Here is a 144179-nt window from a genome sequence, read left to right on the forward strand (position 1 = left end):
TTCATTCTGATTGCACCAGGTTGCAGGGGAACCCCATCCAGTTATCTGCCAGAAGGTACGCATTGTAGAACATAGTGGGAACTGAGTGTTCACCTCTCCATCCATTTCACTTCCACCTTCCCTAATAGCAGCTTTCTCTGTTTCCCTTCTGTGAGTTCCCATACCCTTCAAAGGCACTGATCTGACACCTGTGAAACTGTTTTTACCCACAGGAGTGTTAGATTTGGGAGCAAAAAAGGCAAGCTTTCAAACATGGCCAGGAATCTTATGTCAGCTATAACCCAGAGGTAAAATAGCTAACAGAGCAGGGAAAGTTTATGTTAGAAATCCAGTTGGATCTCTCCAGAATCAATTCACTCCTGGCTCATTGCTAAGGCAGCTGGGCAAGCTGGGCTGGCCTCAGAGTTTGACCCTTTCTTCAACAGTTACACAGATATTTCTTGATTATAAATTTCACAGGATACAGCTTCCAAAGACATTTCTAAATCTATTCCTTTCATATTCACCACTCCCTATACAATTTAATTGTATATGGAAACTACTGTGAACAATTTGGTGTGAGTGAAGAGTAGCTGGTTTTCATTACCAACATGAGCCTGATAGATATTCCAATTAACCCCAGCACATGTGATCTGCGTAGGTCATAGTAATTATTGGTGGTCTTTTCCATTTACAAAAATAATATTTGCATTGGCACAACCATAATGCAATGGGTAGGATGTGTCATGAAATTCTCAGTAAAGCCAACTCAGCTTTCTCAAAACTGAGAAGGTGTTCTAGAGTTTGAAAAGAAAAATTACAATACAGATTTTTAATAAGCAGCTTTCTGGCTTTAAGTGAGAGGCATTACCCGACATGAGATTCACACATGCGCAAAATGCACTGAAACAACTTTTTGAGACTGTAAATTCAAGCAAGAGTCACCTATACTCAATGTTTTTCTGTATACTCATTAGAACATTGCTTCTAATTACAGAAGTGGATAATAAGCTTGTCTATGCTTGTCCAGTACACTAGAGGATGGTGTTCACTTAATGAGCATCCCACTGATAATTTGTTTTCTCCTCATTATTCAGTATCTGGGCCTCAGTTTCATGTACAGCACGCTGTTCAGCTGTTCATTTTCCCCATGGATTTTTCCACAGGCTTGGCACAGCATCTCAGTGATTCACAAACAGCCTCCTTTCATGTTGTGGGAACGTGGCTGTATTTTACAAAGAGTAAACTGAAATAGACATATCCATGGGGAAAGTACTCACTGATTTTGCAGCTCCTGTGGTTGAAGGGTAGCTGTGTAAATAACTTTTTAAAAAAATAAATCCCCTACGAACCAGTAGAAATCAAATGTCACTATTTGGTGGCAGCTGCTCTTTGGCACAGGGCACTGTGGAAGTAAATCATTAAGATGGGTTCAAAATATGACTAGAAAAAAAGAAAAATCCATTAAGGACCATTTGATACAAAGGTAAGTAGCTCAGAAAGCTGTTGAGGACTTGTTTTTGGAGACTGGCAAGATACCCAAAGAAAGTATTCCAACATGATATTCTTGTTCCTACACTCTTTCCATTAAGCCTGCTATTGGCCACTGTCACAGACAGGATGTGGGAGAGATAGATTATGTATTGGTCCTGATCTGGCACAGCCATTCCTAACTCTCCTCTTAAATATAACCTAGCATAACAGCAGTTATGCCAGAGTTTGGCATAAGACTCCATGTGGCTCCATAGAGCTATATCAATATGTGGGGGGATTTTAATATACCCAGGAGCAATATGTTTGGCAAGAGATAGGTAGTGTATTTTAAGTTGTCACTGGAAATTCAGAGACAGCCAAATATTCCTGCTTGTTAAGGTCTTGGCCTAAATGATGAAGGTGATTAACTGACTTTGACTTTCATAGTTGCTCAGTTTCCTCCATGGTGCTGCTGCTTTTGAAAATGCCAGCTTTTAGATTCCTCTATAATCCTATAAAATAACTTTCAACCACATAACAGGAAAATGAAAACTAAAAATGTATACACGATAATGTCAGCAACTCAGTGCTTCAAAGAAATTAAAGTGTATGGATGTGACCTTTGTAGATTCTCTTAGGCACGCTGTCCTTGTCTGAGATTTTTCCCATCACCATTGGCTAGTTTTCTTTTCATCTATGCACAGCAAAGACTTGACATCCAGCTATCAGCATGAATCATGCATGGAATGGAGAATCCATAGTCATGAACAGCCATGTGCATCTACAGGGATCTGCTGCCAATTTCTTAGAATTTCGTTGTGTTACCTTGTGTTTAGGGATGAATTATTTTGATGCGCTATCTCTTAACCCAATTTGACACAGACACATCTAGGAAAAGCATCTGTGTGTTTCTTCATTATATAACCTTAGAGACTCTGAAAAATAAGGACACTGGGCAAATCTCCCACAGATCTCTACTCTCTGAAGATTTATACATGTAGTACAATAAATATCTGACTTAAAGTGAGAGGACATTTTTTAATGACTCAGTGTTGTTTCTATCATTTCTGCAAAATATCACTATCAATATATCATGATGATGTGAGGATTTGCTGGCTTTGAAAAAGTTAGTCAGAAAAGGACTATGAGATACAGAGTTGGATTTTGCTTCTGACAAGTACCCTCTCAGAATAATACTCTCCTGAGAGTGAGAAGAAGACAGTAAGGAGACTTTAAGGACAGTGGGAAGTAAGGAAGGGTCCCACATCCTGGGTGAGAACTTGGATGTTATTGCTGCTTAATGGAGTAGCTCCATTTCTACTGTAGAAATCACTGAATAAGGATAGGAACAATGAGGGAAACAGACTGACAGCTTGCTTGGACAACCCCTAGTAAGTCCCACTTTCAAGTCACAAAGGAAAGAAATCTAGTGCAAGGGCCTGAACTCGGCAGTTCAAGGGGCTGGGAAGTGTTGTTTTCTTTCAACTTTTAAAAGACTCTGAAATGTTTCTGTTCCATTCTTCTGAATGGCAATGATTCAGAAACCACAGGAAATTCTGCGGTACAACAGAAAACTCTCCCATTGCACTGCCTTCTCTTTTGCCAGCTTTCCCATTCCCTCCCTATGAATGCAAACCCTTTCTTGTGCTGCTTTGCTTTAGGGACAAAGACTAAGCCCAGCACTGATATTTCTAGTCTAGAGATATCCTAAGATTCATTTGATTTGAGGTGAGGGGAATGGTAGCCCAAGTAAATAATAAATCTGTTTACTATCAGATAAGGCATTTTCCTAAAAGGAGGGATCTTCATATATGTGTCCAATCAGACTCAGGAAAGATTTAAACTTGACTCTGCTGTGGAGATAAATTCTCCAAACGAGGCATAAAGCCTGTGCACATACAGACCATGGCTTCATTTCAGGTGTCCTGCAGTCACACCATCTGCATTGGATCTCACCATGTTGAGCCTGAGCATGCAGGGTTTGAAAAGCAGTTGCTTCTGGGACAGGCAGTGTGAGATTAGTGTGTGCAGAGCTGCCATGAAGCTTAAGTCAGAGGAATACTAGCATATGTATATGGCTCAATTTTAGTGTCTGTGAAATCAAATCTTTGTTGATACTGGAGCATGGTGCTGTTCCCTTATGACTGGACAATCTCAGACAATCATTTAATTTTCTGTCCCCGTTAGAGACCAGAGTGGAGTGCTAAGATGGCTCTGCTTGTGAAACATATGTTCATCCTTCCTCAGTTTATCTTAATACTTCAGTACAGCCTGAATGTTATGATATTACTAAAAGATGACATTCATAAATTACAAAGACGCAAGCTGTGAGCGTAATTCCCCCACCCACTATACTCTCACATACATATTAGAGAACTTTCTCTGTGTTGGCACAATAATCTACTTTGCAAGTATCAGGAGCACAGCAGGCTTGTATAATTGAAGAGATAATGATGGTGGAATAGCCTCCTGCTGTAAAATATTGTAAATAAATTAAAATATTCATTCTGACTTTTTTAGTGACAGTACTTAATGCTAGTAAGTCTACAGTCTCATTAAAGTATCAGCATATAGAATCAAAAAGTAGTCTATGGTGACTTGTTTTACGAAATGACAATTTACTGAAAAGCTGAATTGCTGATAAAAAAATTCAAATTATTTATGTTGGTGATATCCTCATCTCCAATAAATTTCACTGGGAACAAAAAGAAAATATTCAGAATAAGATTTTGATACTGTAAAACTTAAATATGCATCTTTATTTTCATCCTTTATTATCAATACTGCTACTGAAATAAATAGCTGAAGCCAAGTGCAGGCAGAAGCCTTTACATGACCGAGAATAAGGTACAATTTACAGCGGCTAACACCATCAGTCTGACTGAAAGAGCAGATGTAATCTGATTTTATTAAGTTTGGCAAACTGCTTCTTTCATTTTTGGAAATTATTTTGACAATCTGACAATCTTCTCCTTATTTTCCAAATTATGTCAAACTCATGGAAATAAACGGTAATGCGGCTACTTTACGAAATTTCTGTCTTTCCAAAAGTCTCACATAATCTCATTTTTACAAAATGTTACATACAGCATTTCAAAAATAAATTGAGCTAGGTCTGCACTGTGGAGAGATAGATGTAAGCAACTGAGAAAGCTTGGTCTTGGTAATTATATAAAAACACATTTATTTTATTGTTCCCTATTTGTCCTTTTGCCATCTGCTTTCCCATCTATGTATTTGTCTGTCTTTGTCAAGCTGCCACAGACATCAGGCTTACAAGAAAAACACCACTTAATGATATACAAGCTTAAATTCAAAAGCTGATCTCTAGAGCTTTGTCCTTCTTCCTAGTATTGTAAGCCATCTGTGAAGAGGCTCTGGCTTACTGCAAAATAGATGCATGTACTGCAGCCAATGGAAAATAAGAACCCATTCATTATTTCTGAGTAAGCAATTGAGTGAGTGATTTTGGGCATGAAGAGGGTCTTTTTGTTCTGAAGAGAGGAAGACTAGATGCTGTGTACCTACAGGAAGGAAATGTTTACTTGTGTGTCTGTGGGTCTTTCTTGCCATTCTGCACCTGCTACAGTCACTGCCCTGCTGGGACAGTACTTAGATTACTATTTACAATTCCTAAAAATAAAAGCTAGGTCCTGAATCTGATCACTGCAAGGACCCTTCCCAAACCTTATCTTTTTTTGTGTGTGTTCAGGAGTGTATTTCCACAACATCATTTAGCATCACATAATCACAGAACGATTTAGATTTCAAAGGAGTTCTGGAGATAACATATTTGGGTGGAGATGCCACAGACCTGTCTTGGGAAGGAATATCAAAGCTGCTTTTTGGCCAGCCAACTGCAGTCCCATCTCCTTGATGTCAAGGGAAGTTTGAGTGACAGAGCTTGGAAACAGGGGCAAAGTGAAAAGCATGTCTCATTTCTTCCTGCACTGTGAACAGTATCACAGGAGAAGCTAATGAAAATGTTTCCTTCAGCAGGAGACCATAATGCCTTACTGTGGAAGTTGGAAAGATCATAGGAAGCAATATGATTTCTGTAGCACTGAGCTAGAAGGTCCTCATATCAACATAGGAGGGACTGACTTCCCAGAATCTACAGAATCAAATCCATTTGAAGAACCTGACACTTTTCAGCATGGATGTCTCCGGTACTGCTCAGATGTGTGAAAGTTAGCAGACCATCTCCCAGCAGAAGTATGCACATGCAACTGTGTCTTTGTGTACACGTTTATAATGCAGAACAGGTATAAGAGAACAATATCAAACAAAACAAGAACAACATAGGTTATTATTGAGACAATACTAGCAAGATAAACATATTAACTCCACACTTTGATGAAAAGAAAAATGGTCATCACTATCCAGAGGATTTCTAACCTGCTCTGATTAATGCCTAAGGCATACTTTCAATCTGCTTATATGTGCAATAAACAAATAAATAAATACTACTACCACAGAAGAGACAAAAGGCACAGATTAAATAACTTGTCCCACACCACACAGGACTGGAAAGGACAAAGAGCAGAACCAGTGCAAACCCACAATGCAGTGGCTTGGACCACTGCACCATCCTTTGTCCCAAAACTTTTTGCTTTCCTTTCATTAGATTTCCTCTTTTTGTGACTTGTTTTGTTCTTCAAGAGAAATGATTGCATATGCTAACAGAAAGGTCAACAGAATGCATATTTTTCTTATCTTTTTTTCTCATTGACTTTCTTTGATTTTCCTCCAGGAACAAAATTAAAAAAAAAAAAAACTAATAATCTTCTCTCATTTCTGCTTACAAATCCAGAGAAAATGAACTGAAACTGCAGTTTGTGACACACAGATTAATGCAGATTCTATTTCAATTTCTGTTTTCTAATCTCAAATCAATCTCTTTAAATCGTTTCTGAATTCCATGCCACTTGAATTACCAGTAGTAACCAATTAAGGAAAATTATGCAAAGTTTAAAGACAGATGCTGAATACTTCACAAAATTCATTTTCTTATAGAGCTGATACTGTCTGATCCATTAAGAATGTCAATGGAATATTAATATGCACAGGTTGCACTGAAAGAAATGCCTCCTATTTATTTCCATGGAAACTAGAACAGATACAAAGAGCACAATAACACTGTTTGATCAAGGAAATTTTCAGATACAAAACAGTGTTTTTCATCATAGTCACCATCATTAGCTATGCATTTTTGCCAGTGATGAACAAGAGCCTACATGCTGCATTCACTGTAGTAGAGGTAACCTAATGTTGTCACTGTTGAAACAAACTATCCACCACCTCACTGTGCTCGCACCCACTGTTTGGTCTCCATAAATGTTCAGCAAGCATCGAGGAATATCATTGGGTGCCACTTTTTTCCACACAGGAATTCAATGACACACTTTTGTTTCACACACACTTCAGATGCCATTGTATCACAGACTGCCCCTATGCTGCCATCTGTCACATGACAACAACATGCAATGGAAGTGAATGTTCAATCTCTACTGCTATATCAATCTCTACTGCTATACCACCATCTGCCTTGGATGTTCTAGGTCAAAATTATACAATAGGAGGCATTACTTTTGGAGCAGTCCTCAGAGTAGGTCACCTCTAAACCCCTAAAAAGTGAGAGAAAAGGGCAAATAAGTGGGCTATAGTATCAATTTGAGCTTTTTTCTCTAAGTCTTGAGTTCTTCTTGCTGACTAGAAGATCACAGTTGTTGACCTGTCATAATAATACCATCACCAGTTCAGAGTCAGCCCCTTTGCTCCCTAATAATGTGCATCCAGAGCAAAAACTATTCCCAATTTGGAAATACAGGTTTTCTCATTAGCATCAAAAGGAAATAGGAAGGGAAAATCAGCATCATCCCACTTCTGTTCTCAGGCTGTCTGCTGAATTGGAAGGGATAGCTTGTCTGTGCAGATCCAACAGCAATGCAGGGTATGGTTTGGGCAATAATTCACAAAGGTGTGTGTTTGAGTTGAGTGTTCTGAGCTCAGAGCTTGCTATTTTGGACACAGCAGCTTCACAGACAGCTGCATTCCTGGGTGGACAGTCAGCAGAGCCACTGTGCAAGGCACAGACACAGCAAGCAGCCATGGGCTCCTTGGGGACTGCATGGCAACCCATGCCAGCAGCATTTGTGAGAAAAGTGCAATCTTTTCATATTATTATGTATGACCTGGGAGTCAGAGACACAAAGTGATAGCTTTCAGTTAGCTGGGAAGTATTTGCCCTTTGACTAGGAGTACATCACATCCACAGAAGGAATTTACCCTTCGTTTGTTTGTGTCTGACCTCTGCCCATGATAGCAGTTGCAGGCAGCCCCTCCTCCAGGAGTAGAAAGCCATCTCAGTGCTGTAGTCTCCTTTCTGCATGAAGCTAATCTTTATGCACATAACCCCCAGAGTTTGAACATCTATCTATAGAATAATAAGCTCTCTAGCAACACAGGAAAGAGAAGTGAAGAACTAGTTCAAAGCCTGCTAAGCTAGAACAGGGAGACATAGTGTGGGAATTCCTTTGTTGCTACCTCTGGGTGAACAAAGTAAAATGTGGGTGCTGTAGTTCATCTGCATTAATTTCTCCAACTGGCATGTTCAAGTTTCATGTTGCTCATCAGAACATGATGCATGACTTTAGAGCTGCTCGAATTGCAAAGCTGATCTAGAAAAGTAAGATGGAAAAAAAGAGAAAGGTGGAGAAAAGACCTTCCAACATTTGGGGGAGAAAATGACTGACACAGATTCTGCTCTTCAACACCAAAAGACATCAGATTTGCTTTTAGTAAGAACTTTGCCCAGAAAGATATTTGAGGGGATTACAAGTGCTCACAGACCACTTGCTGAAATAATAAAGTGAGCATCACAGGAATTCTGATAAAGACTCATCTCTGGAAGAAAAAAAAATGTGGAACTGAAATTACAGTGACTTTGCTAAGGCAGCTCTTCACAGAGTGGTTGGGAGATGTCTCTCTGACGGCCAGAACATACTACATTTCTATGTGTGTGAGCTTCTTTCCTTCCCTGATTGCCTTCTTCCATGCAAAATGCAGTGTTTTAGCACATATTTAAATGTCTCTTGTCAATACATTTGTGTCAAACTTTCCAAACTTTGCTTCTTACATAGTAGAAAAAAAAAACCACCTTTTTTATACTTCAGTAGGATATGAAATCAATGTGCTAGAGTTTGTGTCGTTTTTTCCTTCTCTCACAAAGTAAAGCAAATACGTAAGGAAATAGTTGTCAACACAGTCTTCATTTCACTCTTCTTACTATAGGTCATTGCAAATGGGGATCTTGTAAATGATACCATTAGGAGACTTCTGTCAAGCAGAAACAGAAATGAGCCAAATTACATTTACCATATTAAAACATGTATGACTGGAATTGCATCATCTGGGAGCTTGAAAATATTTATACTACCTTGGATACAGTCACTTCCAGATTATTTTACCATACTGGTAGTCTTTATGAATGGGTCAACATTCCCCTTCCAAATCCCTCTATTTAACAGCGGGGAACAAATGCAGAAGGCTGGTGACTTGGAAGAAACAAACTCTATTTCCCATGGTCTAGAGAGTGTGATGGATTTCTTTTGCCAGAGAGAAAGGTATTTCCAACCAGTTACTGCCACTCATTTTAGGTATAAAGCAATACAGCTATACTGACTGCATTGGAACCCACCATACCATATCCCACAACACCATGTGTATTTAATGACAGCCATTGAGGAGGATCTCTTCATTAAATGGGCCCAATTCCAGTTTCATTATAATTCTACTTTCTATGAATTCTCTGTAACTAGAGAGGAGTAACAGAAAAAGTGGTAACAATGGAACTATCCTTGCACTTGAAAATGCATCTGCATTCCAAGGCATGACGTGATCCCTCTTAAAAAACTTTAGAAAATGTTTCAAAGGTCCTCATGTGGGGATAATTTGGTCCTTGAAAGAGCCTTTGTGCTTCCAGACATGGGAAGTTTCTTTCTTGTCCAAATTAAATCCACGCTATTTTTATGTGCTGACTTTTCCTCTTCTTCCTCTTTCTTCTTCCCTCCCCCCTTCCCTCCTCTCCCCCTCCCCCCCCCCCCCCCCCCATGGAGGAATTAATTCACAATACTGTTTTAAGGAAATGAACTCATTTGGGTGGAGGGCCGTGAAAGATATAATCCCAAATCTCCATGTTTCTGTTCATAGAGCCTACTGTGAAAGAAAAACGGCTGCCAAGCACTAAGCCTTTTAAAACTGCACTGTTATGTCTCTGGAGTGGCTTAGTGAGGGTGGAGAACAACAGTACACTGTGCTAAGTAAAGCCAGAGAGAAATAGTCTCTATCTGGTTTTCATTTGTTTGTTTGGTTTTCTTTTTTTTCTTTTTCTTTTTTACTAGAATCCCACGTATGCTGCAGCTTAGTTTTGCTCTGTCTGCCTTGACTGCCAAAAATCACATAGCTTTCAGTCTTCCTCTTTTATTTCAAGTTATATCTGTGACCTTTGAGACCTTTGCTTGGTTTTAGTGTTGAGAAATACTAATTGCATTCAAATTGTCAGTTACACTGAAAAGGTTGTTTTCCATCTACCCAAACAAATAATGCTATACCAGAAAAACAGCCCGACCTTGACAATGTTCCATCTGAGAAAGGAATCAGCCACAGTATCTGTGCTGTTTGCTTATAACCTCCTTACACACTTTTGAATTGTTTAGTGATATTATACACAAATAAATAGAGAGACACAGTGAAAAATACAAGAAAGCAACTTCTGACCCTTCTAACTTGTTTGGTACTGCAATCCAACAAATCACCTAAGAAAGTATCTCACAGAAATAGACTTAGCTGTAAAGAAGAACACTGGATGTTTCATAGCGTCACAACTTCAGATATTCCACTACAGCATATAGTGTCATTTACTACACTCCAAAAACTTAAGAGAAAGGCTTACTAAGGTGCTCCTTTCCTCCTAATCATCAACTGTTTCATTGGACTTCAGACTGCAATGATAAATATATATGTGCAGTTCCAGAGTTTCTGCTTCAGTTCTAAAGGTTTACTCCCTCTTTTGTGTTTTAAGTCTACATTATTTTTCTTCATTTATGAGCTTCCCTTTATATAAATATATGTAATTGCATATAAAAATATGTGGCCAATGCAGATGCAAAAAAAAAATAGATTAAGATTTTCTTCTTTCCACTGTAAGAGAAAAATCTTTTGGATCAAGTCCTGGTTCAAGTCAATAAAAAACTCCTATCACCTTCAGTGGTGTCAAGAATTCACCTTATCTACTTCTTCAGAAAAACTGTAAAATTATGGAAACAATTTGGCCAGCAGATTGCAATCTTGTTATATTTTGAAATGTTCTACTTACATGTTTTTAAGGCATGTGGGTAACTCCTAGTTACAGTAAGTCCGTTCAGTTATTTGTTTTGCATTTGATTTCATTTGTGTTTTCATAAGTCACACAAACTCAAAATATGAAAACATACAGCACAGCAAAATAGAGATAAGCAAGTTATCCTAGTAAGGAAACTGCTTAATCATAGTTTATGTTAACAAACTCCATTTAGAAGAGAGGGACCAGATAAGATGAAGGATACACAGCTCATGAAGTGAAGTTTCCTCCTTAGAGTATTCATTAAACCTGCACTAGCGCTGGTGCTTACTGATCTCTAAGCAAGCAATTCCAGGAAGTCAAACTAGCTGAAAACAATTTGTTTCGTAAGCTTCATTTTCAACTTCTTTAGTTCCCTGAACTGGCTCACCCAGGATGAGAAAAATGCCAGTCCTAACACATGAGAATAAATTAGAACAGAATAAATTGCAAGAAAGTTGAAAACAAGGCTTAAAGGCAGTTAGATAAAAGAGTGAGAACAGCACAATAAGTGCTTAAAGTGCTTAATCATTCTGACTAAATTCATATTTGATGACTGTGGTCAATGTTTCCTACTTTGCTTATCATATTGATGGTTTTAGATAGCACTTTTGGAGTAAAACAGCATGAAGGTGTCAATAGGCCTATGCAAATAAGTAGTAGAATTGTCCAAAAATTACTAACAAAAAGTCCTGGCAGAGCAATTCCCCCTTTTTTATAATCAATTCTTGCAAATTTTACTATCTCACAACATTCATAAATGAGGTATAGTTCTATATTTAAATCTTTAAGAGATTCTAATACAACCTATGGCAAGATTCTGTTTGGCTTTCATTATACCACTGTCTATTACTGACATCACCATTAAAACTCAGTTCTACATGCCAAATCTGTAATGAAACTTTTAACTGCCACTGGTCTGAGTTTGGTCACTTTTTTTTGCTGTTGGTTAGGGCAATATTGTCAGGTTCATGCAGCCACATCCAGGACAGCCTGTATTCACCATCAATCAGCAACAAGTGGTCAGAAGCAAGAAGTTCTGTAGCTGACCTTCCAGTGTTAACCCATAGTCCCCAAAACTGTGAAATCTAACCTAAAATAATCTAGCCTGCAAACATGGACTTAAAAATCCAATGTTAAAAAGTTGGACAACTCATACCAGATGGTGGCATTCCCAACATCCTGAGCTTAAAATCTAAAAATATTTAAAATTTCTGGTTTTGCTACAAAACAAGAAAAAAGAACTAAGGGAGCTCCTAGGCACAAAATAATATCCTTAGATCAAAACAGCCACATGTTGATAACTGTGGAGGTGAGTGGGAAGGTACTACTGGCGTAAGAGGAAGACGAAGAATCAGAAATTGCAGATTATCATGTATGATCAACAATGTTAAAACCATTTACTCTGAGAGAGAAGTAAATCTGGACTGTCCCAGAAACTTGGCAAATAAAACATTTTTAGACATCTTTACTTTATTCACAAGTGAAACTTGTACGCAGCCCAGCAAGTACTGAGGATTCAAATGAGGCCCACAGCAACTATTTTCTGCAAACTCAACCAAGAAGGGAAATATCTTCTGTATAATTTGATGGTCTGTATGAACAATTGAGCCTTTCATGCAAATCCAGTGTTCATCAGGGGTTGTTTCCAAAGACGTTGAGCGTGATGTTGGCTGCTATGTGCACATTAAGCGCAGTCACTGCAACAGCCATGGATTCTCCCAGCATGATAATAAAATGTAAGAGCCCAGTGTTTCATTTGATTCAAGCATTCTGCCAAATGTAAGGTCTAGAGCTAGGGAGTGATGTGAAAGACAATCATTAATAGCAATATTAATTCACCTCTACCTGTGATAATCAACTAAGGAACAATAACAATAGAAAATAAGAGGTTAAAGACAGCTTGTGTAGCTATGAGTAAAACATATCTGGGAAGTAAAGTAAACCTCCTGACAGCAAGCAGTAATTCTTGTAGTAGTAGTTTATGGAAATTAGTGATAGTCAGTAGAGAAAGTGGTTGGTTTTCTTGGAAACCACAATGGGAATGGTGTCAAAGTTTTAGTGGGTTTAATGTTGTCTCAGTACCAGGAATTTTGAAAGCATACAATTTATTTTTTATTTTTTTTTTTTTCCCATTAGATTAGTGGTAAGCAAAAAAATACATAAAGTGCTTTTTTTCCTGTGGCTTTGGCAGGAGTTAGCAGAATGATGCTAGCTTTGTAAGCCTCATTTAGACTTCTTCATAATGAGGGTAATGAGCGATGCTATGGAGACGTGGTATATGTGCTGGAAGGGTACAGCAGACACTGAGTCAGAAGGACTTGCATGCATTCACTGGCAGTGCTTTTAAAATAAATATAGATCCTGAAAAGTCTGAGTATCCCTCACCATGTAGAATTTAATGCCTGGTGTGGTGACTGTTTTGACATTTTCCTGCCTCTGTGTGGATCAGTCGGCTGGTCCTGACTGCACAGATGCTGCACACAATAGCTTGCTTGGCTTGCTCCCTTCACACAGCACTGAAGAAGGAAATCTGGGAACTGAGTGGAGTGCTGCAGCTGGAGCCCACATGGCTTCCATCCACACTGATTATAGATCATAACACTGTTATCACAACAGACCAGGTAGCCTGCAGTTACAGACCCACAGGACTGACCAATTATTAGGGTTGTTAATTGCTTTCAACTCAGAAACCAATCTTGGTACATCCACCAAGTAGGAAGAGTAGTTTCTCAAAAAGATACTCTCAGCTTACCAAAAAAAATAATAATCTGGGTTTATCGCAAAGTTTAGAAAAATCAAAAGAAATATCCCCAAAGACATCTGAACAGTCCACTCATCCTCCAAATGTCAGATATCTAACAGTGAGATCTTCTCAGGATGTCTTAACTTCAAACTATGAATTGAGTAGTCTTTATTCAGTATAGTTTGTGCCTTTAGCAACATGCAGCAGATCAGTTAAATGCTCCCCACGTCTTGTTTGTGATCATCCCATTTAAGTTAATGCCTTTCTATTAGAACAGGCCACCACAGTAAACTTCTGATTATTCTTAAAGGCAGAAGACTTTTCATGTTTGAGATGAAGTCTGCTTAAGATACCAAAGAAGAAACAGCTGCCTCTGGTCCTTACAGGGCATGTGTACCTAAGGGCAGTTGCCTCAAAGCACTGAACTCTTTAAGGTTTTACACAATGCCTGTCCACACGCTTGCAGACATTCAGATCTCTGATAGCTTAATAATAGTGGATAAAGCCACATGGATTCTCTCACAGCTATGAAAGCAAACGTCTAAAATGGAAGGGACTGACTTAATCTGTAGCTGTCTGACTGCATCGCCAACAGCCTGGCAATTAGGGAGCTACCAGGATTCATTTGTACGTGTGGAGAAGCAACTAAATCAGCCAATTTTCAACTTGCATGCACACTGCTCTGTCTGTTGGCTCCACCATGGCTGGCTGCTGTCGTAGCAAAACACTTTGTGCCAGCTCAAAGATGCTGCTGTCTCCCAAACTCTTGTTCACTATGCTTTACCTAAAAACACACCACCATTCATGTGCATCACACACTAGGGGATGTCACTGCATGAAGAATATGTCCTGCACATTTGTGATGAAACTTTCCAGGGTGCAGGGATTCTCTCAAAGCAGCTGACATCACAAAGCTGCTGTTCTTCTTCCTCCATTCTGGACAGATGAGGATAGCACTTACACAATTCATTAGCCATCAAGACATACTTATGGAGCAGGTTAACAACTGAGATTTTGTAGCTGTTGCTGTCAGCAGTTTCCGGCAATGGGACAGGGGCCAGCTGCTCAGCCAGCCCTTTTGCTAGCAGACAGGCTGGGTTAGCTGGTATTGTGCCTGATATCAAAGGGAATTGCTTTGTTTTTGTACTGAATCTACTGGTTGTCCAGGGTGAAAATAGCAAAAACTTAAATAAATGAAAGAAGAAAAATTCTTTCTTAACCATGTTAACTCTGACTTTCAAACACATTTGTTGACAAGACAGGCTAAGGAAACCATGCAAAATAGTGTGAGCAATACATTTTTTTCCACCTCCTAACAGGTCCATTTCATGCAAATACTTTCAGTTTATTATGCAAATTGAAACTTTTTTTATTAAAGTGGAATCATCAATGTAGGTAAGTCCATTTGTAGTCAAGGACAAATGGGAAGTAAAATAAACACCAGAATTTAAAAAAAAAAAAAATCTCATTAACTGTGGTAGTTCACTGGCTTTATCATTTAGAGAGCTTCTGTCATTCTCATGCCTCTGATTAAGATCTTTTGGAAAATCCCAGAGAGCTCCAGCTGTCCATCATAATCGATGAGCTCAGCTAATTGCCTCATACCAGAGCCAGTGCCCTTCGTCAAATTGTCAAGACTTCATGAGCATTCATTTAATGCCTGTAGACTTGACATTACCAAATTAAGCAGTCAGGAATGCAGGTGGCACAGTGCAATAAATGTTTTCTCCTCTGCCTTGCTTACTGGGACATTCAGAAGAAAACACTTCAGCATCCAAACCATATAAGTTGAAAGAGCATGCTCACAACTCCCTCCTTGTAAACAAATGCAGAAGAGGTAGTATGGAAACAAAGGATTTGAAAAATTCCCCATCAGATCATACAGCAGTAGATATAGTAGAAAAATCTGGACATTTATATATGTTCTTAATCTGCCTTGCTGAAGTGTTCATGTTACAGGGCAATATCACAGAATCACAGGATCACCAAGGTTGGAAAAGACCTTCAAGACCATCCAGTCCAACCATCGCCTGTTACCAGTAGTTCTCACTAAACCATGCCCCTCAAAACAAAATCCAAATGTTCCTTGAACAACTTCAGGGGCGGTGACTCCACCTCCTCTCTGGGCAGCCCATTCCAGTGCCTGATCATTCTTTCAGAAAAGTAGAATTCCCTAACATCCAGCCTAAATTTCCCTCCTTCTAGTTCTATCATTAGTTACACAAGAGAAGAGGCTGACCTCCAGCTCACTACAACCTCCCTTCAGGTTGTTATAGAGAGCAATAAGGTCTCCACTGAGCCTCCTCTTCTCCAGACTGAACAATCCCAGAAATATTTCACTGTCCCATAACAGTACAGAAGGTTTTGAATGCATTTTAGGTTTGTTATGCAAGCCAACTAAGACTATTTTCAAGCTCTCCTGGCACAGAGCAATTTTAAAACCTGTGAAATGCTTAAAAAGGGAATGACTGAACAGACAGAGCTGGCGGGTGTTGGGATGCTTGCCCATGAGACAAGCAGGGTTGGAAAACATCACTCTCACAAGTGCAAAATGTTATCTGCTACATCCAGCACATGTCTGGGTATATTCAGAGCTCAGTAGAGGCTCCAAAACCCACTCAACATGCAGGGAAACAGCTGCACCAAGTTGTTTGCTGCCTTGTCTGGACTGCTAGTGTTTTCAGGATTAGTTCATCTAGTTGTATCAGACTCCATTTTTGCTATTAGCTGTAGGTGGCATGCACCCTTCTGACCTCCAGCACCCTTCTGACCTCCCTTTTGGAGGGAGCAGGATAAACTTGAAGAGGTCCAAGACAATATTGCTCCTATGCTGATAGCACAGAACCCAGCAGAAGCATTTTAACTGTGGAAGCTGGAACACCTATTTCTGTGCGCCATTATATCCAAGGCTATGTTGAGCATTTTTGGATTTGAGACGATTGTTTGTCAGTTTTATGAGATTCAGGTTTTGGATTGTTATTTTTTCCATTTTTTTCCCCACCCCCATCCTACTTTTGGCAGGCAATTTTATGGGCACTTCTAGAGGGTATATAGAGTTCAATGTGGATTTTTATGCAACTCATTTCTTTAGCCAATGTTCCATTACCATGATGAAACAACTACTAATGAGGAAGGGTGGAGAAATTTCCCTAGAGAGAGAATAGAGAATTAAAATAAATAAATAAATAAATGGAAGTATGTAGCTTGACTAAGACAAACAAGCTGGGAGAGGAAGGGAAATATCTGAAGACTCCAGGCAGAGAGGAAAATGGTTACTGTGGTTCAAAGCATAACGGGATGGGAAGTATTAAGGGAAATGTTGCACTGTGTAAGAACACAATAATTAAATATGCCACTTTATCAGGCTGTGAGTACAAAAAACAGGTCAAGGATGACTGATTACAAATAAAAAGATTTTTGCTTTAATCTTCTTTGTTTTTTTTAGAGTAAACTCTTCCTGACTGAACTCAAAAGAACAGTCAGCCCTTTGCACTCTATGTCTGTGAAGGACACAAATAAAAGTCAGGGAGAGGATTAGATGAAGAGTGTAACTTCATGAAGGAATTGTAGCTTTCAGACCTCTCCTGTAGAGAGATTTCCAGAGGCAGTAAATACAACTGAAATCATGAAGAGTAGGAAATTTAAGAAATATCTTCTTAGAGATTTGGAGAAGATTGGCAAGGACAACAACAAAAAGAAGGAAAATGTAAGGAAATTTATTGTTGGGATAGGCCTCCACTTAGTCTGAAAATGAATGCACTTAGTTGAAAATGATTTATCTTTCACAATGCAATCTTTTTCAGAAATAAATTGAGTATACAATTAAGAGCAGGAAAAAATCCATCATCTGCAGCCCAGACTACAAATAGGGTCAACATAGGTGCTGATTATGATTAATCTGTCCTGTGGGTCTGACTTTGAAGTCTATTCCTATTGATTTCAAAAGAAGTCATAGTAATACTTGATGACCTTTAAGGTTTTTTCCAACCTGAGTGATTCTATGATTCTATGATTCTAAGTTGTTGACACTATTTAGTTTCAAGTTTCTTTGTATAACACATTGCTGTTATCAAACAGGAGATACTAATTTGTTAACCCCAGTTAACAGATACTTGCTGCGCAATAAAGACATATCTTTCTATATAACTGCATCCATTGATATTAGACATCCTCATCTATGAACAAAATAATTCTGTCCTACTATACTTATTGTATTCACTCCAGAATCAGGTGTGATGGTGCTTTCTTTTCTTATACAGCTTTCTACAATGGGATTTGGACTTACAGCTTATAACGCAGTTATTTGCACAAATATGTTGTCCCAGAAGGAGACAGAATTTTAGGATCTACAGGGAATGAAATAGATGCTGCCATTAACGTTCCTATAGCATCTCTATAGCTCAGCAGGCCATCTGGTAAAAAGTTGATATAGCTGAATTACAAGAGTTCAGATATGGCTGGCAAAAATGACCAGGTATTCTGAAAAACTCAAATATTAAGACAATGTGGAAATATTATTACTGGCTACCACCAGAAGAGGATAATGGATTGGGAAATTCACCATCTGAATCTGACTGACTTTAGCAACCAGAATAGGTTGGATTTTTCAAGTATCCAGTACTACACGATACCACGATTCATTTCAAGTCTTGCAAAGTCCATATAGTTCCCCAGTAAAGTGCTTTCAGCAAGACAGATAGACAGCTGTTTCCCATCTAGTTGCACTCTAGAGATGGAAACCTCAAGAAATCTTTCTCAGTAAACAAGTTTGCCTTTAGTACTGTAGTAGTAAAGAATTAGAGCATTTTCACCAGACTTGCAAGACTTTGGCATGCTTAACTGAATTTGAAAATTTTTACAGAGGGGAAAAAATAAGCAATAATAATGTATCAAGGCAGAAGGGAAACGAAAATAGTTGAAAGTAGTTTGGAATCAGCCATATCCTAGGCTTGCTACCCTAGGAGTAGCTAGAGTTTTTGGCTTGAAAGTATTGTCACGTGGGAAATTTTAATAAATAATTTTAATAAATAATAATGCCCTTAACCAGGACAGCCAAGAAGAACATGCTTGTGCACCCTTGCACTAGATCTAGAACTTGAAGCCTTTAAAGGTACTCTCCCCTTGGACTCTACAGCATAAATTCTATCTTCTACATGAAAACTTTGACTTTTCCTAATGTGACGTAACCCAAAACACATGAAATAACAACAGTGTGTTTTATTTACATAACTGATATTTTTTTTGCATATCTATGGCACAAACTATGGATGACAAGTCATTCCTATTTGCCCCTCAGCCAACACAGGTCCCTAATATAGACTGCAGAATGCTTTTTCATTTGATGATACATGGATAAACTGCCAATGTCTTCTAACCTTTACAGAAGTACTCAAAACTGTTTCCAAAATGTTTTACACTACTAACACCAGCCATTTGTCAACATTTCTATTGGACCACCATGCAAAATCAAATGTTTAACTGGTAACATTTGCACTGGAGCTTGACTGACTGCAGATCTCCTACTGGGGCCTGATAAGCCACCAGTGGCCCACACACAACAGCTTGGTATTAGTTAATTTAGAATATGTTATTTCTAATAAGTCTTCCACTGGATACTTCATTTCTGTCACATTAATCTTAGCATCTTCACACTTGGAATCAAAACCAAATGTTAAGTTGGGGGAAGTGGTCGAAGGAACAGAAGATGATACTGTGAAAGCAGAAGGATAAACTGCAGTTTCCATACCCTGCCATATTGAACAATTCCTCTTCCAAATCTGAGATTGCTCATGCAGCATGCCCACATCATCTCTGCCAAGTATAAAGATATGGGAAGTCCATCATAGCAGAAATTTACATTCAAAAGCCTGTGTTTTCATAAATATCCTATGCACAGAATTGTAGGGGTTGGAAGGGACCTCCAGAGATCATCGAGACCAACCCCCCTGCCAAAGCAGGTTCCCTACAGCAGGTCACACAGGTAGGCATCCAGGCAGGTCTTGAACATCTCCAGAGAAGGAGACTCCACGACCTCCCTGGGCAGCCTGTTCCAGTGCTCCGTCACCTCACTGTAAAGAAGTTCTTGCGCACATTTGTGCGGAACTTCCTATGCTGCAGCTTATGTCCGTTTCCCCTTGTCCTGTCTCCACATACCACTGAGAAGAGACTGGCCTCACCACTACGGCTCCCACACCTCAGATATTTATAAACCTGGATCAGGTCCCCTCTCAGTCATCTTTTCTCAAGGCTAAATAGACCCAGTTCACTTAGCCTTTCTTCATAGGAGAAATGCTCCAGGCCCTTCACCATCTTTGTGGCCCTCCGCTGGACTCTTTCCAAGAGGTCCCTGTCACCATTTATGTTTTTCTTTATTTCTGCAAAAATTGTCCTTTTCTGAAAAGGAATATGATATTTTTAAAGATTTAAAAGTAAATGCAGGAAACAACTTTTGTATGCAAATGTTGCTTATACATGATCTGAACCGGATATTCTAATGATGCAAAGTATAGAAATATTCAGTGATTTTAGTGTATATGTTTTCTGCTCAGAAAAATTGGTTATAGTTCTTCCCGTATGGGACTAATATGTGCTTGAGAGATTAAGATCTTGTGAGCAGTGATGAACTGTGTAGTCTTTGGTTCCTAGTATTTCAAAAGAATAAATCATTAATTTTTAATAATTCTATTATCTTTAATTATCTGTATTTCCTTCCCTATATGGTTTTATCACATGAAATTTTCCAGATTTTGAATGCCCAGGGCCAGTCTGAGATTTTTTTTAAATGATCTAATTTTCTAAAAATATTAACCAGACACCTCCCTCCTTTTAAGATTTTGAATTTGAGAGCAATTAAAATGTTATTTCTCTCCATTAAAGTGTTGTGAATTTGTTTACAAGGGATATGAATATCTTTATTCTGATTTTACATAAAAATGATGTTATGGGTAACAATGCCATTTTCACATAATCTTTTTTTCACTAACCCTGCCTGGAACACTTGCAGTCTGCTCTTCCCTGAGGGTGTGCACACCCCATTGTGAATCACCAAAGCCACTGTTCTTCAGATTCACTCTACATGTAGCACCAAGTGTGCCCTCCAGTCTGCATTACCAACCACTTCCCCAGCAATGCCCTCTATCAAGCATCCCTTCCATTTCATTTCTCCAAATGTATCTTTTCACACTTTTCTCATGCACTCCATTTTTAGCATCTTCTTATCTTTCCTTTAGCCTTCATGGCTTCTTCAGTATCTCCTGCCCCAGCAGCACTGCCTTTTCTTTAAAGTGTTTGAGCAAAAGAACCATGATTTGGAACACTGTTTCTAGCCATTTCTGAGCCAAAACAGAGCAATTCATGGCTGCCTCCTGCACGGCCCCTGCTCCCAATTCCTGCCATTCATTCCCAATACAATAACTCAGTTTAGCCAAATTTTTTTGAAGATGTAAGCATTTAACTCTCCAAAGCTATTATGTGGCCTATATACACAACAGCAGGATCTCAGCCAAAACCAAGTGTGCATACATGCAATACTCAGTTTCCCTTAACTATCTCTGTAATAAAAAGACAATTTAAAAAATCAAGTTGTGAAAGTTGATAATTCAATTAATTTAAATTCCTCAAATACATTAATTTGTCAAAACCGAATCAGTCAACATTATGATTGTTACCTAAAATTGGTCTCTTACATAGTGATACTTCTTGTGACATATTCCCAGGCCTAAACTATACCAGTTTCACTTTAGACAGATGAAAAGATACAAAGCAACTCTACAGACCACTGTTCTAAAAGGAACACTTTCAAAGTCTTTTATTCTGAAAATATATTTACTGAAGTTAACCCAAAATGTTCTACTTACCAATTAAGCAAGTCTTCAAAACTGCAAAACTAGAAAGAATCTTTTTTCTCATTGTTGCAACACAAGCCAGAAAAAAATATATATATATATACATACGAGCAATTGTACAAATACAGTTCTACACGTTATTTTTTGTTCCACTAGCATAATAAGTCTTGTTCTCCAGAGCCAAAACTACAACAGCTAACAACTTCTTAGGAAAACTAAAGCGCATAGAGCTAGAAAAAGCCTCAAGAAAGCGGTTATCCATTCCTTCCTTTTTAACACTTTCATGTCAGACTTCTCCACTGATATCTTTCTCTCTTTGATGAATATTGAACCAAGGATCTCCTAAATCATTGACTCATAGAGTGGCTTAGATTGAAGGGGACCTTAAAGATAATCTAGTTCTAACCCCCTGCCATGGACAGAGTTGCCAAGCACCAGAGCAGGCTGCCCAGGATCCCACCCAACCTGGCCTTGAATTGAATGCCTCCATAGTGGCATCCACAATCTCTCTGGGCAACCTGATCACTCTAAATCAGCCTAACCACTCTAAATCATCTTCTCATACCTATTGTTTTCAAAATTACATCTCATTTTCTGCCTTTAGCTTTCAACTTTTGGCTCAATATTTCTCTGCTCAGATGTTGTCTCAGATTTTACTTCCCACATTTCTTCTTGAGCATCAGCTCCAGAAATTACTCCCAGATTGACCAAATCTTCTTTTATTCTCCATCTTTCTGATTCATGTCGTTTCTTTCCAGATAGCCTACATTCTTCAGTTTCTTTTTCTATTAGGCAAGGGAAATTTCCACCTAAGTACCTGAACTTGTTAAAGATCCGCTACCAAAAACACATAGATTTGACTTTCCAGTTCTCCTCATTTACAAGTTTATGAACATAAAGTAACTCTTCCCCAAGTTGTTATTCTTTATTTCTTTCTCAACAGTTCCTTCCAAATGGCTGGGAACAGATACAGAAGATTCTCTGCTAATTGGTTCCCCTCCAAAAAAAATAGAAAAAAAAGGTTAAAAAATTGTCGCGTACACGGTCTAGTAATTTGCTGCACAATTCAGTGGGTAGTTTTAAATCTCCAGTGTTGTCACACTAGTGGTTATTCTGTCACTTATTCTCAAGATGTTTTGTTCTCTCTTTTGCACCTTCTTTTTAACTGTTACCTTCCCACCTGAAACTTGCCCCTGTAGCAGGAGGTCTAATGGGAACTCTGTGGGGCCCTGGCCGGAAGTCTTCACCGTCTTTTGCTCTATAATCCTTCAGACCTGCTTCAGACCATTCCCAGGGCTGCCACTGGCAGAAAGAGCTGGAAAAGCCTTGATAGCCCCCAACAACATCTCACCATCGCACATCACACTTGTCACCATGTCAGGTCCCGTCCACAGAGAGGTCTGCATTGTGCTCAGGGTGGAATTACTTGCAACCACCTCGACCATGTTTTACTTCCTCCTGCACCCTTTGGACCTGATCCTCACAACCTTGGGTTGCATAGCTTTTTTCTCCTTGCCCACACCACTTCTGAAACACAGAGAGTTTATTGATGTGTAACTACTTCATAGTTCCTATATGAAACTTGTATATTTAAGGGCACAAATCTTAACCTATAGGTGTGTGAAATTCACAGATCACCAGAGGACTTTATTTTACTCTTAATTCTCTATTGAAAGCATCCTCAGTTCATAATTTCTTTAATCAGATTGGAAAGGAAAGAGGGTAGAGGGGAAAAAGTGGGAACACACTTTCAGAACAAAGTCCAAAAAGCCAATCTCTAGTGCAGTGGTGTCATAAAATCCTGAAAATAGAACAGCTAAAGGACAAGGTGCTGAACCCTTAGAAGGAGCAGTGCACTTTAGTATAATTACATCTTCACTTTGCCCCAAAACATAAGAAGGCTTCTGCTTTGTCTTTCTGTGATTGTAGACATAAAATTAGGTCATCTGTGGGCAATATATTAAGTTTGCTTTCATACACTGCAGGCCTTGTTAGCAGGGCTTCACAAAGCATCTCTTGAAAATGGAATACAAGATGCTCTTTGTAAATAAAAGTTCATGAGTCTGAGTGATGAAGTCATTTTCCAAAACTGCAGTGAACGATATTCTTTTTCACGAGCTGCTGAGAAGCCAAGAGGTGGGCTTGAGGAAAAGGGTTTGAATGAAGCATGTCAGAGTAACCACTTTGCCCTATTAGCCCATGGCACAGCCAGGCTGTCTCTCCTCCTCCCCCCATCCACAGACTCCCTTCCCCCCGACCAAGGAGAAGGGTTGTTGGGCAGCTTTTAATAAATTTAGCACTTTCCTGCTTTCCGTTGAATGAGATGATAAACAAAAACAAAAAAACAAACATAGTCACAAATGCCCCTGCTGTGCACAGAGGGGCTGAGGGTACCCAGACAGAGCCAGTGGGGGTGGTGGAGGGGGAAAGCTGACCTCACTTCTGAACAGCAAAGTTGGAGTGGGAGGGTCCGGACACGAAAGGTAAAAAGGGAACGATGTGAACATGTGAAGGAACCCAGAGCACCGCGCACAGCGTCAGTCTGCATCCTGACAGGGGGAGATAAGGTGGCTGGGGAGCCAGCGGTGCTTTCCTGGAACACAACCTCCGTTTGACACTCTCTGCTTAAGCACTGCCCATCTGTATGTTATTGAGCTGGAGCCTCTGGGGAAAAGAGGAGCCACAGGCACAGAGAGTGAACGAGAGAGGGAGGCAGCAAAAGTGCTTTTCTTCCCTTCTTTGCTTTTTTTTTTTTTTTTTTTTTTCACCCTTTTAAATAAGGATCTGGTTAGACTGCCTTGAAGTGCCACATCTGGAAACTGAACGCTGAAAGAAAGTTAAAATAACTGAGGCACCACTAAGCCAAGGGGGGCTGATTGCAGAAGAGGGTAAACAATTACTAAGACGCTAGAAGACCACTGCTGGATGTAAGGGGAGGAAATGGCTTTGATCTCCGCCTGGCCCCTGGTTTTTCCTATATTATTCTTTTCGAGATGCTTCTTCTCCAGCACAGCCTCGAGCTCAGGAAGCGTCTTTCTGTTTGACATTGAAGGTAGCTCAGCGGTCAGCACGCAAGAAGCTACTGTTATCAGAGGGCAGCAGCAGTCAGTAGCTACTGGAAGTTGGGTGCCCTTTGCCGAGGTACAGTAACTGCGTTCTCTCTCTGGTGTCTGCGCTTTTCTGCTTTCATCTGTCTGTGTCGAAGTTCCCATCTGGTTAACGTTAGCTTAATCATTCGATCCTTAAAGCCATGCCGGAGATTTTTGCAGGGGGTCTGAGACGCTGCATTTGGAGACTAGAGAGATACAGTTCAGAACTTCAGAATGCACGCGTGCCCTGCCTGCTGCGAGCAGGCAGCTGCTGTGCTTTGCAGTGAGACCAACCTAGCACGTCTCCAACTTTCCTGCCAACATAACTAAGCAGGCTTGTCCAAACAGAGCTGTTTTAGAAGGGTTAATTGTCACTACAGTTTTCTGCTTGCCTTATGCTTAAGATTTTAACTCATTTAAATTGACAAAGAGTTTCTCTCTTTTGGGGGCAAACACTGTGCGGTAGAAGTTTTTGCTTCTGTTTCTGAATGCCATCCACCTCCAAAAGTTCCTTTTGGTGATGAGAGCAAGGATAAAAAAATCAAACGCGTGCAGGAAACTGCCTGCAGAGAAAACACCTGCAGAGATTTTATGTCTTCCAAAAAATATGAGGTTGAGATTAGTGACAAATAAAATTAGAGAGATCTGAGAAGAATTTTGACTGTGGAAAATTTTCCAGCAGTCACTGTGTTTGTTAGAGGACAGGGTGATACTTATTCTAGCAGGGCTACATCTGGAATGAACTATAAAAAAACACAGCTTGGGAAAACAATAAATTACTACAGCATGCACAGAGAGAGGGAGACAGTAATGTCCTATACGTGGGAGATGCAAAGTAAAAGGCAAATTGAGTTACATAAGGTCATGGGAAGGGAAAGAGTTGTTCTAGCATGACATCCAAAAATGAGGTGTGATTAGCACAGCCAAGTCAGTATGACAATATCAAGATCTCAATCTCTTATATCACAAGGCTAATTCTACCCATCCACCCCCATACTCCAATTATTAGAGCTAATATCCATGGAAATTCATGTACGAGCTTTTCAGATGGTTGGGGTTAATGCTGGACTGAACAGAGCTCACCCCCCACACTGCTGTGGCTCCAAGCAGCAGTGCAGCCTCCCAAAATTCCTGCCTGCTTACCCTGTGAGGGACTTGCTGTGAAACATGACCCGTGTGAGAAAATTGGAGTCTAATCCCTGCTCTGCTTAGTGTAGGGGCTCTTAGGAGCCATTGGAGGTTTGGATGGGCTCCATACCATGGGATGTACATCTTTGCACTCTTGGCCTGGGATGTCCCTGGGAAGCCACATTGCCACCTGTTGTTTACAAAATGGAAAGTGAGTGAAATGTCAGATTTAGGAGTTGAATGGATTTTGTAGCAGGATTTCATAGGATAAAGGCTCCAAATCTCTCGTGGCCATTCTCAGTATGATTCTGTTGTACGGTTTTCCAAAAATTTGTGTTAACAGACTTTACAAAGGTGCTGTGGGATATACACTGGACTTTACAGAAGAATGACACTTTAGCCCTATTCATCCATCTCCATCATCTCTGAAGCTTCACCTAACAGACTCACTAACTGGTGTTTCTTCCAGCAGTTTATTTCAGTCACTACAATGGGAGCATTTACACACTGTTCAGATCCCATATTCCAAATGAATGCTGCTACCTGCAGTAATTATGCCAAGGCTCTTGACAGCAGGATGTTATCAGGAAGAAGCTCAGGCTCCTTTGCTACATGCAGATGTCCCCATAACTATGTTTCAGGGCCCACCTCCATGCCTACTTCCAGAGAGGCCCAGTAGGATGTTCTTTTGGGATAGAACTGATGGCTCTGTTGCAATGATTCACGAGCTGGTAATGCGGGCTTGGGAACTTACTCTAAGCCCAGAGATTGACCTGAGGACCAAAGAGTGACACCTGGTAGTGTCTCTTCCAGCCCTCAGATGGTTTCCTCTTCCCAAAATCCATCACCTCTCATTCAGCAACGAGAAGAGGGTCTATCCAAGCAGTTTTGAATCTGCCTTTTCCAAGCCTGAGTTCTTAGCCCACAGTTCACAGGGAACCACAGTATAAACTCCTTTACACAACACGGCTTGATTCAGCTCTCTCATCTAAATATTGACTCAGGCCCACAGCTCTCCTGAGCAGACAGAGGCTGTTAGTCACATTGAATAGTGCCAAGTTACACAAGGGGTTGGTTAGCGAGGCAGAGCTAAGGGAACCACAGGCTTTCTGTGCACAGACCTTCACGAGGTCTGTGGTGCCACTCAACCGCAAAGTCAAACAAGCTGCTCTGAAGGCAGAACACAGGGCAGATAGAAAGCATGGCATTTCAGTATGAAGAGAACATGATGGACAGTACTGGACCCACTCATCAGTGTGCACTTCCTAGTGTCTTCAGAAATCCAGGTCTATAACAGTGTTGGCTGGAACTTCTAATATGCAAGCAATGTGATGTTCTTAATTCCTGCTAGGAGCTAATATTATGAACTGACAGAAGAACAGGCAACCTTAGTTAATGTAAACAAGTATGTACATACTTCTTAGTTAATTCCTTAGTTAATGTAAACAAGCGCACATATTTCTTAGTTTTCCACTTCTCTTCCTTTCTCAAGTTTGGCAATGTTAGAGGCACTTGGAGAAGCAGTTTAAAAAATTCAAAATTAATGTTACAGTGGAGCTTTCCTGTACCTTGGATTTGAATGAAAGTTTCTTTATGTCAGAGAGAAGAGACTAACTATATTTTCCATACTAGGCTAACTTGCTGTACCCCATCACAACATGGATCATGCGTATGAGTTGAAACTCTAGCAATATCTAAATAGCTTAGTGCCCCGGTAATAAATGAATACATAACTGGGGTTCAGTACATATAACTTAGGCCTGTAACTTATGCCTAAACTTTTTTTAATTTGAATCAGGTATTGCATTCAAGTATAAGCCCAAGTTTCACAGATAGTAATGGAAGCACCAGGTTTTTAAATTCCCTAATTCCTACTGGTTTTCCCTCAAAGGAGGGAAAACTTCCCCTGCAAGGACTTACTACAGGATGGCTCCATTAATTAGCTAAAGATTAGAGAACATTTAGATATTTAAATTAACTGCATTCTGCCAAATGCAAGGTCATGTTATCTGCATAATGAGCACTGGTAGTGGCCATTGTGAAATAATATACCTAACTCTATGCCACTGTTTCAACAAGAATTCTTACAAATTGCTGAATATTATTCAGAAAGTATCATGAAAAGGATTAAATTGCTAGGAATTTGAAGGTAACTGAGAGATTCTATAATTCAACATACTTAGCTCAGGGGAATAATTGCATAAGGATATATACAAACAACAGTTTTTCCAATAAGAGCTTCACTGATCTAACACATGAAGGTGCAATCACATGCAACAAGTGGAAATTGAAAATAACCGTGTTCATACTAAAAGTTAGTTACAAATTTAAGTTTTAAAGGTAATTAAGCAAAGGAGAATGGACCCAGCTGCATTGGATTGCCTGTCAAGAGGCAGATCAGTATGAACAGCACTCTGTGAAGTACTCACCTCACTTATGCAATTTAAGATGTCTAATATCTGTTTCTTGTGATAGGAGCACAATAAGGCATGCAGGGGAGATGTTATGGTGCTGAAATCCTGAGGGAGCATGAGCCCAAAGCTTCAGATCCAGCTCATCACTGTAGCCCAACTGCAGCTGATTGCATTAAGTTAAAGATTGTTTTTTTTCCAAATGAGAATGAATCTAAATATTTTGCAAGGAAGGCTCATCAGAGATGACAGAATTTCAGACTGACAGCCTAACTGCAAATGAAAGCAAACAAGTGAATTGTAAACATTAAGAACCCTTGGCTTTGTGTTCAACCTGTTTGCTTAAAGAGGGCAGAAGGAAAAGGGAATAGTGAGACACAGAGACACAAATGAAAACTGGAGCTACCTTCTGAGAAAAGTTACATCCCACTGTCTAAAACATGCCTTTAAAGTAAGAGGTAGGTTGTACATCACCATTTGGATCTAAACCTGCTACTTGCAACATTTATATTTGCAAATTTCACTGACATGATGAATTTAATTGCATAAATACCAATTTTATTTCCCAGTAGGATCAAAGTTGCTTGTTACAAAGTTGCATGGAATAGTATAGATTCTCAGGCGAGAATAATCAGTGGGGCAAGACCTCAAATACTAGAGAACGTGGCAAAGGATTCCCTGTGATTTACATTGTGTAGTCACTCACTTTAATGCAAAATTAATCTAAGGTGATATCCAGATGAGATTCACTTCATTTTTATATACTACAGGAGGTTCCAGAAAATAACAAAGAAAGCCCAGTATAGGAGGGCTGTGGAGAAAGAACTAGTGAAAAAAAAAGGGAAGGCATTCTGTGGAGATATTTGCTAAGTGAGAAAAGATGAATTGAAACATCCTCTGTGGAAAGAATTGAAGCATATAGTGGGAAAGGAAGCAAATAGTTGAAGGAGAGGAAAAAAATAGAGCAAGAATGAGATAATCCAAAGCCTTAAGGGAAAATAATAATAATAATAATAATAATAAATCTAAAGTAGTGAGTAGAAGGCAGAGAGCCAATTCTCAGAGTGCAGGAAAGAATGATATTGATGGATAAATTAAAAACTGTTTCCGGCATCAGTGCTTTTGACACAGAGGAAGGCAAAATAAGACTAGTTCTTTAAAAGAAATTATTGCACTTGCCAAGGCAAAAATGAGATATTTTCTACAGAAGTCAGTAAGAGGCAGAAGTAAACTTTTGGAGCTTGCACAATAAAATGACGTATTTAACCATCATTTTTCCCACCTGACTTCTAGCAGCATCTGCTAATCTATGTTCTTAAAAACAAGCAACAATATCTGAGATGCTTTCTTTCTGGTTTTCTAAGGTAATAAGCAATAATGAGTGCAAGAATCATAGCAAGCTCACCTCTCTAGAATAGCTTACATTAAACATCTGAAATAGAATAAGCAAAAACCCTAGCCAGTTGTTAGCAAATACTCAAATTATCACCAAATTGCCCTCATCCCTTTCCCAAAAAGTGTTGAACCAGGAGGCCTTACAGACTGCTTAGGGAAAACACCAGGTGATCCTTACTTGTAGTATTATTTCTTCAAAACAAACTAGTTCTAAAAGAAATAGGCATAATCCTGATGTTTAAACCAAAAAAGGGCTTTAGCTTGACAGAAATCTTTATATTCTTTTAAGCTAATAGAAACTGTACCTATCATTGAGAAAGCAGACCTTTAAATAATATCATTTCAGACCCTTAGGGTTACATTAGGTTAACTCCCATAAAGGGCAATTTGGATTTATTATTTTTTTTTCAACAAGTTTATGTTCTGAGAAGCTTCTATTAGCAGGGAGGAAGTTTTACTGCAGATGTTTGTGATTCCAGCTGAAGTTTCTCATCAAAGCTTTAATGAAAATCAGCTGCTAGGAGCAGAGCCATCAGAACCCAAACCTTTTAAATTGTAGGAAGCTAAAGTGAATAGAACTGAAGGGCAAAGCAGATGGATAGTGTTCTCTATTTTGAGAAAGCGCACAAAGTACCCCCCAGAATAATGCTTTTTAAACTGTACTGCAGTGAATTCTCACAAAAGTTTGGGCCGATACCAGCAAGGTGCACCAAAGCTAATTCAGGATTGTGAAAACCAATAAAAGGCATTTCATGCCTGTTCTTATCAATGATATAGGAAGCAAGTTAAGAACTAAAATTCCAGGTTTTCCAGAGGCTATGAGAAGCAACAAAATAACTGAAAGAAAACATATCCTGATTTTTATCTGATAAGACATCTACAGTTTTAATTACAGCTCTTAGCATTCATGAGCCGTTCAAGAGATAGGTGTCGTTTCTGATTAAGATATAACCAGTCACTGATAATTTATAGTTTGCTTCTGGACTTCCGATATTAAGCTCTGACACAGGGAATCCAGGCAGAATGGGAAGAACTGGCATAAGTGCTAAATTGAATCACAATTTAATAAATAATGAATTAAAAAGAACCTACCCATATGAGCGACTTGCAATGACCTCAGGGGTTGGAAGTAGGTAATCTATAAGGTCAACCTAAGCCATTCTATAACTCTAAATACAGCCATTTTATCTAAATGAATGATAGTTAAATTCTGTCCTCCCAACAAAAATGAATAAAAAAGGATTTTTTCCACCTGTCACTGTTAGTGCCAGATGTAGGAAGATACATAGGGAACAAGTATCTAAACCAGATCATTTCTGGGCTGTTGTGTCCTGTTACCACCCAGTGATCCAGTTGCATCCTGTTGCTTTTGAATGAAAAGACTTTTCAATGGCAAGAGATAAGCAGATTTCATCTTTGTGCAGGTTTATGTTTTGTCTGTCTCTCTCCTACCAATGGGAGGGACTGTAGTAGGGCTCTACAACATTTGTAAGGCACCAGTTAATTAATTCTAAGTTAACTGAAAACTGGAGTTCAAGTAAAGGATTTTTCTGAGGGATGGAGAAAGAGATGACTTTTTTCTTTCTTCCTGATGAATCTATTTTTCCCTTCCTTGAGACAATATGAAAATGATTCCTTCATTGTTAGACCTTGTCCATGATGAAACCAGCCATGGGTAGCAAGGCAGTGAAAGATCAAGAAAGGTCATCTCTTTTCCTTAGTCCTGATATTTCCTCTGTCCACCTCCAAGTATCAGTCAGAGAGCACCTCTGGATGCAGGACTTGTAGCACAAAATTAACCATGCGCAGCTGCCTCCCTTCCTTCTTACACACTTGCAAGGTGCTAGCACCACCAAGCTGGAAACTGTGCTGAGAATACAGATCAGAATCATAGCACCTTCCATCAGCTGTCCCATTTTGTCCACTATCAGGCCACTCTTGGGAAGCAGAGATGGATGAAAGCTTCTTTTCTTAATCTGTCAAGTTTTTCACACTTGCATTTGGTACTAACAGGCTTTTAAATTGATGCTTTGCCAGCCAGACAAGATCGCTGTATGTCTCTACTGCAATTCCAAAATGTCAAAGAGCTGTAAAATCAACCCAGAAAATACTAGAAAATTGGTGAGGTAGTTGTGGCAAAAGGGAAACCAAAAGCAGCTTCATCTTTCATCTTGGCCATCTTTCTCAGGTTTACCACACCTGATTTAACACTGTCCCACAAGTACAGTAGTACATGCTTTAAGAAACACTTTCATTGTTTATCTCTTCAAAAATTTTGTGTCTGTCTGGAAATTTCTCTGGGAGTGCTGTACTACGTCAACTGATTATGTCCCCCTTATGTGGAGGACGCAGGTGAATGGAATACAGCTCAGACAGCGCATTTCATTTGAGTGATTTGTGGGGACTGGGTGGAGGGGGGTTAATGACGAAACAAAGCAAAATTATTTATCCATTTTCCTGTAAATTGTTTTTCTTGAATAAGCTTGGTGTTTTCTTTGAAAGCAGAAGATCAAATAGTAGCCTTTCCAGCTGCAGATCTTCTATTTGCAGTAGGGAACATCTGTAACAGTAATATTTTTACTTAGTGGCTATAGCAATAAGTACATTAGAATGGAGGCTGGTGTTAAACTCTAATCCTTAGCCAGCTTGCAGACAGCTAAGACATTTTAGCCCTTCCTCTCTTTGGAGAAGAATGCCTTTTAAGCAGAGGCTTTGTCTTTCTCACTGTATATGGAAAAAATGACTATGCACTTCGATGGAGAATGCCTAACTGAGAAGTGTTTATGTTGGATCCAACCCCATCTCTGTTGCTGAATGGCATTTTGTTTTTCACTTGGACTGGAGAAGGGGTAACAGTCTGGAAACATTTTCAACACAGGAAATTTTGAAAATTAAACACAATTACCTTCTTAAGGCAATAGATAATGTTGTTGTTCCACATAAAGCCATCTGGTTTTCAGCTTTGGATTGTTTTTATGGGAGTCACAGTTACTGCGTCACTACTGCAATGGAGGCATGCACAAACTCCTCCAAGGAACAAGAATATTGTGACAGTGGTCTGGGAGGGGATCTCCATGTGTTGTTGTTTTTTTTTTTGCCATTCTCTGCTTTGCTTATTTGTTTGGGGATTACCCATGAATGACGAGCCATATACCCTCTCCCTCCAATTCCAAACTTCTCTATGCAACAGGGAAAAATAGAAACAAGTTTTTTTCTGTATCATCTCTGCCAACAGAGTGCTATCTACAGTCAAAGCAACTGGTTTCAATCTTGCAAGTTTTAGTTTTAGCAACCACTGAGTGTTTTGTCCAAAACTTTGTGAAGACAGTTTCTGCCAGCAGCATAATCTGGTGTTTATCATCATCAGAAATAAAGATCTATTTTGGAAGCTGACGAGTTGATAACTCTTCAGGTGATGCATACAGATTCCCAGTTGTCAGGGATAAGCCAGGAACTGAGGTATTCAAGTTGTCTGTTATTGTTAGGGCCTTGTCCTGTCTTCCTCAATGAAAATCCAATTTTTTCAGTGACTTTTGAGGAGGGCTCAACTGTTCCTTATATATAAATGATGAAGATCTTATGGTGTTTCTTGTTTGAGTGGAAATCAGATTAAATTCAGTTGTTAGATATTCCCTTTAACATCTGCAGGCTGGCCAGACATGGCATGCATGACTGCAGAGCAGCCACTGTACTGTGCACTTACTGAGACAGCATCAGAGACAGACAAAAAGCGATGATACTGAGAGCCACACACAGGGGACAAGATAAAGGAGACTAGTAATAGGAAACAGGGCTTTATTTCTTTCATCACTCACTGAACTATTTGTTTACTGAAAAAGATTATGGATTCAAAATCAGTGACAGGTTGTTTGTTTTTGTTGTTGTTGTTGATTTTGACATTAAAAGATTTAAATTGCTGAGGATCAAAAAAACACACCACTGCGGTTTTAACGACTATTTCATACACATGAAAACTCAAGAAAACCCTACTATTAGATTCATTTGCTAATTAAAGCCTTAATTGAACTATCACACCTTGGAATTCAATTTGAGAATATGTAATGACATTGGAGTTTTTTCACTGAATGACGTTCAACAAGAAATAATTTGCTTTCACATTTGTAAGCTAAATAACAAAATAGAAAGCTTGTTATTTTGTAATTCAATAATTGCTTTAGTTTGTAATCTCATTAAATGCTATTAGAATTGAAATACCTGTCAAGACAAGTGGATAAAAAAATATTACCAGTATTGCGTCCAAAACTTGATCACCAACTTCTGGTTCATTCCTGATTTGCAGCATCAATGGAGCACTGGAAGCAATAAGTTTCATAGCTAGCACTGTCATAAATTGATGCAAACAATACAGAAATTTAATGTACTACATCAAATTGTTTAGTATAAAACCTATCATGAATATTATAAAAATAAGTTTGAAATTGCAAGTAACTAATTTATGTGAGGCTTCTGTCCTTGAAACTGCAAATTCAGTACAGTGGCTTTTTGCATGCAAATATTCATCTAACAGCTGTAGTGTCCTAGTAAATGGGTATTTAACTGCCTGCCTATGATGTCACACTGAGAATTCACTTCTCCAGTAATAATAGTTAGAATGTGACCTTTGTCATCCGAAAGAATTTGGACCAGAGGTAACGTAGGCTTACAGAAATTATAAATAGTGCTTGGGGGCTTAGGAGAAGCCGGTGAACAATCTTATTTGGTTTTAATTCTCTAGGTTTGTAAGGTCTCAAAGCTCAGATTAATTTAGCAAACATCAATAGAGAAGAAATAAGCAAGAGCAGGTGTTTGGTTCTGTGTTCATATTGTGGAGCCCCTCACAGTGTAGAACAGAAATTCTGCCCATCTCTTTTTACTGTGACTTTGCTGACAGAATGTGTTTGATGAGTGGGTCTGGTCAAAGGCTCTGTTACTAACTTCTGAAAGCCTCGTTCTGCAGGAGAAGACAAAGATTCTTCTGAAGTGTCACTACATAGGGATTTATAGGCTCAAGCACAAAGACAGCAAAGCAAAGTAAACAGAAATCCCTCGAACACCTTAAAACCATTCCTACAAAGTTAATTTCACTTTTTCACATGAAATTTTAGTACAGTCTTTCTCCCTGACTAATCCAAAAAAGTTCTTTCAGCACTGGATTAAAAAGACTGAAATCATGGGACTAGCAACAACTTATCATAGCAGACACTGAAAATAAGTAATGGCTACTAGAAATGTTTGTCATATGGGGATATACATTATTCCCAGTTGTTGTGACTACTTCTCCTAAATGAAGTCATAGAATCATCATCGAAGCATAGAATGGTTTGAGTTGGAAGGGACATTTACGACCATCTAATTCCAATTCCCCTGCTATAGGCAGGGACACCTCCCTCTAGACAAGGCTGCTCAAAGCCCCATCCAGCCTGGCCTTGAATGCTTCCAGGGAGAGAGCATTCACCACCTCACTGGGCAACCTGTTCCAGTGTCTAACCACTTCACTGTAAAGAATTTCTTCCTAGTATCTAATCTACATCTACCCCTTCAAGTTAAAAACCATTTCCCTTTGTCCTGTTGCTACCTGCCCTTATGAAAAGTCCCTCCCCAGCTTTCCTGTAGGCTCCCTTCAGATACTGGAAGGCTGCTATAAGGTCCTTCTCTAGGCTGAAGATTCCCAGCTCTCTCAGCCTACCCTCATAGTGGAGGTGCTCCAGCCCTCTGATCATTTTCATGGCCCTCCTCTGGACTTGCTCCAACAGCTCTATGTCCTTCTTGTTTTGGGGGTCCCAGAACTGTACACAATACTCCTAATGACTTGTTTCATTGATGTGGATTACATTGGGTGCACAGAGCTTCTTGTGAAAACTAAAGCTAGTGGAAGTTCTGCAGATGATGTTCTCTGTTGCTGCCTTCCTGGATTTGACACCAACTTGGGGAAGCATGAAAAAATACGAAAGCCTGTCTTGATCCAAAAAAATGAGGTACATCTGAATGGGAACATAGTTTTATAGAGGCCTGAAACCATGGGTGTAAATAGTAATAATTATTGTGGAAATAAAGCCATTATGTAGCACTTCCACTAGCATACAACAAAGCTCTTTCCAAAGACCACTACTGACATTTTTCCATTTCACAGATGGAAAAACTGAGGGAAAGACTGATATGCATAGTCACACAAGATGAGTGGAACAGTGTATTTTCTTCGATCTTGGTATCTTTATGAACATGGTTAGAGACAATGGAGCCCATGTACAGAAACAAGGCAATACTTTTCTCAACTATTTAGTGAAAAGCAATATTTTTCTTATGTTAGTTTCAAGCTTAATATAATGAAGCTATCACTGTGTAGGCTTTAGTAGACTAGAGGTGAAGGATCACGAAGTGGATGAGCGACTAGAACAAGGTGCAGAAAAATGCCAAATGGAGAGGAGAGATAAGAGGACCAATGAAAATCCAGACCAGGAGGACACAAGCAAAGAACAAGACAGCAGCAGAAGGGCTGTGGGAGCTGACTGGGGACAAATGGAGATCCACAACCCATCAACGCAATGTTCTTATATACCATTAATAGAAACAGCCCAAGTACAAAGGCCTCCCCCATGAAGGGCCAATGAGCAACCATTTCATCTGGATGACATTTACTGTAAGACCATTTCAATGACATTCAAGCCTTGTTGCCAACGAGAGAGACACATAATACAGACAGGACTAAAAGGTATCCCATAAATAACAACTGGAGTGGATGAGTGTTATGAATATAAACTGAGGAGCCATAGATTTAATTAATATCTCACTATAAATAAATGGATCTATTGGGGGGGAATATGCTGTCTGCAATAAACCCCTCAAAGGCTCAAGTAGTCACTAAGATTTTGAGGAAACTTGAAACAACACAGTTCCCTACTGATAAGATTATTCTTTTTCCTTTGGAAAAATGAAATCCATCCACATTTGACGGACTTCAGAGCCAGAAGAAATTGATATACAAATTAATTGCACTTATAGTTGTAACTGTAAAAAGGAAAAAAAAAAAAGTGGCAGAAAATTAATGACAGTTATCAAGTACTTTTATATAAGAGCCTAAGGAATATTTTCTATTGCAGAGAAAATTTCATTAGATAATTTTTATCCCAAATCATATGGTTCACATAGGGTTTGATTCCATCATATCCTTTGCCCACATGACCTATGCAGAGTTGCATCAAATGTAGTTGTAAAGATGGATCCTTTTGGCAGGTATGAGTAACAAAAATCAAAGTGTTTAAATACAGTCATCTGATACCTCAGCCATTTCTGCTACTGAGAGATAGAGACCGCTCTCTCGAGTTTCTCCTGTAGAACAACTGCACCAAGCTGCTCATGCACACAGAGTGTGCTGTACATCTGCCAGATTTTATATTGAAAGGAGGGCAGGAAGGTCAGGACAGTGGGGCACAGGGTCATTACAGCTCTTTTTTTTTTTTTTTTCATGAAGTTTCCCATCAGGCTGAACTAAATTTCTGTGTCTGTGTTCATGAATAACATGTCTTTGACTTGAGGAATTTGAGATGTCTGTTACTCTGCTCCCAAGGAGCAAGTAAATGCTCAAAAGTCCATCAGTCTGCATTGGCAGTCTGGATTTTAAAAGTCCATATTTATAGGTACTAGACATCAATTATTCCTTGAGCTGAGAAGCAGAGGTGGAACTCACGTTGGTGCCCCCAGTATTTTCTAGCCGAATGAAACACTATCTATTGGAGGTAAAGAAGTTTGCTGTGTAATTAACACTTACCAAACACCATAAGCTGTAAAAATTCTGCCTAGTCAGAGTAGTATGGATCAAACACTTACTTTGTTTACTTACATCCCAAGCATATTTTTAGTGCAGAAAATGTGTGCTTTTTGGAGGGAACCAGAAAATATCCTCAGAATGGGTTTATGCTTCTTTCTTTGCTAGAGCTTTGCTCTGTAGCTGTTCAAGGAATTGCCAGACACAAGTTCTGCGGATTGTCCAAGTCACTCAACAACTGAGAGCCCTTCTTCCTGGATACATCTGCAATGCTCAATTGCAGCATGAGCCAGGAATGAATATAGCAACCCTAATATGATGGTAAGGATCAGTTTTGCTCTTTGTAAAATTAGATAATCTTTTATCTCATAGGCACATTAGAACTAACTTCAATGTTTACAATGAGCAGAGTATTTCAGAAGATAATAAAAAGTTTTAATAATAATTGCCTACAAGTTTCTTGCATACAGTCACTGAACCTAAGAATGGTTTGAGTTGGAAAGGACCTTTAAAGGCCACCCAGTCTAATTCCCTTGCAATGAACAGGGACACCTACAGCTAGATCAGGTTTCTCAGAGCCCCTTCCAGCCTTATCTTATCTATCTCCATTCCATGACAGATCATCCACCAGCTCTCTGAGCAACCTGTTTCAGTGCCTCACCACTGTTACTGTAAAAAACTTCTTCCTTATGTCCAATCTAAATCTCCCCCCTTTTAGTTTGAAACCATTTCCCTCTCCTAAATTCCCCTCCTTTCCTAAATATGCTCAGTGCTGCCCAAAGCCATCAAACTGAGGTGGGACTGAATTATTAGCAGCAATAAGATCAATGCTCAGATAGCAATGTTCAGCAGTATTTTTTAACTCTTTGTGAGAATTACAGCTTTTTTTTACCAAAAGTGCTAGCATATATTCATGCTTTCTCTCCCACTTCCAAGAAGAAAAAATATATCTTAGGGATGGGCTAAAAATATTTTGCTTGTGGATTTTTGAATGCACAAGTATTCAGTGGATATTGTAGCACCAGTGCAGGGCAATATAATAAAAAGCTTTGAAAGCTAGCTGTAAAAATCAAAGGAGAAGCTATCTGAGCGAAGGGAAACACATACTTTAAACTGGCCAGAATCAAGCTAACTCAAATGTAACAACACAACTGCTTGAGTGATTCACCTATATTTGAACTAGCAAGTCTCCCTTTGCAATCATTGACAAACAATAGGCACAGCTGACCTACTTTAGATGCATTTTCTTATAAAAGGAATTAAACCAATCAAAGAAAGTCTAATTAGCTTCTTTTCATGTGGAGATCTCCACACTGACGATGCTCAGCCTGCTGTGGTTTGGTCGCCTTACACAGGCACCCCACTACCCAGCTGCAAGGGTTGCTGGCCTAGGTGCCCCTAGGTCAGCACAGCCACAGCTGTGTCAGCACAGTATGCACCTGGGCCAAGGAGGTCTTATGAGGTTCAGCCTGTCTTCATTGCTGACATAGGCATGCCAGTGATATCTGCTAAATGCTGAATTTTTTTCTCTGAGTACTTGGTTGGAGATTATTTCTGAATGCAGACACATTGTAGGCAATAAAGACCAGGAATTTCTTTGGAAAGGAATCCTACCTTTTCTGAAGAAAACAGAGAAAATTGGAATATCATCAAATGTACAGTAGAGGACTGCTTTGTCAGAGCTTTTCGTCTAATGTTCTGATTTCCAATAAATAATCAAATAAATAAAAATACCAGGAGATATCCAAGCAGGAAAACATCTTTATTTTTAGGAAGGGCAGTAGGGTATTTACTCAAGTTGGCCTACGCAAACAATCTTCAAAAACACTCCAGTACTGCGTCTTCCAATTCCAAATATTGTACATTAAAAATAAATAAACAAAAGCAAGTATGTTTGGGTTGGCTTGATCCCCAGCGAGCAAATGGCTGTTGTTTCTGTGGCAATGCCATGTATTCCAGCATACTGGTCATTCCCATAGACCTACAGATTTTAAAGTGAGTGGAGGATTTTTAGAGTATTCATTCACTCCTGCATAACAAAAGATCCTGAGCTTCAGGAAATTGATATTATTTTGAATCCTAAACTTCTGTTAGGTTAAACTATACCTCCCAGAAAAACATTACATCTTGATGTGAAGTTGTCAAGAACGGAAGAATGTATTGCTCTATTCAACGTGTCTAATTCTTTTAATCAATATAATGAAAACTTGTTCTTTACTAGTCATGTCTGCCTTTGACAGTTATCAGTGGCTAAGATGAAGCTTGGTATATCACAGGAGTAACATTTTTCTGTTTCTTTTCCCTGTTCCCTGGTTTCTGAGGTTAGGCTCGATAATGGAAGGTTTCTTTGTGTTTTTTTTCTTATACTCAGTGCATCGTACACTCGGTACAATGAGAACTTCAAGGGTCACATAGATCACCCTTGATCAATCTATGTCAAGTGATACTATTACACAAATAACTCACAGTGTGTGTCATAATTCTCCGTATATATGTTTCTACAAGTAGACAACTTATTATTTCAGATGTCACAGTTCTCAGACTTGAACTTTCAAGAATACGTGTTCTGACAATATTTTTAAAGAACAGCTCAGTCTGCAGAAAAATGGAAACTCTAATGCACAAAACGTCTTCCAAACTAAAATTACATCTGCAATGTACTTGTTGAAACATCAAGATAAAACAGGTGAATAAGCTGTGGTATGTAGGCTCAGCCACAATATCTGTGTATGTCCTTGAACATCACCAGATGATTGCTACTATGAATTAATTTAATTCTCTTTCAGTGAAGGTGAAAATAAAATATTTTTGCAAGGTGCTAAGAGCATGCTCAGGAGCAATCACCATGGATTGACTAACACATCTTAATTTATGCTACAAACAGTTCTCTACCCTTTTAACACATGAAGAAATACAGTGAAGCGATTGCCAGAAATGAAAAAATCTTCATTTTTTCCTCACAGAATCAAAAATCACAGAAAATACAGGTTCTTATAACAGAATAAAAGTTACTTGTGTTTTCACGTTTGGGATATTAGTTAATCCAGCTAATTTTACTTTAATCACTAGATTCTGAATTTAACAATTTAAATGTGACCAGGTTGCATTCACTTTCACTACCATAAATTGACTTTTAAAGTGAAAATCTGCTAAGCAACACCATGATGCTTGATCCTTGCCCACCTATCTGAACATCTATGCAGCCCAGTGAGGATCTTTCCCAGCCCTGGAGGAAAACACACCTTTTGACTCTGTCTATAGTACCAAGGCAATAAATGCAGAAAGCCAGCTACAGCTAAGTCTCACAGGACACTAAACATAGCAGTGACATGGCAGCTAATGTACCGTGACTGCTACAAGGGTGCTGTTCTTCAGTTTCAGTTCCCGAAGTGCCCTATCTGCCTCCAATTTTACAACAATCCTGGAGGTAAACACCATCCTTTTCTTCCGGATTTGTTCTGTGCCAAATCCAATGAGGTCTCTGGTACAAGACTGAAAGTCATGAGTATAAGGAATATAACAAAGGCTGAAGTTGTTTAATGCAGACCATTTAGCCTGGAATCCACATCTCTCCATACACTCCAGCACTCAAGAGAAAACTCTGGAAATAACAAATACTGGTGAGGATCCAAGGGAGACGTTTATTGCCAAAGAAAGAGACCATTTGTGCTTTATATATTCACAGGAAAGTCACAAGTTCCAGTACTAACTAAAGAAACATGCTATGTTTTTTTTACTGTTAGATAACAGAGTCAATGGCTACATCTGAATTACTTAATAAAGCACTCTGGGGACCTCCCTGTCAAGTAGCATAACACAGCCCATACCCACGTACTTAAACTCTGTATTTGCCATAAGCCAGTGCCTGAAACCATGCTTTGCCCTTCTTTAGTTGGCTAACATGGATGAAACCACAGAGAACACTCAGTGCATGTCACAGCACTTTTCCTTTGGGAAAAGCAAACCAGAAGACAGAGTATCACAACAAACAGACCTACCCCAGCATAGCTGCACCAGGGCTGCTATCTGGCAGCAGGGAAAGAATGGGGAATCGAGACCAAGAGCAGCTGCAATCAAATTGATGAAGCCGTTTGAATGTATATGGCAATAAACTGATATCCTATGTATCTGGACTGCCATCTTCAGTCCCAGCGTACACTCATACCATCAGAAAGGCCTAAAGCAGCAGAACACGGCTACAGGCTCGACAGCACTTGCAGCACCACAGCTGGTTCTTGTTTGTAAGAAATGTAATAACTAAAACCAGATGCAAGGAAAAAAAGAAAATTAAATGCACTATGGGGTATAGAAGATTTTCAAGGGCTCAGCAAGATCCACATTAGATGGGACTTTTCAGTTTGAATTGGAATAGACATTGTCCCATGGGCAAAAAAAAAAAAAAAAAAAAAAAGAATTCTGAAGGTGTAATTGCTAATGCAGACCTAGCTTTTCTGGCCTACTAATTGTCTTCACCCTTCAGAAACAGCCAGTGGATGGAAATGTTTCTCGCTCAGTTGCCTACATAACGGTTTTTTACAGGGAGGTATTTCCATTTTTGTTGCAGACCTGTTTGTGCTTTGCATGCCATTATTTGCTGCTCCCAGAACATTTGGCCATTTGAATCCCTCAATTAGCTCAACACTCTGACACTTCTTTTTATAAATACAGCATTGGCTCACGCCCTGGAACAACTAACAGATCACTCCATTATCACTAGTAGGGCAAGGAGCAACACAAACATATCAGAATAATTGAGAAATGCCTGAGAAAATGTTTGAAACCCAAGGAAACAATCTGCATCCAATTTTCATATCATTCCCATCTCCCTCATAGCACTCATTGTCAATACCTCATTTCTGGTTTAAATTGATGCAACCCAGAGTTTAAAATATCAGTTCCCAAGCTGTTGTGATGAACTGAATAGTTCTGAGAAGATGATGTTAACAGAAATAATAACAGAAACTTAGGCACCTGCATCTCATCTTCAAGTGTCTCTGACAGCCATGATAGCAGACACTCCAGGTTGGGATAGATGTCTCTGGGGGCTGAGAAGTGTGTCCACTCAGAGTAGGAGGTAAATTGGTTCCCAGCATGCTCCTTCAACAACCATGCAACCAGGCCCATGCAGCTGGTTCCAATGATGCTGTGTTGTCCTGTACCTAACTTGCTTCTTCTGGGTGAGAGAACTGGCTGCAAGGCAGACTTACCCCTAGCTGAAGTTTAAAGCAAATAATATTTATAAAGAATCTGTTTAGACACCTTTGCACATAGACATACATTTCCATCGTCCATATTCACCATCTTATGTCAGAAACAGTTCTGCTTAGGCCTGCAGAGCCAGCCTTCAAGCTCTCATGGATCATCTAGGACCACCCACCAGTTGCAGGGCATCAGAGAACATAGCATGTCTTAAAATTGTATGGATAAAGAGAAATATCGCCAACAAAGACACTGGAAAAACAATCTGTTTTCAATTTAGAAAATAATTGTCTGCCTTTCACAGTGTGTGGCGTAATCATTCAGCTGAAATCCTTAGTCTGGTGGGAGTCAGTCTACAGTTCTGCGTTAAGACTAAACAACTGAAAGAAACAAGCAGCACTAAGGATAGTATTTCTGCTGTTCCAAAGTGGTGAGATGAAGGCTTCTCCTCCCAGGAGCTATTATCTGTGAAAGTGTTTCCAAAGCAAAGCAGATAAAATATTGTGTGTAAAAACGTTAAAGGCAACTGAGTTCTCCATTTATGTTCATCTCAGATCCTCAGAGGTCTCTGGGATAAGACTGGACTAATGATTCATTTGTAAGCCTCGTTCTTAAATCTTGTTAGTCATCTTATATGTTATTTCCTAAACAAGAAGCTCATCCGACTTGGATAAAAGCATCCATCCACCCTTGAGAATGGAAGCTAACACACAAATGAACCTCAGTATCACTAGCTTTTGGTATCCGATGCTCCACACTGTGTCTTTAGCACCAGGCAGACATCCAATATCCCAGATCCCAGAAGCAATTCAGCTGTAGCACTGTGCCAGGGTTAGCTCCAGCCACCAGTAGAAGAGGGAGCAATACCGCACTCAGGCTCGCTTCCGAGCCAGTGGAGGAATCACCATCCTGCACCCATGCTGTAGCTGTTCACATCATAGCTCAGAGTGGGCATGAGAAGAGATGATTAGGCCAGTGCAGGAATAAGTGACATCAGGGACCAGGGAATACAGAAAGTACGTAGAGTCAGCTACAAAAAAATATTTCAGGAGACCCTGGTGTATCTCAGGCTCTTACTGTCACATCAGGGACAGTCTTCTTCAGTGCCAGATAAAAGAAGGTAGGGCAAATAATTTCTGGAGATCTTCGTGATATTCCCATCAGCTCTGCAACAACGCTACAAGAGTTATGCAATGGTAACAGCGTTAAGATTCAAAACTTCATGAATCTGTGTGGACCTAACACCTATAATGTAGGGAGGTTGCTATACAAGATGAGCAGGCACTGTCTGACCAGCAGAGGTTCCTTCCAAGACCAGCTCATGCATGCCTCACCAGCCGCACAATGAGGTGTAATGTCCTCTGTGGAGAACAAGTTACATATAATAGACCACACAAAAGCAATCCTCTTTCATTTTCTTCTTATCTTCCAGTCTTAGAGTGGCATCTTAATAGCTTTGTTTTTCTGACTGCTTATACTATTGCTGTAATTAGTGTTTAAAAGAAGTCAGTTTAGATATTTACAATCTTCTGTTTTATTTTGATAAGCAGTCATGTTAACTGATATACGACAGGCACAGCCACACCTTCAAGAAAAAAAACAGGGAAATCTTAGCCTTCATGCAATCTCTCCCATTTCTTTGTTGTGTCTCATGAAGAATGACTGAAGAACTGTTTTATCTCCCAAGGATTTATATAGTGTTGGCACATATCACCAGTCTTACAATCAGATAGCCCTGCCTTCACAGGATCTCACAAAGCCCACCAGCTTTCACTCAGAAGGACACTGATCTTTATAGATATGGCTCTGCCTTCTCAGAGCTCTTCATTCAAAGCTCGTAAAAGCCAGTACGTAGTCTGCTTTTAGTAAGCTTTCTAAGGCTCTTCTAAGTAAAAGCTATACCTTCGTTATTCAATTTCAGTCATCACTTCTAGCTGACCCATCATCTAGCAAAAAATGCAGTTTATTGTTCTCACTGCTATAGGCACCCACTGCTGACCAAGGGCCAGACACAGGCAGGGATGCTGGCAGCTTGAACACCACAAAGCAATTTGCAAGCACGAGGGCAGAGAACAATGGAACAGACTGGAGCTCAGCAGTGTGTGTGGTCTTCTGCAAAAGGGCTGTGGAGTATACTTGGAGGAAAACTGGTGGTTGCAATACTTGCTTTCTTCTGCATTTTGATTTCTCCTGCCAAACCTAACCCTCAGAATACATCTGCATAAAGGATAATTTATTTTTATTTTCTCATTGCAGGGATGCCAAGAAGGATTTTACCGTACCAGCTCAGGAAAATGCTCTCCTTGCAACTGTAATGGTAACGCAAACAGATGCCTTGATGGATCTGGAATCTGTGTGGTAAGGAATTCCTGTCTTCTTAATCATTCCCTCACTGAACAACAGCACACTTGGTTTTGAGTTTCTGTTGGTGATAACATGAACCCTTTCACCCTTGCATAAGGCTTCACAAAAAGGAAGTATTTCCCAGGCAAACCCAAGAAACTGTGGGCCATGATCTGACTCTTCTATTAAAGGCAGTGCTAGTTTCAGTACATAGCAAAAACAGTTTCTGTCCCACAGGAGTTTTTTTGCTGAAGGGCAATCATAAGCAAGACCAAGATCAAAACATTAATAAGATTATTTTAGCCATATTTCATTCTCGCTTAGGTTATTCCTGCAGATTCCACTTTCTGCATGTAGTATTTGCAAGAGGCAGTATGCTGGGGAAAAATTGCAGTCCTAAGAAATATGGGAAAAGTTTTGTATTCCCCAGAGAAAACCGCTAAATTCAAATACACTTCATTCTGCCCTTTATGAATACAATACTGTATATCATACAAATAATTTACAGTGGCAAGTGACCTCTGTGAATGTATATGCATGTGTTATCCATAGTAATTCTGCTGCATGGCAGCCTCCTGCTGTGAAGAAACAACATGTGGAGGTTGAAATAATACACCAAGCAAAGAAGATGCTGAACTCCAAGGTAGTATTACAGTTTCACATATGTTCAGGCGTACTCATTATCAGCTCATACAGAAAGCTGTGAGTTAGCATTAGTAGTTGATGACTTGTAGCTCCAGAGCAAAATTCAAGGCAGTAAAACTAACCCCAGTTACTAATGGGTAATTTGAGCAGTAATACACTAGAGAAAGGATGGAAGTTAACACTGTAATGTGTCTGAACAGCACGGCAAGAGCGAACGCTGGTGTTCGCTTTACAGTCTTGTATAGAGCCCAAAGCTCCTGGTTTTGCAATGGACTCACTGTACTACTTTTGACAAGTCATAAACCTTTGCCCTCCATTTGTCTCTTCATAAAATGACCTTATAATATTCACATACTTTGCATTGTTGCAGCCTCTGTCAAGTTTTTAGTTATGTGTAATTCCATGCTCCATGGCATATTTCCCATTCCATTCCCACAGGAGGAACACGGTGCAGCTGTTCAGCCCAAGAACAATTATGGTTTGGCCCCTGTAGCACTCACAGGATTGGTTAGCTTTTGCAGAATACATATTGACTTAGTGGATTAATATTACATTTCTTAAAACAGTTTTACACTGTAAAGCATTCCCAGCTATTCTCTTTCACATGGACATGGTTTTTTGGTCATGAGACAGTGAGAAGAGGAAATTTCCAATGGAGGAGTTGGGAACAAGAATAAGAGCTTTTCAAATGTCTGCTTTTCATGATTCTGTTGACCAGAGAATTTCTGGAGTGGAATATATGTGATAGGAAAGAGGTTATATCCTCAGTTTACAAACACAGCAGAAGATTCACTTCCTGTTTTCTACAAAAATGAGGCCATTGTCAAGAGCTGAGGAGAAAAAAAAAAAAAAAAAAAAAAAGGGAAAAGAAATGTTGCTGTATTAGCAGAACATAATCTGAAAGGGTATGTGCATTTGTGACTGATGTCCCTCCGGGATACTAAATTCCATGAAGTGATGAGGTAGTAAGAAGAAAACTAAGAGCTAAAGCCCGGTTTACTGCTTGAGTTCAAATAAACCATTTGAAGGCTGGTCTGAATGATTTAGTAAGTCATTACACTCAGGCCATTTACTTCTCAATAAAGATGAACAGAAAAACAGCTTAAGCAAAATAAGAGTCAAAGGGAAAGGGAAAGAGAGTGATGCAAGGAAAGAGTAGAATGAAAAGGGGCTTAAATGGTATGGTAGCTGAAAACAGAATCAGTGATGCCCATGGAGACTGCAACAACAGGAATTTTCTGAGAGCAGAAGAAGAACTTCCATCTCCTGACTGGTGAAACTGGTAAACCACAAAGTGTGACTGAGAAAGTTTTGGAGAATAAATGTTTAGAGGAAGAAAGATAATTTGGAAAAGCAGCAGGCAGAACTAGGTTAGATGAATACATGTGAGTAATTTGAGAAAAGGAGCCTCTGTTTGTTAAGCCTCCTATTGTTAAGACTCTGATTTTGTCAGAATCAGTGAAAAAAATAGCTTTCCCTAAGGACCATTCTGGAGAAATACAGGCATGGATTTGATCAAAGTGTTCTAGGGGATGAGGCTGGGACAGAGAGGAGTAGATGTCTGCATGGCTGCGAATTTCTGAGAACTATAGAACCATGTGGTATTGTGAGTTCATTGGCTTCCCCTCTTCAAACTTTTAGGAAATTATTCCATAAAAATTGCAGTGGTAACCACCACACTTGATAGTAAGATATAATACTCTCTGCATTCAGTTAGGTTTTGAAAGATTGATAAAAACAAAATAGAGAGGGAGAAACATTCTGTACATTTCCTTTATTGTTGTTGTCATCCTGCATTTATATCCATACAAATCTGTTATCTCCCTGCTTCTGATATGCAACTCTGTTCTGAAGTTTTATCACTTGCAGACTCCCCACTGGAAGCTCAGGTTATCCGAACTCTGAGTTAGAGATGTTTTACTGAACATCTTTACCAGAAGATATTTAGAAGAACTGATATTCAGCAAAGCTGAAAGATTCTACATTTGCATGTTTATTCACACAGTAGAATTATTTAAATATGAAAAACATAAATATACTTTAACTGCTAACAATGATGGAAGACAACAACAAAGTAATTGTAACACAGTATTCAGCTTTGGTGAATATTTTTTGCAGTTTAACTAATAACTAAGTTGTAAGACCTGAAAAAAACGAACAATTCTCAGGCAGCATGAAAATGAAAAAGCACTCTACTTTAAAAGGAATGAAATACAAGGGCCTGATTCCACACAGTGTTCTAAGACCTTCATATTATGCAAATACGTACGCATTTCTCACTGCATACAAATTAATGAAATTTTCATTGTCCTTTGCCCTGAATTTGAAATCAAATAATATTAAGCCCCTATCAGTGATGTGTTACGATAAAGTACTCGCATCCTTAATTTTGCTGACATAAATATCTAACTTCTGCTCCTGTTCTAAAACTTCTCTCAGCTTATTCACGGAGTGTAAATCAAACCTGTGAGTCTCTAAAAGTTTATAAAATGACACAGTAAATCAACAATCTCATTAGATAACCAGACAGAAGAAATTAGTGCAAAGAAAGCCATTATTGCATAGATGTCCACATAAAACTGGTGCAGAAATCAATCATGTGGTCCTGTGATTATAAATGAAGAGCCAGTCAGTCCATTTTTTTAGTGCAGAAAATCACCCAAGTATTAGAAAAGCAGTCAGCATAGCATAAACTCCATTTATGATATAATACATTACAGATGTCAAGTAGTGCTTCATTTCAAATACATTATCTGGTGATGTATGTAAGGCCAATAGGGGAAGAAATACAATTCTGATGCTGATGTGATACTTTGATAATTTAATGTAACCTTTTCAGTCCTAGCTAAAAGAAGAAAAGGAAGGCACTTGTAGGACCCTGTAGCTTTTCAGTTTGGAAACGTGCGTTTACATGATGTTAATTGGATGAAACTATAACAGCAAAAAGTGGCAGTCTCCACGTAGAGTGGTATCCATTCCTCCTGCATAAAGCCTAAGCAATTAGGTTTTATTACCAATAAAATATGGAGATGCAAAGTGAAATTTTTATCTCCAACACCATTCCCAGATCCTGTAACACCAGCAATCCACAGCCAAGTTACTTCTTTAGAGTGCCTCTGTTGAAAGATGAACTGCTTAAAATTCAGCCATGGAAGTATGCTTCAAATGACTTCCAAATGCCAGGCTGAGGGAGCTGGGGCTGCTCATCCTGGAGAAGAGAAAGCTACAAGATGACCTGATAGTGACCTTTCAGTATCTAAAGTGGGGCTGTAAGAAAGCAGGGGACAGATTCTTAAGTAAGGTCTGTGGTGATAGGATAAGGGGAAATTGTTTCAAACTTAAAGCCAGAGAAGTGGTGGAAGCCCTGTTCCTGGAGACATTCAAGGCCAGGCTGGACCAGGCTCTGAGCAACTTCATCTAGCTGTAAGTGTCCTTGTTCATTGCAGGGGAGTTGGACTAGATGAGTTTTAAAGGTTCCTTCCAACTCTAAGGATTCTATGACTCTGTGATGACTTTGTAACTGAACAGAATGTCACAGTTGATTGGAATTGAGTGCACCCTCAGCAAATTTTCTGATGACACCAAGCTGAGTGATGCAGTTGACACAGCGGAAGGAAGGGATGCCATTCAGAGGGACTTTAACAGACTTGAAAGGTGGGCTCGGGTGAATCAGTTCAGTACAGCTAAGTGCAAGGTTTTGCACTTGGGCCAGAGGAATCCCAGGCATCTATACAGACTGGAAGGAGCAGTCTTTGAGAGCAGCCCTGCAGAGAAGGACCTGGGGGTCTTGATGGATGAAAAACTTAACATGAGCCAGCTCTTGTGTGCTCTTGCAGCTCAGAAGGCAAATAGTATCCTGGGCTCCATCAAAAGAGGGGTGCCCAGCAGGGACAGGGAGGTGATTGTTCCTCTCTACCATAGATAGATAGATAGATAGATAGATAGATAGATAAGACAGAGGAATAAGAAAGGATAAAGGATCATAACAACGGAGAGTATATATTCGCCGATATCCCTTCCAGACATTTATGGAATTTTGACTATATTGTCATGTGAGTGATTTGTGTTTTAGTGTTTGGGTTTACAGTTGAGTAGAAAAGTTGGAACTGATTTGGCAGTTCTGCCCAAGAGGATAACATGTTCCACATGGCTGCCAAGGCAGGCCTGGAGAACTGCCAGTGGATCTAAAACCATCCATCAAACATGAGCACAAAGCAGCAGAGAGCTAGCAGAAGTCTTCAGATTATTAGGTACTCCAGGCCCCATGAAGAGCCTTGCAGCTCTTACGGTTAATTATTTCCTTCTTTAATGATAGACTACATCTTTAAGTGCCTGAGATGATACATGTTTGGAAAGCCAAAGAGAACTACAGCAGTCAAAATGGCTGCCAAAATGCAGCCATTGTCCAGAGTGGTTTCATATTCATTAGTTATCAGAAATGCCACAGGTAACAGTCTCAGTGCCTCAGATGTAGATGTTTCCCTTCCTCTTGGCTCTCTTTTAACAGAGAATATTTGTTGTCTTTACAGTTTTACTACTGCAGACTTGCAACGCTACCACTAACATGTGAGCACTTTGCTTTCTTTCCCCGCACAGCTTCTACAAGAGTCTGGTAGTAAGCCAGATCAAGGCTGCAAGGAACACTGCCCTTGCTTACATGCCAGCTCAGCAGCACTTCCCACACTAAGCCAAGACGAGTAGCAGAAGGAAAAAATAGAGGGCAGGTGTTTTGGCAAGACATCCCCAGAAGTTCTACAAACAAAAGCTTTTGACATTGATTGGGTACCTTGACTGAAATCAGATCAGGAACTGGCTTTTGTTGCTATTCTCACTTTTCAGTTGTCTTTACTTTAGTAGAGCTGCACAATATTTAGTATTTCATTCTAGTCCCCATCACTTCCATACCAAACTATCAAACCCCTACAGCTAACACTGCAGCTCATCCACAGTTACTGGAAAGAGAAGGATGAAATCATAAAGATGAAAAAGATAAAACATAAATACCACAGCTTTCAAGTCATTATGCTAAAGTAATTTTTTTACTATTATTTTGGGCAGCAATGAGTTTCGGCATTCTGGTGTGGGCAACACTATACAGATCTGTAACCTCAGATAGGAGGGCATGCTCCATTTATAACTATTGCAAGACTACCTCAAAGAATAATCATAAAAAAAAAAAAAAAAAAAAAAAAAAAAGTTAAGCCAGTTCCCGCTATCTGGTAACAGCGACTATTTTCAGCTGCAAATTAATATTCAGAATTCCCAAGCAACGTTTGACGACACTTCCAGATTTCACAAATAATATTTCAGAGATAGGATTTTATTTTGTTCTACTTTTTTGTTGCTGTTGTTCACTTTATTAGCCTCACTAGAAGCAGTGCTGGCTATTAACTTTTGTTGCCCTGGAAAGACTCAATACCACCCAGCATTAGGTGCCTAATATCATTCTGTGGTGGATCCTGTCTTTTTCCTTTAACTCTAGAGGAGAAGCAGAAAATTTGTTGGCTATTTTATTTACCTGTGGAAGAGGTATATCCTGCTTAAATTGCACTGGAATAAACTGGGGAAATAACCTCCTCAAAGTAATTGTCTAAATGGCACATTTAATGAGGCCCCTGCCTTTTAGACAATTAAAAAGAATTCTGTTCTCTTCAGGATCTTAATTTAAGTTGGGGCAGATTCTACAGTTTTTAGTAATATTGATTGGCAGAAAAGTATGCTTGTCTTTTGCTGGGACAAATTAGAATTTTACTTGTCACTGTACCACTGCCTGAAGAGAATGAGGAAATTCATCATTATTTGTGCACAAGCATTATTACAGAGCAAAACTACATCACCCTAAGTGCTCTCTGATCTCAGAACAGCAATTCCAGCTTTGCTTTCCAAACAGATGAACACAGGAGCTCAGTGCTGACAACTCCAAAATGGCTTGGTACAGCACCTTTTCATACGCAGATGTGTGAAGTACACATGGTTACAGTAGGAGCCAGAGGTGGAAATGCTCATCCTGATTGACATTACTCCATGAGATCAGAGCAGGTTAACCAATAGAGGCATTTTCTAAAAGGAAAATGCACTTCAGCTAATCAGTTATAGTACAGTTTGCTGTTGGTGTAATGATGGTGAATGATGGTAGGCTGTAACCTCACACAGAAGCTTTCAGAAGCCAGGCTGCAATTACATTGGATTACTTTCTCTGAAACTGAATTGCCCGTGAAGACAGGACACTTCTGCCTGTTTTTGTTCTATGAAAATAAAGGCTGTATTAACATGGGCATCTGGAAAGAATTCAGCTTTAGAATTTCAACTTAATGTAAATTTAAAACATAGTTTTAAAATAATTTACAAATTCCAGAGCATTTTAAAGAGTGTTGCAATATTTTTCACCTCATGGCTGTGTTTCTTTTTTTGAACTGTTTCATGTCTCACTCTGTTCTGTACAAAGATAGGCAGCAATTTTCTGTTAGCTTCAGTGCTTGATTTCCTAAGAGACGTATCTAATGACTATTTTCTAGAGATCTTTACTTTAGTCTTCTTTGCTGTTAATAGGAAACCTATATATACACATGCATAGAGTTTCATCATTTGTAAAAGTAGATACCAATATCACTAAACATGTTTCTACAAATTTGTAAATACCTTTGAAAGAACCACTGACACAGGAAAGGCTGTGAACAATCACACACAGTCAAATTTATGACACCTACTGTAAGTGATGGCTTTCATTCTAAAGCAGGTATGAATACTGGGACAATGAATACCCCTTGTAACTCTTAGAGCAAAGTGCTTCTTTAAGATCCAGTTTCTCAAAGGAGGCTATAAATGGAATTCTATTTTTTCTCCCATGATTATTTCTCTGTTAGAAATAACTGGTTCAGCAGTGAAACATTGTTTCAAACTACCAAACTGGTGTGCCTCAGCACTGAGAATCCCTCGTGAGCTATAGGGAGGATGTCCTCCCTGCCTCAGAGATATCTCACAGGCTTACTATAGACTGCAGCTTTGTTGGAGTTGCCAAGCTAACTCAATATAAAGTATATAAGGACAATACTTTTCACTGTAAAAATGTAATTCTAAATACCCACAGGAGTGCTGATTTGTCAAATAAGATAAAGCCACTTTTACATAATCACTAACCAGAGAAAAACCACAGACATGCCTCCAGCATTTAGCAACCAGGCCTTTTGGCCAAGAGGGCCTTTTAGCATTTCCCTTCAGTTTAGAAGATGAAAAGTACTGCAAATGTATGGAGCAGCATCAGCTACCCTGCAGTCCTGCTGTGTTCCTTACAATAGAATCTGTGCTTTGGAAACCAGTAATGGATTTATTCTGCTAATGTCCCAGTGTTGCTTGGGGAGTTGAGGCCAAAAGAGGTGACACGAATGGCTCAGAGCAAAAATGAAGAGCATGGTGAAGACTGAAAATGAATGCAGCCCACCTGAGGCCACTGCCAGCACATTAGATACAAGATTTTTATTTCTCTTTGAGCTCTCAGTTCCTACATTCTCATCTCTTTCTTGCAATATATCAAAATGGCATTTGCATTGAAGAAGGACAAATGCAAACTATTTTTAACATGTACTCACCTTCTGCTTTCTCCTGGTTCACACTGCATGCTTCAGTGGCCACGCAATGTCTGTGCTACCACAACAGGAGAGAGCAAGGGCCAGACATCTCTCAGGTGTTGCCCATAGCTCTGTCTTCATTTACTCAGCTTCTCTGCTCTCAGTGGGCTTCTTTCCTTCCCCTCCTCTGAATCAGATGCCTATCATCTTAGAGCCATTTTGTTAACAGTACTTTCTGCTTTTGTGCATACTAAATACTCTCTTTACAGCAAATATTACTATGAAAAAAAACCCACATTTTGTTCTGCAGCTATTGGTGTCTAATATATTTAAAGATCCACAGAGAAAGAGATTTTTTGTTTTTGTTTTTGTTTTCCTTATCATATTCTACCTGCTGTAGAGCTCTCTGGCCAAATCACAGCTTTGTAGAAATAAATAGTTGCTGTGCAACGGGCTCTGCATGACTACAAAGAAAAAAAGCAATAACATATGCAAAGTCTCTCTGAATCAAAGAGTCTGAACTAAATTAATGAGTCCTAGGCACATTTATGCGATTCAAATGAGGAAGATTGGTAAAAAAAACCATATGATATGCTCTGTGCTCTGACAAGGATAATTGTCTTTTACTAAAATGATGAATTTTCAATGGAGATAGATGATAAGTGCACAAAGATGTATGAAAACAACCCATCAGTGTTGCCAGGAGAAAACTCCACCACTAAACTAAACTCACAGGATTTAGATACAGAACTCATTTAGCAATGCAAGCACAAGAGAAACATAACTATTTGTTTTCATTAAACATCTTCCCTAATCTCATTCCTCTCTCCTCATACTTTTTTCTTTAAAGAACACACTGTAGTTGGAGTACAAAGTGAGGTTCAGATTTGTAGTATCTTGGCTTAATAGAAAATCAGCCAGTAAAACTCATGCCCCCCCCCCCCCCCCACCCAGTGCAACTGTAGGAGCTCTGGCACAGATAGCACAGAGTAAAGGCTCACCAGCAGTCTTGAAACCCAACACACAACTTCCCACTTCTTTCAGGCATTGCCAGCTGCCAGCTCAGAGATGTCTGATGGGATTAAGCAACTACCAGAGGAGAAGCTGGGCACCATGGTCATTTGCCAGCACCTATGCAAACTCTGAACACAACACAGGCATTTGCAGGGCCTAAGCAAAGTTTTCTGCAGACCATATTGGGACTCCAGTGGTGGCAAAAGGACCTCTTGTTAAGGGCCATTAGCCTGGCCTGTTTCTGATGCCTCTTTGCTTCATATTTTACCAGTATCCAAAGTTGCTGTAATAGGGAACGTTATGGAGTATGAATATCCATTAACTTCTCCTAGAAATCTTCACTCTCGCAAATATTGTCATCTCCTGGCAGCAGGTTGGAGAAGTTTCTTATCTTCTGTGTAAAGTATGTTTTAGAATACTTAAACTCCTAATGGTTTTACGTAGTTCTGTCATGGAGCTTTGCTATCTCGAGCTTGCATAGCTGTTTGCATCCATACAGTATCAGTACAAAATGTTGTCCCTGGAGAGTTCCTATCCAGGGACTCTGCAAAACCCATTAAACAGCTGGAAGAAGGAAGAGAGCACTTCTGCACAGTTCTACTCTTTGAAAAACAATTCAGCAAGACAGCTAGTGTGTTTTTTCAATGACAGTCTCTGGGTATTTTGCTGAAACGGAGAGAAGAGCATTACCACGTACATAGGAGAAAGCCCTCATAACCTATCACATCTGAGTGTGTCCATTTCTCAATCAAATGATACAAAAATGCTTATTTGGGCCTGCAGAACTTCTGAATTCAATTTATAACTGCTTACAGATGAATTTGGACTTTTGGGGGGGATTGCAAATGTTATCTGAGAGGTGCAGTTTTGTACCTAGCATGATGAAAAATTTTGAAAAATATTCTGTGTACATTACCATAGCTTGATTTACTGTCATGGAACTCCAGCAATATCAGCCAGTGGACAGTTTTCCTCTGCATGATGAAACATGTTCCTCAAAAACATCAAACTGTAGACAGGAAATTTGCTTACAAAGTGAGTGACATCTTGTACCATTGCTCTGTAGTTTATAAAAAGGCCATTGCAAATGCAGTTTGTCATGGGAAAGAAATGTGTTAGACCCCTGCTTCTTCCTTCCATTTAACAGACCTCCTTTAAAACTAAGAAGGTGTAGTGATAAAACATCCCATCTCAGGACAAAAGTCATCGGAATCACATTGCGTATTAGCCACTATCTGCCTGCAGATTCCCCTAATGCCCTTTTCCAATTATCAGGTCTAAGAAGCAGCCTCGCTGCTGAAATCTGCTGACAACATTTACCAGCAGATATTTTTCAAGTTGGTTTGGTAGCAGGAAAAGAGATCTTTCCTACTGGCACTTACAACTCAAAGCTGTCAGCTACACCTGAGTGCCCATGACATCTCTGACAACAGCCAGTGCTGTTTCTGCTCCAGCACCCTGCACACACATGTGCCTGTTTTGTCCTGTCATGCACTTTGCCAACACTTATTGGCTGGCCAGTGTAATCTCATGGAGCATTCTTATTTGCAGCAATAATAGTTACTATAGAGTTTAGCTTCACCCATCAATGCCTTGAAGAGTTGGGGTCTGGCATCAGCCCCTATTCCGCTTGCCTTTCAGATACATGATTTCTTTCTGAATTAGGCAGCACCTTCATTTAACTTTCATTGCTCTCTCTTTTCACTGAAGGACTGCCAGAGAAACACAACAGGGGAACACTGTGAGCAGTGTCCAGATGGCTTTGTTGGTGACGTTGTTGGAGGAGCACCCACATTCTGCCAGCCTTGCCCCTGCCCCCTGCCAGAAGCTGCCAAGTACGTAAAATAGTCTCCGCTTTTATTTGTGCTTGTCTGGGCCCTTTGTAAGCTTGGGTAAGCATCCCTGCCTGTATGCAGCAGACAAAGCTTCTGCCCTTCCCAACTGAGAAAACTAAGAGCTGCTCCCATTTATTATCACAGGAAACAAACAAACAAAAAAAAACAGTTTGTGACCTCTGGAGGGTAAGATCAACCAGGAGAAAGCATAGCTTGGCAAACTCCTGTGCTGAATCTGGGCAGAACTGAAAAGGAAGGGTGGGAGGACACTGTAACAAGTACGGTACCACTTTAGCTGATGCAGCTACAAGGGCAAAAAGCTCTGAAGCCTAAAAGTAAACCAAGACCAAGCTAAAGGCCCCCAGGGTTATCCATTTTGTGTCTTCAGAAGAAACAAAAAACTACAAACTGTGACCAATTAGTAGAAGCCTAGTGGCACATCAGTAAAACATCTGAACAATGTATTATTAGCTCCCTTTTGCTTGAGGTCTGTGCTATATAAGAGGCATCCAGGCAAATTCCACTGTAGTGCACAGAGGAAAAGCTACTAAATACTTGCCAATAGGTTGAAGATACTTTTTACTGAGCTACCTCCTCCCCTTGTATTTTTTTCCCATTCCACTTGCAAGCAGGGCTCCTCAGCAAAGGGGAATTTTCTTATTGTGTTTGTTTACAGTTGCTATAGCATTTCTCATCCAGCCCCAAGGTGGGATGAGCCTCACTTTGCTCAGCTGCTCTGTGGCACAAGCTCAAAACAGCAACAGAGAGCAAAATCTCTCCAGCCAAACTCCACAGATTACCTCCTGGCTTTCACAGTGAGCTGAGACATGAGGAGGGTCACAGGGTGAGAACAGCTATAGCTGAAAACCTGCAGCTCTGACTGGATTAGAAAGAAAAACCCTCAAGAGACAGGGGGAAAACCTGGTTTTGCTTACATGAGTGAGCTCACAGACAAAATTTCCTGCTTCCTCCACTTTCAGCAGCAGAAGTAATACCAGAAATAGGAGAACTATAACAATTGGAAGCATTGGTTTCTCTTTAGCGAAAGAAAATGATTATTTCTAACCTTCTGGACACAAAGTGTGTAAGGAGAAGCACTGCCCAGCACAGTCCATGGGCAGCCCTAAGGCTTCAGCACATCTCTAGGCTGTCCTCTGTGCAGTGCCACTGGGCAGTGCATGGCCCGCCTGCCTCCACCAACCCCTGCCCACAACCCGCTGGGCTTCAGAGAAGTGCCCCTGACATTGGCAGCCCCACAGATATGGGGAACCTAGGATTAAGAGAGCCCTGAACTCCAAAGGGCAGCAGTGTAAGGTAGGGAAGAGAGAACAAAACTTGCCAGGAGCCGTCATGTGGATGATTCAAGAGCAACAGTACTTCACGCTTTTAAATCTATCCCAGTAAAAATCCACTTCAATTTTTTAAGGTTTTCCTTGGAATCAAGTCCTGAAGGCAGTTGTTAAAAGAGCATCCTGTCCCAGTTTGCCTTATGCCTGTATCTAAGTAATGTGAAGAAACTCCCTGCACAGCATCTTGCATGACAGAGACCTGGCCACAGCAATAGCCTTCAGCTGCATGTGGAACACAGGCAAATATTAATGACTGAGCAACATTCAGCCTTGCATAAGTAAATTCAAGGAATAACTATCCTTTCATATTCTTGTAATTTTCCTCCATTATATCCTAATCTATATATACTGAGGCAAAATACAGTAACTCTACCAGAAATCAGAGAAGCATTAGAAGTCTCAAATAAAGAACATACAAAGGATATTGTTTTGTCCCCTGTATTGGAAATAACCAGTGAGCCCATAAGAGATGAAATGACCAAGTCGGCAAGCTGACAGACTTATCAGACACATACTTGCTCTTGGGATCCATCTGTGTGTCTCCAGATTTTCTGGAAAGGTCATGTTCATATCTGTCCTGCAAACTTTTGGAGTAAACTACATGAAGCATAATGTCATCTTTTTGGAACAAAAAAAGGGGATGGACATTGCTTCACATTCAGCAGATGTTACTTCTTTTTAAACCAGAGGGAATTTTATGAACTTTTTTTCCCCTAAAAGATCACAAAAATATAAAGCCTGAGGAAACCTTCAGCCGTATTTCATAACTTAAATCCACAATGTGGTTTGTTCAACTACGTGAAGGAATTAGCTTCTGTTAAAGAAGAAGAATGCTGCCAAACTCATGATTTTCTCAACAAGTTCTCATAAAAGCCTTACTGAAGTTAATTTGTGAATTCTATGAGAAGGATCTCATTTTGTGTTCTCTCTGGTTATACAAAATGTTTTCAGACAACACCAACCCAGACACAGATGTATTTGACCCTGGATATTCCACCAGCTAAGAAATACTGCTGGGAATTGAAATTTTGCAGGAATTCTTGTTGCCCCTTAATACCTCTAGTTCCTGGAAAAAGCTGTGTGTGGATCATGCTCTTTCTCATCACTCTGAGAGTTTTGAAATCCTGTGGAGAAGGGATGAAAACTGCCACAGCTGCACAGCACAGCTTGGCATCACACTGAAACATGAGACGGACAAGAGGACAAAGACTTACAGTCATTCTTGATGCTGACATTTCTCAAGGGGCATGCAGCCATTTAGGAATTGGAGCTAGTACCGCTCAGGATGAGGTTGGCAGTAGGACTCACAACTTCTACTTTAGCAATCACAGGCCTACAGCTGGCAACTGCTGCCACTCAGTATGCTGGTTGCCTTCCAGTGCTGGCAGGAATTTGGACATGCAGATTGCAAACTAACTGAAAACATCTTTAGGACTGTATGCCTTATTACAGCAGATGTATTTAAGTCATGTACATCACTGTATTTGAAGTGAATGGGATTTGCACTTTCCAAATCTGGCTGCTGCTGCTCCTCGGATGTTCTATTTTGTTAAACAGTTGTTAAATCCTGAAAGCATACAAAAGCAAGAGATCCATGTTTTAGAATCTTAGCAATGGAAATTACTGCATAAGGCATTTCTGCAGTCAGCATAACTAATTGGCAAGATGGTCACACAAGAGGCACTAAGGTCTTTCCAGCTTTCTCACAGAGATGGTACAGCAGCCTTCGTTACAGCACCAATGAGTTCAGTTTTCACCACTGACTACTCCCAGATGAGATCTGAGGAAAACTGTGAGATTTGCACAGGAAATTACTGCACCCATTCCAGAATCTGAAGGGCTCTCTGCAGTGTTTTTTGTAAGCAACATCATGTCCCTTAAAAAAAAAAAAAGACAGGAAGCAATGAGGTTTGCACAATATAGACATTTATCCTAAATCCCTGATCTAAAACGTGTAGCAAAACCTGTAGGTGTCTCCAATCTATGCTGCAAGATAGAAATTTGTATGTATCTGGGAACTATATAGCTATATATATAAGTAGTGTATATAGCTATACAATACTTAGTGGTTCTAATTAATTAATTAAAAAGACTAGACAAGGGGTTTAATATGCATCACATACAGAGCTTAGGTAAACCTGTGAAGGAATATTCAACAGTGAGAAATCAAGAGCCAGAGTTTGCACTGACAACCTATGTCCATTGCTTGTGAAGAAATACTCCCAACTGTTTGCCACTGCCTGCTATTCTAATGAGTTACTCTAATGAAATTCCAGCTTTGCAGTCTCCTGTTATCGAAAAAATGGAAATGTGCGTTGTGTCTGTAAGGAAAACTATGCAGGACCGAACTGTGAAAGGTAAGAAACTAACAAGATGACTTAATGGTCAATAATACTGAAGTTCAGGAACCTTCAAGGGAGCCTTTACATACACGCAGGGAGAAGCCCTGCACAGAGAAATCCTGTATTCATTTGATTGAATCATGCTTGTTCAAGAATCTTGTCTAGTTCCTAGCAAAATCTATAAAGGCTCCCTGTGGAGACGTGTCAGGTAAGACAGACTTTTATATCTGATGTTCTTTGACCCAATCCTTGCACTCTGTGTACCTCTACATGGTTATTGTACCAAAAGGAATAAAATTTAAAAATGAAAATACAAACCAGAAAGATCAGCTGAAGTGAAAAGTCACCACCATAGATGCCTCTTGCAGTGCTCCACTTTGAAAATATAACAGGCTTCTGCTGATTAAATGTTTCAAAAGCAGAAAAGAAAATGCCTCATCTGATCAAATTCTTAATGAGCAGATGCTTTCATTAAATGTGCTTTACATGCATTATTAAACAAAGTCAAGCAAACAACCACAGGTCAGTGTTGCTTTTCAACTCTTATGCTCACAAGCAATTCCAGTAAACGACAAAGTACACAAATAAATGGAGATTTGCAGTAGAAATATAACTTATTGTCCTGTCTTATAAAAGGCCATATTACCATGGACACACATGGACAATGCTACACTGAATTTCAGAGGTGGAATTATAATTCTCCTTGAGCAGACAATAAATTAAAACCACTTTAACACAAAGACTATGGGGTATAGAACAGTTCAGATACTGAATTTCACAATGTTTTATTTTGACTTTTCTTAAAGCCCCTGAACCATATAAGAATTCAGTCCACTTTCATTAATGAGCAAGGTTTGAATTCAGATGATACTTTACTAGAGAGAGATAAATATGTGAAGAGAAAGGTAAGATAAAAAAGAGAGTGAAGACTTTTGCCCTTACAGAGGATGCAAAAACATCAACGTATTACCTCTGCATCACTAACACAGTGACAGCAGTAGTGAAAAGCCCTCTAGACAGATGGCACAAAATGAAAAAAAAAAAGAAAAAAAAGCCTGTTTCCAGGGCTATGGCTGCATGCTTTTGTTCTTAGGAAATGTCAGATGTATACACAAAGGATAATGCAGACAATTAAAAGGTCAGTGAGGTTTCCTAATGGTTATTAAAATGTCATCCTAGACTACAAGCAAATCAAATCCCATGAAATGAGAAGCAGATTCATAGCAGCAGCGGAGAATGGCAGCAGCTTTTCTTCCTAACAGCCACTACCCAGCCTTACACACTGCAGCTGTTTCAAAATATGTGTAGATGGGTTAGAAAAAGTTTCAAAAAAAATCAGCCTGTCCTGGTCACTGCATTAAGCCCTTTGCAAACTGCTGTGGTAAGTGGTTTGCAGTGACAAAGAGACCTTTCCTTCTGCTAGGTGGCTGGTCCTGCTCCTGGCTCATGTCAGATAGGACAAAAAGCATTTCAAAGACTAACAAGAGATGCTTGTCCGTGTTCACTTGTCAAAGAACAAGCTAACACTAGCTGCTGGTGTTGGCAGCCATTGCACCATAGGAGCACTAAAAAGAGAGGGGACATTACTTCTGCCCATCCCACATCCCCAGGGGAGAGGAAGACTACATCCTATCAGCCTCCTTCTCTCCATGCCCCCTGCCAACTGCCTGCAGGGGGACAGGGCAGCGGGACACCCTTCCTTGGACAGTGGCTGCATGACAACATGCGCCGATCTCCTGGAACTGTGTAGGCTTCCCTGTGCTAAGTCAGGGCCTTGGCACAAGTCTAGCTAGTTTCTTTTACATGTGCTGGTGAATAATATGAAATTATGGAGGCCTTTCCTAGGAACTGTGAAAACCACCTCTCAGTTCAACATTTAAGAATGAGTCATTTTGCTCCTGGACTCTGGCAGTAAAGCACTAAGGTGACAGCAGATGAAATGCAGGTTTTGCTAACATCCAAATGTAAAAAACTATAATTGAACAAATTATGCTTTAGATTCCAAAGTGAACAGAAGAAAATAGTCCTTTTGGCATTGCCAGGGAAGGGGAAGTTAATTTCTTACTCACCAGTAATTGCAGGAAGCAAATAAGGCTGTAAAATGAAACAAAGATAGCCTAGCAGCTTTACTATCTCCACAGTGCTGACAAATCATGTGGGAGAAGAAATATTCTTTCTTAGCAACAAAGAGCCCCTTACTGATGCAGCAGAGGGAAAATACATTTATCACAGGCCTCTACTTTTCCAGACCATAAAGCACAAAGATGGAGCAATAAGTTTCCACTCAGTAGTCCCTCCTCTTCTCATGCTACCAACCATTCAAAAGAGGAAAGGCACAGTCCAAACATATAATGTCCTCTGAGAAGCAAAGAGAAAGGAAAAGTGAGGGTGACACATTTATTCACAGCTCTAAAAGTTCCTATTTGTTTTAGACAGCTACTCTAGATTAGCAGATACGGCTAATAAAAGTGAGTCAGATGATTGTAAAAAGCAGGACTTTCTTCCAGGCCCACAGATTTATCTGTGAGGAATTGCCCACTGCATTTCTGGCAAGTGAACTGAATGGTGTATTTCTGAAAATAAAATGTCACCTTGTCCTTATGAGAAACCACAGCCCTGATGGGGAATAGCAGGCAGTCATTGGTAGTCACTGTCTGAAAGCCTACACTGGCTGGTACTACAGTCTCACCTGAGCACAGCCCAGTGGCTTCTGTGATCTGGTAGACACATCAGACAGATGATTATTTGGAAAATTATCTAAGTACAGAAGATAAAAGAGAAATGTTGCAAGGTATTGAGAGCTCACAGTAAAACAAATGGCTCAGAAGATTTAAACAACAATAGCAAAAAAAAAAAGAAATTTCTGTACATATACATCTTGAAAACTTCATATGCATCTTGAAAATTTGAAATTTTGGACAATGTGACTGTCCCACATTGTCTGAAATATTAGAAAATTTTAGTAAGCCTTTTGGCATGACTAAACAGAAGCATCACACATCACCGCCTGCTCTAACTTCCGTGGAAAAGGGGAGCAATTCCACTCCAGTCAGTTAAATCACAATCCTTATGCTCAGAATTGCATTCACATTTATTTGAGTGCAGAGAACTCCCAGCCACATTTTTGTTCTTTACATCTGGGTCACGCAAGTGATAAGATCTGCAACAAAAATTCTGGCAGCGCTGCAAAGAGACAAACAGACTCTTTGCCATTGGAAAAGACAGTATTTGAGGCAGCCAAGTGGTTTATATTAAGATGCTTAAAATTTTATGTGTGTTTTTTACTGTGGGGGTTCAGGACTGGAAAATGAACAAAAGAGCCTTGAGGAAATGACTTCTGTTATGTTAAAAAAAAAAAAAAAAAAAAACCCAACAAGAACAAAAACAAAAAAAACCTTCAGCAAATGTAGGAACAGAAAACTAAAAGCTCTTATCAGATCTCCCACATTTTCATTGTTGAGACAGAGCAGAACCAAAATTTGTCTATGTTCATATTTCAGGAGACAATAGATCTGATCTTGTATCCCCAGCCAGAATCTTGAGAAAATTAAACTAAGGTGCATGAGAGCTCACCCTCCTCACCCACAAATAGCAGAACAAACAGTATCTGAATGCCGGGCTTTATGGATGGGAGAAAAGACCGGGACAACAGGGTGATAAAACAGGATAATAGAGTACTCCTTAGCTAAATAATTCCAACAACCTTTCAACCCTCTCACTTCTTCAATGAGCAATCATTACACCAGCTAGTTACCCCTTCCCTGCAGACATTCTTCTTTCCCATAAGTTTGGGGCCACAAGTCCCCAGCCTCTGTAGTGCAGACTGCAGGGTCACAAGCTCTCCTGCCACCCTGCAACAATGCCACAGGCCACATAGGCTGTCTCCATCCTGCCAGCTGACAGCCCTGGTTCCCTAAATTAGGAAGCTCCCTGCTTCCTAAATACTTCTGGTTTGTCTAGATTTCCAACAATCACCACAGTTTCAGTACCTGGCCCATTTTATGATGTAACAAGCATTCAAGACAAACGCATCCCAAAAGTGACTCTTCTCTGCAAAGCCTGTTGCCTATTTCCTGCTCTCCCTCTGCAACCCTTCAGAGACATCCTCTCCTCTTGGGCTCACAGACATTCTTACTCTTTGGCCTCAACCAACAGGCTAACAGAACAAACCAAAAAAATGCTGTGGATGTAATGGATTGATTCAGCACCTGTTTGGTTCTGCAAACACTAGCTGCCATCCCAGTGCCACATCACAGACATATTTTTTAGTTCTCTTCTAGTCTGAACTCTGTTATCTGCAATCATAATGAAAATAACATCTGAACTTCCTCTAAGTTTCCACATCACGAAAAGCAGTCTCTTGCCCCAGTTTCCTATAGAACACAATATAGTTGGAGAGATCCAAAGCTGAAAGAGACCAAAACAAACAACAGAACTGCCTCTCTGCCAAGGTCATGCTGTTATATTTTAAACAATGGAGAACAAATCACTGCCCCACTAAGGATACAAAAAAAATAAGGCAGAGTAGAGTGACTGAGATACCAGAAGTGTTCAAGAAGGGAAAAATTAAGTAATAGGACAGTATGAGATTAGAGCATAAAAAAGCATCTTCGGGAGTACAGCTCCTAACTTCTGTCCTTCAGTGATTGCTGACTGTCAGCAGTTCATGAGAACATCAATTAGGTAGGAGAATAATGGTACTACAGATGAGAATGGCATTACAAGTCAACTTTGGGCTTGCTTCTCCTTTTAGGTGTGCCCCTGGTTACTACGGGAATCCTTTGCTAATCGGAAGCACTTGTAAAAGATGTGACTGCAGTGGCAACTCAGACCCAAACCTGATTTTTGAAGACTGCGATGAAGTGACCGGCCAGTGTCGCAACTGCCTGCACCACACCACAGGCTTCAAGTGTGAGCGATGTGCTCCAGGTTACTACGGGGACGCTGTATTCGCTAAAAATTGCACAGGTATTGTCTGTAGTTCAATGTAATGGAGCAGAAAAAAGTTGGTACTGCATGGGGCACAGACTGCTTCCCAGAGATGTTTAAATCAGTCATCAGATGCTGGGAGTGGGCCTGGGAGGCGGGGGGGTTCTGGACACACTCCTAATGCATTACTGTAGATGTTCCATCAGCTAAATAACCCCTGAATCTAGCCTGTTTTCCATTACCCATAAGGAATTCTCAAGAGCCCAGACCCCATATCCCAACTAAATGCCAGACAACACTTTGTCCTCATGCCCTTCGTCATTGCTTTGGCTGTGGGAGGAGAGACTGCATCTTTCTCCAAAGAGATGAGAAACAACCACAGCTAAAGGCAAAATGCAAGTGCTCAGAGCAAGGACCTTGGAGCTCCCTCCCAATCCCACTGCCAGAATCCTTTCCACAAGGACAGTAACACAAATTAGGAGGATGGATTACTCCTAACTCTCAGCTTGATTTGAATGTAAGCCATTGAAGCATGCAACCAGCTTAGACATTTGAAGTACTCCTGGGTTCAAGGTGCAATCCCTCGTATGTCTGCAATGTCTTGATAAAATTTCCATACTTCTTGTAACTCAATATGCACCTGGAGTTTTTATTCACTTACTACAAAGTGTTAAGTTCTGGATCCTGGAGATTAGAAACTGTGAGGACAATCTGGACTCAAGTGTTTTTCGTGCAGCAGTCTTCATTTACGCGTACAGTGTATGATGCGGTTCCTTCTTGTTTCCTGTTTCCAAAGTATAATTCACCTCACTAAGTTACATTAATTCAACTTAAGCTGAATAGGGAGAGGAGGTAATACACCATAACCCCAAAAGCTGATCACAGGTATCCAAACAAGCCAAAGACAGAGGCTGCAGGAACTGCACATCCTGAAGCTTTAATCACATCTGGATCTGGGCACCCAACATATGCCCACAATTCAATCTCTGTGATTTTGAGGTTGTAAAAGCAATTCCTGCTTACACATTTCATTTTATGCTTTCAGCAATCTTTTGGTTGACTCTAGCAAATCCTGATTTTGAAGTATTGTGTTTCAGAAAGTTATGCAGTCCTCATTCTACCTTCACTTCTGGTAAACACCCAAATGTGTTGTACTTGATACATGGCAGCTGCAATGATCTCCTGCATCAGTCAACAAATCCATGATAGCCAAACTATTGTGGTAGCTTACAAGGCAAGCTTATAGTTTATTCGGCAGTTCAGAATGACTAGAGTTCTTACTTAGAACACATATTGATTCTCAAATAAGATAATTACCTTCTTTAAAACAAACAGTCAAAAAAACCCCCATAGTATTAAAAACAGTCTATGTACACATTTTTCACAGAATATCTGAAGAGGTATATAGAATAAAAAAAAGAAAGAAAGAAAGAAAAATAAAAAGCAAGCAATTACTTCTATCCAGCTAAGATCATCCTTTTTTCTTTCATGCAGAAGAAAAAGTTTTTGTAGTTGTCAACAGCAGTTTTCAGCCTCCTTTCATTAAATTTCTTAATTATGTGTCCTTTATCCACACTTCAAAGCTTTCTACAAGTCTCCCTCAGAAATGCAGGTAAATTAGAAACTTTCTCCACTAGTAAACCACAATAGCACTGAAACTCTGAACTCCCTATTAAAAATTTGGTACCACTTGAACAAGTTGATGAAATATTGTCAGAACTGCTTTTGAAATGAATTTACTATAAGCATTTTTGTAACAAGCTAAGAGTTATCCAGTTCAATAAGAAGACACAATTTGATTTTCTTGAGTACTAACCTAATCCAAACTAGAGCTGTGATATGGATCCTCTGATACAGGTTAAGAGAAATCTCTGCTTTCAACTGAGATTTCTCTTTCACTTCTTAATAAAAGAAAAAGCAAAACAGTGTAGATTCAGGAGCTGCAATACGCCAATTCAAACTTGTGGAGAAGTCAAAAGGTTGGTTACCTCATAACATTCCTAACCAACTTCTTTCATCTCTAGTATAAAGAATGAATACTTCTAACTTTGGTTCAGTTACAAAGAAATATTCCAGTGTTATAGTGTTGACTTTGAGGCTGTATTACAAATTTTCATAGAAAATTCCTTGAATGCTCAATGTGGAATGTAAATATAAGGAAACTCACAGAGAACAATGAATGTGCTGCAGTAAAATGGCAGTAACAAATTTTGTTAGATACGAGATTCTGCTGAAACCATGAATCACAAGAGTAAAATGAATCCCAGATAAGTCACTGCTGTTCCTCTATTTTGCTAATTTTTGTTATTCTATCGAAGCGTTCCAAGAATATTTTAATCTTGAAAATAATATATTTTTAAAGGCCAATTAAATCTTGAGACACTTTAGATTAAAAATTAAACTTTCTAAAAAGCCACTTGTGTTGGCAAAAGAAATGCAGCTTACTCAGTTTAAAAAAAATGCTAAACCTCACTTGTTCTTCATTTTAAGTGGTAGGAGATACTTACTTCTTGATATGATCAAGCTGGAATTAGAGTCCACTATCACTCCCTGACAGCTGGAAACTTTATTTGGTGGGAGCCTGACACAGCATTGAGAAGTTCCACAGGACTGTAGAGAGTTACATAACAAATAATTAACATCAGCTGTACTGCTTCCCTTAGCACATCTCCTAAACGTCACCCTCTGCAGATGGTAATGTACAACGGCACCGCTGGACAACTCTGGCCTTTCTGCCTCTGCTTTTGACCAGCTGGGAAGCTTTGAACAAGTCACTTCAGCACATACGTTCTGTGTCATGGCTGATATTTCATCTGGTCCAATCTATGTAATTAAGGAAAAATCATTCAAGGAAGCCCTTGATTTTGGTTTGATTACCTTTGCACAATCCCACGTACAATCATTTCATTACTCTTGGAATGGGAAAGCTGGGTTGAACATTTTGAAGATTACTATCTTAAAACCCTTTTCTTTTCCTCAGCATGTAACTGCGGTGGGAGAATGTGTGACAGCCAGACTGGAGAATGCCTCGCAGACAGTCCTGTAGTTTCTACTGGCACAGATTGCCCAACCATCAGTAAGAATAATATTATGAGAACACCAAAAATGAAGATCACTCTCAGATGCTTGCAAATACTAACTTAACAGCTCAGCTCTCTCTCCAGTGCACACTTGTACCATGATTCTGCAGGGTACTTAAACACGCAAAGATCCAGTGCCCTACCAACTGTGTATTTTAATTCATACTTACTTGCCTGACTGAGCCCATGAATATGTTCAGCTCTATAAAGCAGGCTATATGTTTAGGTACAAACTGCAGAGCAGTAGGGATGTATCATGAAAATTACTTCTCTAGGCCTAGAGATACAGAGCCTGCAAAAAAAATAGCCCTAAAATGCTACCTTGCATATATTTCTGTTTTTCTCATTTTATATGAAATATAAATTGTTACTGTTGGATTTGACATACACACATCAGTCAGTTGCTTTTCAGCTGTCTGCCCTATTCTAAATACAGGAAGCCTGTTTCAAAAGCACTGTTACAACTTCTAGTGAATACTGATACTTTTAAAAAGATAGCATTAAGACTATAGTACTATACAGACTATGTGTCACCTATGGATTCCTAAGTCTGTTCCCAAGAAGAGAGATCACGTGTCCAGAAGCACAATCAGAAGGAAAACATTTGGCAGCTGCTGCCATCAGGAAAACAGACTGTACAATACCAAACAAAAGTTCCTACAGGAATCTTGTGTTTCATATTCATCTAAGCCTCCTGCATTTACTGGTGGCACAAATGTCACTAAAAACAAAGTAGTATTGCAAACATTCTTACAGGACAAGGGTGCAGTTCTGCAGCAGCATAATTCAACATGTCAAAACTCTGCTTTGAGAAGTTGCCATTCTAATTGGGTAGACAGCCAAGCATCTGGCTGCTAGACATCCTTACTTCTCATATCACTAGATTTAAAATGCAGAGTTCTGGCTGCTGGCAAAATGAACTTGTTTTTTTTGACCCTCATCTGTTGTTCACTGGGACACAAACACGTGGAACCTCTAGGGAATAGCCAGGAAATGCCTCATCTCCCTCTCCCTACTGATTGCAGTGCCGCCTCGATGGCCCTTCAGAGCAGTCCCATCTGGTGCTGCTCAGCTGGAAGCATCGTGCCTGTCCTGTGGGACCTTGGGAGTGGGTGGATGAAAGGGAAAGAAAAATGGATATAAATCAAGGCCCATCCATTTCAGAAAGAGGAAACCCCATGGAGCACACAAAAGTAAATTTAAGATGTTAAGTTTCACAAGCACTAAAATGACACTTTTATTTTCTCATCAGGCTGCGATAAATGTATTTGGGATTTGACAGATGACATCCGGTTAGCAGTGCTGGCTATTGATGAAAGCAAATCAACTTTATTGAGCATCTCTACAGGTGTTGCAGCTCAGAAACGTTTGAATGACCTGAACCTCACTACTACCCATCTCCAGGTACAAATATTGATGATGTTTTGCTTTTTTTTTTTTAATGTAATTTTCATCAATGGGTTTCCATCCATTCATGTAAATTTACATATCCGCCCTCAGTGCAGAAATTTGGTTTGGGATGTGCTGACTTCTTATTTTCCCTACACACAGGCAGCAATGTCGAAAAAAAAGGACCACTCCACACTTTGGACCATCGAGGTCGATGATGCTGTGGATGACATGAATGATCTCCTGAGAGAGGCAGAAAACCTGGATGACCAGGTTTGTTTACAGCCAGTGCACAGAGGCCTTGTGGCATGTGATATTCTCATGCTGGCAAACAACATTCACTGCATAAGAGTGCCGTGAAAGAAAGTTAGGATAATGTTTTATTTCTCAACTTTCCACTTTACTGAGGCTCTAAATTAAAAGTGCTGAAGACCCACCAAGTCTTCTTCCCAGAAAAGGAAGAGCCAAACTTTTCTGAGCATAGTCAGAGGTTTGTCAAAGACAGCAAAGAGCCTTCCCTTGGAATCTAGTTCCTTTTTCCTCCCATTACATCATAGGCACAGTAGACACCCTGCCTTGCAATTTCAAACCGAAGTAACCAACATTAAAGTAATTTGGAATGACTTTAGGAATCTTCATATTATATTTATTTTACATGTACGCCCTTGTAAAATTCCATTTAGTCTGATTAGTCACTTCACAGTGTGCTACAAAGCTGCTGATTTAAAAGCCTTTTTAGGTACCCACTGAGATGGGAGCCTGATCAGCACTCAAGATATGTTTTAACACAATTATTATCATAAATGTTACATCCATATTCAATTGTCAGGCCATAAAATTAAGGTTATCTGCTCTCAGCTCACAGAACACTTTCACTGCACCCTGAAGGAATACTGATGTGCTATGTCTCAGGTTGGATATTGGAAAAATTTATTCTCAGAAAGCATGATGAGGCACTGGTACAGGCTGCCCAGGGAGGTTGTGGAGTTACTGTCCATGGAGGTGTTCAAGAAATGTGTAGATGTGGCCCTGAGGGATGTGGTTAGTGGGCTCATGGGGGTGAGTTGGGTTGGACTAGATGATCGTAGTCATATTTTCCAAACTTAATGATTCTATGATTGATTCTGTGTTAAGAATGAAGTTCAAAATTGCATCTTTTCTATTTTAAATGAATATTATTGAACAGTTTTTTGTTAGTGAAATATATAAATTTTAGGGAAATACACCAGGCTATATTATTTCCAGCCAGAGACAACCACAGCTGACACAGCAACTGGAGTGTCTTTCATGCTTATTGCAAAACACCACACCTTACGTTCACTTACCAATTCCTTCACAAGGCAAAATTATACCATTAAGAAAACTGAAATGCAGGAGAACAAAGAAGAAGAACAAAAAAAGAAAAAAAAAAGAAAAAAAAGAAAAAAAGAAAAACAAAGAGTAAAAAGAAAGGCTATATAGACAAGTGGAAGACAAAATAAAATTTGGGTTCGGGTATTTTTAATCAGCACAATATTTGGGAGAAAGGGCACTGCAGAATTACAAGGGTTCAAAAGAGAAATGTGAGTGCATGTGATAAATGTGGTCTGTAACTCCTAGAATCTGCTCTGGATGAGCTCAGAGTGAAGTTGCACACAGCCTGACCATGAGTGTTTGGCAGATTTGGGGGAGCCCAACACGTTTCCTGCTCAGGCTCCAAGCAAAGCACAGGGCAAGTGCCCCATGCCACTGGGGAAATGAGGGCCATTAAGAGAACCCCTCACTCACGCAGCTATGCTTCCCACTAACCTTTTGGAAACCTTGATAGCAGTAAAGGACAAGCCCTTCAAAGACTGAAAACAAACAAGCAGACGATACAAGCCTTCCACTAAGCCCGGCCGTGTCGGCGTGGCCTCAGGCGCCCCCTGGTGCCAACGCCTCAGCAGGTCTGGCGCCGCCATGACGCGAGCACAGCAGGAGCTCGAGCTCTCCAGCCTTCACTCTCATGCTCAGACAGATTTTACAGTGTGGATTTTCGGTGCTGCAGCCCTAAGAGGGCACTGAACTGAACAATGCGCCACTGCGAAGCGTGTGGTGCGGGCTTACACGCATACACGTGGTCAGCAGCCATGTTATCTTCTCCTTCCTTAGATATACCAGTGAAAATCAAATCTAAGGAATCCCAAAGTTAACATCATGTCCAGATCATATGATAGCCGTGCCAACATAAATGTTTACCTCCCTAACAGCTTCACTCAGTGCCTCACTTGTTTGGGAACCATCACCTCAATGCACATATGGGAAATGCAATGGGGAGTGCAGCCCCAGCCATAATACAGAACATCAGGGGACCTGTCCTTACTATGACATGCAGTGAATGGTGGAGCACTGGGATAGATTGCTGAGAGAGGTTATGGAGTCTCTTTCCATGGAGATCTTCAGAAGCTGTATGGGCATGGACCTGGGCAACCTGCTGTTGGTGTCCTAGCTTGAGCTGCAGGGTTGGACCAGAGGACCTCCAGAGGCCCCTCCTTGACCTTCACCTGTATTTATGGCTTTTGTGATGAGAGTGTGGCTATGCTCTTCTGGGCCTTTTGAATCCTCATGCTTGTTTTATTAATTTTAACAAGTTGCAGAGCAGGCAACCTCGCATGAGGGAGACAGTGATCTAAAAATGGTGGTGAGCTTCATGCCTTACTCTGCAGTCTCTACACTTACTCAATAAAAGTAATATCCAGCAAAATGAGCCAGCCCTACTGAATGCCTAGGAGACTCGGCAGATGGGAGGTTTACAACTGTACATAATTTATGACAATTTGATTGCAGCAAGTGATGGATAAATGTGGGACAGATTTTAATCTTTCACTCTGCAATACTGAAAATATCGACAAGACAGCCCTTCACTTCAAACAGCTCTGTAAATACCACTTTATATGATAAATGGACTTTTGCATGCTCATCAGGAAAAAGCTAAATGTGTGTTTACACTGCTCATCTCCACACATGCATACAGATCTGAAAGAAAAAAAAAAAAAAATCTAATATCTTGCTTACATGGTTTATTCATAGGGAAATCAAGCTTCCAGCAAGGGTCTACTGGTACAGAAGGAAACCATGGAGACCAACAGTCGTGCTACTCAGCTCGTGCAGAAGCTTAGTAATATGAGGGATAATATTCAAGGTAAATAGATTTATTTCTAGTTCAGCTCACTGTGAAGCATGTATTAATTAAACTTCCAGCAAAAAAAAGGCCATAGCTCCCGGGTATTCTGACGAAGCAATCGACACATAAGGCCACTAGCGCCTGCAGTACCATGATGAAAGGTTGTCTCTGAGCAGTCTGACAACTAGAATAAGTGCAGCTCCTTCATTTTTTTCATTCTGAAAAAGAAAAATAATAATAAATAAGTTTACATGAAATACTTTAAGATAATTCAATTTGTAACCTCTGATTGTTCGAATAGATAGTCAAGGTATTTATATGTACTAGTGGTAAGAAAAAAAAAATAGAGTTGATATCAGATTGGAACTGATTGCAGCCACAAGCACAAGCATGGGATTGGAGGTGAGAACGTTTGGTGTCTTCTTTTATAGCAGATTAATGCAAGTGCTCTTTTCCAGTCTTGCAGGTAAATTACAGAGGACACACAAATGCTGGACAGATTTTTTTTAAATATCACTTTTCCTTTTGAACCCATGGCAGTCAGATCTGACTAAGTCTGGTGATCCCTCTGGTGAATCACCAATATTTTGCATTTTAGCAAATTGTTTCTTGGTAGAACCATGTTGATTGATATAGCATCATGCAAAAGCTTCTAAAAAGAAAAAGATGCTGAATAGTACACTATTTTGTGGATGTACTGCATCCCCAAGCTCACTTTGGAAGGTGGTGATGTTTTTCTCCTCAAGTTGTTTATTGCTTCATCTGACCAAAATTTCTGGTTGAGTTTGAATTCAGACCCATCCAAACAGTATTAGAGGGTGACTGTTGTCTTTTTTTTTCCTGAAATACATAAGTAGAGTTAGAAAACTACGTTTTCATTGGCCTCTCATTTCCCCACAAAGTGAAATGCAGAATTTTAAACCAGATGGCTAGAGCAGACTGTCAGAAATGGTTATAGGGATGCTGTCTCACAGCAGGAGAGGTAACCATGATTAAGAGCTTCCAAAATTAGAAGAATGAAACCAAAAGCTTTTTCATGTTAACATGAGACAAACTGTCTCCTATTATCTCAGTGTCCTGCTCATCTGTGCATATGATACATGGAGATGCAAGTGAAACTTAAGTCCATCTTTGGGCAACATGCTGGAGCAATAAAGCATCTCTAGAACTAACATAAATTTCAAAACATAATTTCTCTTCTGACTGTAAATGTACATATTTCAGACCTTCCCAGGGGAAGATTTGTTTGATTTACAGCCAGGAACTGCTTGGATCTTCAAGAATTTTTACTGTACTATACATCAAAAGTTAAATAACAACAGTGAACACCTTCCCCAGCACAACTGCAAGTCCAATATGATCATCTTCATCTGGAGTATCTGTGACATAATATTATCATAATGGTATATAAAACTAAGATTACACCAATCTCTGCTTCTTCTTCTGATACCTATAGAAAGGAATAAAATCTAAGGGAATATATGCAAAAGCATTCCAGTCCCCTGTACACCTCCATCACAAAAACATTATTTCTGCCAAAGAGCACACTGATTTCTCCCAGTCCTTAGCAAAGCTGAGAGTATAAAAATCTGTGTGTGGCACCAGAACAGAAAGTTGCCTGGTAGGTGAGGTTAAAGAACCCTTTTTCAATTAATAGAAATCCTTAATTAACAAACTTAAGTGGTTCTGACTTAGAGCAGTAATTTCAAGTTCTGTGGCAGCTTTTGTAAGGAAGAGCTGTGACGTATCAATCGTTATCATTGCTGATCATTAGCTCCATGGATGTTTTAACCAGTACTTTAATTTCAACAAACACAGTTAACTTAACTTGTCACAAAAATGAGGCAGGCTAAGACCATGCACACATAATTCTAAAAATGTATTGCATTCTTACACCCACGATTCTAGATCATCTTTAATTACGGGGTCAACCATCGCATTTCATTTCTACAGTTTCTGACTATAGGTATCAGCCTAAACCTCATTGATTGTCATAAGTATTCACTGGCTGACTTGTGCAGATAATTCTTTTTAATCATCAGTTGTCTTGGGGAGAAAAGGGTGCGCAGAAGGCAGAAATGTTTCTAGTTTAGGACACATATAGCAGAAATCAGGTTGAGCTATTGTAGAAAACCAACACCTGTGCCTGCAATTAAGAGTGCCTGTTCACCCAGAAAGGAAGTTAGAAACAGGTGGGTGAAAATGATTTTCACCATGCCCAAAATCATTCTCTTCTATCTCTTCTGTAGAAAGTGATCCAGGTCCTTCTGAAGATAAGATGTATATGCGTGCCCATTTTCATACACGTATTTGTCTGTGCCAGTAGGAGAAGGAAAAAGAAAGCTGTGGAGCCATTCAGTTACTGCTGAGACTGAGACTTCAGAGCTTCACTAATGAGTTCAGGAGCCATCCGAAACTGCATGAAAAGATACTCTGCCAAGGAATTTGTTGTGTCACAGTGATACATACATACTTTATTAAAATTTTCAGATGGCTTTGGCAGATCTGCTTATTCCCAAAACTGGTGATGAACACAAGCCAAAGCTACTCAAGGGTACAAAAGAAGACATGGTTGGTATTTGAATCCAGAGATGAAAAAGTGAGAAAACTTCATAATGCTTGCTCTGGGAATGGGTAAACTCAATTTCAGCTGCAAGGATCCAACAGCATTTTCTGAACTGAAACTAAAACCTTGAAATACAACCCATCTCCAAACCAGCAAGCCATCATCAGACCAGTTGTATGTTATATCTTAAAGGCGCCTCAAACTTCTTCAGATGGCCAAAGAGATTATTTTAGTCTCCTTGCTGCTATTGTTATTTAATAAACATCATATTTTTTCAGTAGCACTTCAAAACATGATCCCAGATGAAAGTCCCAATCTGCTACGTGCCACAGAGCTCAAAATGAAAAGTTGATCCCAGCTGCCAAGCCAAATAAAGCACATTACCGTTGCCTGTTTAATCTCATCGTCTTCTGATGAGATCCCTACATATGCCAGAAAGTGTTTATTTCCAGGTTTCATTTTAAGACTGGATTAAAGATAATAATTACCTACTGTAGAGTCGTAGGATAATTAAAATTTTCTTTTGCTACCAGCATGATCTGGATTCACAAAAATAGAAGTACTCCACAATGTTTACTTCTCTGTAGCATGCTAGATTGACCATCTGTTCCTTTTTCCCACAGAAATCAGCAGCAAGATGAAATACTATGCGATTCAACAAGAGCTAAGCTCTGAAGAAATTGCCCAGAAGCTGAGTGTGGCTGAGGAGATGCTGAAGGAGATCAAACGCCGTAAGCCTTTCACAAATGAGAGGCAACTTGCAGACGAAGAGGAACATGCTGCAGAGGACTGTGAGTTTTGAATCTGTTTTCCATTCACCCAGATGTTGATACGCAACAGGCTCAGGCTGGGCAGCTTAGGGCATAATGCTGAGGTCCACGCTGGGCAGCATGGGAGGTAATGCTGAGGTCCACGCTGGGCAGCATGGGAGGTAATGCTGAGATCCTGGGGAGGAACAGCAGATGCTGGTGGTTGAGCAGCCATACATATCACAGTTTGGGATAATGTAAGAGCAGGTCATACGAGACCTGTGTGTCCATCAGCAGTCTTCTGTCATTAATTACTTAAACAAGAAGTGAAAGAGACTAAATAATAATTCCTACTTCTGATGGTTTGAAGGAAAAAAAAAAAGCACAAGAGCAAATCTGGGGTAAAAGAAAAAGAAAAAAAGAGTGAAAGAAGCTAAAGAAGCCATTATCTGCCAACATAAAAGCAATCTCAGCTTCAGACAGCCAGTCTCCTAACCCAAGCTAGTGTAACTCTGTTGACTTCAGGAGATTGTCAAGCATTAAATAAACATCGGGGCTACAGCTTTTTCTTTTCCTGCCTTTCCCCACCCTACTAAAGCTGTGGAAAAGATGCCAGCAGCATCATGGCTCTGACGGGCATAACAGTGAGACTGTTACAGCAGCCCAAAGTGCCCCTGCTTTAAAATGACTTCCCCAGGTCTCTGCTTGTTGCAGGACAGACATAAAAATACACAATAGTCTGTATGCATGTCTGCATGTACCTGCTCTGGCTAATCGGCCGTCTCTGATTTTTCTTTCAGTGTTACAGCGAGTTGAAGAGTTTCATGAGAGGTACAATGACACCAGATCTCTGGTTTCTGATGTGGTGGAGCAGCTCAGTGAACACAATATGAAGCTGTCAGACCTGGAGGAGGCATTAGGCCAGGCACTTGACTATGTTACACAAACAGAGGCAATAAATAAGGAAAACACAGCCAATCTTCAAGAGCATGAGGTATTATTACTGCAGTCTATTTATTATCAGCATCTGTGAAATAGCTCATATTTACCAGTACTTAAAATAGTGGATTACCATTTAGATTTAGAAATCACCACCTCATAAAAGATCCTTTAACTCCTCAGCAGGATGAGTTTAACATTCCAGTTCTAAACAAGTTGAGAAGTGCAAAAATTATGCCTTTTTTTGTGAAGTGACAATGCATGTTGCTTTTGGCATGGCATGTCCTAGCTGGCCAAGGAAAAGATGGTTACTGATGCCTAAACGTAGGAAGATGTATTCCAAGTAGCACAGTTGCTATAAATACTATGGTGGAATTGTTTCATCTGCTATGCATTTATAATGTGGAAGGACTTCATGCTCACAGATGTAGTTGTGTTCTAATGAAATATTCTGTTTATAGAGACTGTGCTGCATTTAGGTTCTGGGCTGTGGTTGGGTTCATACTGCCCTATCCAAACTTTCTGCTCCTCTTTTAAGCAAAACTCTTCCCCCCTTTTTTTTTTTTTTTGCTTTTGTTGTTCTTGTTGTTTAGGAAGAGTAGATGATTGTCTTTGCACCAGCAAGCACAAATCCAACCAACACCAGATAGGTTGAAAATGGGTTTCCTATTTGCTAGGTGAACTGCCTTGCTATGAGGCTACAGTAGTTTCTTTTGCACTGTTTTATACTGAATAACTTCAGTATTTTGAACAAAGCAATAAATCAGAGAAGAGCTCAGAGGAGACCTTCCCCTGTGGGACCCCCACAGAAGGGGGAAGTTCACATGTGAGTGGTGGAGTTAGGTTCAAATAGCATCTGGCTGATGAGAAAATTGAACTTTGAGGTCCTTCATACTAGAAAGGTACTTAATACATTGTTCATATTAAAAAAAAAAAAAAAAAGATTATTGTTTTCCTTGCAGCCATTTGATGAGACTTCTGTTTTTTTTTAAGGGATGCAAAATTAGACTGTCTCACCTAAAATTCTTTTTCTGGTTTATTTTTTAATCAAGCAAAAAAAAAAAAAAAAAAAAAAAAAAAAAAGAAAAATATAGGATCATTTGAACCTGTTTTCATTTTAATGACTGAAATTGTTTTGTGTCTGGAGGAGAGCAGTTTAGGGAGCAATCCTTTCGTCAGAAGAATGATCTTAAGAATTCAGACCAACCTCTGTGTTCCATAGCACCACATTGGCTCCATTTTGAGCTCTTTACTAGAAGTTCATGATGATGTGGAAAGTCTAATAATTCAGTAGATAACTCAAGCACATTATTCTTTTGAAGTCATCTACGAGAAGCTTGAGATCCTTTGTGTATAAAGACTCTTTATTTTTCTGTTGTTTCATTGTTGTAGTTGCAGGTTGCAGTTCATGTGACGTGTCTGAAACGAAGCCTTACGTGAGCTAGCAGCAGTCATAAGTGTGTTCTGTTGGATTTTCCAGTTGGATTTTTATTATTCCTCACAATGAGAGATTGTTCAAGTTAGCTTTATTATTGAGAGTGAAAAACATTCACAATACCATAAATTTAAAATCCTACAGGTTTATTTGTTTATGCTGACCATTCACTGACTAATACTTAATCCCAATAACTGTTCCTACTGTAATATATAATATAAATAAATTAATTCTTATAAAAGATTTTTTCCCATAAGGACTAAACATTAATGGAATAACACTATTTTATTAATAGAGGTATCTATGAAAAACTTCGACTTCATAATTATCCAAAATCTATTTAGTTTACCTTTTCTTAAATTAACACTAGTAACAAAACAAAAATTATAACACTGTTCTATCAATTCAGAGCAATTTTTTTTGTTGATTTGTTCTGTAGAAACAACATGAGAAATTAAAAGAGCAAGCAGATGAAGTGAACAGTATTGTGCTAAGTGCCACAGCTATTCTGGCAGAACCACAAAAAATCAGCTCAGAGTTAAGTGAGGTAATAAAGGTAGGTGCCTCATTGACTTGTCTAAATGGTATGTCCTGAATTTTTGAACTTTTAAAAAGTCATGTGCTTAGATCACTGAATGAAAAGCACCTTTTTTCTTTTCTTTTCTTTTCTTTTCTTTTCTTTTCTTTTCTTTTCTTTTCTTTTCTTTTCTTTTCTTTTCTTTTCTTTTCTTTTCTTTTCTTTTCTTTTCTTTTCTTTTCTTTTCTTTTCTTTTCTTTTCTTTTCTTTTCTTTTCTTTTCTTTCCTTTCCTTTCCTTTCCTTTCCTTTCCTTTCCTTTCCTTTCCTTTCCTCTCCTCTCCTCTCCTCTCCTCTCCTCTCCTCTCCTCTCCTCTCCTCTCCTCTCCTCTCCTCTCCTCTCCTCTCCTCTCCTCTCCTCTCCTCTCCTCTCCTCTCCTCTCCTCTCCTCTCCTCTCCTCTCCTCTCCTCTCCTCTCCTCTCCTCTCCTCTCCTCTCCTCTCCTCTCCTCTCCTCTCCTCTCCTCTCCTCTCCTCTCCTCTCCTCTCCTCTCCTCTCCTCTCCTCTCCTCTCCTCTCCTCTCCTCTCCTCTCCTCTCCTCTCCTCTCCTCTCCTCTCCTCTCCTCTCCTCTCCTCTCCTCTCCTCTCCTCTCCTCTCCTCTCCTCTCCTCTCCTCTCCTCTCCTCTCCTCTCCTCTCCTCTCCTCTCCTCTCTTTTACTGTTTCAATGACGAAAAACTGATGAAAAAATAAAGTATAACTCCTCCTGGATGAAAAGTGCTGTAACATTTTACTGCCGTGGAAAAATAATATATTAGAAGTACACATTATTGTAGGCACAACTAATTGAAGAATTTTGATGCAGGGTTCTCAGTCATTTCAGTATGAGTGGCTGCCAAATGGTGCTTTGGTGGCAGGCTGTACTTTTCTCATGCCTTCAAATGAGCACAGAAGGCAGCTCCCATGTCTCAGTTTTAAAACCAATCATAGAATCGATGATGGTCAAAATGTAAATTGTACATATAAAGATATTATCTTGACATTCTCTTTTGGAACTATAGATTAGGATCCAGTCCTCTGAATGAGACAAGGTGTTGTGGGAAATTTTTAGAAGATTAAACTTTCCCATGGTTTTTGAACTTTCTATGAAAAAAAACCAAAAACCCAAAGAAAATAGAAGTGGGATTTTTCCAACTAAAATCCTTGCTGTTTTACAAAAGCTGTTTGTTTTGGGTTTTTTCCTCCTTCCTTATAATAAGAATTGTTGATAGTTCAAGACAAATGAAAATTCTCTACAAACATTTATTTTGGCCACAGTTGTTCAGAGCAACACAAAAACAAATGTCAACATTTTTTCTTGGAAAATTAACTATAGAAAACAACAAGACTACAGTCTTCTTTAATTATAGCCATCCCAAGGTAGTCAGTCAGTTTGATATTTTTTTCTCATGTGTTTTGTGTAAAATAAATTGCTGCAGTTTATCGTTCAGGGTACGATAAATCTGCCATAGGGGATGGTTGCATAGCAGGGGAATAGTAACTTCCATCCTCACCAGCAGTGAGATTCTTCGTACTTCACTCATTCATCCTTTTTCTCTCCCTTGTTTCATCCTTTTTTTCTGTATTTACAATCGCAGTTGTAATCATCAAACTTGCTGCCAAAGTTGTGTACTAGAGAGAAGGTAACAGATGTCCACTTGGGTCTTCACACAGACATTTCGTATAAGAAAAGTCTGTAGCTAAAGCAAAGTGAGTACTTCTCCTTTGCCCACACATACATGTTAGTTTTCTGATAGACTCCTGCAAACCAGACAAATACAAGATATCCTCCTGCTGTAAGAGCTATTTCTGTGCAAGGCAACAAAATGGGATCGGGACTATTCTCACAGCTGTGTGTGGCACAGCTTACATCTGTATTGCTAAACTCTGTCCCTTTCCAACAACATGCCTCCTCCACGTTGCCCCTGGGGCACAGGCACTGCCTCATTCCCCAAGGAGGTACGCTTGGAAGAGTGGCAGCTGACCAGGGCCAAAACAGTGCCAGGGATCATGCACTAATGGGATGCTTTGTAAGCCAGCCCACTCCAGCATTGTTTAGTTTGCTTGCAGTTTAGAAGTCCCAAGAATTAATTTCTGGCCTGCAGGTTTAAAAAAAAAATAAAAAATAAAAAATAAAGCAAACACACCATGGTTTCCGTTTCCTAATTTGGTGTCAGAATAAGGGGATTTTGCAAAGATCTGGTTTAATTATTCTACCTAGTCATGCTTCACAACAAAAAAGCTTGCCATTGGCACTGTTCTAAAGTAAACACAACAGATGGCAATACATCTCTCAACTGTCTCTCTTTTGTATTTCTCACATCTCTCTATAATATCTTTTGAAGAGATTTCTTGAATTTTGGCTGATTTTTATCTTCCTGCGTTTGTCTTGCTTCACCAGCACTCATAAAACACCCTTTACTCTCTTTTATCTGATAAAAATATAAAAGAAAACAAATGCATTATAACATAACAGGTAAAATAAAACATAATAATTTTTTAAAAGACCTGATTTTTTTACGATTTTCATACTCTTTCCTTCCTTCCATATTTATTCAGAATGTGTCAGGGTTCTACGCAGAAATAGATGGAGCAAAAAAGGAATTGCAAGAAAAAATAGCCAATCTGTCTCTGTTTGATGATGAGCTGGAAGAAAAGGCTATGCAGCATGCACATAACCTAAGAAGACTTGCTGATGAGTTGGACCGGTAAAATTTAACTTCAGCAGACTCTGTTCATACAAGTGCTAATTACTGAACAGCTGAATGAACTGAGAAAAGCAGAAACACAGTGACGTTAGATACACTGGCTGTAAACAGGCATTAAACAAATTGCTGGGAACTCATGTATGGAAAGAACTTTCATGGTCCAGAGAGAAAATCTGAATTTGAGCAAAACAAAATCTATTCATTTTCTCAAAGCATAAACAAACGTATCTTATGTGATATTCTTCTCTTTCTAATTTGGCACGTTCTCCTCTTGCCATAATATGAGAATAGAAAAGGCAAACTACTGAAAAGTAGTACAATACAGACAGATTAAATGAGGCTGGCAGATACTGCTTTTGTTAGTGAGTTATTTCATACTAAAAAATGTTTTTGTAGTATGGGCCATAAAATGGGATTTGTGATAGTTTTTGTTTAAGAAGTGGTTCACACATGGAATATATCTTAAAGTGTAAATTGTACTTCAGTGAAACAAGCTCTCTGTAATTCCAAAAGTTTATTGCAAGGCCTCCTATTTTGCTGGCAAACAGACTTTCCTTCAATTTACTAAAAAGTCACTCTAAGCAGATTTAAAATATGACTTTATTTGCAATTGGTACTACACATGAAAAAATCACTGCTGCAAGTGATTTTTTAAAGAAAATGCTTCACCAAATTCTACCTTAAGTAATGAACATACATTTTCAGAGGATAAAGTGTTATAACTACTCATCAAGCATATTATCTAAATACCAGTTGTTTCTTAATATTAGTACACAGTGGATAGGAGATTTAAACAGTGAAAAAATAACAGATGGCTTTCCTTTATAGAGCTGTACAAAGCTGATATCTGAAACTCTTGTTCTATAATGCTACACAAACTACAGAGAGCCTAGAAAGTGAACAATATGTTCAGTCTGAGATCGCCTAGCTGGGGGTAGTAGAATCACTTGAAAGAAACTACCCCACATGTAATGGGGCTAATCTTCAACCTTTCCTAAAATAATCTTAAAATTACTACCAACTCCAATATATCGAGAATTTAATATAAAATGAGCAGGAATAATTGCAAAATATCCAGATGGAAATGTGCTGATTCTTAATTTTTGAGAAGATCATCCTGCAGTGAAACTTTAATCCTTTAAAACATTTAGCCTATCTTCAAGTCATTATGTTGTTTTTCAGTTGATTGGTTGTTTTATGTTGTTGTCGTTGTTTGTTCTTTAATGGATTTCCTTTATAAACTTGTTAGGCTTTTTTGTTGTTGAAGTTTATTTGGAGGGAATATAGCAGAAAATTCTTACTGATAATTGGAAAATTGTTATGCCTTCAGCGTGCAAATACACTGAAGTGAATGCACAGAAGCAGATATAAATGTATATCTAATATTTATATAAATATATTCTCTGAATTCTGTTTATCACAAAAATATAGAAAATAATGCTTACTCAAAGTTAGCAATTATTGAAGGGTCAGCCCTAAGCCAACTGTTTCGAATCTCCTCTGAAGACCATTTAGCTCTTAATATGCACATCGAGTTCTACCATGCCAGCAAGGCAACATTATATTTCTGAAATCAAACTTCTTGCAAAATTTCATGACCAGTGGATAGTTCTTCATCTAATTCTCCCCCTTTTCCCATCTACATTTGGAATATATAAACAGTCTGTTGATACAGCTGTCCTGATCACTGGTACACGTAGTTCTTTCCATTCACAGCCAGGAGTTATCTCCATAGAAGGACAACCCACTGATCTGTTATTCTGTCTGTTTATGAAATATCTATCCAGATTTTTTAAAAAGATAAAAGCTTAGAAGTTACCTGTTACTGCTCACATAGATGTGATGGCCAAATTCCCAGAGCTTTAGCAAGTTGGAAACCCTTGGGATGTACCTGCTATCCACATAGTTTTCTCCTGCTTTAGATTGGCATGGATGGTCATACCCAATGAAGGGAATACACTCCAGGCCAAAACATATTTATGTGCAAAATTATATAGTCAAGATTCATAGAATGTTAAGAAAGCTAATCAATTTGAAACTAATTTGATGCAGTTTGGTTTCTTCCTCTGTTTACTCTCTTTTTAACAGGAATTTACATGGTGTTGATACAAATGGATTGGTACAAAGGGCAATAAATGCTTCAAATGTATATGAAAATATTGCTGGTTATATTGAGGAAGCTAATAAAGCTGCTTTACTGGCACTGAACACAACAAACCGGGTCAATGATGTAAGTAGTTGTCATAACACCGGCATTTATTTGCAATGCTACAGGGGCTTTGAACACCTAAGTATAAAGAAAAAACAAGATCTAGCTTCATTGTCCGCATCAAAGTTCTCACTGTACATTTTGCTTCATATGTTATTTCCTGAATTAAATCCTAGGTGGTCAACTATTCTGCCTGTCTACATTCCCCTGTAATTTACAAAGAAGCAATAGGGCCTTCCTGTCAATGAGTACAGGGAGATGCTTCTTTGTCCTGTCACTCAACCTGAGACAGTCCTGTAAAAGTGCAGACAACTCCCTGGCTCTGTAGGAATGGGTGCTTGAGTCCTCCTCTTCCACACAATACCAGGTGGAAGGAAAGGATCAGTGACAGGATCATCGCTGTTTCTCATAGAAAGTTAAAATGAGGCAAATAACCCACTTGTATGCTCACTGCTTTAATGAGGATGCTAGTTTTGTCTCGGGCCTTACTGTTCTAAAATATTTTATTTCCTTTTTTACGTTTATAATTTTAAAAGACTTTAGTAGCAATTTATTAGTGGGATAGAAAGAGGAACTGGTTGGATTGCAGGGATTAGATCCCTAGGGATTTTGAGTCCTGTCCTCTGCTTACAGTATGCTAATGGGGACTGGAAACAGTTCCCCACACAGCACACGTTCATCACCTGATAGAACTGACAGTGGAAACAAACACGGTGCCTAACTAACATGCAGAATGAATACCAAGTTGGTATATTAGAGCTGATAAATTAAGAAGAGTTCTCTGTTTTCTGCATCTTAGTTATCCTTTATTGCTCTCTGAAAAGTACGTTTCTCTAAGCTTTTATTACAGCCTATAGGAAATTTTCCTTTCAATCTTCTTTTTGTATTCCAGTTGCCAATCTTAAATACTAACAAGAAAAATGAAACTGCTGTTGACTTTGAAGTTACATTTATATCAAGCAATACATTGTCTAGAATTATACACTTTAAAAGGAAACATTTGGTAAACATTATTTTGACTTTCTTTTTTGAAACACACTTGCAGGCTGCAGTTGGAATTGATACTCAGATCACTTACCATAGAGGTAAAAGTGAAGAACTTCTCAGCCGAGCCATGCAGCTACAACAGACAGCAGCTTACAGTAAATATACAAAGTTTATTTCATTTACAAAAGGACCATCTGAAATATATCCACTGTTTAAATATCTGCACCCATAAATAGTTTTTCACATGTAAATATACTCAGTTAAGTAGTTGACTGAAATCAATTCACAACAGTTTAAGTATTCAGGAATCTGGATTTCTTCAGTGTTGGATAATAATAAATGTTAAAAGATTTTGACTTTTTTTTTTTTCTTTTCGCTGAAAATGAATGACCTCTTCAATTTTTCAGGACCTTTTAAGTTTCTTAGACTTTCTCCTTTGTAAGTTTGGAATTGGAAAACACAATGAGAGTTGGTACTGACTGAGTTAAGGCAATTAATGGCTATGAGCATCAAGGTTGCTTGTGACTTTAGATTATATAAAGTCAAGAGTGCTACTGTAGCCGATGCTAAAAAATGTCTTAGAATACTACCTATGGTACACTAAAGGCTTAATAACATACCTCAGTAGGAGAAAATTTATCTTTTTAAAATGCTCCTTTGATATCATTCAGTCATATCTCCTAATTTCTCCCCACAGGTAATGATTTAACCATTGCAGACACCAGCCGTCATGTCAATGGCACTGCGGCACGAATGCATGCTGTGCAAAGCAAACTGATGAGAGCCATCACAAAAATGCAATCAGCAGAACTAGGTTGTAAGAAATCTCATTTTATGATTCTTTGCCTTCAAATGCTTTGCACCGCATTTTATCTTTGCATATGCCCTATGAAGTTGATATTAAGATTTCAGTTCCAGGAAGGCTCAAACAAATTTGATGGAAATGACAAGACATAATTAATATCAATCCATCTTTAATGCACTCATGATAAAATTATACATTTTTTCCATCAGAAAGTACTAACATTTGTTTTGATCCTGCTTCCTACAATTGTCCTCTCCCATTTAACTCTTGATTTTTTCAGGGCTTTGGAGAATTTACAAATCTGTGAATTTACTCTATTGATTGTCAAAATCTAATTCTCATATAATCACATACAGAGTATTTGGGAGATTAATTACTGGCAGTCTTGACTGACAAAATCTCACTTTAGTTTCTCAGAAAACAGACATCATAGAGCATCCAGCTCATACCCAAAAATGTCCAAAGTTGACATGTTCAAAATTCTCCATTAATTCCTATTCTTGCTTTTTACTACTAAGATATCATATGCAAAATGCCATGATTTTGGAAATACATTCCTTGGTAACTCAAAAAGAAAAAACAAAAACAAAACTGGATGTGGAATAACAAAATCATTTTAGTGCCTTGGATTTCTCTGCATGGAAAATAACTTTCATGAAAAATATTTAGTCTTTACGTAAATTTTCTTTTAAAACACAAAGAAAATCAGAATATCCTTGGACTATGCAACAACTTTCAAAAACCAAGGATACTGAAAAATTTTATCAATACAAACTATGAGGAAATAAGGATTTGTTATATTTAAAGAATTAATATAACGGTAGACCACCCACTGGGACTTTTGAGTATTCCTTGTGGAAACAAAGAGAAGACCAAATAAGCAAGGTTGGATCTCCACTCTGCAAAAGCTAAAATCCTCTTAATCTCATCACTTTTAAAGTACAGGCAACAGCTCATTTGAAACTCTGTCAGTGTTCATTTCCTCTCGTCCCTTATTTATTATGTAGTGGAGGCCAGACAGCGCTTGGAGCAAGCTAAACAGAAGACTGCAGAGGCTGTTAGCACTACTGTGACAGTAACACAGGCTACAACTCCCATGGATGAGAATGTGAGGTTGTGGTCTCAGAACCTGCAAAACTTCCAGCACGATTCAGCTGCATACGACAGTGCTGTGCACTCAGCTGGAGATGCAGGTACAGCAGCCTGTGTTTTGCTATTCTGTAGTATTAAAAAGGAAGGGAATCATTGCAGCATCATGCTGTGCAAATTGTTTACACTGCATTTTCATTGCTTATAATCTTATGGAATTTTATCTATAGGAAAATATTGTAAAAAGTAGCATTTGCCATGAGGCTCGACTCCTCTTTAAAACTTCTGGATACGTGAGCGTTTCTAAAAATGACTTAAACACTTAAGGGCTGAAGTCATATTGGCTTCTAAGTCAGTTTTATTAGGGTACCAACGTCACAATGAAATGTGGACAGATTATTTACATACTTTTCATTATGATACATGGTTCAGCAATTGTTTTTGTAACATTGGGAGGCACTTAAAAACAGAGCTGTTCTATCCTCAGTGGTACAAACATACAGTTGAAAAGGTCCCTGATTTGATAAGCAAAGGAGTCAAAGAGGAATAAGGAGGAAATACAATATTTAAGCAGGATGATTGCTAGAAAAGCTTGTAAACATTACATCAATTTCACTTTTATTAGGAAGGGCAAGGAGGAAGAATAGAGAACAAATGTGAGGGTTTGTTAGGAAGAATGGAGAGTACCAACAACAAAGGAGACTGCACTGGAACTGCTCCAGTTAGATGTGGCTGTGATTCACAGCCTAGTAAGACAGATGTTGAGTTGTCTGAGGGCAGCAGAGCGCTTTCAGATCAGTTGTGTGCATCCTGGAAACAAGAATGTCCATCAAAGCCCAAGAAGAAGTATCTAAGTATGTTCAGCCAGGTGCCTGCACCGTCATACCAATAACACTGCCACAGCAGAGAAAGCCTCTAAGCTGATCTGCCCAAACTGCCCTTGACTGAAGCTTGCATGGCATTTTTGGAAGGGTAAGAACATGTCATGGCTGTGGTGTTTGAGAAGACTTAACATGTTGCCATTGTGCAGGGAATTGATGATTTTCAGCAGAGGATGAAGTGTAGTTTGGGAAAGAAAACACTAAAAGAGAAAGTATCTGGAAGGTTACAGTCAAGATGTTTCCTACTTGACAGTTTGTTCTCTGTCTTTTTTTTTTTTTGGTGTTGTGTGACTAGGAAAGACTCATTATTACTTTTATTCCAAAGACTAAAAAATCATCATTCTTCTTTGTTGAAGAATGCCATATAAAGGATAAAAAGAAGAGGTTTATGGCAAGATTTTACTAGGAGTAACAGATGACAGTTAGGAGCTTTCATATCACAGCTGTGTTTCTATCTTCGTATCTAAATTTCAAACAGACAAAAAGCCAGTTTTTCAAGATATCTGATCAAATACAGTTACAATTCAGTTGGTGGTTTAAAACAAAACAATCAACAACAAAAAAGGGATGCTTAAAATTTGCTGTATCACTTTCTGAGCTTGGAATTTTTTAACAGTAGAGAGGACTTTTTTTTCTAAGTGATTATTGTGATACACTTCATTTCAAAAGGCAGAGCAAACTTTCTGCAAGAGAATTAATATACTGTTGCGTTGTTTTGTTGTTTTTTTAAATAGAATGCTTAATGCAGTCTGGAAATAATGTGTTACGTTAATTCAGTGTGCTTCGTTGAGGACTTGTTGAAAAAATGGCACTTTTTCTATATTGTAAGGCTTACATGCAATATATGATTCTATATAGCATATAAGATCTTTCAGGACTTAAGGAAAATAACTGCAGAACCTAGAGTTCCTCACAGCTTACTCCTATACTGAACTTGGAGGAAAAACACAAGTGAAAAGAGCCAAGCAGAGGGAGAGCAAGGTTGTGGCAGATACAGCTTTCTACTCTACCCAGAGGGAAGCAGGCTGTATGGGACTCCATGGGATCTTCTGATACTCTGTGCTACTCTGAGTGAAGCTGAGAGCTGCTTCAGTCTGTAGTCAGCATGGAACGGAGAGCACAGAATAGAATTTTTTTCCCTTCTTTATAATGATAGTACAGCTGAAGATTAGGTTCTTTACCTGTCTCCCTATCTTTTCAGACAAGAGTAAAAATACAAGGAGAGGAACACAAGAACAAGTCGATGCAAGTTGATAACCCTTAAAACATAACTAAAAACCTGACAAATCAGATCTTAACCTTTGCAGTGAGTCCATGTCATTAAAAATTAACTATGACTACTGGATCTTGCTTGTATGCATGAAGCTTGTGGCTAAAATCACATTTAATTATACTCAGCTACTTATACCTATACTCAATTAGAGATGCAAAATGATGTGATGTGTAAATATCCTTCAAAGGGCAGCATGTCAGTGGAATCAGATGTGACAAAACTGTATGATCATTAGGAGTAGTTCTTTTCCTTTCTCTGTAATTTTTCTGCTTATCTTTCTGCCTTTGAACACATTAAAGCAGACACATTTCCCTTTGACTACCATCCTTCTCCCACATATACCAAGAGATACTGCAGCAAAAGACTAGAAGCACAGGACTGTGATTCATGACCTTGTCATACGTAGACAGGAAAGCTGAGGAGTCTGGGACAGATAGTAAGTACAGTTTAGGTGCACATTCATCATCTTCTGAGCTTCTCTGCCATTGTACAGCACAAAGCTTTTACCACAGGCTGAAAGCAGCAATGTTTCTGTTAGCACAGTGGGCTACTATATCACTCCACAGCTGTTGCTTCTATGTGGGTGGAGAAATGCACAGCTGAGAGCAGAGGAAAGCAGCCTGTTCAGCTCCTCTAAACTGAATTTGAAAAGCTCATGAGCCTCTCTGAAATTCCCAGGTCAGCCACAGATCTCGAGTGAGATGCCAAACAACTAATCCTTCTGCTCCAGTTGCCATATCTGTAAGATCGGGTTTAACATTTATCTGCCTTGAAGGAAGATGAAAAGGTTAAAATGATTAACATTTACGAAGCTCCTTTAGAAAAATGGTATATAGGTACAACTTCTAGTAGTTACTAGAAGTCCCATGAAAAAATAGCTGCATTTGTGCAAGGCAAAAAATAAAATTTTTCTTCCAAACACTTTTGTGCATAGTAGATATCTTGATAAGACACTAACCTTTCTGAAATCAGTGGTTCTCACGCACCACACCTAGGACTTGTTCTGAAAGTACAAGGAGGTGGGCTGGTTGAAGACTGCAGGGAGCAATTTTCCTAGTGCAAAACTGGTGTTGCAAAGAGGAAGAAAACGAGCTGTCACTTCTTTTCTAACTGCAGTGAAGAAGCTTACGGAAGTCTTCCCTCAACTCCTGGATAAACTGCGCAAAGTAGAACAGAAGGCACCAGCAAACAATATTTCTTCCAGCATTCAGCGGATTAGAGACTTGATTGCCCAAACCAGGAGTGTGGCGAGCAAGGTAAAACTTTGAGATGGGGTATTTGGTTAATAGTGCTAATTATCATATACATCTTCCCAGGAGCTTTATTTTCTTGGGCTATGTCTGAAGACTGAACCTTGAAATCTCCTCCTAACTACATAAACAAAATACGTGAAAGTCAATAAAATATTTGCAATTCATATTTACAAGCAGTTAACATTACCATAGTGTTCACTGCAGACTGTTTCTAATAGGGTAGCAACTTTAGTTAAGTGATAGGCACAGAGTTAATGATGGCCACTGTTTACAGGTAAAACTCAACTGGCAATATTCGTTAGATGCAGGAGTAATTATGGCAACATAACACAAACTCTCCTCAGTTGAGAGTCTTCCTTTTTTTTCTTGTGAATTAATTTTCTGCAGGGTAGGAGAATCTTTAACTCATGCATATTTAATAGAGAAAAACGCTTTCATTTTCATACATTAATTATGAAGGATTTTTCTGTAACAAGAACACTGAGGTCAAAAATTAAAACAATATATTTGAGTTAATTCACAAAAATCAAAAATTCAGTTCATTATTACGTGCTCACAATACTATCCATGTACATTCCTTTTTTTTTTTTTTTTTTTTAAAAGGCAAAATTCATCTAGTACGTGAGTACCTGGGAAATGTTTGACTTTTCTCCAAAGGTCTTTCATCATTCAGGAATATACTGCTTAAACTTGAAAACATTACTGCATTTATGTTGAAGTTCATAGTTCATTTTGAACTAAAATGTTTTAAAATTTGATTAGCATCTTCTATATGTCACTGTAACTTCAATAATAAAACAGGATTACTCATAAACAGAAAATTGGCCATAGTACTCTCAAAGCAAAGAAAAATTACAGGTAGAAGTTTTATAGCCCTGTAGGAACTTCGTTATAGTCTGTACCTTGCAATGTAGCCCTAATTCAACTAAGCACACAATAATGTCCCACTGAAGTTTAAATTACATTAAGAACGTTCTTAAACATATTCTAACTTAATATTCTTAAGCACAGTTAATGAGTTTAATTTACTATCTTTAAAGCATCTTCCATAAGTGATTGTTATAAACATAAAATTCTGAATAGCACCTATATAGGTGCTGATTTTATTCTAGTAGTAAGAGAGGCTTCTGACCAAGATTTCTTGCACATTTACCTCAAGCAATGTCTACAGGCAGCAGTAATGTCTCACTTAGTGCACTTGCAACTGCAGGTCCAGGTTTCTATGATGTTTGGAGGCGAATCAGCTGTTGAAGTCAATCCAAAGATCAACGTGGAGGAACTGAAGTCTTTCACTTCCATGAGCTTGTATATAAAGCTTCAGAAAGACAACCCACAACTGGCAGCATCTCCAGACAGATTCATTTTGTACCTTGGAAACAAAAATGTAAGAGAATAGCCCAGTTAATTTTTATACGTATAAAAAAATGTTGCAATATGTTTGAAGTTCATTTGCCCCTGTTTATTCCTCTCACTTTTTCTCCATTTCACAAAATACAAGGTATCTATTGTCAGCTGATTTAAAAACTGCCACTGACTTAGTGCAAAGCAAAGTGCAAGGGCTTCCAGCACCCCAGCACGCCTGTCCCTGAAACTTCTTACTGCAAGCAATGAAGGATTCTCTCCAACAGGCAAATTGGGCTGCCTACGCAGCATGCTTTTGTGTTTGCCACTGCTGGGAGCTTCACTTGCCCATTTGAACTGCCAGTACTGAGCAGCTATCATTACTTGTATTGCTTTTTTTATGGGCCACAATTTAACCAGGTTTATGCTGCTGAGAGTGACAATTCCAAACTTTCAAGGCCAGAAGTCCATAAGCTGAGAAGTCTCTTTGCCTGAGGCTTTTGGTGCTGCTGTACACCTGTACTTCACTGCTTCAAAATACTTAGAAATGGCATATGCTCTCACTACCTGCAAGTACTGTGAAAGAGTTGCTCATTAAATTGTGATTCCTGAAAGAAGAAAAATCGCATCTCACAAACCAAATAGAATCCTGACAAGGTCTTAGCTGAGAAGGGTAAAACAGCATGCTTTTCTTTTTAAACTTTTCTAAAAATAATACCTACTGAGTATAAATTAAGAGAAACCCCTCCTGGTAAGAGAACTATTTGCATCATAGTACCTACGCTTCAAACAAATTTTTCTTCTTCAAATATTTAACACCTTTGCACAGTAAATACTGATAAGTAGCTTCTCATTAAACATGACCAATTTACAGTCAGTAAAAATCTTACGACCTTGTATTTTCTTGATTAAAAATGGATGAAATATCAGAGGTTTTTTTCTGTCCAGTGAAAGAAACTAATTAGATAATTAAGATTTTTAATTATATTTATATAATATATAAAATATAAATCTAATATGTAAAATTACAAATATAAATTATATAATGTATATATTATTTTAATAGAATATGTACGAAACCTTACTTTTTAAAGCCTTCATTTTGTTTTACATAGCCCAATACTTTACCAGTGCTCTGCAAAAAGTCTGTTTTGATGTTGCAGCTCTGACATCCTTCTCCACTGATGTTTTAGGTTAAAAATTACATGGGACTGGCAATTAAAAATGACAACCTTGTCTACATTTATAACCTGGGAGACCAAGATGTGGAAATACCTCTGGACTCCAAGCCAGTCAGCACCTGGCCTTCTTACTTCAGCATCATCAAAATTGAAAGGTAAACAGACAATGTACATTTCACCACATTCAAACAGCTTCAAAGAGAGGAAACAAACAAACAAATAAATAAATAAATAAATAACCAGAAAAGGCTGTCCCAGAATTGCTCATTAGTAATCTTAAGTGTCTGGTTCTATCCCTGCTGAAATAAATGGACATTTGTTTTGCTTCTAGAGAGCCAGGACCATGGGGACATATGAAGGGGAAGGGAAAGTGTCTGTAATTTTTCTGTTTTTTTCCCTGTAGAATACCAGTCTTCTAATGAGGGGAAGAAGAAAAAAAAAAAAAAAAAAAAAAACCCCACACCTTTCTGGAGCTAGAGGCTTCCTGCTGTTGTCTGTGGCTTTCTGCATTTATTTTTTTTTAAATCTAGCAAACACAAAACTCTCTTCTCTTACAATTTCCTTCTGCAGGATTGGAAGACATGGCAAAATGTTTTTAACTATACCAAGTCTTAGCAGCACATCAGAAGAAAAATTCATCAAAACAGGAGAGACTCTTGGTCCTAGCTCTCTCCTGAATTTGGAACCTGAAAATACTGTTTTCTACATTGGTGGAGCACCTCCAGACTTCAAGGTTAGTCAGATAAATACTTTATATTCAGAGCTTAAATAATACAAACCTATCTTGCTGAGCTTCCCTTTTTAACACAGAAATGGCTAAAAAATGAAATGTCCTTATTTAGTCATTTATTGTCTTAGGACTATCTCTTCTATCTACAGCAAAAGCTACTAGTTTCTCCAGCATATCATGTCATACAGAGGATGATCAGATTCCTATTAGCTATCAGTAAGGTTTTCTGAAAAGTAATAATAAAAGTGATTTTTTTTTTTTAATTAAATTGCATAAATTAAGGCCTGGTATCCCAGCTCAGAAGGGCTACCTGGTTTGCAGGCTACTCATTTTTTTCAAATGCTGATAGAGCTTTGGTACTTAACAACTTTTCTTTCACAACTGTTACAAAAATGAAAGGTAAAATACCATTAATACTAGCATGGTGTAGCAAACTTCTGATGAACTGATTTGTTCAAATTTAAATTATCAGTGGTTTAAATCCAGCCTTGCAATGACATGAAGACTTGTCTGTGCAATACGTACCTGAGGACTTGCAGGAGGGGGATGCTTCTGCCTGGATTTTAAAGGATTGCACCCACCTCATCACAGTCAGGATGAGCTAGCACCTCATTTACCTGTCTCTGTAAGGCAACTTTCTGGATTTAGAAAATGTTATGAATGATCTCATTAATAGAAAATGTATCACATAACCACTGGATATCTCATACTTAAAATAATTAAATAGAATAGTAGAAGAAACAAAAAAAAAAAAAAAAAGAAACAAGATACAGGTTCTGTGCTGCAGATGAGAATCTCACTTTCTCTTACAGCTACGTATGTTCTGCATTGCTGCATTACTGTTACTATTATACTGTAAGCAAAATGGAAATAATGAGAAGCCTAATGAAAGTTGCCATCAGTGATCAGTCTCTGAAGTGCAAGAGGTGTTATTAATATCACACCTGTTCCACAGAGCAGAGTATTTTAATATTAAAAGAATTATTCACTAATGCTACCAGCTTTATTCTTTTGTATCTTTCACTACTGTGGCAATTTAAATTTCATTTGCAGTGACCTTTGTTAAAAGAAGGAGTTTCTATATCCTGCTAACTGTTTAAAATAATGCTTACTGAGGCTTAGACACTGGTACAGTCTTTGAATCCAAGTATCCTGAGTTTAAAGTGCTCTTTCATTCTTTCTCTTGTCATGGTAGGAAATTATTTTTCAAGGAATAAAGAATGTCTATACCTTAGACATGAAATATCTTTTGAGAGATTCAAGTACTTCAAGCAAGATTTGGGATAAGTCACATCCTAACTCTTCCTTTTTCCAAGTGCACTCCCTTCAAAACTACCAAACTACAAAAAAAGTCCTTGCCTCATCTGCCCCAATCTTCTCTCTGTGAGGACATCTTTATGCTTCATTTCCTCTTTTTTTCATGTATGGAATATTATGGCTAGTGGCTGTATCATGATAAGGACTGCAATGACTGTTCAAAGGCAGCAATATCCCATTTTTTCACAATGTGAGGAGTACAGAGAAAAAGCTGATCCCAGACACAAATGCTTTCGTGATAACCCAAATAAGGCATGTGTCCTTTTACTTCTCTCTTTCTGCACAGCTCCCTCCCAGCTTAGACTTGCCTGGCTTCATCGGCTGCCTGGAACTGGCTAACCTGAACGACGATGTGATCAGCCTGTACAACTTCAAGCACGCCTACAACATCGACACCGCCACATCGCCACCTTGTGCCAGGTAGGTGACAGTCCCGCCATCACTCCTCGTTTGTACCAAGTGCCTCTCCTGATAGTTCCAATCTGTTTCAGAAGACAGATAGGAAGGTGATGCCGAGTTGTCCAGAAGGAACTTTGCCACTGTTAATTCCTAGTTGTGTCAAGAAGCTGAACTTAGATATTTTCTCTCCGTTAATTCTCTCAGAATCTTGTTCCTGCCTTGGAAATGGAAGTGTGAAGGGAGTGTTTCAGCTCCATGAAGCAGGGGCTAGACTCCCACTTTCCCTGGACTGCTTGCCAAGATCAGGGTTTCTCCTGCCTTAAATCCCTTCCCTGTAAGTGATATGGCCACAACCAGTTAGCTCCAGCAGGCCTGGTAAACTTGAGTGCACTCCCACACCCAGCTAACAACGTCAGTACATAAGTCACCTTTCAGCCATATGCTCTGAAACCCACAGTACAAATCCCCCAGATAAGCCACACACACATTGGGAAATACGGTCCTTAAAGTAGAAGGGAAAATTTACCACAGCATTTGTTTGGCACAGGCGTGAGTGGGCATTTTGTTCATACAACACAATAAAACTGGAGAGAAACTTGTAGCTTTCACTTCAAGGGAACTGCAGAGGGAACCAGGAGCTGAGAGCTGCCGCCCTCCATGTCAATGCATGTGGTCCATTCCTCTCCAGAGGGGCCCATTCTCAGTTAAAGGCCATGGAGAATTCAAATGGATTTCTGCACAAACCAAGCAACCTCTTAATAAAAACATATGTATATCCTTAAAATAATTTCATCAAGTGTCATTACCCTTACGAGGATCAGCAAAAAATTGTCCTGTCCTTTACAGACAGCATAGAATGAAAGCATAATCTGATGACAAAGGAGTTAGATGCACCTTCAAATCTATACATTTCAGAAAAAAATTCCCAGAAAGAATTTGAAAGAAAAAGTCACCAGTCTCATCACTTCCAGGAGAAAGCATCGGTTCAGAATAATAATTTCAAGAAAGTACTTTAATTTACAAAGGCCCTTAAATTTCCAAATGAAAACGGGGACCATAGTGCTGATGCTGTCAGTTTTTGCTTCCCTGATTGTTTTTTCATAGAAATAAGTTGGCTTTCACTCAGAGTCGAGCTGTGAGTTATTTCTTTGATGGTTCTGGCTATGCCGTGGCAAGAAATATTGAGAGGAGGGGAAGATTCAGCCAGGTGACACGGTTTGACATAGAAGTTCGAACACCTACAGACAATGGATTGATCCTGCTGATGGTTAATGGAGTGAGTATCAAATTCTTCTGGTGCCCTTTAGCCATGAATATCACAAGTTCTCCAGTACTTGCAATATCATGGGAAATACAAAATATTTCAATTCTGGAAAGAGGTAATACCTTTGTGCTTATCTGGTACATACATACATTGGGAGAGAACTGGCATATGCTTATGAGAGCTGAACTCTGCTCTCATCCACAGGTATTTAGGACTTTTGAGTGGTAATGCCACTGTGATGACCCTGTGATGATATACCACTTAAGATCAGGAGTTGTACCTTTGTTTGAATGTGAATGTACATTCAAATCTATAGAAAAATTCTGTGAAGTAGCTCCTATAGAACAGTCATTTTGCGGTAGCTGCCACTTTATAGCTGTATCTCAGGGAGTGCTAGAGCTAAATAGTTATTTAAATACTGAATATAGAAAGTAACACAAAAAAATTAGCTAGATCCAGATGTTGCCAGCTTTTCAGATGTTTGATGGTGATGCAAACTCTGAAATGGTTTAAAGAAAGAAGACTACATACAAATAATCCCCTGAAGACAAGCTCAGATTTTTTATTTGTCTTTTGGCATCTCCACATCAGTCTCCAAAGTTCTTTGTGGATTACAGGTTGATAAAGCCACAGAAAACAATGTACTATGTTAATGCATACCACAGACACACACTGGTCTGCACACCAGCTTGAGTATTCGTAAGGCAACAAATCCACCCTCAGAACAGAGTTACTTTTTATTTTTCATCTTAACTTGCACAGTAGAGTTGTGGAGAGAGATTTGCTCTGCAGCACAGCATGCCACCACTGACCTTTGCTTTCAGGAGAATCTAGACTAAGCAACTGCTGGTCAAAGCTTTACTGCCTCGACTGCAGATCTTCTGAGCAAAAAATGCATGGAGATTTGTTGGACACGTGCACTTTGTATGTTACAGTGAAAACTGTGATCTGTGGAAGACCATGCCTGCTAACAAACACTTTTAGAAAGACTGTGTAAACTGCCCCATTATTCCATTCTGCAAGGACAGCTCATAATTACTATAAATGTAATCCCTGCTTCATTTTCAAGTTAAAAGTTTTCAAAACAAACCCAAGCTGCATTTTCATTTAAAAGCGCTAGATTAAGACTTACTTTTATTACTTCAAGTAATGACTTCTGAGTGTGGAATAATTTGTGTCAGAGACATTAGTCCATGCCCTGTAGTTGTTTTAAGAGTATTATTGTTCCCATGTCTCCATTAAGTATGGGAACAGCATGCACACTAAAGAGAATGCAAACAGTAGCATTAAAAGCATTAACCCAGATCCACAGTTCTGTAAACTGTCTGCTTTCTTATGTTCAGATTCAGAAGGAGACAAAGTCTGTACTATAGATCTTCATTGCAAGCCCTCCCCAGAGGTTTGCTGGAGTAGAGTTTCTGTTTATAAAATCTAGGACACTCAACCACTAAAGAGAATCCAAACCAAGAAGTGGGAATAGTCAGGAAATCTAGAAACCAAATATACAGTAAATACACTCCACCTATTGCTCAGCCTTCAGCAAATACAGTGATCGGGGCTGTGAAAAGATATAATGCTGTGCTATTTTAGGCATCTTGACAGAAGCTGCTGATGCAGCCCCAACTATTCTAGCACATCATTGTTTTTACCAAGATAGTATCTTTCCTTGGGGCATGTGCTATTACTTTGACAGAAAATAGATGTGTTCACATTACAAATACTTTGCTGGTGAAGAATATTGACATACCTGTTCTACTAAATTCAGTTTCTCCAGAAAAGCGTTTCACCAAGCCTTCAAATACGTGGTGTTTATCAAGCAATTATGTGTCTACATATGCATATATTATGAATTAATCCAGAAGCTCTGCTCTAGTTTTGGAAAGATACGACCTTTTCTGAGTAGTCTGATGTTCACAGTGTCAGTTGGTCTCATTACACTGTTCATTTTTTTTTAATTCCTGACACAATCATACTGTTTTCCTGACTGTTTTCTTTTTGTTTGTTTGTTTGTCTTATATAGAGTATGTTCTTCAGTCTAGAGATGCACAATGGATTCCTGTACCTCCGCTATGACTTTGGCTTCAGCACCGGCCCAGTGCTGCTAGAGGACTCCATGAAGAAGGCTCAGATTAATGATGCTAAATTTCATGAGGTAGAGATATGGGGTTACAGTCACAGCCATGTAATTAACTATCCCAGCAGCTCCAAAGCAGGCACAATTTGCTCCAATTAGAAGAGGAAAAGGATGAGAAGGCAGGTAGTGATGCACAAGCGGGCAGAAGAGAAGAGTAGACACATACCTCACATGCAAAAGAGCACATCATTCTTGCCAGCACTGAGCCAGTTCATGAGGGTCTCTCCAAGAGTCCTGGTAAAACAGTGCTTATGAATAGATTCTGCATACTGATAGACAAGAACAGGACTTTTCATGTGGAAAAAAAAAAAAAAAAGAAGAAGAAGAAAGTATTAGAATTCAGATTGAAATTATTGCAGTGATAATTACATACTTCAAATATACAGTGCTCCTGAAGTAAAAACATGGCATGTTGTTAACTTGACTGCCTTAGTTGTTATGCATTGTGTTACAAGAGGTATTGTATTTTCCATTTCATTCAAAGTAAGAATTATTCAGGTAACAATCTTTTATATATGGATAGTATTTTAGGGATTTAGGCAGATCATAAACACCGAGGTGTACTAGTTTTAAGAGATTTTGCTTTAAGCCACTGTAACTGTGACAGTGGCAGCAGCAATAGCAAATTCCCCCTAGTGGCTTGTTGTAAATGTGATTCAATGTAAATTCAAACTATAGCAACAGCTACTGTTCTGCTCAAACTTTTTAAGCAGGGAAAATATATGCCTTTTATGCTTTGACAGTGCAGTGAGGTTTGTAGAAATCTGCCCTAATTTCTTGTAGAAATCAAGAAAGCACTGCAAAGCTGATGGGGTTTATCTGCTTTGTGCAGAGTAGAATTTGGTATGGGGGTAGTTTTGTATGAATTTAAGCAAAGTATCCTGTTTCTTCAAGAATTAGAGAATTAGATGACATCAAAACAAGTTCCCTATTAGAATTGACAGCCTATCCTATTTTACAAACAACTTTTTTGATAAATGAGAATAACTGTTCAAACAAAAAGACATAATGATACTATTGATCTTGCAAAATCACCATGACAACTTAACAAAGATGGCATTTTAGAAACTTTTAAGAACATGTTTTTCTTTTCAGATTTCTATAATATATCATAATTCTAAGAAGATGATCTTGGTAGTAGACAGACGACATATAAAAAGCGTTGACAATGAAAGAACAGCAATGCCATTCACAGACATCTACATTGGAGGAGCACCTGCTGAGATCTTACAGTCCAGGTTGGTTTACAGCTGGGATTTAGTCATTATCTTAGTGTAATTTAAGTTACATGTGCTGAAAGGCTTACAGTGTATCACTGTAGTTTCTCAGGAAGCACTTCTTTAATGTGCAGGTGACTGAGCACTGGCACAGGATGCCCAGGTCAGTTACGGAGTCTCTCTCCTTGAAAAGACTTGAAAGCCTCCTAGACGTGGTCCTGGGGAAGCATCTCTAGGTGTCTGTGCCTGAGCAGGGATTGGACCAGAGATCTCTTCTAACTTCATCCCTTCTGTGATTCTGTGTTTTTCCTAGCTTCAACACCTTATGTGAAACAACCCTTAGGACAAACTTCTTTTTGTTTTTTTCAGAGTTCTACAGTACCAAAGATTAGGATGGATTCTGCTAAATTCTGCTGAAACTGGTTCTGTTTCATTGAGGTTAACAGAAACCATTATCTTCTTAAGATAAAAAGGCAATTCTAAACACATAGAGTCACAGAATCAGAGAATGGCCCGGGTTGGAAGGACCTCAAAGATCATGAATCTCCAAACCCCTGCCACATGCAGGGCCACCAGCCTCCACATTTAATACTAGACCAGGCTGCCCAGGGCCCCATCCAATCTGTTCAAGCACAGGGATGGGGCATCCACAGCCTCTCTGGGCAGCCTGTTCCAGCACCTCACCACTCTCTCTGTAAAGAACTTCCTCCTGACATTCAACCCAAATCTTCCCTCCCTCAACTTAAAACCATTTCCCCTTGTCCTGCTGTTATCTACCCTTTCACAGTATTGACTCCCCTCCTGTTTATAGGCTCCCTTTAGGTACTGAAAGGCTGCAATGAGGTCACCCCACAGCCTTCTTTTCTCTGAACAAGCCCAGCTCCCTCAGCCTGTCTTCGTAAGGGACATGCATGAATATGTAGAATCATTATCTCTTCTCACTGTGCAAAAATATCTTTGTGAAATGAAAATGCATTAGCTGAAGGATCAAAACTCTTCACCAACAACATTTTCAAATCTAAAGATATCTTTCCTACTGTGCACATCAGTTCTGTTGAATCTTATTTTCTCTTTAAACTCAAGTCAGCTGGCTCTGAGTAGGTGTGGGAAGAAAATAAAATTCTCATTTTCCTATCATACCTATCCTATATTCTATCATTTGATAGAAGCCAAGCTTGATCCTAGAGAACCATAATACTCCAATTTACTGTAATGGTAATCCACCAGGGCAGTGTCATACTCTGGGAGATCAGGGCTCTAGGTGCTTGAAGAAGGATGTGGCAGGAAATACACATTCCCTACAGCTCAGAGATTCCAAAGGGCTCTGGCTGCTAACTAAAGAGTCACAACTGCTAACAGAAATACAGGTTCTCTTTAAAATAACCTTGATGTTTTTAAAAAAGAGAGGATAGCAAATGTTGCAGAATAACTAGGAATTACTGGTAAGTTTCCTGAAACCTTGTTTTGTTTCCAGGAGACCCTTTTGTTGGAATTGATAAATAATGAGATGTAATGATATACACTTAACGATAGGGACAAAACCCTGTAAAAGAAAATGATGCCTTTTGATCCCATGTAATTAACTGAACATGAAAATAAAATGGGGGATAAGGGAGAAGTAGTCTGTGCAATATTCATTGCTCTTCATAAAGATTTATCACTAGGGCTACTGAAAAAACTGGTGGGTTGGAGGAAGGAAAGGCTGCATTGGATTATAAAATGCCTGGAAAGAGAAAACAGAACATAGTATTAGCTCCTCCATTTTCACACAATAGAAGTTCTACAGCACATGCCCAAAGGATCTCTCTTAGGGTCAATATTGAATACATCAATGATTTAGGGGAAAAAAAAGGTAAAAGGATGGTCAAAAATGCTTTCATTACTCAAGCCTAGAGAACACTGAAAAAATCAGAAAGATGCAGAAATCTGTGCAGTTGAGTAGCCCCATAGCAAGTTAAACTTGTTCACAAATGTAGGATACAAGATGAATCACATGAGTTATGTCCATGGTTTTTAAATGTATTGTGGTCATTCTACAAAACATGTGGAAGATGATGTAAAGGAAAAAAGAAAAAGAACAAATGGTATCACAGAAAAATAACAATAGGCATTATAAAAATATGGTAAAAATATTATAAAAATTGGAAAGGTATATTGAAATTATTTACACGGAGCTACAGCTTTGCTTTGTGTATCATACCCACCTTTGTTCTCAAGACAAGGCTACGCAGCAAAAAGTATGATTCAAATGTGGTGACAACTTTTCCAATGGGTGCATAGTTTGCTTTTAGAATTATGACAATGAAGAAATGCAACTATCTAGCTAGCTACTATTGATACCTGTGTTTCCTTTTTTTAGGCAGATTGACGTTTGGCTGACATTGGGGTACAACAGCAGGGCAGAAGTAGCTGTAGAGTTAAAGGAGAAGTTTAATTTTTCTTCAAAGCAGTATATTTTCCTTCATTTCAACAGCACTATTTTTCTCCCACTTCACTCACTTCATAAAGCAAATGCTTACATGGAGCTAGGAGTTCTGAGGGCTGGGAAATGTGAGAACAAATTCAGAAGACATTTTTCTTTGTTTTTAAACCTATCTTCTTCAGTTCTGTTTGCTTCTAAAAAATGTTATTAAGTTAATGGCCTGTTTGCAGCTTCTGTATGATCAGTCAGAGTAGAGGCTTAACTGACTGACTGACACACCACACTTTGATCCACACACCGTGATCCAAATCCCAGTGAAAATGACTGGAGCCTTCCTGTTCATTTAGCCTTCATGCTGATTTACTGAGCAGCAGATTAAGCCCCGACCTGCTCCCCCTCTCTCCTTATTTCGGACATGTGCATCTGAACTATTCCACTTGATGGTCCATTTTAGCCAGTGAAGAAAAGCAAATATTTCCAGAGCTTGATTTGTTTTTCATGTTTCCAGTGCCTACCTTACAATGATATAAAGCATAGAAAACTATCGCAGAAGCAGATGTCAGGACAGTCAGTATTATCTATGTGAGGGGAGAACCTAGCCACTAGGAAGTCTTGTGGAAGGCACAAAGACTGTCTACATGCTTGTCAAGTCAAAACTCTGAAATTCACATTCATTCCTTCAGTGTATTTGTTCCCTGATTATCTCCTGGATTGGTACCAAGTAAGCCCCATGTCATTTCCCTGCTCTGTCACAGACCCTCTGCAGTTTTTGGCAAATGTCTTCTTCTTCATACAGCTTGAACATTGTGAGGATAAATTCAGTGACATTTGTCCTGTGCTGTAATGCTGTTTTATCTCAGTGAGGAGTGGAGTAGAAAAACTTTGAGCGGTGAGCAACAGCAGCTGGGATACAATGCTGTGCTATGCACCTCAAATCCAGCATAGAAAGTATCCTGGAAGCCTACCTACTGCTCTAATTTAAACCTACATAAACCTATTCACCAGCAATCAGTATTTACTCTTACTTCCTTGACCTCTGTTATTAATTCTTGCTAAGAAATATGGATCCATTTGCTTCCCAGAATAAGAAAGGAGCTTGCCAGTAAAAGCAAGAAAGGAAAATTAAAATAGAACTTTTCTAAAATGATAAATGAAGACATAACTCAATTTATTTTTACCGTAAGTAGGTACAAATCCATTTAGAAATGTGTCCTTTTGTTTCAGCAACCATTTTTATCTTTTTAAGTTACTTTGTAAATGTTTTCTCTCTGAATTCTCATACACTTCTCCCAGTAATGTTTGTTACAGCTGGTGCATCTTGACTTTTCAAAACCGCTAATGTGGTTAAATAGCTGTTTTACATAAAGATGTAGGAATTGGGCACAAGTGAGGCAAATGACTGAAACTCTTCCAAATTTTTAAGAACACCTTGGCAATAAATATATATTCTGGAAGGCAAAAAAATATGTAATTGTAGCTTGTTTGACATTGTTTTCCAACAGCATTAGTTCACATCTGGCAGGAATTATTGGCTTTAAAGGCTGCATGAAGGGTTTTCAGTTCCAAAAGAAGGATTTCAACTTGTTGGAAGAACCAGGAACCCTGGGAATCAGTTACGGGTGCCCTGAGGATTCACTGGTAAGCATAACTGAATTTGTGAGGTAACAACAAAATTTTGGCAATGGTTACAGTCAGGAGCTTGTCTTTCATTCCAAACAATGGAAGGTAACACTTAAAAAAAGGAAGTGAAAACTAATTCATTCACTGTGTGTGTTTGTGTGTGTGTGTGCATGTGTATGCACACATGCTAAGTCTGCTGACGTGCAATCCAATTTTCACAGAGAATTGCAGCAGAAGGTACTTTACTTGATACTGTTATTATATGTGAGATTGTAATATGAAGGCTGGATTTGAAATACATTGTATGGTGCATTCTGAATGGAAATATTCTCAGGTAAATTAGTTTTTATTAAAGAAACAAGGAGAATTATTCTCAAATGTGTCCTACTGCAGGTGTTTGGGATGAAAAAAACAGCAAGATATTCACCCTTCTAATGAGTTACAAAAAATTCTCTTACGTCAATCCAGCTCTACCTCTGTCATACACGGGCCAACTGCATAAGCTTTGATAACAAGAAAATTGTCTTTTACTTTCTGATCGTTTCCATCATTCATCATTTGTTCATTACAGTGCAAGACTGGAAAGTCTAAACAGCGTTTGTGGTCTTCATACTATGGCCATGACTTTCTAAAACCACATTGAGAATGCATAAAGATGAAGGAGCCCACCACTAGTATAATTCATTGCTCAATCTCACCTTCTATAAAGGAGGAATGCAATTTGGCCAGCTGCAATTTGACCTATCTCAGACCCAGTTTTCCTTCTCTCAGACGGCTGTAGACTGTCATATCCAATCAGTCCCCCACACCAGCATTCAGTGCAACATGCTAGCATGCTGGGGTAGTTCTCAATACCGTACAACTTGGATAGAGGCTTAAGCGTCCTCTGCTTCTAGGCTTCTTGCTCATTTTTAGCATCAACAGGCTTAGGATGAGGCCAAGAATCCCAGGAAACTAAAAGCAATTTAGCTTACACTGTCTAAAATATGTATACTTCCTTATGATTTTCACAGCTTGCCAGGGAGAGCCTCCAAAGTTAGCTTAAGACATACACAAAAAAAAAGAACTGTTATAGAAGAACTGAACTGGCTTAGTCTTTAAAAGGAAAAACAAAATAGCCTTGTTCTTTTTATTATTTGAATGTTTTATGAAGTTTACATGTAAATTTGTTTTATTTAATACACAGATATCTCGCAAAGCATATTTCAATGGAGAGAGCTTCATTGCATCAAGCCAAAAAGTATCCCTCTTAAGTGAATTTGAAGGAGGCTTTAATTTCCGGACATTGCAGCCCAATGGGCTGCTGTTCTACTACTCTGAAGGAGTGAGTACATCTTTCTTTACTGTTTGTTTTATTTTTTCCTTTGGATTGTTTTCCAGGAGAATATTATGGGTATAATAGAATTTCTCACTTCATCTTTTAACAATAGAGAAAGCAGTCTGCAGTATAGAAGCATTCCTCAATGTACTCATTTTCACAGTTCACATTTGATTCACTGATGAAACCCTGCAATGCCTAGACATTATTTTGATAGAAGGTAGATCTTACTGCACTGCAATCCCTATTTGGACCTGTAGATGCTACTAAAGTACAAATAATTCTAAGGACCTGAAATTTTCCTTACAGAGGCAACTCCCTACAAGCAAAGACAGAATGTTTGTTTGGATTAATAGAACGTTATTCTGAGTATTGCAGAGTTTACAGAAAACCAGTCAAAAAAATGCCTATATTCCCTGTACTTAGACCTCCATGTGTGACCAGGTAAAGCTGAACCTGAGAATGGCTTCTAGCAGCTACGGGAAGCCAAGTCACTCCAAACATTCCCTTGAAGAAGTGCCATGGGCAGAAATATGGACTTGCACTCCCAAAATGTTGAATGAACCAGAGTGATTCCAGAATTCTGCAGTTTCAGACCTGCATCAGCAGCACCCAAGAGCTCAGATGACAGAACATCTGCAGCCATCTCAAAAGTCTTCTCTGGCATACTTGCAGAAGATCATGAGCAGTGCAGCAAGGAAGGCTGTATGACACCTATAACCACTTTTTACAGCATGGAATATTGCCTTAAATTGAAACCATGTTGGTTATCCATGCTGCTTGCATAAATGAGACTCTGTACACCACTTCTGTTTTTAACTCAAGTGCCCTGTTTAAGAAATTGAAGTTCAGCAATTTAGTACTTGACAGAATGAGACAGCATGATTCCTCTGAGTGCACAGTGGCAGTGCTTGTGCTAATGAAACAGATAATATTCAAGCTATGTGGCACTCTGATCCTGTATGCCTGACCCAGATAAAGGATCATATCTCTAAGATAATTTTGAGTGACTGAACATGTCTGATTAGAGGGAATTAAGAAAAGAAAAAATGCATTGGCCTTATGACAGCAGTAATCTTGCTAAAAGCTAAGCTGCTCTGTATAGTACCACAGCAGTAGAGCCAGAAGCACAAAGGAAATGTAAACATCATACTTCCATTCTAGGTAGAAGAAGCTCCTGTGACAGATACATGAAACATAATCAGCAACAGAATTCCCAGAATTCAGGCTTCAAAAAGCACAAGAATATCAATTTGAGATAATCTCCTGTTTTGGTTCTCAGTTTGTGCAAAAGACAGTAAAAAATAGGGAAAATAGTGATAAGAAATCTCCTCAGCTGGAGAAAGTAAATCCAACAGGAAAATGTACAGAACTGTTATCTTTCTCATACTGTACTCACTTATGAAGATGTTTTTGTCTGTATTTCAGTCAGATGTATTATCCATCTCCATGGACAGAGGTGCTGTTGTTTTAAATGCAAGTGGAATCAAAATTCAATCACCAGACAGAAATTACAACGATGGAAAAACTCACGTTATCATTACTTCTCTCACACCAGAAAGGTAAAGCTATCCAGCACCTTTTAATCCCTACCTTCAGAATATAAATATTTCATGTAAAGAACATGTTAATAGGTAATATTTTCTTTCAAAGTGGGCTTTTCATTTATATTTTTAACTGATTAATTCAGTTTAAAAAAAAATCAAAGATAAAATCTCTGACTGAAATTTGCCCTGTGACCCGAATATGAGGTGCTGGGAATTTTTATTAAAACTAAAAGAAAATAATTGTGGTTTTAAAAGCTTAGTCCTTTCTTGTCCTTAGGTATGAAAGCAGTTTAATATAATTAAAAAGTAGCATGAGATTCATTCTTCACTAGGATTGATTATTCTGATTTGTTAAAGCAATCCCAAATTGACCCTGAAATAGTTGAAGCATCTTCTGAAAAAGCATTCATTTGGGATATACAGAGTGGAACATATTTAAATTGTTCTTAATACTGACAGATGCAAATGTTAGATTAGATATGGCAGTGGGGAATAAATCTGTGTACATGCTTATCAGAAAACTTGAAAGCATTGTTTTGTTAGTGTGAATTTTACTGTTGTTTTCTGTGTTTAGAATTTTCTTAAGACAGTCCAATACTCAAACAATCTTTCGTCAAGAATCTTGCCTATGCAGATACAACCAGGTCATTCTCAGCTTTCTAACTGAAAGGAATGTTTGCACCTATGGTTTCTTACATCCGAAAAACACGGTTCAAAAAGATGCAAGTGAAAAAGAGGTGCCCCAGAACTGAGTTCTGAGGTCTCCCCAGTGCTGAGAGCTGTCTCATATGTTTCACTGAGTGCACTGAATTCTGAACTTGCCAAACAAAATCCGTGTTGAATGTTTTAGCTATACTCAGTTCCTCTTTAAAGCAGTAGCACTCTTCCTGATACTTGCAGAAATTAAGTGTTAATTGCAAATTGATATTAGGTATAGAACATTGTATGAGGTCAAACATCAAAGTATTGTGATGAAAGAGAAGGAAAAAGAGATAGGGACATAAAGAAGAAACAGTATGTGCTTAGGTCTTCTATTACCCAAACATTGGCTCCGTCTATTTATTAGCAATCCCTTGGTTTATGTATCTTCACTGGGTGGGCTGTATTTTTTGGACTTCATATCCCTGTGCCTTTGGACACTGATTGCCAGTGGGCTAATTGCTCTGATGCTTGTTGCACAGCTGGAAGCAGGAAGGTCTCTTCATGACTACAGAGTGCTGCTATTCCATTATTTTATACATCAAGCAGAACATTTTAGATGTGTGTAATATGCCATCTAATGACCAACATAGGCTTTTCCAAAATGAGCCTACAAAGTGGATGCTTTGTCTTTGCAGATATGAGCTGAGTGTTGATGACAAGAAACAAAGCAAGAAGAATCCAGTGAAGGACAAAGCAGGGAAAAGCCCTGACAGCATCAAGAAGTTCTATTTTGGTGGCTCTCCCCTCAAAACACAGCAAGCTAACTTCACTGGGTGCATAAGCAATGCATACTTCACTAGGTGTGTGGCATCCTCCCAAACACATTACCAGGCAATTGCTGCCTGACAGCTCGGGTTATAGCTCCAGAGAACTGATTTATTTTAACAATAAAAATCCCTCTCTCATTTTGTGAGGCTAGACAGTATGTGTGAATAAGTTTCTCACCTTATTTTCTATGGAATCTGTTGGCACAGACTTGGTAGGTTGTGATATTGTTGAAGTGGGAATAATTTGATGTAAATCAGTTTTCACTGTTGCACCTGCTAATGCTGTTTGTGCAATGTGGAATTTGCATAGCTTTCATTTACATTTATATGATGTAGCTTTCATCCCTGCCTTTGAAACAAAATGATGCTAAGGCATCTCATGAACACTGCTGAAATTAGGAGTTTAGTCATGTGAAAATGGTCCATATTTGTTGGCCTTAATCACTTTAGGAACTGTTCTTATATAGAAGATTTTAAAGGGAAGTTGGTGTTGCAGATTCAGCCTCTCTGTTTTTGAAAGCATGGATAGAACATACAAAAGCAGTATAGGCTGCCCACAGTACCCAAACACTGACTGATACATCTGTACTTTTATTCACAATCCAAGAATGAAAAAAATCCATCAAAACAGTATTTAAAATACAAATGTAAATTACTGTGATTCTTCTTATTTAAAAAATTACATCACTGGGGAAAAAATTAAAAAAAGCTTATTTTGTCATCCTCTCCTTGAAACATAGATTGGATCGGGAGGTTGAAGTGGAAGATTTCCAGCGGTACTCAGAGAAAGTTCAGACTTCCTTTTATGGATGCCCTGTTGAATCCCCACCAGTTGCTCTGCTTCATAAGAAAGGAAGAAACTCATCAAAAGCCAAAGGAAACCGTAATAAAAAGGTTTGCTACAAATAGTATCAGTACAGAGTTGATACATACTGTGTTGTAACTTTAAATTCTGTAAAAAGTTATGGATCCAAAAATGCAATACTTAAGGAATACTTTGTGTGTAGAAAAGGAAAGGATTCCATTTCTTTACACGCTGAATCACTGTAAATGCCTGCCCTAACCGGGTCTATCTGGCCTACACTCACACCATTTTCTTGTTCTGGAACTGTAAAACAAAATTTTTGACATATTTTTAAATGTCTTGCAAAAAAGTTCTTCTTGGTTTCTTCTACAGCCTAAAGGCAATAAGCTTTCTTCAGCTATTTCAATTTGGCTCACTCTACTGGGTGCAGTAAGCACACATTAATATGCATAAATGAGAAAAAAAATCCCTCTTCCAGCATGCAGCACTTTTGGTCCAAGTATGCTCCTTTATACTCGTGCTATTGCTTATATCGTCAAAAGCATAGAGGAGGAGTCTATCAGGAAAACTGCAAGAGAATGGATTATAATTATATACAGGCATTCTGTTTATCCCTTCTGCTCTAAATTAGCATCTATAGTAGATCTCTGTAAGGAAGATCTGACTTGGAACCATTCCTTGTATTTCTGTAAGAAAAAAAAAAAAAAACAACAGCATATTATTAACTTATATGTCAATAATCCTCTTTTTTAATGTCCAGCCTAAGTTAAAATTTCAGGTTAATGGTTTTCTTTCTGTGAAGGTGGGAAGAGATAAGGACAAGGTCTCACAGCCTTCAACTGGCCTCAAAAAACTGTATCAAGAAGTGAATATGCAAAAAGACCCTCAATGCCACTTGCCTATGAATCCCAAGGCAACTGAACATGCATACCAGTTTGGAGGTACAGCAAACAGTCGGCAAGAATTTGATCACATACCAAAGGATTTCAGTGAAAGGTAATGAGACTTTTAGAAATAAAAATTATAATTACTGAGGAAGCAAGAGATGTATATGAAAACCGAAAGAAGAAAAAGGGCATATTTTTGCTGTTACTGTGTTACTGAGGTTTTTTGTTTTATCTTAGGCAAATTTTTGCAATTTGTTTTCAATTACATTCTTTTTGTGGAGCCTTCATCTATATTATATATTTTTTAAAGAAGTTTCTTTGCCCATTTGCATGAAGACTTCAAGGATGTTAGTTATATACAAGCAGTGCATCGTCAGTCTCTGTGTGGGAAGTAATAGCATTAGATGAAAGCTGGAAAACATGATCGTTCACCCAGAAATGAAGCATAGTTATGTGTTGAGTGGATGTTAGCATCTGTTCAGTGCTCAGGAATCTACACCATGCAGTAGGACATAAAGCTATGAAAACCGTGTCCAGTTCATGCCATAAGATAAATATAAATAATTTATAATGAGTCCAAGTATTGTGGATATTAAACTCTCAGGCTCCCACAGAATATTCCATATGATATGTTTTGACCAGCACAGGATTTTGGTTTAATACTTCCCATGAAAGACAATAAATGCAACAACACAGGGCTTCCTGGAAGCATACCAGACCACTAATTCAGAAAAGAAGAGTGCTGTTTCCTCACTTAGAAAACGAAAGCATTGGTTTTAAATCAACAGTGTTTTACTTAGGGCAGTCCTGATGGTGCCCATGTGAGACAGAACAAGGAAAACCCAAACTAACATTTCTACTCATCCTTACAAGACATGTCCCCGTTACAACTGTTATTACAGACTTTTTATTGTAATGTGCATTTTAAAAAACCAATGACTCGTGATGTTTTACAACAACTGATACTGGCAAGGCCCTTAGCATGCATGGAATGTGAGAAACAGCAGCTAAGCTAGTTCATCTAACATGAGAAGCAGAACTAATCTGTTCTGTCTTTGTGCTACACTAATATAGCTTTGCCATTTTTTAGACCTAAATAATAAACCTAATAACTAAACATTGAAATAACGTTCACTGCTCACTATGTTGAACTGAGTTAGCATAATTTGCCATGTTGTCTTAGACGTCATGAAGACCTACAAGGATGAAGAAATTTAGCAGCAAGTGTAGAGTAACATTAAATGATCATGAACAGAGCCACCACTGGAAAAATGTTGAAGTCCTCCAACACTGCTGTGAACAAAAATGTATATACTGTCATTTTCTGGTGGTCTGGTGGTATTGATTTTATTCACTCAATAAATTTTGGTTTTTGAAAATCTGCCTTGTAAAGAAGCTTCTTCTCCAATTTCTACTTCAAAACTACTAGAAAGTTTATCAGAAACATATCTTCCATAAAGGAGATAAATATTCTATACAAAGAGACAAAAATTTCAATCATCTTCTGCCTGCAGTTTGATTTCAGTCAGTAAAATCTGCTTTAATACTAATAATGCATTTTTGTTTGCCAGAGCTCAGTTCTCTATCAGTCTGAAGACTCACTCGTCTCACGGAATGATTTTCTATGTCTCAGACCAAAAGGAGACCAACTTCATGACCCTTTTTGTTGCTCACGGACGACTCATTTTTATGTTTAATGCTGGTCATCAGAAGATAAGGATTAAGAGCCAAGAGAAATACAATGATGGCCTTTGGCACAATGTAAGTAAAAGAAAGTAATCAGCATGATGATACGTGCTATAATGCTGCAGTAAAGACACTGCTGATCTGATAATTCATGGAGGTTTCATTCACATTTACATAACCACACCTATATGTGGAGAAGCTTCTGCCAGTACTTTTTAAACTTTCACAGTGTATTTTATAAAGTCCTTAAATAGGGATAGGAAAGTGAATCAGCTGTAAAAGTCCAGGAACTCACAAAACTATCATGTGAGTAGAAATATGAGAAGTGTGCAGAAATGCAGAATAGTGAGGGGAAAAAACAAAAGCTAGGAAAGAAAGGACTAGGATAGTTTTGTTCAGCAAATTTTTTGAAGTGCCTAAGGCACCCTTTGTAGTCCATGAAAATAAAAGACAATTTTAGGGCCAAGGTGAATTTCCTACTGTACATACAGAGGGACTCTATAGTCACTAAGCTCCTATCCTGGGTGCTTAGGTCTTTAAATCTGGTTGGATAAATCCAGACCATAAAACTGGAGATAGCCATGAAAATACTAATAGTGATAGTGCTGTAGCAACAAATCATATGTGCAAATATAAGATGAGCGGATCTCAGTAGACCCTGTGACACTTTATACACCAGAATGGTAAGACTGCAGTTTTACAATCCAACCTTTATATGGATATGAAGAGAGAAGGTTGCCCAGCAAAGAATACTGGCAGTTAATAAAATTGATTTGCAAATTATGACTCACAAGCTTCTCAACTTCTTACTTTCTTCCACTGCACTGGAATATTTCCTCAACATATGAAAGTAATCTTCCAATTTTTTTTCCTCCCTTTCTAGGTGATATTTATTAGAGGGAAAAATATTGGTCGCTTGATAATTGATGGTCTCCGAGTACTAGAAGAACCTTTCACTGGTAATGCTAATACCTGGCAAGTCACTGAACCACTGTATATCGGGGGTGTAGCTCCAGGAAAAGCTGTGAAAAATATCCAGGTAAATCAGACAGCTATTATATCATCCTTATGTTTATGTACAGCTAGAACAAAAGCTGCCTCTAGGGATGAGTCCAAAAAAAGGTATGTTCCCAGTCCTCAGCACATTGAGGAGCTCACAGCTCAGTTCATGTGATAGCAAAGATCCCACAGAACTGAGCCAGGATAGCTCGGTAGCTGGGATAGATTTCAGTAGACTTGTAGCAGCACCTGGAAAGCTAACGGTCCCTGAGGAAGAGAGAAGTCTTAGCAACATTCAAGCTTAGATGAGTGAGGTAAAATTAGTTGAGATCAATCACCCTAAGATCTGAGATATCTAAGTTTTATTGTTGTCTCAGTAGCTCTGAGACAGTACCTAGAGATCAGTATTCTGCTCTGTATCTTTGATATTAAAGTATATAGAAAGAAATGTTAAAGGAAAAATCAACATCATTAAAGACTCCTTCAAGGTAATCTTTGGTGATATGTGCCTAACAAGATAGCTACACACTTCAGGAAAAACTGACCACTAAGACAGGTTGCCTTGAGGTTACGTGGTATGTACAATACTGCCTTGCTCTACGCACATTGTTTCCAGCGGTTCTATCAGTCATGTTCTTTCTTCCCCCAGATTAATTCAGTCTACAGTTTTAGTGGCTGTCTCAGCAATTTACAGCTCAATGGAAGATCAATCACTTCAGCTTCACAAACGTTTAGTGTAACACCTTGCTTTGAAGGCCCATCAGAAGCAGGAACGTACTTTTCATCAGAAGGAGGATACGTCGTCCTTGGTAACACGCTGCTGAAATATATTCACTAATGAAACCATACTTTTCACTGTACTTCAAAACAGTACATTTCACTAAAGAATGTGATAATTTCCAAGGCTGTGAGCTGCAAAGATTATTAGATACAGATCTTTATTGTGGTAGGCAACTGATGTTGACAGGTAAGAATGTCCCCATGAAAATTAACAAGTTGCTACATAAATATATCTGTATGGGTGTATGAATGCATATATTTAAAATAATTAGAATAATTTCACAAGAGAACAGATTCTAATATGGTAACAATTATTATAGACACAAAAGTCAATTTGGCTAAAACCAAGAACACCAACATTCCTTATTTTTTTCTTAATAAAATAACACGTAATTCAAAAATTCTATGAAAAGAATTTCTGAACATCTTGATAATGAACAGCATGACAGACGCATCTTTTCTATCAATGGTCCTCATTGATATGGTCCTGTGTTCCAGGAAATGTTCTAAGAAGGCTTTTTTGTGGGTCACATTCTTGCAACACCAAGAAGAACTACATGGTGTTTCTAATTTGCTCCCAGGCTTGCCAGCAAATTGAAAAAGGGACTTTCTGCTATTGAATCATCAAAGCTCAAGTGAACTCCCACTCACTGTATAAAAACTGCTGAATATCTAGGAAATTGCACAATAAGAAACTGCCAAAAACCCACATAGAACCTATTTTCTGCTGTCCATGTCACTGCTAATATTTTTAAAGAAAATATCTTTTTTCTTCTTGAATAATGAAAAACACAAGCAAACTATTATTAGTACTTCAAACAAAATCAAACAGAAGTGTAAGTGGGTGGCAAACTGTGCTATCTCTTCAAGTATGTGTATTGAAACAGGTTCTAATACTTCTGAAGACAGAACAAATAGGTTCTACCCTGGGACTCTGAGTAGATGTCCAGGCTCACCATTAACTCAGTACAAAGATAATGTATTCTTTCTTCCTCACAGACGAATCCTTCAGTCTAGGTCTGAAATTTGAAGTTGTTTTTGAAATACGTCCCCGAAGTAGCTCAGGAATCTTACTGCATGGCCACAGCGTGAATGGAGAGTACCTGAATATGCACATGAGAAATGGACAGGTATAATGGTCACATTTCCTCCAGTTCTCTGACTGGTTCCTCTACTGCCTAGTTGGGCTCTGCTATACGCAGCTTTTGTTTTACAAATTTGGCATTATTTGATTCTTATTTCTCTCCTAGATAAGTTAACTGCTTAGATTAGGCAACTCAGACATTTCTTTTAACATACAAAAAAAATAACGCTGAAGACAAAATCAGATCACTTCACTGGTGCCAACAATAAATATTTGATTACCAGAGCACTGATGCTTTGGTACTGTTTTTTCATCCACATACTAAAGATGTATAGTAAGTAAGATGATTTTTATTTCTTGTATGTTAAAAGAGAAGTCTGGGTAAAGCACATTCTCTTCTTGCTTTAGTAAATGTGTATAGTGGGGAAAGATGAGGAAAGGACAAGGTTCTGATTGTCTGATGATCCATTTTCTAAAATTCCTAGATTTTTCTAAGGCTACTAGTTGAATGAGGAAAGTTTGAAATAAACATCAGATAGTTGTTGCCAGTGCTATCTTTTGTTATGTTCATCAGTATACTCCGGGTCCCTCCACTATACACACGCAACAATAAGTTGCAGTATAAATAGACAAAAAAGCAAAGGTTTAGAGCAGTGATTGATTGATTGATTGATTGATTGATTTAAACTTTTCTTTTTGCAATACAGAAACTCAGCATAGTTAAGAGACTGGGCAGTGTGGATATTCCATAACCATTGCATTGCAGTATCTAACTGTCCCAGTATCTAACTGCCAGCCAAAGAGAAGGAGGCTGACTTGGGTTGGAAGGAAACTTAAAGGTCATCTATTTCCAACCCTGAGTGGCTAGGCTCAGTGTATGACTTATCCAGCAGCCACCACTGGGAGTCTTGTGCCCTGCAAAAGGGCTGCAGTGTTGCTCTGCTACTACAGCAGTGTTTCCATGCAGGAAGGTACTCATCCAAATGATTAAAGCAGAGGTACAAAATTCAAAATTAGGTACGCTTTCTAGTTCTGCCAGTGGTTTCCTGGTAAAATTGAAAGCAACCTAAAAGTCATTCTTGAAGTCCCCTATCTGTGTTTCTCAGATCATGTCTGTTTGTTTAGACTTTTCATGACTGTTTTTCTTATTAAGTGGCTATCAAGATGCCAAAACATCATCTAAACACTAATTTAACACACAGGAAATTACAGAGCAGCAGTACTAGAAAATCTGAGTAAAATTAGCTGTTATTTTTGAATCTTTTTTTGAATTCTACTCTGAGTTCAAATCAGAAATGTTTAGCACTATTGAATCTAAAAAAAAAATTGTGAATTTGATACTTTATTCTAAATAATTTCATTATTTAGAATATTAATTTTATTTATTTATTTATTTATTTATTTATTTATTTATTTTGCTTCTGAGTGGAAAATACTGCATTATCCCAAAAGAAGGGGAAAAAAAGGTTTTACAGCAACAAGTACATTATTTTTTTCCAGGTTACTGTGAAACTGAATAATGGAATCCGGGATTTTTCAACTTCAGTGACACTGAAACAGAGTCTCTGCGATGGCAGGTGGCACCGAATTGCAGGTCAGTAAAGCATGATCATACCATTAAGAAAGGTAACACTGCCAAAACTTCCCTCCCTAGCTATGTATTTCCATGGGCCAGTGCACTGGACATATTTTCAGGTCTTCCCTTTCTCTTTGTCAAGATGCAGTTTGTATGAAAGCGGCAGTCCTTTTCCTCACTCAGACACAGGAATTGTAGTGTCCTGGGAGAGCAAGACCAAGTTCTTACCAAATACAAAGAAAGATGAATGCTTGTTGTTCAAGAAACACATGACTGCCTCATGGAAATGCTGGCAACCTTTTCCGAGATGTAAACCAGATGATATTCTTCTTTTTCCATTTTTCCCAATTAGAGGTTAAATACAGTGGTAGAAGTCAGTACTGAGCACAAGTATGCTGCCCTTAAGAGGTCAGCGGGACAGATTTGAGGAACCCCTGCCTCACAAAGAGAGAGGTTTACAGTCAGGATTTTACCCCTGTGCCAGATAGGCATCCTTCTTTCCTGGGTTTGAAAATCAAAAAGTACACCTAAACCTCAGGTACTTTGGACTCCCTTATTTTTCTGTGTGAATGCTCACCGCGTTGCATACAGAAGAGACCTGAGTATATGCCCTTTCCCTATGCATTCTAGTTTCCTTTTGAAGGAACAAGCAAGGAGAAAAACTCACTGCATTCAAATTGGTACCTTACTGGGAATGATTTGGCAACCAGTTTTATTCAGCAGCCCACCATTGCATGCACATGCCCTACAGTCTAGACATAAGCACCAGCAACCAAGAACCTCACTCAGAAATACCCTTGCTTCCACTCTCTTATCTTGCTTTGACCCTGTGCCAGTATCTGCCCACACACTAGCACTGACAGTAACCATAGCTCATAGCTAAGCAAAGACTAAATCAAACAACTTAGATCAAGCAGATATGTGTCTCTGTCATAAAGACTTCAAATGATTCTTTTGAAAGTCTTTTTGATATCTGTTCCTTCTCCCTTCAGTTATTAGAGATGCTAATGTGGTGCAGCTGGATGTAGACTCAGAAGTCAACCACGTAGTAGGGCCACTAAACCCAAAGGCAACTGACCACAGAGAGCCAGTGTTTATTGGAGGTGTACCAGGTGAGTATGTGGCAGCTTTGTTCTCAAATTTCAATGCAGTTTCCACAGGAAGCACAGAAGAGGGACTGTAGAGGGACTTTTCATCAGGGGATGTAGTGAAAAGACATGGGGCAACAGTTTCAAACTAAAGGTAGATTTATATTAGATACAAGGAAGAAATTCTTTACTATGATGGTGGGGCACAGAAACGGGTAGCCCAGAGGAGCTGTGGATGTCTCATCCCTGGATGTGTTCAAAGCCAGGCTGGATGGAGCTTTGTCCAACCATGTTTAGGCAGGGGGTTGGAACAAAATAGTTGCTAAGGTCCCTTCCAACCCAAACCATCCTATCATTTTAAGATTAATTTTAATTTCAAAAAAGAACAAAAGATACCCATGTGAACAATCTGGTAAAATTCAAAGTCTCAAAAACTAATCAGAAATGCTGTGTCTCACATCTCAAAAGAAAAATGTCTTCTTTCACTTAATTTAATACATTCACTGTTTCTGGAGAGTTGGGTATGGACTCAGTTCTCTAGTCTGCTAACAAGAAAAAAAAAAAAATCTTATTATACACTTTCCAGTAAGGGTTTACTTTTTTTTTTTTTTTAAAGAAGTTATTTATTTACTCGTTCTCATTTATGAAACTGGAAATTCACTGTGACTGTAGCCTTATGGATTTTTTGCTGGTAGGATGCTTTCCTCTGCTTCAAGCAATAGCATCTTTGAACACAACATAAAACATGAAGATTCTTATTCTGACTACTGCAGTCCTATTGCACAGATGTCTGCTAACGTGAATTTGTGACTCACAGACCATCTGTGTAGCGTGGGCCAAGATTACTACATTTACGTCCCTTATTCAACAGACAGAGCTACTCTGTTGGGGTTCTTATGCAAACTGTAATCAACACTACGTGATCCAATTTTTAAACCATCTCCTGTACATCTCCCATTGAAAACTTGCAGCATTATTTTTCTGTGCCTTGCATGTCAATCAGAAACATCTCTAACTACACCATTTATTATATTGCTTACCTTGGATTAGTGTCTTGAGTGCACAGTGTTCAAATCCATCTGACACTAGCAGGAGGAAAAATGAGCCTAAAGGGAATCATAAAATCTATGCACACATGCCTGTTCACTCTTTAAATCCAAATTGGAGTTTTATTAGGACAGAATTCTTCCCAGAGAGGTAATATAAAGTGGTAATTTCAAACGGTGTTCTGCCTCATAATAGAGCTTTCTCCTTCTACATAAATTATAGAATGCTAAAGCAATGCCATACATTGGCTCTATAATATTATTATCATTCTGGCATAGAAGATTCTTATAATGAACTTCACAACAACAAAAAAGATGTAGTACTGATAACCTGTAAATATAGTAAACTAAATGCAGCCTAACAAATCAGGCATGGATGACAACACATATAATGTTAGAAGAAATTACAAACACATTCATTGCCTGAGATTCATCTACTCTGTTATTTAAATAAAATGCAGCTTTAGAAAAATGTAAGATTGAGCCTCTATGGATAATATATTATTGAAACTTTTACATAAATGTAGATAAATCCCCATATTTACTCCAGCATCTTACTAGTCTGCAGGCACCAACCTTCCTTTCATCCATGCAAGATGTTCAGTGGAACAAAACTATTTTTCATATACTCTGACTCTTCCAAAAGCTGGCTACTCTACTCCAGCATCTAATTAATTTTTCTACACTATCTGGTTATCTTGGTGGTTGGATCATGGATAGTATCGATTATGCCATGGGCTTTGGAACAGAGCACTGAGCTGCAATTAAGAAGATTTAAGTTCCATTACGGATCATTCTACCAACCTGATTATTTTGGTTTTTCACAAGCTCTAACTTGTTTTCCTTAAAATTTGTTTCTTACAGAGTCTCTGCTAACATCCAGCCTGACTACACGCAACTCCTTCATTGGTTGCATTCGTAATTTCATGATTGATGAAAAAACAGTGAGTTTTAGTAAAGCAGCCTTGGTCAGCGGTGCTGTAAGCATCAATACGTGTCCTGCAGCCTGATAGCACGCTGCATCAATCCTGTGAAGTGTCTTAGACCACAAGAAGGAATTATAGAGCAAAAGAAACCATGTTCTATTCATCACCAATGCTGAGAAAAATATGAAAACATCAAGGATCAATTTACAAAAATCACTTCTAATATTTCTGCGCGAAACAAAAATCACTGAAGAATAAAGAGCTGTTGCTTCTGCAGTTCTCTTATTATGCCACAAGAGTGAGCTTTACCATTTCTTATACTATATGTGCAGCCAATCTGCTACATGAAAATGTGGAATTATAAAAGAAATAAAATTATACTAAAAATGTTTCTTCCAAAATAAATCCTGTACATCATTTTGTTCCGTATCTTGGGTCCCAACTTGTTTCCCAGGAAAAGATCTGCTACTGCATATTAAAGAATAAAGCCAATTAATAGACTTACATTGCAAATAACTGTGTTCAAGGATTTATTTCATAATTTTCTATTCAACTCATTTAAGTATTCCTCATTTATATTGGCAGCAGAGAGTATGCTTAATTATGTAAGCTAATAAACAGTGAAAGATTATAATGTTTTTATCCCACTTCTAGATTTTTGGAGGTGTTCTAGCAGAGTGTGGAGAAAGGAGGTGTATTATTTAGAACAGATACAGAACTGACCTCTTTCTAAGTCAGTAATTTTAGAATTATACTTGACTCATGGAGGAAGGGAGGGGAGAGAGAAAATTTGGAATTTCAAGCTTTGTCTCTACAGTGTTAAATATACTTACTTATTTGCACTAGCATAACATAAGTAAGCACAAAGTATAGAAAGGAGAATCATAGTCACTGTTTCAGACAAATCCTTATCTCATAAATTGTCACTTCCTTGTGAAAATACTGCAAGACTCCAGTTTACAGAACTAGTCTTCAAACTAGACAGATGTCGGAAACGGCGGGAGAAAGAAACACGACCAAGGGCTTGATCAAACTTTCTCACCTTTAATCAGAAGGCACCGTTATTTATTACAGCCTATAATGAGGCTAATACATATTGCAAAAGGCGAGCTCCTGATTGGTCGGCGCACGGGTAGCCGATTCAACCGCAGCAGCATTCCTGCGGTCAGCACCCCCAGTTCTGCGTCCTGTTATTGCTTCGTGTTGGTTCCTCATAATCCTGCAAGGGCACGCTGTCCTTAATGATGATAGGTCAGCAGGCTCGTGTTTATGCCTAGTTATTTCAGTCTTATCAGCTGGGTTGTGTCAACATAACCCTTTTCTGCAAGCCAGCTTTCAGCAATGCTCTCCACACTTCCCCCTTTTTCTTTTAGGGCTAGCAGATTGGCAGAAAAGGCTCTAGATGTAATGCGAGTAATTAAGCTTTGCAGACAGGTAAGACAGCAAGGCACGGATATCATAACCAATAACACAAATCCCAGGAGGACCAACAAATATTTAATTATGTCGCGCACCCAGGGGCCTAAACCAAGACTTCTCAGCCACTGATCCAGCCCCAGACCCTCTTCTTCTCGTAGGCTAGAAGTTAGCCCTTGTAAAACAGATAGTTGCTTATGAATAGATTGCGAGTGATCGGACAAGTTCATACAGCACATACCTTCGAGATCCTCACACCCATGCCCATGCACAAGTAGCAGAAAATCAATTGCGGCACGATTTTGCAAAGTGGCATGGCGGACCGAGTCCACATCTAATAAAAGATTACTAATGGCAAGTGATGTAGCATTAGTTTGCTTAGCGAGCCAGCAGCCCAGTTTGTTAAGGGTAGATAGAGCTTTGGCGCTGGCTACCCCAGGAGTTAATAGAGAAGAAAAGAACCTCTGTTCAAAATTCCAAAAGTCAGCGTTTGGGTCGCATTCTTTAGTGAAGGCATGAGTCATACGCTTGTGCCTTCTAAGCTGACGGTGTTGTAATGGGTCAGTCCCACGGAGTAAAGGTCGGAGACTAGCAAGGAGTTCATTTGGTATGCCCACAACGGGGCGTAGCCACTGTAGGTCCCCGAGGAACTGCTGTGCGTCATTCAAGGTTTTCAGTTCCGCTTTAATACTCAATTTCTGTGGAGTAATATCAGTCTGAGAGATAATTAGACCCAAGTACTTCCATGGAGATGAGCGTTGAATTTTCTCATCCGCAATGACGAGTCCTGCCAACGATAGATGAGATCGAATGATGTCTATATCCTTATCCTTAAAACCCTCAGGGTGAGCAAACAAGATATCGTCCATGTAGTGATAAATCGCCGTTTCTGGCCAGGCTGCTTGTAAGGGCCGTAAGGCGTGTGCTACAAATAACTGGCAGAGCGTTGGGCTATTCTTCATTCCTTGGGGCAACACCATCCACTCAAACCGGTCATCCGGAGATGCATGATTGATCGAAGGTAATGTGAAAGCAAAGCGTTTAATGTCCTTTTCATGTAGGCTAATAGTGAAAAAACAGTCTTTCAGATCAATAATGAGGAGGTCCCAGTTACGGGGTATCATACTAGGATTCGGGAGACCAGGTTGTAGCGGCCCCATCCCTTCCATTTGATCATTAACTGCTCTGAGATCATGTAACAGTCTGAAGTTTCCCGATTTCTTTTTTATGACAAAGATGGGGGTGTTCCATGGGCTGGTAGACGGTCTTAAATGGCCAAGTTCTAGCTGTTCCTGAACTAATTTGTGTGCCTGGATTAGGTTTTCCCTTTTCAGGGGCCATCTCCGATTAACCCAAATCGGAGAGTCCTCTAACCATCTTATTTGGATCGGGAAAACCAAAGCACTGGCCCCCACTAAAAACCCTTCTTGTCATTTGTTAGTCGAAACCCCAGCTGGGAGAGAACGTTTCTTCCTAGCAGACAGGCTACACCAAGTGGGAGTGGTAGAATTGACATCTTCAGTGAGAGGCTACAGTCATCGATATTAACAGTCAGTAAGGGTGTCTGTCGAGCAATTATCATGCCTCCCACACCAGTAACTGTGCCTGAGGCTTCGTAGTGTGGCCAGTGCTCGGGATAAGCAGATGAGCTAATGATGCTAGAGTTGGCGCCTGTATCTAGTAGCGCCGAGAGAGAGATCTTTTCCTCTTTGTATAGTATGGTAATGTGCTGCTTGGGTCGCTGACCTAGTCCACTGAAAGCAAGACCAACTTATCGGAGGAGCCAAAGCCGCCGCTGCCTCTTGGTCGAATCTCTCGAGGGGTGATTCCAACCGTTTGCTGCTGGAGGGGAACGATTTGAGTGAAGCGTTGACCCTGTTGAACCGTAATTGGAGGCCAAGGCGTGTATGCCATCACATAAACCTCTCCTTGGTAATCTGCATCAATCACACCTGGTATGATAAATAACCCCAACATAGACGCAGAGGATCTTCCCAATATCAGTCCTCCCATAGGTTGGCCTCTAATAACGAGCAGGCCCTTGACCCCGGTGGAGATGCGGGTGGGCCGGTCTGAAGATAGCGTGACAGTTACTGCGGCTGCCAGGTCCAGGCCGAGGCTTCCCCGTGTTGCAGGTTGTAGGACTAGTCCTGTAGTTCCGGTTGAACAGAGGTGGTCACAATTTGTGTCCTTGCGCGGCGGTCCCTTCTCACGCTGGTCTGGGAGTTTCCCAGACGGCAGGCTTTAGTTGCGTGCGAGCCAGTCTTACAGGTGTCACACCACACTTTAGGGGTTTTACACTCCCTTCGGACATGACCCATGTTTCCGCACCGGTAACATCTCAGACGGCGGGGGCCTTGACCTATTTGAGCGCTAGAGCCGGGACCCTGTAAGGGCGCAAGTGCAGCCAGTACCTGACTCTGACAGGCTTGAACCTGTGCTTTCATACCTTCGCCTAGCTCTTTTATAGCCTTGACTAAGAAAGCTTGTAGTCCAGAGGGTATATTCGCCATTTTTTCTAAAGCTTCCTCAATGGTCCACCCACTGCTAAGATTATTCAGAATAGATTTAGTGGCAGAATTGCAATTCTGCAGAGCACATTGCTTTAACATGGCGCCCTTCATATAGTCAGGCACTCCCGCAGCATCAATAGCTGCAGCTACCCTGTCAATAAATGATCCAAAAGCCTCATCCCTTTTCTGCTGAATGCCCATGTAAGTGGGGATACCCCCAGGCGCCCTAATACGACTCAGGGCAGACCTTGCACAATTCATAGACTCATGTAATTTGTCAGGTCCTAACAGCGCCTGAGCCTCGATTCTGAGAAAATTGCCTAAACCCAGGATCTCATCCAGGGTAATCTGGAAAAGAGGATCTCCTGGCTGGCGCTGAACCAGCACACTTCTTTGGGCTGCATCATGCCAGTGCGCGTTAAATAGCAGTTGCTGATGTTGGGTTAATATCAACCTGGCTATGCCCCTAATGTCTGTGGGCAATAGTACTTGGGACCCCCAAATGAAATCCAACATCTGTTTCGTTGGCTCCCCTGTTATGCCATACTGACTAACTGTAGCCCTGAGTTGAGACAAAAGTTTCCAATCAAGATTTTGAATCGTTGCCTGCATTCCCCCAGCCGGTAATGGCGTATACACTACAGGGAATGCCAAATCTTGCACAGCATTCGCCGCATCAACATCCCCCTCCTGCACACATTGGCGCGCCAAATTTGCCCATGCCTCTCTACGCTGTTTTGCAAGAGCCTCAGTCAGCTCGCCCTCCGCTCCCGGAATAGGCTCTGCCGACTGTACTGGCTCCCTGAGATCTGGCTGGGAAAGCGGCCCTGCTCCTGTAGGGGGAGCTGAAGGGCCGATAGCATGAGCTCCGCCGGAGCCAGGAGGAGGAATAGTAATAACAATAACATCTGGGGGAATGGGCGGCGGCCACTCATACTTCTCATTTCGCTGGTGCGCCGACACAATTTCTTGCGCGGCTTTTTTCTCAGCTCGGCTCTGCAGGAGCGTGTTATGTACCGGCCGCCACAATCTACCTAATTTCTTGGCTACCTTATCCCCGTCCAGGGTGGCTTCCCATAGGTGGTCCCCAAACCTCCTCCACTCAGATAATTCATGAACAGTATGAGGGTTTACAAAAAACCCTTTCTCCTGTCCATATAGCAAGAGCCCAGGGAGCTCCTTTTTTAAATCTATATCTTTTAACCCTCGCTTCTCTAAGAAGCACGTAAAGAGCATATAAGCTGCTTCCCTATCCATTCTAACCTTTTGCCAGTTGCAGCCTCACAGAGTCCGGCAGCTCGTATCGGCTAGGCTCTCCGATGAGGTCACCTAGGGCGCGGCACTCCTTCCCTGGTGCTTTCGCCGTCCCCACTGCAGAAAGGACCCGAACCAAGACGCCGTCGACCGTGGTGTTCCGATGATCCTGCCAGCAGTTATCACGTCGGGGTCACCATTTGTCGGAAACGGCGGGAGAAAGAAACACGACCAAGGGCTTGATCAAACTTTCTCACCTTTAATCAGAAGGCACCGTTATTTATTACAGCCTATAATGAGGCTAATACATATTGCAAAAGGCGAGCTCCTGATTGGTCGGCGCACGGGTAGCCGATTCAACCGCAGCAGCATTCCTGCGGTCAGCACCCCCAGTTCTGCGTCCTGTTATTGCTTCGTGTTGGTTCCTCATAATCCTGCAAGGGCACGCTGTCCTTAATGATGATAGCTCAGCAGGCTCGTGTTTATGCCTAGTTATTTCAGTCTTATCAGCTGGGTTGTGTCAACATAACCCTTTTCTGCAAGCCAGCTTTCAGCAATGCTCTCCACAGACAGACATTCCTACAGAACGTGCCCTGAAAGACAGACTGCTGAGGAGGAACTGGGAGTGGAAAAGGAAGATGCAAACAGGAGGCAAAGGGCTGCAGATGTGAGCTGTGTGAGCCTGTGTCTTCATAGAAGGTGAATGGAAGTAAAACTGTAGGCCTTTGCAGTATGTTTTAACATCAAATACACATAAATCCCCTGCAAAACTTGGTCTCTTCTGTGATAAGCTATAAGATATCAAAGACATTTTGATATATTTTCTTTGAAGAAAGAACTACTGTTGACATCAACTTTTATAATGATTGGGCAAATTATTGGTGGAACCAACTCAAAATTTGGCCAGCTGCACAGTAGGAAAAGTAGTAAAAAGAAAAAAGCATAAAGGACACCACCACCCAGACTAAAAATGTAAAGGAACTCATCTGGAAAACACAGAAGAGACAAACGTCTCCAACAGTCTTGAAGTGATGGACAGTTGGAAGAAGCACTCCAAGAAGATACCACTCAGTACCTTCTTCACTTTCAGTAGGAAAAGGATTTCAACAGACTGAAGTGTTCTTGGCTCACTGTGGGTGAGGAACAACAAGCTCTGGATAGACTGGCACATGGACTGCTTGGCAGGTGGGATGGCATCACTGCCTCTCTGCTTGTCTTTAGAGCCCACTGTTATCAGACAATTACAGTGACGAATGAACAAAGGAAGACAGCATGACTCCAGCAACCACAGCCTTTCTTTTCACCAGTCTTGTCAGTTTGCACAAGCTTTCAGCCCCATGTGTTCTCCTGGACAAATCTCCCATTCCACTCCCTGCAACTATAAGCCAAAACACTCCAATGGCTTCTATTCTGGGAATGATGCTGAGCCCTCTCTCTTCATCACTTCAAAGCCCACTGTTCATCATTCAGAAGGAAGCAATGAGTGCCACTCTTTACCAAGCACACTGTGGGGTCCCCAAATCCAGCTGCCTTCAAATGTATTTTTCTCAGATATCAAAAATAATATGGCTACTTAACAATTTCCTGCTCCCAGCCACTACGTAGAATGCAAGTAGAAAACTTTTAGGGCTTCTGTACTGAGATCTTATTTTGGGGGTTGGAGTAAAGTTCTCAGATCAGTGAGCTGGTCTCCCAGTTGGTACCAGAGACTGTACAGTGTCAGGGCTGTGCAACTGGCACCAGGAGTAAGAAGGGAATCAGAAGTCTCTCTCTATTCACTGGCAGACAGTTGACAGATTGCCCTAATCTGTCTCAAGATGCCACAGCTTCAGCTAAACTTCCTCTGGCCCTGGTCTCCAGAATGCTATTGCTGGAGAGAAAAGGACAGCAGATTCCCAGTTTAGACAGATTTTTTACAAGGATTACTGAAATTCTTTTCAAGGTTGTCTGCAGCTGCTAAGCAGAGATAGCCAAGAATAGCATATGCTGCCCCCTAAGAGCATCACAATTTACTGAGTGCTAGCATTAACCGGAGCATTATATGTTAACTGGTACATGTACTCAGAAAAATTGTCCATCTTAGATCTACATCAACCTAAAGCTTTTTTTCTCATATCCATACCCAAGCTCTGGGAATAAACAGTATTTTTCTTAAGATATATTTGCTGCAATTAGATTTAGTTTCATTCAGTAGTTTTATATATTAAAAAAAAATAAATAAAATGATTTTTCTGATTAATCCGTCCTTTGCATATTTTATATATGGAAAACAAAAATAGAGTAAAATAGTAAATGAATAAAAAATACATTAAAATTCATAAACTACTACAATTCCTTTTACTTCTCTTTAATGCATCCCCAGCTAATCAAGCACAACAGTGGCAAATTTCCAGTGCAGGCCTCAGAGATGCAGGGTTTTTTTTCTCTGCAGAAAGAAAAAATACTATAAACCGGAGGATTCTTGCATAGGCAGGAGAAAGTAGAGAATAAATTGAGTTTCTCTCCTCCCAGCACCCTCATGGACCTTGAAATTGCCATTCCACATGCACCAAAAAAAGCTCTCTATCTGATGAATTACATCACATACACCCCTGCATTCATTTTGAAGCTTGTGGTGTTTAGGAGAGGGAGACTGCCTAAGCAAAAACCTTCCCAGAATTCAAACAGTCTTCTGTATCTACCTGAAAATTCATACTTCATCTTCAAAGATCTGAGAAAAAGCTCCAAGTTCCAACGTGCACTGTTAGGTTATTCATTTGCATTTTCAATATGAATATAAGTAACTCAATTCTGCAGAAAGGCTGTTTAAAAAAAAAAAAAAAAAAAAAAGACCTTAAGGAGATTATACTTTTCCTCTGCCACCTTCAAGTTTTTAATAACAGTGTTATTATAAAGTGAAACGTTCTGAAATTTGAAATTTGCACGGCTATGTCAGAAAGAATCGAAGTTCAAGCTGAAATACTCAACCGATTCAAAACAGAATATTTAATTAGGATCTTTGACCCCCTGTTTCTTATTTCTGAAAATCTGTAGAAATCTCCCACAGACAAAGGTTCCTATCAACCTTTCTCTATCCTCAGGGATGAAGAGTATAGACAATAGCCTGAAAACAAATATGAAAGATGAAGGTCTGACAGTAAGTCCTCAAATGCCAACAACACCAATTATATGTACATATGTGTGTGTGAACTACGTCCTGATAAAATTCTAGGAATAACATTAGTTCAGAGTCCAGTATGTTCTTCCTACAGCAGCATGTGACCCACACAGTTAAATGTCTGTTAAGATACTGAGAGCATAGCATATATATTTAAGTTATGGTACACATTTTGGATTTAAGGATTATTTGCTGATTCGCAGCGGTCCACGCAAACTCATTTCCTCTCACTGTGTGTTACTCCTACATTTTGACTCGGGTTCCAAATCTACGGCATGCAATGGGTGTTTTACAACAGTATTTACTGAGAAAAAAATAAAGGGTGAGAAACACAAAGCAGCGTAAGACAGGTGATTAATTCCCATAGACGAAAAGTCTGAGGGAACATGACCAGACTCATCCATTTACACTACCCTAACCAGGAGCTTCATCTGCAATGAAACAAGTCAGTGTGCGGCTATTTCTTTTACAATGATGAACTGCCTGTTCCATTAAACCTCTAAGTGCATGCAACAAGCCAAACCGGTAATTACACAACCACTTTCTGCCCTTGTACCCCTTTTGGAGACTAACAAGATAAACTGTGAATATGAATCTTGTGTTCTGAATCTTCTTTTCTGATTCAGAACATTTCCCAGCTGAGGGAGAAGAAACAGTGTATGTTTTTCATCGCAGTCTTAACAGTACACGGGAAGCCAAAGCGTGGAACCCCATGGTGCAGCCTCACATGATTTGTTGGGGGCTTCTAATTGATCTCTGATGGATCCTATGTCATGTCCATGAGTCAGCACTGTGGCTTCTCCAAAGTAAAGAACGATTTAGGGTATACTAAACTGGTTTGATCAGTATTCCATATCACGAAAATTGGGGCATAAAGTCAAGATTTCTATTAAGAATTTCATCCAACAAATTTTCCTTGCACACCAGAACCAGTGCATTTGGAAAAAGCCTGATTTGTTATATTTTGTGTAGCCACACCAGCTAATGAACCAGACTGCATGGAACTGCTTCAGTTCTCCCACAGGAAGCCTGGGTGCCATCTTAAGCCCACGAGAGTCCTCTGCAAGGAACTGTGGATTGCAGAGAGCACATGCTCTTCACACCATTTTGCAGCAGCCATGCTGCAGTACTGCAACAGGACATTGCTGCACTTCTTGCCTCTCACACGGAGCCCTGAAGTTGCTGCATTCAACATAGAAACCTCCTTCTAATAGTAACGCGGGCAATTATTTGCTTGAGAATCATGAAAACGAACTTGAAGATAAACCTAATTTGCAGGCTTGATGGGTATGTCATTTCTGCTTGAGCTTTTTTTTCCATTTTCCTTTTTTTTCATTTATTTTTTTTTTTCTTCACTACAGCCTCATTTAATTTGACACCACCAAGCTTAACAACATATCGGGGCAAAAAACCTATCTTAATAAACGCTTCTAGCAATAACAATAATAACAGCGAATCAGCTTCTGCGTGCTCAGAAAGGCGCCATCCCGCCCCCACCGCCGAGCAGCCCACAAAGGCAGAGTTCCCACGCAGCAGCGCCGGGCGGTGCTTAAGGCGTGCCGCTGTCAGGGCCCGCCCCCCGCCGCCGCCGTGACGGGAGGGCGGCTTCCGGGCGCCGAGTTGGAAAACGGTCGGAAGCGGAGGTGGTGGCGGTCCGCTGAGGTCGTCATGATGCAGTCGGTGGTGGTCCAGGGTAAGGGGCTGCGAAGCGCGGAGCCTTCCCGCCGCTCCCGGCCCTGCCCGAGCCTTGTCTCTCCTCTTTGCAGTGGGCCAGTGCGGGAACCAGGTGGGCTGCCGCTTCTGGGACCTGGCGTTGCGGGAACACGCGGCCGTCAACAAGGTAACGCCGCCCGAGTGGCGCCCGCTGCCTGTTACCTGCTCCGGTCTGATCGGCTTTCTCGAGGCTTTCCGCCTGAAGGAGCGCAGACTGAGTCCCTGAAGGCCTTCATTACCAGGGTTAACTCGCCACCTGGTGCCCTGGCAGTATAGCAAACAAAGCAGCCGTGCTTTGGAGGAAGTTTTTCACTCAGAGGGTGGTGACGCACTGGAACAGGTTGCCCGAGGAGGTTGTGGATGCCCCATCCCTGGAAGCATTCAAGGCCAGGCTGGATGTGGCTCTGGGCAGCCTGGTCTGGTGGTTGGTGACCCTGCACATAGCAGGGGGGTTGAAACTCGGTGATCATTGTGATCCTTTTCAATCCAGGCCATTCAATGATAAACTCATCTTTCCTACCCCATGCTCATGCATGCAGTGCCATCAGAGTCACTGTGCTGTAAAGAGGGCACGGGATTATGCTGAGTGCTTTCAACAAAAACACATCCTTCTTGGTATTATTATAGAAGTACTGCTCCTAGCAGATACCTTCAGTTAACAGAGGTGATAGTGGGCAATCCTGAACGCCTTTTGCTGAAGTAGTTGTAAAAAGGCAACAGGTGGAGTTCCTGTGTGTATTGAGAGTCTCTTAGTTTATGTGTTACAGATTTTCCAAACACTGTATCATCAGGTCTTCAGGAAAAAAAAAAAAAATGTGACTGTGTATTAAGTTGACAAATATCTTTAGCTTTATGCTGGGAAAAGTAATTTGCACGGCAGCCCTCAGCAGGGAGTTCAGAAATTACCAATGGAGCAGTCTGCTTTCACTTCTACAGAGCATGGTGGGCGTGACTGTCTCCATGTCACATCACTAAGCTGAATTAGCTAAACAGCAGCTTTGTGATTTAATAGTTTCATTGGGATCTTCAGTAAAATCTGAAATATTTAAAAATGAAGTAAAAGTATTTGTTTAATCCTCTGCTGAAAAAAAGAAAAAGAAATCCTGGTTACATCCTCCTGACAGTTTTTAATATCAACTGACGCTTGAGTGAAATTCAACAAAGCTGCAAAAGGGGTGTTCAGGTTGGAGATCAGGGAAAGGTTCTTCACCAGAGGGTGGTCAGGCACTGGCACAGACTGCGGGGCATTGGCCATGGCACTAAGCTTTCCAGAGTTCAAGAAGTGTCTGGACAATGCTCTTGAACATAGGATTTGAACTTTGGGTGGTCTTGTGTAAAGCCAGGATTTGAACTGTATGGTCTCTGATGGTCTCTTCCAACTCAGGATATTCTTGGGTTCTATGAAATTTTCTTTTTAATGCTGGCTGGAGCTATCTGGATTGGACATAGATGGTTCACCCTGTTTGGAGAGTGGGAAGTTTGGCTGGTGACCTCTAGGAATTCACTGTAACCTAAGTTATTCTGTGAAAAAGCACTGAGTACTTCTGACACACCATCTTATCTTAAATTTTCTATTTCCAGAAAGGAATTTATGATGAAGCACTGAGCAGTTTCTTTAGGAATGTAGATACAAGGTAAGTCTTCTTATCAGGAAACTGTGGATTTAACACAGCAGATTAACAATGCTAGCATATCATCTTAACCTAAATTAAAACTCCTTTTTTTCAAACCAGATGTAGTTTGCATTAGAAAAAGGTTTTGCTTTTTTGTCTTCTCAAGGCACTACCTTTTCATTATATTTATTGCAGTAGTTAAATGTGTTGTAGGTGTTTTGCTTTCCTTTCCTTACATTGGAAAAAATGGATAGTCAAGATCTTTTGCTCAGGATGAGACTGCAAGCTGTCTGAATACTAACTTAGCAGCATTCACTGAAGACTTGTAAATGGCATTATTTATAAGGTGGTCAGAAACGGCTGTGTCAATTTTTAAATCTATTTTATCTGACTTTTATCTGTAATGTGCTGCACAGATCGGTGGCTGTGATTTAAGTTGCCCAGTTCATACCTTAGGAGCATTTCATTGTATGTCTGTCCAGTTACAAAAGCTCTTCCAGTTTGCTGATAAGAATGGAACAATTGGACACCTAGGTATTATTGTTACATTCCAATTAGAAAAAAGGCATTAGACCAGCCTTTGTTTCCTTCCATTACACAGCGGAAGCACAGCATGCCATTTTAACTAACATGGCATTGAAGTAGTGTTTTATCTCAATTCTTTTCTTAGAAGAGTATTTGCTTAGAAATTTTCTTAGAATTTTTTTTTTTTTTAATCCAGAAGATCTAGTTGTAAGCAATGTCTGTGTTTTTATATGTGCCAGATGGAACCACTGAACTTTCAACAGGTTGAGTGCAATTTCTCTGTAAGGAAGAAGGATTTACCTTGTTGAGCCCTGTAGAAGTCTCAAGCAAGGTTCCCCTGTGAGATTTCATCTTTTGTGATGATTCCCATGTAAAAGGAACACTTCCTGCTTTTGACTGTAGTATTAACTACAACTTAAGGAAAAAGAAATTCAAACTCTGTGGCAAATAGCAATGTTTTGGTCTTCTATTGTGAGTTTTGATTTAGTTTTATCAAAAAGAAATATTTCACTTCCCATGTCACTGCAGTCTTAAAACCCTGGGTTAGAAAAATGACAAATTTCAGTTTTCTATGCTATGTTGTACCACTTCTCTGAGTAATTAATCTAGGTGGATTATCATGTAAGGAAAGTCTGTAAAAACACTGGCAGATCTAGACAGACTCGCTCTTTTTTTACTGATTAAGTGGTGTAGGATTGGAAGTGGCTTTATGTAAATTCTCTGATTTGTGACTTGTCTACAGAGCATTTTACACTAGTACTGAAATAATGAGGGATCTGAACATCTGCACTCTTAACTCTGCTGTCGACTGCAGTAGGAAGATGCTTTGGTTGCCAGTGAACTGCACAATGGAAAGAAAGTTTTATTTGTTTATTTTTCAAGTAAAAAATGTGTTTTCATCTGGGATGGAATTACTGCCTGAAATCACTTATTTTCACACTTCAGTCACTATGTTACAAATTCTTTTGCCCTTCCTTTTCCTTTCCCAGGGAATACAAATCACAGCTGGCAACTGAAGCTATTGGCATACGTTGTGGAGGGATGTGGTTTTTGAGTTTAAAAGCTTTTTGGTTCAGTCTGCAAAAATTCATCGACATGATGATTGCTCATCTCGTGCTTCAAGAACATACACCTCCTACAGTAGAAGCTGCTGCTGGTATTCATTTTCTAGAAACCAGATGTCAGAGTATTCAGCAAAGAGAACAGCCTGCTGTATTCATGTCAGCAATGGCAAGAAGATTGGCTGTATAAGATGGCTGTATAACAATAGCTATTAGAAGCATCTTAGATCAGGCAAAATAATTACCCAGATGTATAGTGAACGTATGAGATAACAACGTGTGCTAATGGGCTGATTGTATAACACAGTTTTCATGTTTGAGTGTTCTAGTGGTAAATTGAGGCACCCAAACATTATTAAATATAGAAGATGATGTCTTACTCCAAAGATCTTGCTGACTGAATAAAATACACATGAACTAGTGTTTATAGGATGAACTCAATAAAAAAATGTATGGCTTTATATGCAGAAAAGATGTCTTAGATAATCCAGGGAGACTGTAAGGAATGCAGGGATTTTTGTGAGCAGCTGAATGCGAGTGATTGAAAGTACAGGCGGTCATGAAAGACCACAAAGACTGGTAAGAGAGAGATAAAGGTGGGCTTTTCTTGCTTTTGTTTATTTTCTCTCCAGGTTTTGTTAGTCCCTGAAGAGAAATAGAATTTACTCTGATTGTGGACTCGTACATTGAAACGCATAGGCTGGAGTAATCAGTGTGAGTCCTGTAGGCTTCTGTGAGCCGCTCAGCTAAGGAGAAGTGTTTGGAAAACTGCTTTGGGTGAGAGCATAGGAGCTCCCTGGGGAATCCCTTGCAGGCCCATCCTCCCTTTTTTCACTTGTTTGTGATGGGAATGAGCACAGTCAAAACATTTAGTGCTTTCCACTGTTGTTTTAGAATGTTATTGCTATTGAGTGTAGAACACGATAAGACGTACTTTGATTTGTTTAAACCTAAGGCTGATGGCCCCCTAAACTAGGTGGATTGAACCATCTTCTAGTATCCTTTTTCTTTTCTGTTTCGTGTTTGTTGTTTTTTTGTTTGTTTGTTTTACAGCCTTGAATGCAGTTGGACCAGAATAGACTATCTCATCGTTTGAGTGCAAAGCACCAGCATTCATTATGGGGAAGAAATATGATTTTATGCAATGCACAGCCCTGTGGGCTGATTCAGTGCAACCAATCCTGGAAAAAAGACTGATAAAGCCTGTGTCAACACAGCGTGGTTTCTGAGTTAGTAAATCTTAGTGGCAAAATAAGCCAAGCACAGTTCTGTCCTAGTGCAATTGTACTGCTTTCAAGCCTGGAGCAGTAGAACAGTGCTGTTCTTCCCCCATTGAAAGTGTAGCAGTGTTATCTGGTGCAGTGTGTTCTGCTATGTGATGTAATGTACCACATGCTAGGAAAAAGGTTGTTGCTTTCAGTTTTGGCAGTGCTTGTAGAATTAGAGCAGAGGCTCTATGGGAGAGGAAACTTTCTGTGCTTTCCTTTTTCATTCTCCTGAAGTACTGCTTAGGATATTTCTCATTGAGATTGTATTCTGTAACTGTGTTCTTTGGGGAAAATATGAGGCATGTTGTAGCAGGGTACATTTCAAGGTGTTTGTTACTCTGAACAATAAAAAATTAAGGAGGGAATTATATTCCAATATATATTGCCTTATTTTCTGTTACAGTTCTAAACTTGAAATGTTGTTTTTGTTTTTCAGAAGTGCTGGTAATGGTCCTGATATTTACAAAGGAAAAATTTGTTCTTTAAAAGCACGAGTAAGGCAATTTATGAAGACTATTATTTTTACACCACTTATTTATGTCTGATTGCATAGGGATTTTCCTAATACTTTGTATGTTTTTAAGTATTTTGAATAGCAAAATTTCTAATAGTAACTTTATGGTTTGGGGGAGTTCTGCTTGTTTTTTAAAGTACAATTTTAATGAAACAATTGCAGGTAGTATCACGGAATCACAGAATCACCTGGGTTGGAAGGGACCTCAAGGATCATGTAGTTCCAACCCCCCTGCCTAGCAGAGCCACCAAACATACACATACACATTTAGACCAGGTTGCCCAGGACCCCGTCCAACCTGGCCTTGAACACGTCCAAGGACGGGGCATCCACAACCTCCCTGGGCAGCCCGTTCCAGGGCCTAACCACTCTCCTCGTAAAGAACTTCCCCCTAACATCCAACCTAAATCTTCCCTCCTTCAACTTGGATCCGTTTCCCCTAGTCCTGCTATTGTCAGCCCTTTTGAAGAGTTTACTCCCCTCCTGGGTGTAGGTTCCCTTCAGGTATTGATAGGCTGCAATGAGGTCACCCCGCAGCCTTCTCTTCTCCAGGCTGAACAAGCCCAACTCCCTCAGCCTGTCCTCATAGGAGAGGTGCTCCAGCCCCCTGATCATCTTAGTCTCAGGTCCCTCTGAAAGTACCAATTATTTATTTAAAAAACAAAACGAAACTAAGAGATGTGGGTTTTCTGAGCCACTTAAAGTGATTAAGAAGGAACAAAACCTGAAATGCACCTGTTTTAATTCCTTTGCTCCCAAGTATTTGAGAAAAGTATTTTTACAATGTTAACAGTTGCAGTATCTGAAATGCTGTGCTATTTATGGATTAGCTAACAAAGCAGTCAGGGTGAACTTGACAAGTTGGTTAGCAGCAACTCTCTGAAGCACAACAGTAACAACGTACCTTTACTATTGTAGATGTTTTTCCTTATTTTGTAATTATTTCAAAGATCAGCTTGCTTACTGACTGAATTTCAATGCTTTTCTTTCTTGCAGGCACTGCTGATTGACATGGAGGAGGGTGTGGTGAATGAAATTCTGCAGGGACCGTTGAGAGATGTTTTTGATAGTAAGCAGCTTATCACAGATGTTTCTGGTTCAGGAAACAACTGGTGAGATCCTCTTCAGAGCAACTAATTGGATAGCTTTTGAAAAGGGGAATGATAACGGTAGCATTCTGGTTCATTCTGCTGCAGCATATTACCAGTGAACTTTGGAGTCACTGGCACCTGGAGGAGGGCTTTGAAAACCATTTCTCAGAAAGATAATTCTGCTGATAAATCATTTTGTCTGCTTTTTTTTTTTTTTTTTTTTTTTTTTTTTTTTTTTTTTTTGCTGCTTCTTGATTACTTTTTACAGAAGAACAGGTTTTATATTTTTGTTTCTTTGGAATTCAGCTGCTTCCATTTCTCTGTCAGAGCCATAATCTAGTTTGGGACTGTGCACCTACCATGGAAATAAGATGTTCAGATTTCTAAGCATCCTGGTTGTTGGCATAGTGCAGATAAATTACATTATCAAAAAGAGAAATTCAGAAGAAGATTCATTAACATAATAAATTTCACATTTTCACTGATATGCTAATGTACCTCTGGTAATATTCAGTCCAGCACAGGCTGAGAATCAAATTATTTACAAATATACTGAAGGTATATTGGGAATAGGCTCACCACCTAACAGCAGGCAAGTGTGATGAGAATGGTCTGTTTGGTTTCTTTGTCACTGGTAGCAAATAACTCACCTAGAACTCAAATGAAGATCAGATCACTATTATACAAGGATGTCCTCACTGATGACAGATGTAACTTTCAGATCATAGTTAAAATTTGATCATTCAGCATGGATATTTATTTTCTTACTATGTAAAACGGTAATGCAGGATCAAAAGCTGTGAACTGATTGCTACTTGCATTCTCAAATTTAAAACCACATCTCAACTCCCATGTTTCTGTGATGTAGTCAAGTTTTGCAGCTAACAAGTTGGGGGTTACATCCAGCTCTGGACTCTGAATTATTAAGCAATACTATACAAAACATCAAAGAGAGGGAGTTAAATAAAATGAAAACTGGAAGATTGGTTGTTGGAGTGTTTTATTTTGTTTTTCTGTTTTTAAAGTACTTTTCTTATCCTCAGGGCTGTAGGTTACAAGGTGTATGGCTGCCAGTACCGGGAGAACATCGTGGAAAAGCTGAGGAAAACTGCAGAACATTGTGACTGTCTGCAGTGTTTTTTTATAATTCATTCTATGGGAGGTGGTAAGTATTTCTTTCTTTGTTAGTATGGTTGCATCTGCCACAGGTAAATAAAAATGAAAGCCTAAGTCTTGAAACAAAAATTGCTGTAATCATCTAATTATGAAGAATATGAAATAACACAGTCCCTGAGGAGCCCTAATCATGAACTTTTACTTTACTAAGTGCTACCTAGAAGTACAGCTTAAATCTTAGAGACAAGAAAGGACAGGGGATGGATCAAGATAGGTGGCAAATACAAGAAAAAGCTGAGTAATACTGATCAGAAGGGGTAGTTGCCTCAAAACAGTGACATCATTGTAGTGATCAAGTTTTTAATTGTGGGGAAGTGTTTTCAGAAAGGTTTTGTAGACTTCTGATGTTGCTTAGCTTCTGTTCTACTTTAGTTTTGTTGTTTGTTTTTGTTTGTTTTTTTACATTTCCTTCCACACAATTCTTTTTGCATTCACTCCACCTATTTTGTTAATAAATCTGAAGGGAGAATCAGTCACATCCTTTCTGTATTGCCACTGAGCAATCCTCTCCCAGAAATTTGAGGGTAGCAGGTATTATAAACAGCTATGATATGGAAATAGACTCTGAAAATAGCTCTAAATATGGTGCAAGAGTTTTATCAAAGGCCTTTTTTATGGTCATTTGCTTAATTTGAGAAGGAATTTCCATTATTACAGAAAATAGCTGTGTTGTTCATTGTCTGCTGCTGAAAATGTTAACTGTATGTGACGGGGAAAAAAAAAAAAAGCAACCTAATTCTCTGATTTGAACTTAATGCTATGAGGAAAAAAGTATTTCTACTGGGGCAAAGGGGTTATTGTTTTAACTGTTTTAACTGGAGAACAAGAGAGTTTTGTAAAGAAATCCTCAGAAAAAGTAAATTTAAATAATTTGGATTGGCTCAATATTTTTTTAAACAAATATTTCAAGATTCAAATTAAAGATTTTAAAATGCTAGGAAAGAGCAGAGAAATTCCGGTGACATATTAGGACTCGTTGAGCAGATGCTTAAAACTATTCACTTCATCCTGTCTAATAAAATATGAGAACTATCATTTAGTTATTTACTTGTCTTTGAAAAAGCTTGCTTCTTTCTTTCATTCAGATAGCTCCTGCTGCCTTCAAAATGCTGGAATATACATAAAATTAAAAACTAGTATGTTTCCAACATATGAGACTTAATGCTTGTAAGAACTTGGAGGATTTCTTTAATCTTCTTTCATTCCATCGTCGTTCCTACTTATTTTTAGGGACAGGATCTGGTCTTGGAACTTTTGTACTGAATTTGCTTGAGGATGAATTCCCAGAAGTGTATAGATTTGTTACTTCAGTTTATCCCTCCGGTGAAGATGATGTTATTACTTCTCCATATAACAGTGTTCTGGCTATGAAGGAGCTTAATGAACATGCAGACTGTGTGCTACCAATAGAGAATGAAGTAAGAAATTACATACTATTTCTGTCCTTTTCTTTCTTATTAGATTGCTTTGATTTGAATGCCAAGTCTTAAAAAGAGAGTCTTTGTTTATTTAATCATAATTGAGCTCCTCGGTAACTTGCAGACTTTTGAAGTGAAATCACTTAAAAGATGCTCTATACTTTGTTTCCATGTGCAAAGTAGTCTGGAGTGGTTTTTCTTTTTGTGTCTTATTCAAAGGTAAAAAGTGAGATGCTCTTGTTTACTGAGGCTGAGCCTCAAATCTTTTAGCATCGTTTTGTGTGTAGTATTGTTTAAGTGCTTACAAGAGGAATGGCTAATGATTTCAAATTCAAACTGACTTCAATTTGAAGTCAGAGTTCTGAGTCAAACTATCTGTGTTTGTGACAAGGAAGGAAAGGATGTTCAGGAACACTTCAGCCAGTTGGAACTGGTCAAAAGTTGAACATGTTTGAATCAAAGTCGTAATGTTTGAACTGTCATTACCATATCTTAGTTTTTTTCTTTAAGATTAACTGAAGTGGAAAAATAGGGGTATGGAATTTGGGTGTTCTGGGGATGAGGTTTGTATGCTTTCTGTTATTTTTTTTTGTCCGTGTTTCTTTTTCCTTTCAAAGTCTCTGTTTGATATAGTTACTAAAATTCATCAGATGGTCAGTTCTGGGAAGGTGGGGTCAACTGTGAAGCCAAACAGCTTGGTAACATCAAGTGCAGGTACTACAAAAACTGTGCAGGAGAAGCCATTTGATGCAATGAACAACATTGTAGCCAACTTGCTGCTGAACCTGACAAGGTAAAGTCACAGATCACTCCTCTGTAATATACAAGTAATATTGCTAGAGGCAGTGTGTGCTGCAAATATGTGTGCCTGCATCAACTCAGTATTGTTTTCTATTTGATATTAGTCTTGTTAAGAATTAGTTCTTAAAGTTCTTAAAGAAAATCTGAAGTGTTTGAAACTATTCGTATTGCAGTGGTGTTGCTGTAGCTGTGATAGTCTTAGAACTGAAGTAGGAGAAGGTTTTGGGGCAGGATATTGTCTTCCATTAGTGCCTAATAGTGCCCAAGGAAGTTAGAATTTCTAGGCCAATGTTATTATTTTATAAATACCATTTGACAGTTGTTCCTAAACTGTCTATTGCTGTAAGGAATTCTTGCTGAAAAAGCATTTTTAAAGCAGTGGTCTGAACAGCTTTTCAGGGCTGCTAAGTCATACGTTATGTACTATCCTATTTATTTAAATTGGTATCAACCAGTTATGTCTGCACATTAAAGAAGAATGCTAAGAACTACAATCAGGAACATTAAGGTCTCATTTTTGATCATTAGTTGTTCTACAATGAAAGGTGTAAAGAAATAAGAATAGCAGTGTTACTGCCAAATGTGGAAGTTTAATAATTATAGATAACTGTTTTATCTATAGATATTGTTTTACTGTTTTATTGCAGGGAACAGTTGAAGTGTATATTTAATGAATGTTTACATCATAAAAGTGACTTTCTTAGTTTATAACTATTTTGTAACATCTGTTAACTTTTCAGCTCTGCTAGGTTCGAAGGTTCCCTTAACATGGATCTTAATGAAATCAGTATGAATTTGGTTCCATTTCCTCGGCTTCATTACTTGGTTTCAAGTTTGACTCCTCTGTATACGCTGGCTGATGTTAATATACCCTCTAGAAGGTAAGAAGAAAACTTTGTTGTGGAGACTTTACAGTGAAGCTTAATTTCTTAATTTCATCCATAGTTTCCATTTAATTAAAAAAAAAAAAAAAAAAAAAAAAAGAATTCTATAGCAAAACTAAGGGCAGAAGTCCAAAAGGATTTTAAAGCCTGCCACACTGGAAAATTCATCCTACTCATTTGGAGAACACTGTTTGTCCCTGTTCTCATTAATGGTTGAGCCAGCAGACTTAAAATGCTTTTACTATGTCTATTGTGAAACAATTCTTGCTGGAGCCACGTATTTCTAGATATTAAATAGAACCCACACCATTAAGTTATTTTGATTTTGCTGTCCTTATGTGGTCTGAGATTAAATGTACCTTTATTTCCAAGATTTCAGGAAATTTGAAACCCTGAAGGGTGGGTATTTTGAACTTCTGTAGCCTGCTTTAATAGAGTAGATAACTGTTTTTATCTTCACCTAGGTTGGATCAAATGTTTTCAGATGCTTTTAGTAGAGATCATCAATTAATTCAAGCAGATCCAAAGCATAGCCTCTACCTTGCTTGTGCTCTTCTTGTTCGAGGGAATGTGCAGATCTCAGACCTTCGCAGAAACATTGAAAGGTTTGTAATAGCACACATATAACACACACATATAACAATAACAAATCGTGTTATTTTTCATATAAATATTTTTCAGTTGTCCAGGGAATTCTCAGTTTTTCATCTGAGGAATTTCAGTACCAATTAAGTACTTTTTGTAATGTAAAGTAATTGAAGAAAGATAGAAAGAAAGAAAATGTAAATAGCTTTCTTAACAAGTTAGCGTAAGTTGTGGCATTCTTTGATTTCCAAATAAAGGGAGCTGACTAGGTGTGCCTGTTCTCCTCCCCTCCATTCTTAATAATTTAAAAAGATGAAGGCTTCCAGAGGTCTCCTGCTGCTATGGGATTTTGAAGGAATAGGCTCTCTGCTGTAGTTCACACTCAGTTTCTACCTTTTACACTATTGTGACCTGTAGTTGCAACAGGAGAGGTGCAGCAGAGTGCAGAATGGAGGCAGATGGGTGCATAAGGAAAAGTTCTGAGCATCAAAATAATTTTACCTATATCAGGTAGACTCATCCCCACACATTTACCTCTCTCATAAATCTATGTGTTTGCAGTTGCTTTTATAGACATACATGCTTGTAACTTTACTTTTCAAACCCTGATATGTTAAATTAACAAAATTGGTGTTTACTGTGTGAATTTCAAATACGTGCTGTTTCAGTCTGGGATCTAAAATGCCTTATTCAAAATGCTAATTCTGACTGGTTTACTTAGTTGTGAAAGCTTCAGAATTAACCTTTGCTAACTGTTGGCAAAGGAAACTTTGGCTTTGTTCTCTTTATATTCCATAAGTAACTGTACTCTTTCTTATCACAGGTTGAAGCCTTCTCTGCACTTTGTATCATGGAATCAGGAGGGCTGGAAAACTAGTTTGTGTTCTGTACCTCCTGTGGGCCATACCCATTCCCTTCTAGCTTTAGCAAACAACACCTGTGTGAAACCAACTTTTATGGAACTCAAAGACAGATTCATGAAGCTCTACAAGAAAAAGGTATGGCTCTGTCATAAGTATATCATCCACAGCCACCAATCATAGCATCTTGGATTACAGGGAAACAAATCTTAGAATCATAGAGGGACTGCTTAAAAGTAATATTCCAAGATTTTTAACTGTGATATCTATCAAGGAATCATTCTAACATCTGCTGCTTAAAAAGAACAAATCCCTTATTAACCCATACCCTACTAGGGGATATATTTACTTCTTCAGCCATGAGCCAGTACCCAGTGGATGTGCCTACCAGTTTGTTGAGGTCTACCAAAGACAAAATATGAACAGATTAATATGTAAGAAATCCGTAATACCGACTGTGATTCCACAGATTGTTACTGAAGTTGTTAATTATGTAAGCAGGGGTTGTCAAGGCATGTCTTCAAATCTGCTTTATACAGTTCTTCAGTGCAGACCAAATAATACTTAGTGAGGCAAATAGATTACGTTATATGCCAGTAAAGGGAGTAACACTGAATTCATTATTCTCATAGGCTCATCTTCACCATTATCTGCAAATAGACGGGATGGAGCAAGGCTGTTTTTCTGAAGCCATATCATCCTTGTCTGACCTAATAGAAGAGTATAACGAACTGGATGCCACAAAAGGTGGGTTTACAACAGCCCCATCAAGACTGAAGATAGCTGTGTAAAGAAGAACTTTGATTTAAAAAAAAAAAAAAAAAAAAATCCCCAAGCATCCAACCACTTCAGTTAACCCAAATGAATTGCAGAGCGCCTACCTATTGTCATTCTAAAGCGAGGCTGGGATAACTGCTTCCTCAGCTCTCTGAAGTGTCACATGAAGTGACAGGCCCAGCCTGTAGGAAAGGTTTGAAGGCACCTAATTATGGCAACTATCAGTAACGTTCTTCCAAACTGTAGAGTAAATTGACATGCCATATGCTGCAAAGAGAAGAAAGAGAAGTACTAGCAGCTAAAAGGTAATGCTTTTCCCAGACTTTGAGCTTACAGTGAACTGAAAGCAAGCTTTGGTTCGAAGAAGGATTGCTATTGCTAGCTTTTTTCTTTAGTTGTTTTTAAAAAGCAACGAAGAGAAGAAAAACTGCATACTCTTCCAAGATGAAAGCAATCCTCTAATGGAACTTGTTTCTGAAAATTTGCAGACAAGCAGTCATTTTGGAATGCTCTAAGCTATGTTCATAGTTTAAAATTTTTTGACTTCATTGTTGTACCTAGCTGTGTTAGAGTATTCTGAGCTGATAGTAAAGTTGATGGTTTCAGGGGGGATTTACCAAAATGCATTTTCTTTTACTTTTTATATTTGGAGCATTAATTAACATGTTATTTTAATGATTCATGTTTATAAATGGTGAATTGCACTTGATAATGAGATGATATAGCATACCTCTGAGTGAAAAACACACAGTAAAGACTGTTAGGTAAACAAAGTTTGTATGTTTAAAGAATGCAAGTAAAATAGATGTTTTACTATTTATAATTACCAAGGTCGGTAGATTTCTATGTTACATTATATTAAGAATTTTTGCAGAATGTACAGCTATTTCCTGTTTACTTTCCAACCTTGACTTCTTCAGAACGCAAGGACTGGTGAACTGTTACAAATCAGAGTGGGCCAATGCAATGATCTAAACCTTGAAAACCTCTTAGCAGAGTTTGAATGGGTGTATAAGTAGGCACAATTTTCAGTGTATGAGTCCAGAAATCATCAATAAAACCTTGTAATAACACTTTTTTGGGGTTTCTTTAAGCATTCCAAATACGCATTTCCTTCAAATTTTGCAGTTCTCTTATCTGTAGCTGTCTTATGTCTTCCTTTACCAAGGACATTGTTTATATTCACAGCAGTAGAGAGATTATCTGCTGTAAAGAGTATTTGGGTCTTGCAATTAATTTATCCTGTTTACAACAGCATTCATGTGTTTTGCCTTTGTTTTGAGTTTGAAGATACATGGTAGAAGATGTTAGTTTGAGAATCAAGAATAATAGATGATGTTACAGGGTCGGTTTTGTTTTGTTTTTTTTTGTTTGTTTGCTTTTGTATAGATTAGTCAGAGCATCTGTGAATCTAAATGTATTTGTCTTGTTGGACAAGGTGTTATGGTAGGTTACCAAGCAGTCTCACTGTGCTTTCTTGAATTACAAAGAGTTCTCCTTTTGACTGTAGTGTTACACACACAATTCTTGAGAATGTATTTCCATATACTGCAACAGTTAAGTTTAAAAGGATACCTTCTTACGTGGATTTTTCAAATGTGTTTTTTTAAATGAATATTTACGTTTATAGTTTGACTACAAACATTGCTGGGGTGACAGATAATGCTGATTCTTCAGGATGTGAATGTGCTTGTCACCCTTGCAGCACGTTACAGTCAGTGGTGTTAATTCATAAAATTTTGAGTTCAGAAAACATATCTCCTGGATCACTGCAAATCCTCTGGCATACACAAGATGTTATCCACATCATCTTCCACTTGAAGAAGCCTTCATTGGGACACTCGAACTGGAGAGTGATCATTTTGGACTTATTAGGTACGCAGCACCTCTTGTCCATACATACCCCACAGAAAGTTAACTTGTAGCTTTGTGTAGTTGAACATCCAGAGAAAAATAGTTTCTCTGCTCTAGGGAACTGGAATGTTGGTTGGCACGTTTTTCCTTTTGGAATCTGTAAAACAACAACAACAAAAAAAGCTTATGTTTTTACACATGGAAAACAGACCATGAAAAAAAACTTGTGATGTTTACATAGAAATATGTTGAAAATTACGCCTACTAAAAGCTGTCTTATTTTTCTTTCAGTAAACAAATAAAAATATTTTGGTTGGCCAAGCAGCATGACAGCACTTCGAAATTATACATCTGTAGCTTACTATTAAGAGTTGGCAACTAAAGGTAGAAAAAGGAGAAGTGTTGTTTTATGACTTAAAAGTATTTACTAATACATCCATTTTTCCATTACTTCTGGCATTTTTGTTTTCTACTACCAAGTCATTTTACATAGGTTGCTCTGACAGTGATGCCTCCTATTTATTTCCTTGGAAACTGCAAGAGATGCAAGGAGTAAAATAACACTATATGACAGGAAATTCTCAGCTACAAAACAGTGTTTTCCAGCATAGTCAGCACCATTAGCCATGCATTTTTACCAGTAATGAAGAAGAGCCTGCATGCCACGCTCATAAAAACCTGCAGCCTGTGGAGGTGGCCCACAGTTACCAGTGATGAAACGTACCACCCGCTCTGCTGATGCCTCACTGCTCTCACTTCCCCTGTTTGGTTTCCATAAGTGTTCAGCAAGCATTGATGAATGTCAGTGGGTGCCACTTCTCCCCATGGAGGAATTCAGTGACACACACCTTTGCTTCATGTGCACTTATGTATCAGATGCCTTTGTTTCAGACCGCCCCTCTGCTGCCTTCAGTCATACAGCAACAAAGCGTAATGGAATATTGACGGGAAGGTTCAACTTCTACTCCCATACCACCAACATCTTTCTCTGATGTTGTGGGCCAACATAATCAAATTGGAAGTGTTAATTTTGGAGCAGCCCTCATTTATGAGAAGATACCTTTATTGTCTTCAGGATATTGGTCAGACAAGGCTGGATGAAGCATAATCTCTTCTCTTTTTTCATTTCACACTCCCTGTTTTCATTGGTCACTCTGCTGGATATACCAATGCCACAGGTTCTGGAACACGGTGTCCAAGGAGTTGCCTGCACCAGGCACTTCTTCTTTAAAACTAGTGGTAAGTTTCTGTAAGCTAAAGCAGCAATATATTACTTATGCAGCAGAATAACCCCAAAAGGATTAACTGAATATAAAAAGGATAAGCATTAGGCTTCTGCTCATGCAAGTAAATCTAAAGATGAGGCCTTAAAAAGTTA

The 144179-nt window shown here is 39.2% G+C and overlaps 3 protein-coding genes across 3 annotated transcripts in view; 2 read left to right on the plus strand and 1 right to left on the minus strand.

Annotated features, from left to right (window-relative positions):
• Nucleotides 1-24361: 24361 nt before the first annotated feature.
• On the plus strand, nt 24362-118534 carry LAMA4 (laminin subunit alpha 4; the record flags this gene model as incomplete). The annotated part of the gene is made up of 38 exons (XM_079550792.1): nt 24362-24562; nt 44662-44763; nt 55683-55807; nt 59433-59513; nt 64252-64466; nt 67408-67503; nt 68760-68911; nt 69059-69169; nt 71945-72056; nt 75228-75395; nt 76154-76347; nt 78167-78283; nt 80840-80988; nt 83077-83218; nt 84243-84339; nt 84882-85001; nt 85997-86182; nt 89349-89488; nt 90696-90869; nt 92020-92162; nt 92578-92740; nt 94341-94474; nt 95558-95729; nt 97738-97869; nt 98947-99089; nt 102993-103128; nt 104297-104434; nt 105857-105990; nt 107313-107477; nt 108185-108338; nt 109052-109245; nt 110708-110897; nt 111706-111861; nt 112471-112630; nt 113601-113731; nt 115186-115279; nt 116254-116373; nt 118260-118534. The coding sequence occupies 38 exons, from the start codon at nt 24362-24364 to the stop codon at nt 118403-118405; spliced, it is 5487 nt and encodes a 1828-aa protein (XP_079406918.1). The 3' UTR covers nt 118406-118534.
• A 5133-nt stretch (nt 118535-123667) lies between these two features.
• Nucleotides 123668-140961, plus strand: TUBE1 (tubulin epsilon 1; the record flags this gene model as incomplete). The annotated part of the gene is made up of 13 exons (XM_079550353.1): nt 123668-123883; nt 128114-128354; nt 128428-128501; nt 129956-130008; nt 133278-133335; nt 134352-134467; nt 135490-135611; nt 136853-137040; nt 137658-137833; nt 138582-138722; nt 139190-139330; nt 140134-140308; nt 140803-140961. The coding sequence occupies 13 exons, from the start codon at nt 123668-123670 to the stop codon at nt 140959-140961; spliced, it is 1860 nt and encodes a 619-aa protein (XP_079406479.1).
• Nucleotides 140962-142676: 1715 nt separating this feature from the next.
• The window catches only part of CCN6 (cellular communication network factor 6), a gene marked incomplete at both ends in the record, with an annotated part of 4713 nt that continues 3210 nt past the window's right edge, over nt 142677-144179 (minus strand). The window contains 2 exons of the mRNA XM_079550354.1: nt 142677-142958; nt 143862-144055. Coding sequence (XP_079406480.1) covers nt 142677-142958; nt 143862-144055 — 476 coding nt within the window. The remainder of the gene's footprint in view (nt 142959-143861; nt 144056-144179) is intronic.

The sequence above is a fragment of the Tetrao urogallus genome (assembly GCF_951394365.1).
Source record: "Tetrao urogallus genome assembly, chromosome: 2".
In the NCBI taxonomy this organism is placed as follows: Eukaryota; Metazoa; Chordata; class Aves; order Galliformes; family Phasianidae; genus Tetrao; species Tetrao urogallus.